Genomic DNA, 106,774 nt, shown 5'->3' on the forward strand with positions numbered 1-106,774 from the left:
TACCATCAGCCAAGACGTAGAATTGGGTCCCACCGTGGGAGGAATGATGTATTCTTTGGCACGTAAACTGATACTTTTCTATCAAAAAACCAAACTCTGCAGTGTCATGAGAAATTAACGGTAGTGATCCCCTGAGAGACTTTTTCTGTGGGGATATGGCAAAACACTTGTTTCTATATAACTAATGGTGCCTCACCATGTTAAGTATCCATGGAAATTGGAACAACAGCTTTAAAAATAAACTGCACACTAAGGACATTTCAGGGATAGTGTCTGGAGGAGAGGTGGCACAGTATGAGTGTGTGCGCTTAGGTAAGGGTTCGTTTAAAACGTGTGCTAAGAAAATACCATATGCGCTTTGTCTTGGAAATTAGTGAGCAGGGAGTAGTTTATCTTAGTCAAAACGTATTACCCTCAAATACATGATATAAAAATTTTTTATATGTATGTGTAATGCACATTGAAATTTTATTATAAAATAACAAAATAGTTTAATGCGCATTAACTTCTATGTGTATGACCAAATATAAAATAAATAAATATGGACTGGTATGTATATATATATATATATATATATATATAATATATACAAACATTCTAAGAATAAAATGTCAAAATAATAATAAACATTAAATAAGTAAATAAGAGTTGTCAACAATGCATGGCTATTAATAAAAGTAAATCAATAAAATATGTTTTGACAAATCAGAACAATCTACATTTTGAAGTAACTACTAAAATATTGTGTTTAATGAAAACAGCATGCAAAACATTTTTCACACATGCTCATCCGAAACTCATAAAAACAGACAGAAAAATGAATGCCAGAGAGTCTGTTACTGTAACAAAACAGCATCGGCATAATGATATTTACTGCCTTTTTTGTGGCCAAGCATGAGAACTTCTTTTCTTGTAACAAATAAGGCCTTTAATCATGGCAATGTATCATTTGATTATAGGATTAAGGACAAAGCTGGGGGCAAATAAAATAAAAATAATATCAACAATAAAAATAAAACTAATCATATTCTCTTTCTTCCACATCGTGCATGAAAATAAAAGGCTCTTGGCTCAGAACACAGGCATTTAATGAAAAAAAACCCCAAAAAAACCCTAATGGTACTTGTGGAGGCTTCACGTACGTTTCCATCCCGCCGAGCAGTGCAGCTTATTGACTGGCATATTTTAATATGCTTTCCAGAACTCGGTGGGTGGCTCTGGAGGCAGCGCACTTGAAATCTCTGGTGTTTTAATGTTTCATCTTTGCTAATATACTCAAGGTCGCTGAGAAAGTTCGTTTTCAAATCCTTTCATGTCTTCATCTGGTCTGAGGGAAAAAAACCAAGAATACATGTCGTGAATGTAACATCAAATGGCTTGTCTGATGCCACGACAGGCCACACGCTGTTCAGATTTAGAAATATGGTGAAAAGAAGCTGAAGTTCATCTTTCAGACTTTCTCTGTCAAGGGTTCTTGCCATTCCTCTTGAAGGTTTTCGTGTTTAGGTGTTGACAGTGCTCGTAACTGACCTTTCACCTTTACTTTCATGCCAATTCCACCTCCTCCTCTTTCATGTTGAGGAATCTTGCTCTATGCTTATGTATATGATTAGCTGGCTCTACACTTCCCTCTACATTTCCTTAGCATATCCCCAGGCTACTGTTGGACCCTGGGATAAAATCTCTTCTCTGTGTGGGTCATTGTTAGTTGGGACCCACAGACTTTTGTTTTGATCCTTACAGAATGATTTCTTTTTTTGTGTGTTTGCATGAGAAGTGGGGTCCGATCTATAAAAAATCACCCGGAACAAAGCAGAAAAAGGCAGGTAGAGAAAGAGACAACAAAAAATAGAGACTACAATGCTTTTCCCAGTGCTCAGATGTCTTTTCTTTGCCGCTGTCCCTTGCGGTAACAGGACACCTGGACCATTGGTGTGCTGTGTTTATCTAAATGTCTCTAAGGGACAGTTAAGTGTGGTTCCTTAATGGGACTCTTTTCACTGTTAACAAAAAAAGTGCACCTCTCCCATGTGATCCATTCTTCGTCCTGACTTACAGAGCTATACTTATGCAGAAACGTACAGCCAAGACAGGTCAGACTGTATTCCCACCCTTATTGACACCACCACCACTGCAAAAACAAAAAAAACTAAAAAACATTGGATGTATGGGATGTCATGTCCAAAAAATACTTCTGATTGTTTCTTAAACAATGTACACAACCAAGGTTAATATCGTTAACTAGTACTCTCCTGAATAGGCTATTTTAAATTCACATAACAGATATTTACATATAGTTCAATAGACAAAATTTCTAAAAACTCCAAAAGTTTACACACCTTTGAATCTTAATACTGTGTGTCATTGCCTGGATGATTCACAACTGGTTTTATGTTACTGGTGATGGTTGTTCATGAGTCCCTTGTTTGTCCTGAGCAGTAAAACTGCCCACTGTTCTTCATAAAAATCCTCCAGGTTCGGCACATTCTTTAATAATAATAATACATCACACTTGTATAGCGCTTTTTTGGACACTCAAAGACGCTTTACATGGGGAATAAAACAAAACAAAACAAAAGGGGTTTTAAGGAAAAGCTAGTTTGAACAGGTGGGTTTTGAGTACTGATTTGAAGTTTGGTAGTGAGTCGGAGTTTCTAATGGATGTAGGGAGTGAGTTCCAGAGGGTGGGGGCGGTGATAGCGAAGGCTCGGTCCCCCAAGGTCCTGCGGTTAGTGCGGACGATCGGAGTGAGGCGGTTGGTGCCAGCTGAGCGGAGGTGGCGGGTGGGTTGGTGCTGTTCCAGGAGCTCAGTGAGGTAGGGCGGGGCCAGGTTGTGGAGGGACTTGTAGGTGAGGAGGAGGAGCTTATATTGAATGCGATAAGGAACAGGTAGCCAATGGGGCTGCTGGAGAACGGGGGTGATGTGTTCTCTGGACCGGGTGTGGGTGAGGAGGCGGGCAGCTGAGTTCTGGATGTATTGCAGTTTTTGTAGTTGATTGGTCCGTAGAGAAGGCTATTGCAGTAGTCAAGTCTTGAAGTTATGAATGCGTGAATGAGGATTTCAGCTGTTGATGACAGGGTAAGGGAGGGGCAAAAGCGGGCAATGTTGCGGAGGTGGAAGAAGGATAGTATGGTTGATGTGTGTTCGGTATGAGAGGGTGGAGTCCATTATGATAACAAGGTTTCGGACAGAGAGGGAGGGGGTGACATTATGTCCGTCGATAAGGAGAGTAAAGTTCTGAATAGATGGGAGGAGAGATTTTGGGCCGGTGATGAGGAGTTCTGTTTTATTGCTGTTGAGTTTAAGAAAGTTATTGTCCATCCAGGTTTTAATGTCGGAAATGCAATTGGTGATGTTGGAGAGGATAGCCGGGGTGATGGATTTGGTGGACATGTAGAGTTGGGTATCATCGGCGTAGCAGTGAAAATGGAGTCCATGGTGGCGGATGATCTGACCAAGGGGAAGCATGTAGATGGTGAAGAGGAGGGGGCCGAGCACGGAACCTTGGGGGACACCATGGGTGACAGGGGAGGTGTGGGAGTTGCAGTTGTTAACAGAGACAAAGTGGTGACGGTCAGAGAAGTAGGAGGTGAACCAGAGAAGTGCTGTGCCTGAGATGCCAATAGATTTAATTATTTGGTTTTCTAGCATCTTCTGCTTATTTGACCCCTTTCCAATAGTGACTGTATGATTTTGAGATCCATCTCTTCACAACTACACAACGACTCATACGCCAACTATTACAAAAGGTGAAAATATTCACTGATGCCCAAGAAGAAAACATGATGATCTTGCCTTAATCGTTTATAAAATACATATTACAATTAAGGTGCGGTCACATTAGTTTACTTTCTGTTAGTCAGCGTGGTGAATTCAAGTGACTAAAGCCGGGCTCAGACTACAGGAGGTTCAGGTCGATTTTTACCCCTCCCAACATTTGAAAAAAAAATCACGTCTAGGGCATCGTTCGGTTTCCGATTTTCGGCCCAGATTATCTGGTAATGTGAGGCGTTTACAGATCAAATCTTAAACATCCCGATCTGCTTGTGGACACATTGTGGCAGCCCCGACAATATTTAGGATGTCGACTATGATTACGTCAGTACTTCCCTAATAGCCAATGAGAGACAAGTCTACAAGGAGATGGAAGTGACGTAACTTTTGAAATGGCGACCGCGAAACAACAAGCTGCTCTACGGGTCCAGTGGACAATGGCGATGGAGGAACGGCTGGTCGAAATGTGGCAACAACACGACTGCCTTTATAATGTCTCCTCAAATAATGTCTACAGCAAGTTGCCGTGACACAGTATCCATTTTATTTACATACGCTTCCCCTTGAGATCACGTTAGGTTCTGCATCTGACATGATAATCTTAAAGGTTGTATCAGCGATTTAAGGCCCAAACATAAATGATCACATTCATCTAATCTTTCCTAACGATCCGCTAGCTGCTCACCCCATAAGCATGGCGTCAAAAAAACGCGTCTCTGTAGGCAGCCTAGGCTCTTGGCTCCTAGGCTTTTGACGGCATGCTTATAGGGTGAGTAGCTAGCGGATTGTTAGGAAAGATTCGATGAATGTGATCATTTATGTTTGGGCCTGAAATCGCTGATACAACCTTTAAGAATATCTTGAAGTGTGTAATGCGCCACGATTTTCAAATCTTGTTGTGTGTGACGGACCCGCTAAAACAACTAAAAACGCTGTATTATTCATGCCAGGCCAGTAGATGGCGATGTCACTTTGTAAAGAAACACTATGCGCCTATAAACTGAACACGTAATACGCATTGTGATGCGCATGACGTCACCGTTTTCACAAACTCATGTTTTTGTAGTTTACACAGATAAAGGTGTCGGTTTCAAAAACTTGCACTTTGAAACCCATTTTCAATGTTTAAAGTTTGTGTTTTCAGGCCCCCGTTTCGCTGTTGTCGTGTAAATGAACGGCCAAAGCGCAGAAAAAGTTTTCCGTTTTTAGTTGAAAACGGTGTTGTGTTTTCATCCCACGAAATTTCACGGACCAATAGTAAATCTGACCACCCCTTTACCCTTATCACAGACCCATAATTTTCATTCTTAAAATATGAAAATGGATCATAAAATGCTGCACATTTAGATTTAGCCCGTTTACTTGCTGTAACTTATGCACAGCTGGTGCAATCCTCTCCAGGATGTGCTATAAAACTGCACAGTTATCAGGGGAAACGTTTACATTTCAATTCAATTTAAAGGAACAAGTACACACTTCAGCTCCTTATCAGGCTGTACGTCCCTTATCAGGCTAGATGTTTAATGCTGTAACCTGATCTCTAGCTTCAGGCAAAGCAGATAGCATTTCTCTTATAGTTCGCTCTTACATTCGGCAAAGTGACCATGTGCCATGATGACGGTTTGAGGAGTGATGGACGTGCTTGATAGAAGGTCACTAAAGGGCAGCTGAGGTTCATGGAGGGCTAATGGGGGCCAGATGTGATGCAAGGGTCAAAGGTTATTTCCCATCTCTCTTCCTCTGTCAGTATGAATGCACTGCATTGACACCCAAATCCAAAGAAGCTTAATTTCTCTTCTGATGAGCTAAGCTGGCTAATGTGTTTTAGCATATCATATGACAAATTTCCAGAGGAAGACAATCAAACTGCAATCAAAATCCTCATCATATATAGATAGATAGATAGATAGATAGATAGATAGATAGATAGATAGATAGATAAATTTGTATTTGATATTTGCATTTATATATATATATATATACAAATCCCAAATACTAAGACAAATTCGAAATATTCTAAATAGAAGCAGAGTAATAAAAGTTGAGAATTAATCAAATTTGAAACATACTTTGTCAACGAATCAGAATCAAGAATTCAACAATGCTGTTGTATAAAGTTGTGCATGACATCGCTACAGTTAGCATTAAGATATCATGCTTTAAATTTCTACAATTTTCTACAGGTTTCTACATTTCGCCACAGCATTGTGGTCAATGGCAGAAGCATTGGCAGTTCCTTGAGATTGATGTTGGTAAACCCCTAAACCCCATCGTGCGGTCACATCTGTCATCACACTCACAGGCTTTGAAAACAACCACTACACATCATGACTAGATGATCTAGACAAATTCATTTCAAAGAGGGAGAAAGATTTTGGAAAATGGCTACCATCGTGCTGGGGACTATTAAAAGTGTTATGTTATTGCATTACTTACATTGAAAAATAAGTGCAAACTTTTATGGAAAGTAACAGAGAATGTAAACTTTTTCCCAATCAAATGGTCAAGGAGCCTTTTTGACATCACATGTATAGTTGCTAGTGAAGGGCTTGGGCCTGTGCATTTTCTTCTGATGCCATCAGCCAATCAGCATTATATGACATCATTTTTCAGCAACTCGAGAGAAATGGTCACACGGCATGTATGGCTCTGGTGATTGGCTGAAAGTATAGTCCAGGGCTGTGTCCCAAATCGCATACTCTCTTTAGTAGGTAGCCTACTTATTTTGAATAAGTACTTGCTTTGTAACTACTAAAAAAGTATGTTCTATACAGTATAGATGAATGTAATTCGGATGGACTACATTTACCATGTTGTCATTATCATGTGACTTACCAGTTGTGTTGCTTCACTGCCATTCAGAAATCCTCTCCCGTGGCCTCATGGGATAGTAAAGTGTCCATCATATGCACACTTCAGAATCTCACCAGTCATCTGTGTACTTTTTGCCTCTTTTATGAGTACTGCGAATCGCAGACATTACTCTTGTCACATACTGGTTGTTGCCTATATAGTAGGGAAGTATGCGATTTCGCCCAGAACTTTGTCAATGGACAAAGATGGCGTAATTCAAACAGCATACTTCCCATGCTCCTGCGCTAGCTGAATGCTGACGTAGACATGAATGCTAATGGCTGGGTTTCTCCAGATATTAGAAACTCGTTGCTCACAGAAAGGATCTGTTGAACTGAGGTCAAATTCTGAGAGTTAAAATGTACAGAACCTTGAAATACACAAGCTGTAGTTGATTTGTACAATGTTTGGCTGTGAGAGTGAGACCAGTCTCTTCTTTTACATCATTTACCAATACAGCTGCCATCAGCACACGGTGTTCATTTGGCTGTACAGTTCGAGGAAGATAAACTACTAAAAAATTCTGAAGCGGGTTCTGGGTAGTGTCAGAAGATCTGTGCTTGTTTGATTTTTCACATTGCGTAATTGTAATTATAACTCCAGTGTTGGGGCAAGCACTGAAAAAGTACTCAATGTACAAATCCCTCTAAAAAAAAAAACTACCAGGAATAATTAAAGACTTTAAAATCATTTACTGCATGATTCTAACAAAACCATGTCACTTTACTATACAAGTAATGACTCTGTTCCTAAACCTATTCAGCTGCTTGCTGTCTACTACCTAAAATATACTTACTACTTATAGACAACATCAATGTACTAGGCAATATCCTAAAAGAAATGGAACCTCAAAATGAATGACTTGGAACTCTTTAGGTAGCATTATATAATTAGCACTTAACTCACAATTGATTTAAAGGGGTGGTATAATGCCCTTTTCACAAGATGTAAAATAAGTCTCTGATGTCCCCAGAGTGTGTATGTGAAGTTTTAGCTCAAAATACCCCACAGATATTTTTATATAGCATGTTAAAGTTGTCACTTTTTGAGGGTGAGCAAAAACGCACCGTTTTTGTGTCTGTCCCTTTAAATGCAAATGAGCTGCTGCTCCCAGCACAGAGGGTGGAGCTTCAACAGCTTGTGTCCTTTTGTAATAGTCACCTATTTCTGCCTTTATGTACAGCTTTTTGAGGTGATGATAAACATGCTTTGTTGTATTGTTTTTTTTTCTTCACATGAAAAAAAAGCTAACTGTTGTATCAGATGCCTGTGGTGTAATCACGGACTATTATATGGACTTTTATTTGTTTTTGTTTTGTCCTCGCGTCATTGTTATGTCACGCAATATGGTTTTAAGGAGAAGTGGAAGTGACGTCGGGAGAGGACTCCGGAGTTCAAACGGGGAAGCGGGTTGTGTTTAGCGGGCTCTGTGTAATAGTTGCATGAAGAATTCATCAAAGGGACTAATACCCTATTTTTGTGGATTACGTGACAATTGTTTTCTGGACTACTACATCTTCCCTTCGGCTAAACAGACTGTGGCGAGATTGCGTAAGTCCACGGGGATATATTGACTGCGGCTTCTCGCCACGCTTCGCCTTATATTTTTGTTTTGTGTCTTTTTCTTCTCACGGAGGACATTGTAGTTCCGTACGGACAATTCATGTCGCTTGAATGAACTTTCGGTCTGCTGGCCAGGACATTGGGACATTGGGGTTTTGAGGGTTAAATGTGTGTGTGATAATTTGAGAATGTTTGTTTGCTGTGTCGGAGTGCGGCCATGCCTCCAGCTGTGAAATAAGCGCATAATGTTGCCCGTCTGAATATTATAATGTGATCTATCTCTCAATACACTTGGTTGAACTTGTGTTTCATTGTTTTTTCGTTAGTATATAATTAATTCAAGTCTACATACATGTAGATTGTATTCTATATATTTTTCTTTAGTGTTTATTTAACGAAAGTAAGCTGTTACTGGCTTTATTTATATCAGTAGGTATCAGATCCGCCCGTTACCTTATGTTTTGCGTGCAGTACTTTTTTCTTGCTTTGATAGTGTAAGGGAAATTGTTACAGAGTGGTGGCCCGTACGGTTGTTGTAAGTTGTTTACTCTGGGTTTTCATTACAAATACTTTAGATACATGCTGCGGGAAAAGGGGAAAATAATAATAGCAAAGAAGCACACACGGGTTTTTGAGACTTTTTATTTTCTGTTGAGTTAAATGGTGTAGGCAGTGTAAAAAGGAGAAATAGCCTATATAGTAGTTTACTAAGGTTATCTCAGTCAATACATATATCTATATATATATGTGTATATATATAGGCCTATACGTATTTTTGCACAGTCTTTGCACATTCACTCAAGGCACGTTAATTATTTGGCATTATTGCTACATTGCATTATTTACACACCCTTGTTGACTTAATTGTTCACTACATTAATGGCTGCCCCAAGCCAGCAGGGGACCAATGTGGTAAATTATGGGCCCCAAGATGATGCTGCCTCTCTTATAGATTGGGATCCTGAACCCATCCCTTCTGAGGAAGCTGACCCATATCGCCACATTACCACTAGACACAACCGAAGTGGTGTCACAGAAATAACCACCTTGTTGGACTCTCTGTATCTAGATCCACCGGCAGAAGAACAACCACCGCTGGATGAGGATGTGGATGCTGAAGGAGTCTCGATGGGGGAACAAATCCAGGAACTTCAGTTAAAGATGGAGACCTTGGAAAACCGTCTCAAAGACTCAAATGACAGCACACTCAACAGGGAGGAGGGCCTCAGATCATCTATTGAGACAATGCTTAAGGAGGCCAAAGAGTATGTTGACATTAAGTTGCAGAGATTTGATCAGGTGTTGGTGGACTGCTTAAAGCGAAGAGATAAGCAGTGGGGTGAAGAATTGGAAACAAAGTTTCGCAACAGAAAACGTTCCTCTTGGAGGCCAGCGAGTTTCTCCACACCTACGGGCTTTTCATCTGCTGATCAGGGTATGTCTAAAGGGGATGTCACCCTTCCACCATCTGGTGCAGCTACAGCTAAACCCCCTATTAGAATGGAGTTTCCCCAGTTCGGGGAGTCGAGGGAGTCTACTGATGTCACTGATTTCATTGAGCAGTGTGAGAACTTTCTCACCCTCAGGCCACTGAGTGACTTTGAGTTGGTAGGCACCCTCAATGCTGTTCTTAAAGGGCCTGCACGGAGTTGGTGGTTGGCTTCCCGCGGCAAGATTACCAACTGGGAAGAATTTAAAAGTGCTTTCCTTGAGGCTTTCCTGCCCACTGATTACCAGACAGAGATTGAGGACCAGCTCCGATCACAGGTGCAGTCACCCTCCCAGTGCATTCGGGATTTTGCCTACGATCATCGGGCACTCTGTCTGAAGTGGAGACCAGATATGGAGGAAGACGAGATTGTGCGGCGCATCCTTAGTGCATGTAACCCAAGGCTGGCCAGTGGTCTGCGGGGTATCGTGTCTACCGTGGAACAGGTGTGTAACGAGGTTCAATAGTTATGGGAAGAAGGAGGCGGGAACCGGCGAACATTCAATATATTTTAATGACAAAAATAAACCAAATACAAAATAAAAGTAAAAGCCAGCAGCCCCTCACGGACGACTGCTGGCAACACAAACAGAAACAAAACATGAACTAAAAATCAGGCCTGTCCTCTCTCCCTCTTCACTGTCGTCGCTCCTCCTTTATGCTTCCGCTCCTCCGTGAGAGATTCGAGACCGGTGCGTCTCGCAGGTGTCGCTCATCAGAGTAATCACGCCACCGGCCTCATGCCGCTCTCTCACGGCCCTCGGCCTCGTCCTGCTCGCCACATACCCCCATCGCCCCTCGCAGGCCGGGGGGTACCCACGAGACTGCGCTCTACTCCCCCCCCTCCCCCTCCTCCGGGGAGACCGAACACGGCGGCTGCGGTACCTGGGGGTATGGACAGACGAGGCGAGAGAAAAGGAGACGGAAGCATGAGGAGCGACAGAGACGAGAGAGGGGAGAGAGAAAAAAAAAAAAAAAAAAAAATTATTAGTCCGGTTCCCACAACGCGCTGCCATCTGGCCCTGCACCAGCTGGGCGATCTTCTCCGCGGTGCCTGGCGGTGGTGCTGGATAGCCCTCGGTGGACGGCACGAGACTCCTCCGCCGCCTGTTGGACGGCGACGGCTCCTTCGGATACGGGCAGACGGCAGGAATCCCCCGTTCCCTGCTCCTCCCCATCATGGCGGACGACAGCAGGCTCCGGCCAACGGCGAACGGCGGCGACTCCTCCTCTCCCTCACGGACGGCAGCCGTCCCTCCAGCACCCAGGCGGCCAGCAGCGAGCTCGACCGTCCCCCCGGCAACTCACTCCAGCGCACCGCCTCGAGCGTCCATGGCGACGGACTCTGCTCACCATGCTCGATGGCACCGCGGATTCCCCACAGCGGCGAGGGCTCTTTGACAGCGCGTTCCTCCTTCTTCCCGGGTTTCGGCACCAATGTAACGAGGTTCAATAGTTATGGGAAGAAGGAGGCGGGAACCGGCGAACATTCAATATATTTTAATGACAAAAATAAACCAAATACAAAATAAAAGTAAAAGCCAGCAGCCCCTCACGGACGACTGCTGGCAACACAAACAGAAACAAAACATGAACTAAAAATCAGGCCTGTCCTCTCTCCCTCTTCACTGTCGTCGCTCCTCCTTTATGCTTCCGCTCCTCCGTGAGAGATTCGAGACCGGTGCGTCTCGCAGGTGTCGCTCATCAGAGTAATCACGCCACCGGCCTCATGCCGCTCTCTCACGGCCCTCGGCCTCGTCCTGCTCGCCACAAGGTGGTCAAGGTGGGATCGCTTATTGAGAAGGATTGGAGTAACTCTAAGGATTATTGGAGTCGGGTACAACAATCCCACCCTTCAGACCGCTCTTCTAAAAAACCTAGCAAAAAACCTGAACACGGACAGGGCCGGGGTCATAGTGCGGATGTGGCCACCGTTTTCGGTATTCCAACCCTCCTGGTGGTGCCAATAGCCATCCGAGGCTCCAGTGGTGATGCTGTCCTTGATTCAGGGTGCACGTACTCTTTAATGAGTAAAACTCTGTGGAACAACATAAAAAAGGCAGGTGAGACACTGAGTGCAAGTGAAATTCCAAGGTTCATTATGGCAAATGGCCAAGAGAGTAAAGCTATAGGGACAACCACCTTACTCCTCTCCCTTCATGATGCCCATATCACCGTCAGTATACATGTACTCAGTGATGATCAACTTTGCATGCCCTTACTGCTGGGTTTAGATTTCATGTGCGCCAGCCAAATTGTTCTGAAGCCCCACCTGAGGAAATATGTGATGCCAGGCGGCAAAGAGTATCGGTTCTTGCCTAAGGGTCGTGAGGCCCTGTGGTGGAGACATGCAGAGCCTACAATTAATTTTTACATGGCAGTGATGGATGAGGTCGGTAACAAACTTCCTCCAGTTCCGCTGTTTGATGCACAGCCTGAGCTGGTTAGACCACTGCTGCAGAAGTGGCCTACAGTTTGGACAGATTCCACCGGTGCCACCGACGTCATAAAACATAAGATCTTGACTACTGACGAGCTGCCAATACGGAGGAGAGCGTATAGAGTGTCACCACAAAAGCAAGCGGTTATTGAGGAACAGATGAAGAAAATGCTCAAAAATGGTGTCATAGAGCCTTCCACTTCTGCTTGGGCCTCCCCAGTGGTTTTGACACCTAAGAAGGATGGAACGCTCCGTTTCTGTGTGGACTTCAGAGGACTTAATGCCAAAACACACCATGATGCTTACCCAATGCCACTGATTCATGAGATCTTAGAGTCCATGCACGGAGCACAATATTTTAGCTCGCTTGACCTTCAGAGTGGGTACTGGCAGGTGGCCATGGATGAGGAAAGCAAACAAAAAACAGCTATGATCACACACCTAGGCCTATTCCAATTTAAGGTCATGCCTTTTGGGCTGAGAAATGCTGGCGCCACCTTTCAACGTTTGATGGAGAATGTTCTGGGGGAGTTGAAGGGCCGAATCTGTTTCGTCTACATAGATGACATTATTGTCTTCTCCAAGACTCATGAGCAGCACCTGGGTGACTTGGAGGCAGTGTTTAAAAAACTTCATCAGGCCCACCTAACTCTGAATGTTGCAAAATGCCACCTCATGCAAACTCAACTTACCTTTCTAGGACATGTGGTCTCAGGTAAAGGCGTGGAGATGGAAACGGCAAAGGTGGAGGCCATTACAGCTTACCCAGCCCCAACAGATCTGAAAAGTCTCCAGAGATTCCTGGGGTTGGTGGGCTGGTACCATAAGTTCATTCCTCGGCTGTCAGACATTGTTGCTCCTCTTAATAACCTCAAGAAAAAAGGAGTCAAGTGGGAGTGGAATGAGCAGTGTCAGGTTGCTTTTGAACGGCTTAAAGGGTTGCTGCAGTCCCCACCAGTGCTGGCTCAGCCAGAGCCACAGTCTGGTTTTCAGGTGCACTGTGATTCCAGTGATGTGGGTTTGGGGGCTGTTTTGATGCAGACAATTGAGGGTGAAGACAGAGCCATTGCATTTGCCTCAAGAGCCCTCCATGGCGCTGAGCTGAGATACTCCACCTCAGAAAAAGAGTGCTTGGCTGTTGTATGGGCGGTGGAAAAGTGGCGTCATTACCTTGAAGGAGAGGCATTTGATGTGTATACAGACCACAGCGCACTGGCCTGGGCATTCAACTGTCCCAAGACGTCATCACGGCTTACAAGATGGACTTTGCGTCTACAGGCATTCACCTTCCGAGTGCACTATAAAAAAGGCTGCTGTAATGTAGTTCCTGATGCTCTGTCCCGAGTTCCTCTTCCACAGGATGGGAGGGTATGTGTGGCAGTTGCAAAATCTTACTGGTCTGACCTACCTAAGTCACTTCAGGATATCGGAAAAGCTCAGCAGGCAGACCCCTTATGCCAAGAGCTTGGTCACACTATTGGTCAGCACTCACCTGATCGCCTCCATTACCAGCAGCAGCAGGGAGTGTTATACCGGGGTGTACCGTCTAAGTATGGCGGCTTTAATTACCAGCTGGTTGTTCCCGCTAACCTAGTTGCGGAGTTTCTGTTTTACTTTCACGACAGTCCGTTGGGAGGTCACCTAGGAAGGATGAAGACCCTCCTGAAGATCCTGGAGGTGGCCTGGTGGCCCACAGTTCGCAAGGATGTTTGGACCCATGTCCGAGCTTGCCATATCTGTCAACAGTACAAGGGTTCGAATGAAAAGCCAGCTGGTTTTCTCCAATCAACAGAAGTCAAAGTACCAGGGGAGATGATAGGAGTGGACTTTATGGGGCCATTCCCTCTCAGTAAAGCCCGGAATTCAGTTTTAATGGTGGTGGTCGACTATTTTAGTAAGTGGGTGGAACTGTTTGCATTGAAGGATGCCAAGACACCAAAGGTCTGCCAGATCTTGAAGAATGACATCTTTACACGCTGGGGGGTACCTGCCTTCCTTGTGTCTGACCGGGGGCCTCAATTCACTAGTCACTTATTATCCAGCCTGTGTGAATCATGGGGTGTTACCCAAAAGCTCACGACAGCATACCATCCCCAGACGAACCTTACGGAGAGGGTCAACAGGACCCTTAAGACCATGATGGCCTCTTTTGTAGGCGAACATCATCAGGACTGGGATCGGTGGCTGCCTGAGTTCCGGTTGGCTATCAACACTGCCGTGCATGAGACCACTGGTGTGTCCCCTGCTGTGCTGGCTTTGGGGCGCAGCCTTAAAGGCCCGTTAGAACGCCTTATTTACAAGTCTCCTGCACCCAATACATCTACATACCACACAGTACACTCAAATACATTATTACTGAAGGAGGTCGAACGACATGTGGGAATGGCAAAGGCCAGACAAGCCAGATACTATAATGCACGACGCAAAGATGTACACTTTGTTGTTGGGGATCTGGTCTGGGTTAGGTCACATCCTCTGTCTAAAGCCTCAGCTAAATTCTCTGCCAAGTTTGCACCCAAATGGTCAGGGCCTGTTAGGGTAGAGAAAAAACTAGGTCCGGTAAACTACCGTGTTCGTTGGTTAACTGATAAACTGAAGGTGGATAACGTAAATGTGGTCGACTTGAAACCATTCTATGGTCCCAATAAGCCGCTGGCTGGGGGGGGGGGGGGAATGTAATAGTCACCTATTTCTGCCTTTATGTACAGCTTTTTGAGGTGATGATAAACATGCTTTGTTGTATTGTTTTTTTTTCTTCACATGAAAAAAAAGCTAACTGTTGTATCAGATGCCTGTGGTGTAATCACGGACTATTATATGGACTTTTATTTGTTTTTGTTTTGTCCTCGCGTCATTGTTATGTCACGCAATATGGTTTTAAGGAGAAGTGGTAGTGACGTCGGGAGAGGACTCCGGAGTTCAAACGGGGAAGCGGGTTGTGTTTAGCGGGCTCTGTGTAATAGTTGCATGAAGAATTCATCAAAGGGACTAATACCCTATTTTTGTGGATTACGTGACAATTGTTTTCTGGACTACTACATCTTCCCTTCGGCTAAACAGACTGTGGCGAGATTGCGTAAGTCCACGGGGATATATTGACTGCGGCTTCTCGCCACGCTTCGCCTTATATTTTTGTTTTGTGTCTTTTTCTTCTCACGGAGGACATTGTAGTTCCGTACGGACAATTCATGTCGCTTGAATGAACTTTCGGTCTGCTGGCCAGGACATTGGGACATTGGGGTTTTGAGGTTTAAATGTGTGTGTGATAATTTGAGAATGTTTGTTTGCTGTGTCGGAGTGCGGCCATGCCTCCAGCTGTGAAATAAGCGCATAATGTTGCCCGTCTGAATATTATAATGTGATCTATCTCTCAATACACTTGGTTGAACTTGTGTTTCATTGTTTTTTCGTTAGTATATAATTAATTCAAGTCTACATACATGTAGATTGTATTCTATATATTTTTCTTTAGTGTTTATTTAACGAAAGTAAGCTGTTACTGGCTTTATTTATATCAGTAGGTATCAGATCCGCCCGTTACCTTATGTTTTGCGCGCAGTACTTTTTTCTTGCTTTGATAGTGTAAGGGAAATTGTTACACTTTTACCTCACACAGACATGCACTGAAAATGTAAAAAACGTTTAGCCTTTTGTCAGAAAGATTCAAGATTCAAGAAGAAGTGACAACATGTAGACAACATTTCTGAATGGTTAGTTGGTGAATTTATGTAGTTTATGTGTAGTTATCTTCTAGTCATTGATTAGCATATTCTGTCTTGATAATCTATAAATCGCATTCTGGGGGAGGGGTTTATGTAAATTTTAGGGTTGGTGATGTCACTAACCCGAGAGGAATGTCGTGTAGTCCCAACCAGCCGTTTGTTGTAGTCCTTAAAAAGCAATTAACTTTGAGCGTTGTAACTTTTCAGATGTTGTTTATGCTCAAACAGCAACATTACACACTAACTAAAGTTAGAAAAGTGAAATCATATTCAACCACCCCTTTAAATAGAGTTTGGCACTTACATGTTGCTAACAATACTTTTAATCATAAAAATACATTGCACACAGGGCCGTCCTTAGGGCAGGCCGCGGCAAACGGACCAATAAGACAATCACCAGATTACAGTATGTCACTTCTCAGACATTCATTGACCCAACAAACAGCGATTGAATATGTGCCGACCAATGCCAATATACATCGACAGGGCAAACACATTGATCCGACAAAACCTGACGAAGTTTCTGTCGCCGTCTGTCTGTGCAGTGTGAATTGGCCTTTAGAGATCTGGGATTGTGGGATTGCCTTCTCCACAAGAATTTGGCCAAATCTTAGAATCCCTTGATATTGTCCTCTATAACAGCACTAGGGCTGCACAATGTATCGAAATTATCGAAATATCGCAAATGTATATATCGCGATATGCATATCGCAACAGCTTGCAATAACTGGGGTCATGAACAAAAGACAAAGAGAAAATCACTCACTGCTCTTGGCTGAATAACTTTTGTAGCTTTAATAAGAATCAGTTTATATTTAATTCATGTGTTTTATTTTTACATGTGATTATTCAGTTTCTGTTGTTAAATAAACCTAATGTAGGATAACCTGAAACCCTAAACCCCATGGTTTACACTGATGTTAAAATAACACTTCTTATGCTACGGTAAAACACTGCTGTTCACTTTCAGAAGTTGTAGGTATGTTTTCTTGTCACAAAAAGAATGTGAAACACGTATGTTGGTTATATAATAAAAAAAAAAATTTACACACTTTAAGCATTATCCTATCGCATATCGAATATCGCATTATTTAATGAGTTATCGCATATCGCACTTTTCTTCAATATCGTGCAGCTCTAAACAGCACACTATTTTTTTGGAACAAAGCAACATGTTCCTTTCTAAATTTAAAACAGTAAAACGCACAGATGCTGATACAAGCCATGATTTGGTGTGTGTGCTGAAAAGTGCAGGTTTTGTACACTTCATCACTGAGGATCACAGAGAACAGTGATGTGGATTTTCCAATTTTCTTTTAATCATCAGAACTCAATGCACTACAGCAACAGAAACCATAACGAATCAAGACAACTATGACTGTCTGCTTCCTCTCAAACGACTGTCACTCACCGCCATGGAAAGATTAATAAAGCACACAGTCTTAAACAGTGAGGATGACTGCTTTGTATTGCTTTGATCATGACTTTCCACAGTCTCTATTCCAGATTCATCACCCCCTTTATCAAGGAGATACAATCAAATCTCAGCTGCAATCTAAAGCCCGTACACTGACATTACTGACTTCTGCTAGGAGAATATATCTTCAATTAGGTTTTTTTCTTCTTATTTAAAGCATAAAAAAACACAAATTTTAGTGAGCTTTATGCTTAAAACAAGAAAAAGTCCTCACTAGTATATATATTTTGAGTTGGTTAGGGGTTTCCCCAAATCATAACAGACAAATTGAAGCAAACAAAGCCATCACTTATGATTTGGCAAGTATTGCCAGCCTCTATAACTCTGTCTTTGTTTATAGTCAAACCAGCTGGGCATAGCAAGTGTAACGTAACACAAAGCTGGATTTACAAGACAAACTGTACTAATATCACTTACACTTGCCTGCATTATGATAATTGGCCGCAAGCGCATTTGGAAAATGTATTTCATATGTGAAGTATATCTTTGGAAAATCCCGGTAAGACGCTTCAAATGGTCCTGTAAGAACATAAGACTTCGGGCCATTAGTGTGCTCAAATGTGTCTCAAAATGCCTTGAATGATGTACTGAGGTTGTGTGGGTAATATTCAGACAACCAAAGAATATATCAGGCTAACCAACAGTGTGGTAATTGGCAACCGCACTAAGTGTTGACACAAAAAGGCTCTTTAGACGCCTGGAACCTAAAACTACATATCAGTGCTGGGTGCTGAAACTATTAGTCCGAAGGTGGCTAATATCTGATGGCCATCAGCCTGAAATTGGCTTGATTTCACTCGCGGGACAGTGGAGTCCTTGTCTTCCACTAATTATGGTCCTCACCTCAAATTTTCTTCCCACTGGGATTCCCCACAAGTCTTCTGAAGCAGTCCAATAGCTTCTTCTAAGGAACAGACTGAAATTTAAGATGTTATTCTCTGAAAATCTGCCTTTCTGCTGTAGCTCTCAAACCTCAAATCAATCATGACATCCGTGAGCAAGCCTGAAATCAAACCTGCTGAGATGCGTCTTTCTGCTGCATGTTTGAACTAAATGTGAATACTGAACACTGATATACTTTAACGTTAAATGCACCTTAAATTTCAGACATCAGAAGACTTAAAATATTGTGGTTACAATTGTGGCTACCATGTGAGATAAATTAGCATAAGTGTAACAAGAATGGTTTCAAGCCCTGTTTCAAACATGTAATTTTAATGTCGAGACATTAGACGAACACTTTATAACTAAATCAAATGGTATAGTGGGTTAAGATAAGTTGGATGAAGTGATAGTCACATTTCTTAATTAAATATATATATAATGTTCTCCATTGGGAAATTGATGTTTAACAATAACTTATAAACCTTTAAAGACAGCTTTACTGCATGTGAGCCTTCAAATGTATTAATTATTTGCTTGGAAATTAGCTCTAATGTTTGGAACCATTTAGTTTTTTACTTTTAATATTTTAAAAGAAAGTCTCAGGATGGAATTTTACACTGCAAAATTATATTATTTCATTCATATTGTTGTCCAGTAAAAAAAAGATACATTTACTTAAAAAGGTAATTGTGGAAGATTATAAGCTTTAGTTTTCTTACCCTATTGTAAAATGTTTTTTTTTTTTGCCCTTGTCTGCGCAGTCTCTCTTGCCTTTAGACACCATTAATGGTTAGGCTCTGCCCTCCTGTGGTCGTCATGGCAACTCCTCCCCTCCAACACCATTTCACCAAGTGCGACATGTTCCTGGATCAACATCTTTGCTGATCCTGGAAATACATTCCAATCAACCAATCAGATTAAAGTGACAAGTTTAGAGTTTTTGTCAAGTTTAGGCTTACAACCCGGGTTAGGTGCTTCTACATCAGTATCATTTCCCTCTAATTTTAGGGAGAAGTTATGGGTAGGGTTAGGTTTAGGGGTAGGGATAGGGTTTGGACTGAATTTTCGGACAAGAACGTTGTTCCAGGATCAACAAAATACGTCTTACTTGGCATAATCACTCACAGGGAAGTTGAGCCTCAGAAAGGCTGAGATCTCTGCTTTACTGAGTCATGCCATGAGAACAAAACCCCATGAAACTGTCTTCCTTCTGTCTTGTGCAGAAGAACAGTGATGAGTGTTTACTGATTGATAAATGCTTCCTGATCCGTGGCTGTGCGCAGGGCAACTGAACAGAATTAAATTGCACAATTGGTCATATTGCTCTGATTTCCAGCTGCACAACTTGTTTTTTCCCCGAATGGCGCCAAACTCTAAAAAGGTTCACAGCAACATATAGGGACTACTAACGATTCTTTGATTCACGTTATTCCGAACAGAGATGAATTCAAGAGTTTGTTTAGTGTTTAAATTAGTGGACTGCAGCAATGTGAAGTCTTTTGTTTCAAGGGATCGTTCTGTTCTCTTGTTTGTTGAGTCTGTCATTACAGATTTCACGCTAAGTCGTTTTAAAGCCTCTGGTTATGATGGCCTCGCAAATCCACATCTCACAGGAACGCTTGTGCGTGTCCCGCTGTGAACATGGAACTGGATTTAAGCAAAGAATTACTGACAATTGATCTAACTTCACTTCTTCTTTTGATCATTAAGACTAAATGCTTAAAGGGTTAGTTCACCCAAAAATGAAAATTCTGTCAGTAATTACTCACCCTCATGTTGTTCCAACCCCGTAAGACTTTCGTTCATCTTCGGAACACAAATTAAGATATTTTTGATGAAATCTGAGTGCTGTCTCACTCCTCCACAGGCTTATGGACACTATAACTTGCTGGCCCAGAAAATGTATTAAAGACATTGTTAATATAGTCCAAGTGACTCCAGTGGCTCAATCTTAAGTTTATAAAGCGACGAGAATACTTTTTGTGCGCAAAAACAAACAAAAATAACGACTTTATTCCACTTTTCATTTCCTTCTCTCTGGGCCTCGAGTCTTTTCACGTAGTGTAATAGCGTAGGGCGTCTGTGTTGCACGTCACCACGTATCACACACATGACCAGCATCGCCCAATAGTGAGCCTACGTGGTGACGTGCAACACAGACGTGCTGCGCAAAAACACTACGTGAAAAGACTCGAAGTAGCATTTGCCTTAGCAGTGCAGCACGCTTTCAGAAACCCTCCACCTTCCCCAGCTCCACCTGTATAGATCTGCTACGGGTGATTCATGTCCGCTATATTGTACAGCAGCAGCATGTCTTACTCACAGCAGTGTGTTGTGTATGTATTAGCAGTAGCAAGTCCTGTACTTGCTCTGCAGCAGCAGCAGCAACAGTGTAGAAGATCTATTCCGCCAAGACCAAACATATCAGCATTGTCATATCCATTACCGTGCCAAGTACCATGCTTATAATGGACATAGTCTTACAAGCAACTTTAAAGGGGTCATATAATGGTACATGCACTTTTACAAGTTGATTGTACTGAAATGTGTGTTGGCAGTGCCTGTACTGCCATTATGGTTAGTGTGTTATTGTGTTACAAACGGTGTACGCACAGAACAGAGGGGCAGGGTGAGCAAAGCTCATTATCATTTAAAGACACATTCACTTAAACGGCGTGCTGAAAACAGAGCTGTTTTTGACCAGGTCAAATTTGTGTTTTCTTACAATACTAGTGAGAATTTTTAATTAAAGTATATTACAAACTTTTAATTTAGACCCTAAAGAATCATATTAGCTTTCTACAAAAATGGCATTATATGACCCCTTTAAAGGGATACTCCACTTTTTTTGGAAATAGGCTCATTTTACACCTCCCCCAGAGTTAAACAGTTGAGTTTTACCATTTTCGAATCCATTCAGCCGATCTCCGGGTCTGGCAGTACCACTTTTAGCATAGCTTAGCATAGATCATTGAATCGGACAAGACCATTAGCATTTCTCTCAAAAAAATGACCAAAGAGTTTCGATATTTTTCCTATTTAAAACTTGACCCTTCTGTAGTTACATCGTGTACTAAGATCGACGGAAAATGTAAAGTTGCGATTTTCTAGGCTGATATGGCTAGGAACTATACTCTCATTCCTGCGTGATAATCAAGAAATGTTGCTGCCGTACCATGGGTGCAGCAGGCGTAATGATATGACGCAGTGCCTGAAAATAGGTCTAATAGGTTAGACAAACTTAGTCCCGGTCACGTTGGAAGGGACTATTTTCAGGCGTTTTCGAAAAATATCGAAACTCTTTGGTCATTTTTTTGAGAGAGATGCTAATGGTCTTGTCCGATTTAATGATCTATGCTAAGCTATGCTAAAAGTGGTGCCGCCAGACCCGGAGATCGGCTGAATGGATTCGAAAACGGTAAAACTCAACTGTTGAACTCTGGGGGAGTTGTAAAATGAGCCTATTTCCCAAAAAAGTGGAGTATCCCTTTAAGGAAGACTGTGCTGCTGTTTGTGAGCAAAAACATCCAAATGTCTCAGTTGGTTTTAACATGGTTAATAGATTTCCTATGCTCGTGTCCTGGTTAACGATGAAACCACACACATAACAGCAGGCTTCATACTTCCCTTTTAACGGCAGCCAAACGTCCTTTGACCGCTCTCGATAAAGATGAATACTTACGAAGATAATTCCCAAGAATAATTTTTTACAGACCCTTTACAGAGTTTTTATGAGACCATATAGTAAACTTCAAGTCAAGTGTGTAGATTTTCATTAATATACACATATGTACACCATTTGTTTCGGTCTCCAGCTGTTAATTCACTTTGAAGCGTGGCCTAAAACATCTTCGCATTCTCACATGTACATGTTCGTCAACCACGCATGTATATCCCAGCCATGCTTTGATGGATCCCTCTCAACATCTTCAGTTTTGCAGATAATTAATTCAATGTCACTTTGGGAGAGGAATTCCAAACAATGGATTTGTTTGCTGTTGTTTGTATTGGGTTTTAAAAGTGATATGGAAAATTCTACGTAATTCTAGGATATAGCCTTATTATGACTGGGTGTTGTCACAACAGTCAACCGCAAAAAGGCACACAAATGTGCAACAAATTTGTGATCAGAGAGCGCTTCATGTTGAGTAACAGCATCAGAATCTTTAACACACTTGACAAGCATTCTGAATGCCTGAAAGCCATGTTGAAGTGCACTCACTTGCAACTCAAGTACATATTATGAAATATATACGTTACAAATAATCCAACTTCTATTGTTATACATCTACAGGTTCAAATAGCCAACATCAGGCATCACACTATCAATATTAATTAAAAAACAAGCAAAATGCAATAATCATACAGGGAAAAATACGAAGTAGCAATTCCACGAATAAGGAACAAAATGGAATTTCTTCAAAAATTGATTTTTTTGTACAAATAATATTGATCATCTAAATATCTATTCAACTAAACATTTCCATTTAGTTGAACTTATTTTAGAAGGTTTATTTTCTATTAATTTTTAATTTAAGGAGGTTTACAGTGTTGGCAAATAGTGCTGTCAAATTTATTAATCGCATCTAACATAAAACTCTTTGTTTACATGTGTGTATATATATTATTATATTTATATATATTATATATATGTATGAGTCTGGGTGTGTATATACTGTACATACATATATATATGTGTGTGTGTGTGTGTGTGTGTGTGTGTGTGTGTGTGTGTGTGTGTGTGTGTGTATGTATATATACACAGACACGCACACACATAAACATACAGTGGGTACGGAAAGTATTCAGACCCCCTTAAATTTTTCACTCTTTGTTATATTGCAGCCATTTGCTAAAATCATTTAAGTTCTTTTTTTTTTCTCATTATTGTACACACAGCACCCCATATTGACAGAAAAACACAGAATTGTTGACATTTTTGCACATTTATTAAAAAAGAAATACTAAAATATCACATGGACCAAAGTATTCAGACCCTTTGCTGTGACACTCATATATTTAACTCAGATGCTGTCCATTTCTTCTGATCATCCTTGAGATGGTTCTACACCTTCATTTGAGTCCAGCTGTGTTTGATTATACTGATTGGATTTGATTAGGAAAGCCACACACCTGTCTATATAAGACCTTACAGCTCACAATGCACAGTGGCCTCCATAATCCTTAAATGGAAGACGTTTGGGACGACCAGAACCCTTCCTAGAGCTGGCCGTCCGGCCAAACTGAGCTATCGGGGGAGAAGAGCCTTGGTGAGAGAGGTAAAGAAGAACCCAAAGATCACTGTGGCTGAGCTCCAGAGATGCAGTCGGGAGTTGGGAGAAAGTTGTAGTAAGTCAACCATCACTGCAGCCATCCACCAGTCGGGGCTTTATGGCAGAGTGGCCCGACGGAAGCCTCTCCTCAGTGCAAGACACATGAAAGCACACCTGAAGGACTCCAAGATGGTGATTAATTAGATTCTCTGGTCTGATGAGACCAAGATAGAACTTTTTGGCCTTAATTCTAAGCGGTATGTGTGGAGAAAACCAGGCACTGCTCATCACCTGTCCAATACAGTCTCAACAGTGAAGCATGGTGGTGGTGGCAGCATCATGCTGGGGGGGTGTTTTTCAGCTGCAGGGACAGGACGACTGGTTGCAATCGAGGGAAAGATGAATGCGGCCAAGTACAGGGATATCCTGGACGAAAACCTTCTCCAGAGTGCTCTGGACCTCAGACCGGGCCGAAGGTTCACCTTCCAACAAGACAATGACCCTAAGCACACAGCTAAAATAACGAAGGAGTGGCTTCACAACAACTCTGTGACTGTTCTTGAATGGCCCAGCCAGAGCCCTGACTTAAACCCAATTGAGCATCTCTGGAGAGACCTGAAAATGGCTGTCCACCAACGTTTACCATCCAACCTGACAGAACTGGAGAGGATCTGCAAGGAGGAATGGCAGAGGATACCCAAATCCAGGTGTGAAAAACTTGTTGCATCTTTCCCAAAAAGACTCATGGCTGTATTAGATCAAAAGGGTGCTTCTACTAAATACTGAGCAAAGGGTCTGAATACTTAGGACCATGTGATATTTCAGTGTTTCTTTTTTAATAAATGTGCAAAAATGTCAACAATTCTGTGTTTTTCTGTCAATATGGGGAGCTGTGTGTACAATAATGAGGAAAAAAATGAACTTAAATGATTTTAGCAAATGGCTGCAATATAACAAAGAGTGAAATACTTTCCGTACCCACTGTATATACACATATTATGAATAAAAACCAGCACTCACTTGCCCCATTACACCTCATGCGATGTTCATAACCACCACATAAAAGTGCACATCTTTCCTCCAGGAGGACTGTTGCCTGAAGACACTTCAGCATTCTGCCATTGACATTTCCTCAAAGAAGCCCTCAACACTACAAATACACCAAATAAACACCAGATACTAGATGATGGTGATTTACAAATTCTTATGAACTTTTTTTTAACTGTGTACTGTATCCATATATTATAACACACTGTAGGACTAACTGTTATTTCAACTACAAAACTTTAAATCAGTCAAGTGCAGCTAATATCAGTGACAGAAACTCCATTTGAAGGAAGCCATTGCAGAACAAGTTTCTTCATTTTATGCAGTTTTTTTTATTTTATTTTTATGACACAGATGTTGAGCTACACTCATGGAGTATTTTGGCCAGAATGGGGTTGGCGTGGACATAAATCCATCAGTTTAACACACTTAACACTTCCTGTGCAAACGTCTATGATGTTCCTCTTGAGGGATCAATAATACGAAGCCATTCAAAATGGCTTGAAGAAACAAGCTCAGTTAAGATTAATTCAGAGGAAATTAACATGATTCAAAAACATATTAAACCTTACTGTTTTATTATAGATCTTCAAAAACAAATGCTTTATTTGAGAACAGAGAGAGAACAGGTCAGACTTCAAGAACGCCCGTTTCTGGACTATTTATATCCGACTTTAAGCTGCCGCATGATCTTTATTTATATATTTTTTAGTTTAGATCATTGCAATTTTCCTAACCTACTTGAAATGTACTGTTTTGTAATACACAATAGGTCTTATTGTGCACATTCATTGGTGCACATTATTCTGATGCGAAAAAATGGCCTTCATAATTTTGGTAACACGTCACAATAAGCTTCAATTCCTTAATATTAATATTAATATTCATATAAACTAACAATAAAAAAAAACTCACATTTTATTCATTTAGGTTAATGTTAATTAAATGTACTATTGTTGACTTAATTCCGTTTTATTCATAATATATTAACTATATGGTTTATACATCCTGAAACATTAAGAATGTATATGTAAAATTAACTTTAAAATAAAATAACATTACAATCCAATTAACTCCAGGACAAAATCAAGTCCTGTTTCACTTGGAAATATGTTGCATTACGAAAGTAAAAAGCCTTTTCATGTTTTTAAAACTCGTTAAAATCTGCATCACTATTTAATTGTAATTAATATGTGAAAAACTTATTTTAAAGTTAGCATTTTAATCATTATAGAATCCTGTCCCTTTAAAAAATGGGTAACACTTTACAATAAGGTTTCATTAGTTAACAGTAAAGAAATGTAGTTGACATTAACAAAGAATGAACAATACTTTAACAGCATTTATTAATTTTAGATAATGTCAATTTCAACATTTACTAATACATTACTAAAATCAAATGTTGTATTTGTTAACATTAATGCACTGTGAATTCAACTATTTTTATTAACTAACATTAATGGAAATTATAGTAACAAATGTATTGCTCATCGTTAGTTAATAAATTAACTAATATTAACAAATGAGAACTTATTGTAAAGTGTTACCAAAAAAATTGACAGTTCAGTGCATACATACCAAGAAAAAAAGACATTCGAAAGAAAATATTTAAAGACTTTATTATTGTCAAACGTGTCCCTTCATTCAGCATAGTTAGAGAGGTCTAGACTCTAGAGGTTAGAAAATCAGCCTTCTCACTGAAGGAAATCACCCAGAAGTTTCTATTTGATACCGCTGTTACTCATTGTCTGAGCTTTGCACACTCCTTTGCCAGCGACCTCGAAGGCAGCGCCCTTGTAAGTGGCCACACATTGGTCATCGGTGCGCAAGTCTGGCTGGACCTGCTCCCACACTTTCTTCTTAGGGTTCAGCTCCTTGTCAGGCTCACCTAGACCCAAAAAAAAAAAAAAAAAAGTGTCATTACTCATAAGTGATTAGTTTTCCCAACAGCTGTAAAAATCATCTCGGGGTGTCATTAACATCCACTTCAACAGGCTGATTCATAATGAATCTAGAACGAGTTTAAAGTGACTCCGTTCCATTAAAATCAAGCTGAGCCAAAGCGAGATGCTCCAAAACTCAAGGGCTCATGGAAACCAGATAAAGACACCTGTTTTTGCTACTACCTACAATAAGCAGACATAAATCAAACCAAAATGAATCCAAACACTTGATTTGAATGCAGACAGGGATCCTGGTTTTAGGAGTCTAATATTCTAGTGCTGACCTTTTCACAACCACCATAACGGTACAAACAAAGAAAGGTCACAGTCTGTCCCCATTACTTTTAATGACTACAGGACAAGTAGAGATGCATGCAAGAAATACAAAAGAGTAACCTCAGCAAATATGAGATTTAAATGAAATCCCAGAGACTTTTGCATGGGAGAATATCAAATAATTGCATGGCAATTCGTAAAAAGAACAAGCAGAACACAAGAAGAAAGAGTAGAAAACGAAATATAAAAATCTGTGTCTGTAATCCCTCTCCCTGTAATTACTGTGTTATTATTGCCATTTTGCTGTTGTTGTAAATGTCATTTTATGACTCCCAACAACTGGAGGAATTTGGAGAACTGCCTTATTCCTGCTACGTGCTTTGTGTTCGAAAAACAACTGTGATTTACTGTGAAAAAGAAAAAAAAAGAAAAACGGGACAACATCTTAGGCGTTTTCAGCCAAAAGGAAACACGCGGAAGAGCTGGGAAGGTGAAAGAGACATTATTCTCGCTGTGTCCTGTGCAGATGGTCCACCTCTGCGCTCCCCATTCACACAAATCCTGGGAATCTTCCCGTTAGTTATTGTGCTCAAACACGAATGGCGCACTCTTCCAAATCATGCATGCATGCCAGATCCACCATATTTCGCATCTTGAGAATAAAATTTGGATTGTTTGTGCGGTTCCCCAAAGCACTGAGGAATTTGCTCTTTATTTTTAATGGGAAAAGAATATTAGCAGCTTGTGTAGATGAATGCAAACAACTAAAGGCTTGAATACGCTACGCAACTTTTTCCAGATTTTTGTCAACAAGTCAAGTGACCTTTATTTATATAGCACATTATTTAAAATACAGATTGTTTCAAAGCAGATTACAGTGATTAAAATCAGCTCTAAAAAGACGTTAGTCAGTTGAAATCAGTTCAGTGTTGATTCAGTTCGGTTCAATAACTGTGTAAAGTTAATCAATTCAGCTCTGGAGAAAACAGTGATGTCATCATCCAGCTCAGTTCAGTTCTCATCCAATCGTGTCATTGCAGTCGAGTCGAATTGCCGAATATTGAAGTCTACGCTAGTTATAGCCAGTCTGCAGATTTTGGGCACGCGGAGCACAGAGATTTCACAGAAATTGCATAGTGCGTGATGGGCACAGACTCAGAATACGAGGGGATCCAACATGTTAGATATTTTGAGCTGATTTTAGAGCACATTGTTCTCATTTGCCACGAGGCACACATTTCTGCGCGAGTTTGTGTTCTCGACGACTTGGAAATCTGGTTGCATGTGTCATTTAGTGTATGTATAATGCTTAGTGTTGTGCGGTGCATTCCAGTTAAGAAACACGGAACATCAAGTTCTTCACGATTTCAAAGGGACAATTGCGGTTAAACAACAGCCTTGAGAATCTGTACCCCCTAAAGTGGCATAGCAAGATGTTTGACTACCGACATGAGAAGGCTGGATTACATTACAGCTTATTATAGCTGAACTTGGACTGGAAGAAAGAGACCATCTGAATGACATATCAAATGGCCAACCTGTAAAATCTTCATCCTAACAAGATATTGTGGCAGGTCAATGATGCAAAAGAAGTTTGAGAGCTATGGCAAAAGCTTTTATATGGCTTCAGAAAACTTGGAATATAGTGCATGCGTCACATAAATCAATTTTATGACATTTTAATGCAGTTTTTAGATCATGACAGCTGCTGGTCTCCATATGCTCGTTTCATTTTTGTTTGTGTTTTTGAAAAGAGCAGCGTCAACATTTTGCCTAACGTCTACTTTCGTCTCTCGTTGAAGAAAGAAACTCGTACCGGTTTCGAAATGACATGAGGGCGAGTAAATCATAGCAGAACTTTGATTTTTATGAGAGATATTCCTTTAATAAACCAGCATGAGGCATTCAGATGGGCTCCATGAAGCTAGAGATAGAGGTAATCTCGTTTTTCATTGCAGTACGTTTGTGTATTAATATGAAACGTTACCTGGGAAGCCCTGGACGGAAACCCTGTCTCCAGCCACGGCTCCACTCGGGGGATCCAGGATTTCAACTTTCTCCGGAGAGCTGGCACACATGACCATGGCCTGAGACAACACGCCTCTCATCTTAGCAGGCTTCAGGTTGCATAGCAGCACAGCCATACGATTCTGCATCTGAAGATGGAGGAATCCAGCATAAGGAATCACGATCAATTAAACGTTCAACTTTTTATTGCATGGCAGAAAGAGAAATTATGCAATGGTCCAAAAATATCAACAACATACTGCATAATAAGGAACAGCTGGGCAACTTCATAATAGCTGAATTATTCGTTTTTATAACCAAGAACAAGGGAGGCAGAACAAAACAGACCCCTAACAAAATTAATAAACTCAATACATGCAATAAGCAATCTCATTCATCTCACATCCTGTATTTAACGAACTGTGGACATTCATTATCATTTCAACTCTATAAATGCACAAACATACATAAAGCAACTGTGATGTAGTCATAACCAGAGGGGTGGAAACCCTACACGATTAAATGAATGAAGGAAACAGATGCGTTTTATAGGTGTAATTAGAATTTCTGACGAGCTGCTAGGAATCCCCTAAACAAATCATAAACTCGGGGTTCTGGAAAATAAAACACAGGAGACCGATCTGCATGGAGCAGGTTTATGGACCCGCATGAATCGTGCTAGGGCAGACGTTTTATATGAGAACGGTAAAACTGAAATATGCCCCTTCGCAATATTCTGACACATAACACCTAATCAACAAAAGCATTCCTTTTTTATGGCAAACAAAGATTGCTCTCAGGTACAGTGTTCATGTAACTTCAGACTATTGCATAACAGTCTAGTAGGGGTGTAAATATTAGCTTGATTACAAATTAGATTTTTTTTTACTGGAGATTTGGCCATGATTCAGTTTGGTTCGTGCATGATTCGTGTTTCAGTAACATTTTAACTCAAGGTGACACTTGCATGTAATAACAGTACATTATGCATAATTAAATAAGTAAGCTTCAAACAGTTAAACACTAGTACTGTACTTAAACTACAGTAAGTACTATGGTTTAATTAATATTGCTCAGTACTTATTTGTGTAATTACACGGTAACAGCATTACCATAAAATAAAGAGTACACAATATTTCTTTCAATTTACTGAGGACAAATGTAACTGGAGGGACAATTTAATGACACCCTGAAATCAAAATGTAAGTTTTTTAGCTTTTAGTATGAATATGTTAGCCTTAAGGTTATGAATAAGCTGGTGTGTTTCAAAACAATGCCAAAATTCGCATTTTGGAGAAATAAGCATTCAAAACTTAAGTCTCTCACTTCAGCTTCAGCTTCTCATCACATCTTCTGTCCAATCAAATGCTCTCAAGAATCTGAAGCGTTCCGCCCCCCCATGCTATAGATACCACCTGACCAACGTCACGGACACGTCAATATATGGGTTGGAGATGCATGTTCGGTTGCACGAACGCTCGAGTTTTATTCTGCTTTCCAACTGTGCGTTGGTTAAGAATGAAATTAATGAATCCTCTACTATTAAATCCAACGTATCATCAGTGCTCGGATTCGCTTCCATGGTGCTGTCAAGTACGACTCGCAGTCTGTGAGGTAAACTAAACGCTATTGGCTATTTGAAAAGTGGGAGGAGCTGTTCAATATGTCCCGCCTTAACTTCCTGTTTCAGTGGAAATGATGTCATCGCATCATACAAAGCTGCGCGTTCCAAGACACTTCAGTGGGCTTTTAATTTTAGTTTAAGTAAACTGAAAATTGCATAATCAGTCAGATCTGACAATGAAAATTAAATGCACTGATAATAACAAAAAAACAAATCAATTAAAGGCAGGGTAGGTAGGATTTATTAAAAATTAAAGACCCAAATTTGTTAAAACTTTCTATATATATCAATACATAATTAAAATGTAAGAACTCTGAAAAAATCATAATAAAAATCAAGTGACTCTAGACCGTTTAATCTGTATTAAACACAGCTCATTATTTCGATTCGGGACGAATCAAAGGATTGGCTTAGGCGACTGTCACTCTCTCGCAACCATGGCAACCACCCTTTTGCCACACAGCACCTGCCCACTTGCGCGCGACCGTTTGATTTGAGGAGTGCGAGAGGCACGGAACCTGATCACACCTCCGTCCAGTAGATGGCGGTAATGCACTATGTTTGCAAGCTGCCAATAAAATCTATCGAAGAAGAAGAAGAAGGCACTGAACCTAGGAATACCAAAACAATGGCAGAGAAAGAGCAATCTAAATTTACAGTACCGGCATATGCAGTTAGTGAAGGCAAACCAGGCAAAAAAATGCCCCTTCCCCTCCGCTTGTCTCAGGTAAATAATGCGTCCTCTAGCTCAGCGGTCGGAGTCGCGCGTTCATGTGTTTTGGGGGCGTGGCTTTGGAAGAAGCACAGAAATGAGGGGGTGGAGTGAATGGAAATAATGAGATGTCTTTAAAACAGTCGTGAGAGGTCTACAGACACTCGATTTTGATACTTTCTTTTTCAGAGTACTTACATTTTAATTATGTATTGATATGTACATAAAGTTTAAACAAATTTGAAAAATAAAATTTTTAGACCATTTCTACCTACCCTGCCTTTAAGTGTAATTACGAAATGAATTAAGGCGCGTTATAAATGCGATAAATGATGTGTTGCATTTCAGTGATTTCTGTAGCGATGACCGTGATAAACACAGGTGTTGGATATGGATACCTGCTCCAGAGGGATGTGTTTGACCAGGCCACTGACAACAGTGCGTGGAGCCGCGTCGCCCACATCCACCTGCTCAACGTAGAGAGAGTCGGCGTCAGGGTGCTTCTCTGCGCTGATGATGCGGCCCACCCGCAAATCCAGTCGGGACACGTCAACTTTTGCCTCTTCCTGAGGCGGCGCCGCTGGCTTCTTCTCTTTCTTCTCACCTGGACCAAAAGCGCATCAGAATGTGTCTTTCAGATATTTTTGCGTTTGTAAATCGGAACGGAATTGCTAAATTATGAATCATCAAATAACACACCATAAATATCTGTAAAAAGCACAAGCTGTGTATGTACCGCTGTTACAGACATCGCAGCAACCTCAGCACACCGTGTCATTCTGGGGTTTTATTACAGTACACGTCGACCCGGAGGAAATGTGCCTTTAGTTTGTGAGGTGTTTTTAAGGCAGCTCTTTGATAGATATTTTTAGCTTTGCACATTGTTCCCCAGGGAGCTGTTGGGATACTTTTCAAGCCATGTAAATTATCCAGGCTTGTCATTTCTGATCTGTTTTCGAGCTTTACCCGAAACAACTCTGCCAACAATGGCTTCAGTATGGCGTTTGTTTCTAATCACACCAGTCTTTTGAAAAAGTGTACAACTTTATCACGGTTTCCGGACATATGAGGTCAGGGGACACTGTTTTGGACCACCACCCTCTTGAAAACTTGAAATGAAAATGGCTAGCCTATACAAGCGCTACAGTTCAAAAGTTTGGGGTCATTGAAATTACTTTAAATAAAAAATTAATACTTTTATTAAGCAAGGATCCTTTTATCAAGTGACAGTAAAAACGTACATTGACAGTTTTCAACATTCATAATAATGAGAAATGTTTCTTGAGCATCAAATCATCATATCAGAATGATTTCTGAAGGATCATGTGACACTGAAGACTGGAGTAATGATGCTGAAAATTCAGCTTTGATCACAGGAATACATTTTTGAGAGAGGATTAGGGATTCACAATTTTAATGTTGGTAGCACTATATTTAATGATTAATTTATTACAAATAAAATTATACAATTAAACAAATATATATATTTTTATATAATTTGATCAAATTGTTATTATTATGCCTCCCCCGCATAAAAATTGTCAATAAAATCAGTTTACAGATGACCTAAATTACCCTTAACCCTCTGGGCTTCTTCGTATTATATCACACTTAGCCTTCCTCCCGCGCCCGAAAACGGGCGAAGCCTTAAAATCTTACTTTACTTTTTCCCAGGATAACCAATCAAATATATTTTTGTTCTATAATGTTTTCTGATTATTATTTAGAATTTTTGGAATTTTTTATGATATTTTGCATTAATTATATAATTTTTATGAGCTATTTTTTCCATTGGAATTAATATATTATTAAATTTTTTTTTTTTTTTTCAATAAATGCAACATTTCACATCAAAATAGAGTGCAGGCCTAAAAAAAAAAAATTTCAACTGAGAAGAGCGCCATCTAGTTGCTTCAAAATGTATTAATTTGTGTCATGTCCTATAACCGCCTATAGGCGGCCTATAGCTTTTTTATTTATTTATTTGATTTATTCCCATTCGGAAAGAAAAAAAAGTATTACTAAGCAACCACTGAATGGAACAACACAAATTATATATCATTTTAAAGCTTAGGATCTCAGCTTTTTAATGCATCTAATTACATTTATTAACTCCTAACGAGTGCTGAGTAATCCCTCTAAAACCGAGTGTACCGCCAGCAGGCGCCACCTAGCTGCGAAAATATTCTTTACCATATTTTTAAAAAATCTTGCCTTAACACAAAGTTGATGTCATTTGAAAGCTTAGAGTCTGAACTTTACAGTGAATGTATCCACTTTGAAAAACTCTTAAGTATTGCTGAGTTATTTGCTGATAAATAGAATTTCTTTTTTTTTTCATAATCTATAAAATAATGTACTGCAATGTGTCAAAAACATCATACAGCTCATGAAACATTCTCAGATAATTGAAAATGGCACTTCATTTTTTACAGCATATTATTACAATTAAAATGAGCCCAAAATTAACATAATCTATTGCTTTTATGACAAGATATTCTTCATGAAGAAAAAATTGCCCATGAGGGGGTGTCAAAGACTGTACAAAAAGGCTATCTCTTTTCCAAATGCTGTAACTTTTGATTCCTTTGTCCAAAAATTATTATTTTTTTATCCAGATGCAGCTAACATGTAGGGGGACTTCACTAAAAAAGAATTTTCCTCCTACCTTATTTCCTTCCTGAGTTATTCCATGACAAATAAGAAAGATATGCAAAATCATAATAAAAATTATATATATATATTGTTTTTATCCGCTGTTTCTTGGCAGGACAATGTCCAAATGTAATGTAATTTATATTTTCAAAAAATTTAAAAAGAGTTCTTTCAAACGATACATACCTTTTGACTCTCCTTGCTATAGTTTTGGAGTTATTATGATTATATCATTTTTATATAGTTTGGGGCAAAATTTGCTGTTTCAGTCTTACCAGTTCATTTCTCTCTCTGTGTGTGTGTGTTTGTGTGTGTAGGTGTGTGTGTGTGTGGGGGGGGGGGGTGTCTTATTTGCACTCTTGATGTTCTAGAGTGTCACCCCTTCATTGCTGTACACTTTTTTTCAGCACAGTGGCTGATCTGTAGCTTGTACCACCAAAAGTTTCTCTGAGTTTTCCTATTTTTTCGTATTTCCCATTCATTTCCTATGTCGCGCCGTTTTCGGGCGGGAGGAAGCTAAGTGTGACTTTTTTTTTTACGACCCTTTAACATATCAGAATCATCTCCTTGATTTTTTGTGTGTTCATATAGGTAATAAAACAAAAGTCACCAAGTTTCACCCCCATCCGATGAAGCAAAAAAATTAAACAATTCGAAACGTTCAAGTTTTCGCCCGTTTTCGGGCGAAGAAGCCCAGAGGGTTAAAAAGTAATTTTGGTCTCAAAGGTTTGACCTTGTTGACTGTAAACTGTATTTATTTTATACAGACATTTGATGTATTTGAAATTTTTCATGCCAGTTTCTTATCAGTTTTATCTAACATATCTTTTGTTTAATGTTTGACTTTAACGCTTGAAAAAGTCACAGAAATGCACCAAAATGCATTTTATTTTTGTGGAAAGTCCCAGCAACGTTTTATTTTTTCCATAATTATTCACTTTCACGTAGCATCGCAACACGGCCTGGTAAAACCCTCTTCGCTTTCACAGAACACCTTTTAAATTCCACGTAAAGTTGTCAACAGCTTTCTATTCCAAACCTTTAAAGAGGAAAAACGAGTGTAGTAGACGACCCTTCACTTTTGCATGCAGACCCTGTATATAATTAATTCAATCACAGGCTTTTGTGGTTTTTATGATTTCAATTGTGATTTTGATTAATCGCACAGCCCTAATTTAAGTCTAGAAGAAAACGTGCCAAGATTCCTCCAAGTCCTCTTAATGTGACGAGCCATATAGCGCTGCCAAGAAAGAGATATGCATGAAATACAGGTGCAAGAGAGGCTTTCATCCACGCCGAAACACAGCATTCATCAACACTGAAGGAGGAGAGGCACACTTGAGAATTATTAAACTGCTTTTGACATCTGGCCCGCAGGAATGTCAGAGAAACACACACGTTAACTTGTTTTTCCCTCAGCCCAATAATGCACAAACATGATCTGTGATTTTTGTACTCAGATATAGTATGAACAGAGTGTTCCCAAGTTGAAGGGATTTAAGTGATTTGAAATGAAAATCATTTTCATAATAAATAACCATGAAAGGAAATTGATTATTTTCATATGCTCTGTTCTTTAAGATATGAATACTTACGAAATATAACAACCCGAAGACAATAGTGACGTCTTTAAATCTGGTTTGCCTTCAGATCCGTTTGTAGGCCAAATGAGTTTGACCTGCATCTGGTCTCTTCTCAAACTGTGCAAATGCATTGATTGCACGGCATTACTTCTGACACTGACATATAGCCTGACTCATCTGACCGCAGATACTGAATCAGGACAACGCGTTTTTACCCAGGCACTCTTTACTTAAACTAGTCTGACAGGAGAGATAACAGATTTCATGCACGTCTTTCAAAATAAAAGTCTTGCATCAGAAAATCACGTTTGTTATCGTTTCTTTGACTGCACACTCCGCGACCCACCAGTTGAGAAACACTGGAGTAAATCATTCACATATTCCCCAAAAATTCAATTCACCCCTAGACATGACAGCCTACCCTAAATAATAAGCCATATTTATGGTCCTGTTATAGACACTTTCTCCGGTAACACTTTATTTTACAGTGTTCTTGTCCTAAACCTAAACCTAATTAATACTGCTCAGTAACTTCACCGATTTGCGCCTTAAACAATGTTTACTTATTCTCCGCATTACCTGTACTGAGAAATTCACGTTTATTTATCTGTATTATCCACCGTGTGACGCAAAACCACATTTTTGTATCCCTGTCCATGGAGGGTTAATATTAACAGAACAGTTATTGTTTAGCGAAAACTAGGGTTAGCCCTGAAAATTATATCGCACTCTGTCTACTCTTTAATCAGCATTATGGTAAAAATGGAAGCTTTCTTACCTGTACGGGCGGAAATGACAAAACTGCAGTTTCTTTCAGTTTTTCCCCTCCGTTTGGCCTAAAACTCTGTGTTTGTGGTCATCCAGTTTGAAGTTGACAATAAAACACGGAGGTTTTTCAGATTTTCCATTGCGGCGTTCTGTCCGTATTTACGATTCTTTGCAGCTTTTAGACGCTGCCAACAACGCGCAGGATCCTTCACTGGAAACCGATAGTAACTCACTCCTGCTAAACGTTCACTTTTTGAGTTCTTTCACGCGGGAACAATACAAGTCAACACCATTATGACTAAAAGTTTGCTAAGTAGTATGTCCTACTAAAGCAAGGCGGTATTTGACTAGTAAGGCGTATCCATAGCAGACTGAAGGGAGTGGCCTTGGACTCCAACATGCCCAAGTGCATTGTGGGTGTTGAAGTTTTCCTACCAATTGGGCAAAGTTTCCAGGCGTTGCTGTTGATTCATTTGCAACACCATCCAAAACGTTTGCATGGTCAGAGCTTTATTTTAAGGTGTTACTGTGTAATTATGCATTTAATGCCAAAATAGGCTTTTAATAAAACTTGGCTGCCTATAGAGAAAGGTGATTTTTTTTTATTCTCTAACTTTCTCTATAGGCAGCCAAGTTTTATTGAAAGCCTAGTTTGGCATTAAATGCATAATTACACAGTAACACCTTAAAATAAAGCTCTGACAATGCAAACGTTTTGGATGGTGTTGCAAATGAATCAACAGGAATGCCTGGAAACTTTGCCACTGCAGAGATGAACTGTTATAAAAGGAAATGTCATACTAATAATCTCAAAAGTATGCTTACCCTTCTTCTCAGCTTTCATCTTTTTCGCGTCATCGTTGTTTTTGGCAGGTGGTGTTTTTGTGGCGGGAGCAGAAGGGGCTGCTGGGGCAGGGGGCTCTGCGGCTGTCAGTTTAGAGACACACTGGATGCTGGGCTCCGCTGAAGGCATGGCCACCTCTTTCACTGCGAAGAACAATTATTTGACGTCTTTATCATTAGAAAAACAATCCCAAATACTCATCACAAGGTGAAGGTTTGTTTAATTTGAAAGCACTATATTAACACTCATCTTGCACTGCACAGATTTGTATCCACTCAAATGCTCTCAAGAATGAGAATGTCCCTCCCTCTAATACCACCTGTAACTAACTACGAATATAACAAGCAACAGCACAAACTCTGGCTAACTTTTTCATATTTTATTTTTAACATTAGTTCTGTGTTTAGGAGTTTCTGACCACCCAACAGGCATCATTGATGTTTAAATGTGGGTGGTCATGTGTTGATGCGTTTAATTCTGGACTGTAGAAGTTTTGAATTCTAAAGGTTACAGTATGTTTTCAAGTACAGCATCTTAGTACTTCATTATTTAAAGAACATCAGCAAGAATAGTGTGTTGTGTGATATTATACCTCCTCTACTTCTTTCCATTTCAAAAAGTTGTTTCTTCAGGTCCTCAATGTCCTTCTTGAGCTTGGCGTTCTCCACCATCAGTTTCTTCTCCTCTTTCACTGTGGCCTGCACAACTACACAAAACAACATTTATTAGAACAAGACAAACACACATCAATTCAGAAGTGACAAATAAGGATGCAGTCCTGTTTAAAATATTATTAAAGGGATAGTTCACCCAAAAATGGAAATTCTGTCATCATTTACTCACCCTCAAGTTGTTTCAAGCCTGTATGAATTTCTTTCTTCTGCTGAACACAAAAGAAGATATTTTGAAGAATGTCGGTAACGAAACAGGTCCATGGCCCATTGACTTCCATAGCATGGAAAAGAAATACTATGGAAGTCAATGGGGAAATCAACTGTTTGGTTACCGACATTCTTCAAAATATCTTCTTTTGTGTTCAGCAGAAGAAAGAAATTTTATTCTTTCTTGTATGTGAAGAATAAATTCATACTTGAGGGTGAGTAAATTGTGACAGTTTTCATTTTGGGAGAACTATTCCTTTTATATAGGAAATATCCACTAAATCAAAGTTTTTGTGCTTTAAAGCTACACTGTGTAGGATTTTCTCCCATCTAGCGGTGAAATTGTTTATGACTACCAAATGAATATTACTTTCTAGCCCCTGCCATTCCGAGGGCGTTTTAACTCCTACGGTGGACGTATTATTTCAAATCTGCCGGCAGTCATGAGTAATCTCCCCCTCGCATTCGTCACGGTGCCACTGAGTGTAAAAACGTGAAAGGCGAAGCTTGAATTTCCAGGTATGTCCCTCTTTGGCTAATGTATTTCAAGATGGAGGCGCAACATGGCTGCCGCCATTCGAACGGCTCGCTCGTATGTATTCTGAATGGCAGATTCTACGCTTACGAGAATACCTGATTAGTTGGTAGAAGTAATTACACACTAATGAGCACATATCATTTTGAAAGAACAAAGTGTTTTTTGCTAAGAATCAACTTAAAGACTTCGGTAAGTCGGTAAGACTTTTTTTCATGTTTTTGAAGTCTATTATACTCACCCAAGCTGCATTTATTTGAAAGAAAAAAAATACAGTAATTTTAATATTACATTAAATAAATTTTCAGCATCATTACTCCAGTCTTCAGTGTCACATGATCCTTCAGAAATCTTTCTTATATGAGGATTTGCTGCTCAAGAAACATTTCCAGTTATTATCAATGTTGAAAATTGTGGCGCTGCTTAATATTTGTATGGATCACATTTATTTTCAGCATTCTTTGAATAAGAGTAAAAAAAAAAAAAACCAGCATTTCTTTGAAGTAATACATCTTTTGTAATATGTCTTTACTGTCAACTTTGATACATTTAATCTGAATAAAAGTATACATTTCTATTTTAATATTTCTGCTTAACTTTTTTTTTTTTTTTTGTAATAAATGTATGAAACCTCCATGAAAGCGAATGTTGGCACTTGCATTTTGAACTAGATTTTTAAGATGTTCCTTCTCTTTCTACTTTTCATCATCTCTGGCATTTGTATTTCTCAGTGACCCGTGATGAACACACACGTGCACGCCTCATGCATCCGCTTACTGGCTTTCTCTTTCAGCAGCTGGACCTGCTGCTTGAGGTATTCGATGAGCTGCTCAGCCTCTGCAGCCTTCTGTTCCAGTCTCATGAGTGAGGGTGTGTGGCCAGACATCCTGAAAAGAGATCGTACCAGGAACCTGGAAAAACAAGCCAAAGGGAAAGATCAAACGCTGTAGGAACTCTTAGTCACTCATAAACATGCTTAAAAAAAAAAAAAGATCCTCTGGGACATCCTATCTGTGCTTGGGAATATGCGGCACTCGAGAGAGCGTGACCTCTTTAAATGAGATCTTTCAGATCTTTGGCGCTCATAAACATGAGGTGTTTTGGCAAACTTTACACAGTGCTTTAATTTGTAATTTATACCGATATGTGGCCAACTTTCTGTCCTAATCCCCTTCCATGAAGGGGAATCATAATGAAACGTCTGACACCAGCCAGATGCTTAACAATAGATCGGCTAGACGCCAAACAGCATGTGAAAACCTCATCAAAGAGTACATTCTGCATCCTATTCCCAGTGAACCCTATTTTGCATTCTCACTTCAGTATCGACATTGAATCGCCAAGTTGAAGTTCGTCAACAACCATATTCCCGAACAAGGATAGAGGATGGAAATCAAGCCATGTGGCATCTAAATGTGTGTGTTCTCATGTCCACGAGGAGACAAATCCTGCACGATTGCGTCACTGTCCTCTCGGCCCCTGCCGCCACTATAAAAGCGTTTTGATTGAGGAATCCTCTTTGGGTCCACAATGGATCAAACAACAATTCCCATTCAGTCAAAAGACAGCTGGTGAAGGAACATGGACACATTACACATTTGGCTTCGGCTCATCCCCTGCAAAAGGACTAAGGGATTTTTTACAAGGCGTAGGAAAAGAGAAGAACACATCATAACACATAGTGCAGGGTGGTGCTGGAAAACAACAGCTGGCGCGGGATGAAAACAGAGAGTTCAGATGAGGAAATTAGAAACACAAAAAAGCTGGAGTTGATAATATCGTGGATCAAAGTCTCTTGTTTTTGAAGTTCTTGAACTGCTTTAAATGGGCCTGTGGTGGAAGAATTTATGAGCTCCATGACAGGACTGTTTTCATTTGCATAACCCCTGAAAACGTGTCCCGGGGCCGAGCCGGAGCCCAAAACACTTCCAGAAAACATTTCCAAAAAGCTCGGTTGTCACCGTTTTCCAATAATCCGCTTCAGCAGTGGTCACCGGCATCGCATGACAGCCAATAAACGAGAACGTAAGCCATGCAACGGATATAAAATTTGTGAAACGCAACCAAAACGGGATCTGTGAAAGGAACCATGAAAACATCAGTGCTCTTGAAGACATTCAAGGCCATGTGTTACATCCGACACCAGCGAACACTTACAGGAGCAGCTGTCACATTCATGCAAGTCTGAATGGCGAGGAGATAACGACCACGCACTTTAGTCAGCGTTTCCTTTCGCCACCACCCCCAGTCATATCGCAATAAAGACTTCATTCTCTGTTACTCATCTTTAAGAAATGCTCAACTATCGGAACTACTTGCATCCCACAGGAATGAATCTATGTAACAGTAATTGTCCCCGAAATAACTGCATATTAGGAATGTTAATTTATGATTTATTACTATTATTAATATATACTTAACAAATATGAATATGTAACAAATAAATAATTTATTTGTTAAGTTTAAGGTTTGCAAAACCAACATATTATGCCCATTTTAGGATAAAAGAACTGGAGTTCTGATTTATACACACATCCATGACACCTCCATGCTATAAGTCACTTCACTGATTTGTAAAGTTGGAAAGGTTTTATGCAACTGGACTCTATTATGTTAAACAAGATAAAGGCTTTCAGTCATATATATGTGGCCTGCGCAAAAGTATAATCATGCAATATGATAAGAATAATAGGACACATTGCACTGTAGATTTGCACAATTAATTGCAATGATCTATTTGGTTACACTTGATTTGAAGGTGCACGTGTTACAGTGCCGTCATATGTTTATATATAATTAACTACATGTACTTACTATTGGGGTAGGGAGTGGTTTAGGGTTAGTTGCATGCACCATTATAGTAATAATTACTATAGTAACTACATGTAAAGTGTAACAGACACTGTAAAACAAAGTGTTACCATGCATTTTAACTGAAACGGTCGGATATACACAGAAAACACTTAAAAAAATAAATTTTTATATGGTGACTTGTTCAGAACAGGTGAATGAACTAGTTTGACAGACCATATACTGCAAGTGAAAGTAAAGAAAGTAAAGACAGAAAGCAAGGAATAACTGTTAATTTCAAAGAACATTAGCGTAAATGTTAAGCTTACAAACACAGAGAGGAAATAACAATATGTTTATTTTTATTACTGTTGTCATAAATTATGATAAACCAGTTTCACTTTTTAACCCTTCATAGCAGATTTCTACGCAAGGATGAACATTTAACCATAATGTGCCAAAATATGAGTAGTGACATTCATACAGGGGGATCATCATGACATTATTGTCTTTTTATAGATACAGTGCTGACTGTCACTTCTCACATGTTGGTCAACACGGCATATTTGTACGTCTACAGCTCTATAACAGAGAGTTACATTCCTAATACATTACATAGACAAATAAACAAAACATTTATTCGTGCACTAGTACTCACATACAACTGCAACCGTATGTTTCTTTGCTATAAAGCCACGCCACACACACACACTCGTCTCTCACCGGCGTCGACGGGTGATGACGCCACCGGTCACATGTCGTTCAGCTGTTTGCTGGCGCGGGATAAACACGCCACGCGATTCAGCTGTTTACAGTCTCCGGAAGACTCCACCGATCTCTCAAAATCACAAATATATACCTGTAATATTATCAATGGACACGTGAATCAAATGGAGCAGTCTTTCATTTCAGATAAACAGGTATGCTGCTGATTTTATTTTGCTTTTGTAATTCACAGTTCAAAGCGCCAGCAAGCATGCAGAAATCCATGTGTGTAACGTTACAGTGTATTTAAATTACATATCGTCAAATATTATTGGTTTAGTTTATGTTTTAATCATGTTCATGACAAAATATTATGCTATGCTGTAAGATGAAACATACACGTTTTACAGTTATGATTAATCTAGGTTCTCCTGATATATTAACTGTTGTAAGTAACTATTTATGTTGTATTTAAAAAGAAAACAATATCCTGAGTGATTTCAGAATGACAAAGTAATGTAGGAAAATCATTTAAAAGCATTCAGCGATATGTAAGTGTATTCTGTGCTCCGTGTCAGTGTGTTTGTTGAGCATCAGGTGATCATGAAGCCTCTCAGAGATGCTGAACTGGGGGCCTCCACTTTCTTCGCTTCTCCTCTTCCTCATGATGTGTGTGGCAGCAATGGACTTCCTCTCACCCCAAACTCCATCAAGATCCTGGGACGCTTCCAGATCCTCAAGACCATCACCCATCCCAGACTGTGCCAATATGTGGACATCACCAGAGGGAAGCATGGTATGTATGATCATGGCTTTCTTTGCTTCAGTGCACTGTGTTTCTCTCTCACATATACCCAAATAAGACCGTCCATCGGTAAATAATAGTAAATACGGTTCATTTCACAGATATAACTTGAAAACAATGCGGCTACTCTCTCAGAATCTTTAAAAAAAATGTGTCGGCTTTTCTCAGAAGTGCTTGTTTTAGCAATAGTGCACCTTGTAAACCGTTTTGTTTCATAATTGATGAACTTTGCAACATTGGCACTGTTATTAAACTGAATTGAGCTGCTTTATAACCTAAATTGAAGTCTTTATAATTGATAAACTTGCCATATTCACAGTTATTTTCCTGTTTACAACTGTAAAACTGCTTTGAAACAATCATTCTGTAGGAAATAATCATCCAATCATAATAGAGCTTTCCAGATCAAGAATGTTTTTGTGCAAAATGTATCAGATTTTGGTAAAACTTTACAAGAAGATTTCATTAGTTAACGTTTAATGTTACTTTTAACGTTTAATGTATTAACCAACATGAACTAACTACGAGCAATACATTTGTTACAGTATTTATTAATCTTTGTTTACATTAGTTAATAAAAAAACAGCTGTTCATGTTAGTTCACGGTGCATTAACTAATGTTAACAAATACAACTTTTGATTTTAATAATGTTTTAGTAAATGTTGAAAGTAACATTAACAGAGATGAATAAATGCTGTAGAAGTGCAGTTCATTATTAGGTCATGTTAACTAATGAAACCTTATTGTAAAATGGTACCCAGATTGTTGTCATATCTACTTAGCTGTCTATTGGACATCCTGCTCTCTAGATATTAAAATTAAAAGAAATATGTCATGGCATGTTTTTGCAAGTCATTAATTTGAAATGTTTTCCATTTCCTTTTAATGCCTCGTCAAGTCTGGTTTTGTTTTCTGGTGCTCTTCAGAGTTTTATTCTCTTTTATCCTAGTGATTTTTATCTCTGTGGTTTAATGGCATTATTCATGTGCGGAATCCTTCTGCGAGATTGTTTCTTTTTATCTTTGTTTGCTTTATGGCTGTTAGTTCAGTATTTATCATGCACAATGCACTTTGGTTCATGCATGTGTGCCCTATGAGATCGATGCATGTGTACACAAACACATGTGTTTGAAGTGCTTATGACATTATGCAGATTTATTAGTGTTATAACTTTCTTTCATGTTTGAGAAATGACCTTGAATGCAGGTCATCATCTTGCTCGAGGGAATATTCATTTCTGAGGATATTGAAAATCAGTTTTTAAGTCTTTAGAGAAGAAGTTTTTTAGTTTTTTATTATTATTCTTCATTGTGCTGATTAAAATGGGAATAGTAAACAAGAATCTTGTACGCTTCAGAGCAGTTGCAGTTGTAAAATAAGTGGTGTTTGGTTTTTTTTTAGATATTGTGACATTTCCTGGATGTTTTTTAGTTGCATACTTGTATGCTGAATATATTTTCTTGTTGCACTTTTAAAAATCAAGGTACCAAAAGTTTTTTTTTGTGTGGAAGTGCAAAAGAAGTTCTTGGAAAAATTCTTTTTTCTTAGCGTGAAGAACATTTTGATAATCTAAAGACCCCTTTTCCACTTTAAAGAACCTTTTGTGCAATGGAAAGATTCCATGGATGTTAAAAGTTCCTCATGGAACCATCGATGCCTTTAGTTTTGGATGAGAGCTGAACTGAGACGACGATGACGTCACTGTTGTCTGTAGAGCTGCTCTATAACTGAAATGAACTAATTTCACCCATGAACTTTAGACGGTTATTGAACAGAACAGAATCAACCCTGAACAATGACTTCAGCTAAACAATGACACTATTTTCTTTACAGCAGAATTGATGTTTGTTAGTTTGCTTCATTAAATCATAATTTTCCTGTGTATCACTGCAAATCTGATTTGAAATAATTTGTATTGAATAAAGCACTATATAAATGAAGGTGACTCACTGTACATGTTTCTCCTGCGCATACAACAGCTGCGCATGTGTCGGCGAGCCAATTCCCCATCCTTATCAATAACGTCACAGTTAGTACACCCATGAACGGTAACCAAATTACCCAGTTTAAAGGGGATAGTTCACCCTTAAGTTGTTCCAAACCTGTATGAGTTTCTTTCGTCTGTTGAACGCAATCAAACAGTTGACGGTAGCCATTGACATTGACTTACTATGAAAGTCAATGGCTACCGTCAACTGTTTGATTTACAACATTCTTCAAAATATCTTCTTTTGTGTTCAACAGAAGAAAGAAACTCATACAGGTTTGGAACAACTTGAGGGTGAGTAAATTATGAGAAAATTAAAACTTTTGGGTGAACTATCCCAAAACACAAAATAATCATACACAAAAAATATATATATCTTGCGTTAACCTAATACAGCAGACAATAGCAAGAAGGCATGTATATTATGTTTTTTCCCGTGTTTGTTATCTTTGCAAGTACATGCTTTAAACTCTTTGTTTTCTTGTTATTTTGCAGAACGGCTGGTTATTGTTGCTGAGCACTATGAAAAAAGCCTTAAAGATCTTCTGAAGCAGGGGAAACCAGTCAGGTAACAATCAAGACCTACTGAATAATGCACCTCGATGAACGCACACAATTGTTCAAATGTTTGGGATCATTTAAAATAATAATAACTTGGATATAAGTCACCTGAATGAAAGGCTCATTATGCGGGTAATTGTCTTCTCAGGTGTGAATCACAGCATTATTCATGATCATTCACTCCCCCACGCATATTGCCTTTCCAAACAAAAAGTGTCTTACAAAATTTAAATCAATGTATTGTTTTATGTGAATGATTAGGCAGGATGATTTTTCAGATCATTTTGAAGCAAAAACTCTAGGCGACAACACCCATTAGTCAAAAGTATTGTGGACACATATTTAGTATGTGTTTTGTGGCCTTATTTCAGAAACTTACATTTTTAGTTTTTTCAATAACCATGCATAAACATTATTCTCTCAAAAATACAAACATGTACATACATGTTGCTCACATATTATGGTAGCCCTGTTTGTGCTAAATAGAGTGTAATGACACCTTTGCCATTAATATGTTTATAAGCAACTGAAAAAAGCACAAATGTCAGGGCATGTCAAAACATATCAAGGACCCCAAAAACCCCTTGACCCCAGAGGGTTAATTTGATTAGAAATGGCCAAAGCCGTTACTCCAATGTCTTCAGTGTCACATGATCTTTCAGAGGTCATTCTAATATGCCTATTTGCTGCTCAAGAAACATTTATTATGATGTTATAATGAATTATTTGACGATTGGAAGGTTCCAAAGAACAGCTTTTATTTGAAATAGAAATCTTTTGTAACAATACTTTAATTCAGCATTTATTTTAAATAAAAAGTCAACATAAATGTCCAAACTGTTCCATGGTATTATCATTTGATGCCATCATTGTACCATGCCATCTGAAAGGCATATTTGAACTGTTCATATTCACTCGGTGACTAGTTTTTATCAGTTTTATCATTTTGAATCTGTTCTACATTATCAGGTTAAAAGAACCATTGGAATTTGTGGCAGAGCTTTTTTTTGTTGTTCTGAGATTCATTAGTGGTTTGTATCCTCTCATGTGGAAGCTATTGACACCGTTGTCAAATTCTTCATGTGGACAGTTTTTGCAAAGCTTTTCTTTTTGTGAAAGCATTTGATCGTTGTTTGTGTTATGGCTCAAACTATTATATATAATAACAATATGTTGTATTAATATTGACACAACTGGGATCAGAGTTTAAGAAAATAATGAATGTTAATATAGCAGGTGTGAATTGGGCCAATGTGACACCAGTTCAAACTATTGCCATAGACTGAGCAAATGTTATACTAAAAATTGAAACCAGTAAAGCTTCTCATTTTAGACATAATATAAAACAGCAAGAGACAATTTACAGTCAAACCGATCAGTCCAGGAATATTTCACTACTCCATTGAATAATCTATTCAGTATATTCTTATATGTTTTGCTTCATCCAGAGCTTTCTATGAACTTTGTCTAATAGAAAAACATCAGTTTACACTACAGTACATAAGCACTTTATTCAAATGTATTAGTTTATGTGACCATCCTTATATTTTAATTCCATATCGCTGATTCAGAATAAAGATTGATCTACTATTATCACATAGAATAATACTGTTAGGATGACAAAAAGGTTTAAAAGTAAAAATTTTAGTCTGGTCTGCCTCATCGATCTAACAGTGTTCGTTAATGTCAAAATGATTGAGATGGCCAATCAAATCAAAGTAGGCGGGGGTTTCTTTTCACAGAAGCAGAGCGTGAATTCCAGCGCAAAGCGTCAGTTTAATGTCGAAAGACAGTGAAGATGGCAATACATGTCAACTGTTTAAACTGTTGAAATGCTGATATACAGTAACATCCAGTGATGCGAACATAAACATTAGTTAATGCATTGTGAACTAACATGAACATTTTTATTAACAAAGGTTAATAAATTGCTCTGCTCATTGTTAGTTCAGAAGAAACCTTACTGTCTTTCACTTTTAGCTCTTTTTTTCATGCAGTATCAATAAGCACATAAATAGCTGTAAAAGCAGCATTCCTAGCTAAACCAGTGCTATATTTCCAATAACTGAACAGCTCAGACTGCTCATATTCTGCCATCTACTGTCTAAATCAGTAAGAAATGTATTTTATTTTGAATGAATGGCATTTAAATGCCATTCAACCTTGAATTCATTGAATTCAAGGTTGAATTCAAAAGGCATTATACATGTGTAGTATTGGATTGTGCCTTTTATTTGACTTCACAGTGCCTCATTCAGCCAAGCGTGGCTTAGGTTAACGCTTATATCCATAATTACTTACATTTATATATTACCTTGTTATATACATATTGAGTGATTGAATTTCAGTTTGACTTGACAGTGACACTGACATCAGTAGAAAATGAAAGGCGCTATTAAAATGTACTCATTTTCAGATGTTCTTGTCTCTCTCTTAGTCCAGAGATGGTGCTTCACATTGCCTATGAAGTGCTAGAAGGTTTGGAGTTCATGAATGAACATGGGTTGGTTCACCGCGCCTTGTCTCCCAACAATGTTCTCTTGGATCGTGAGGTATGTGGAGTCACGGAAGTGCATTGAGAAGTCATTTGGCATGCTGCATGATGTAAAAAAAAAAGTGGGGGGTTGACCAAGTGTTCAAAACCATTTTATTTTATTTTATTTTATTTTATTTTATTTTATTTTATTTTATTTTATTTTATTTTATTTTATTTTATTTTATTTTATTTTATTTTAGCTCAAAAATGTTATAATAAAATTCATAGCTGTAGTATAAGAGCTTTATAAATAAACGGATAATTCTGATAAACTTAAAACAGTAAATCCAACAGATATTAACAATATGATTAAGTTTGTCAGAACTATCAGTTTCTTATTGATACCGTACTTTGTCTTGCTTTCAACTCACTGTTTTCATGGAATGAAATGTTCTTTTACGAACTCAACAGGGTAAAGTGAAGCTGGCCAAATTCGGCCTGTATCATATGACCGACCACGGAGCAGATGTTGACTTCCCTATTGGGTATGTCATTCAGCTATAATGTTTTCCATTTGTTTCCTGCTGTATCCTCATATTCCTCAAAATGAAACTCACGTGCTTTGGTGTCTATATAAGGGTACAGATAACATCTCGGCATCATTATAGCAGAGCAGAAAGTCAAGGTCGAGCTTTAAATCTCGTCCGCCGTCTCTTTAAGATGCATTGTGGCTCAGAACCGAAGCGCCTGCTTTTCATGGAGAAAAAGATCAATGGGTCACGCTGTGCTCTCATAATAAAGAAAGATGAACTAACATTAGATGTGCATCATTATGGCTCATCTTTGTTTTGATCAAAAGCAGATCCTGGATATCAAAGCGGCTTCCTTATGTGGCATCCTAAATAACCTATCTGAGTGGGACGACCAGGAGCCCTCATGTTCTCTAAGGGGGCTGTCTTATAATATCCGGTTGTGATTTGGGTTTTGTGGGACGCGTCTTTTGTTATCTGGCGTCACGAGGACCACATCTGCTCTCTTTGAGACCTTTCCAGCAACCGTGTCGTCTGTTCCTCTCTGTTTTCGTAGGTATCCATCTTACCTGCCTCCAGAGGTTATTGCTCAAGGCTGTTTGTATTCCAGCGACCCCTCGATCATTGAGGCCCCGCTTCCTTCAGGGCCCAAAACAGACGTTTGGTCTCTCGGGGTGCTCCTGTTTGAACTCTGTGTGGTACGCTGTCAGAGTTTTCATAGATTCAGCTCAACAAGCACTAAACTGAATTTTACATTAATGCAAATCATTTGTTTTTTACCCCGAGGATATGAATTTAATGTTGTTGATTGCAAAATGTCCTGAAAGGCTTTTTTTTAAAACTGTTTAAATGCACTGAATTACTTTTTTAAATTATTTAAATACACTGAATTAAAGACAGGCAGGCAGACAGATAGACAGACAGACAGACAGATAGCTAGATAGATAGACAGACAGACAGACAAATTGACAGATAGACAGACAAACAGACAGACAGACAGACAGACAGGCAGGCAGACAGACAGACAAATTGACAGACAGACAGACAGGCAGATAGACAGACAGATAGGCAGACAGACAGGCAGATAGACAGACAGACAGACAGATAGGCAGACAGACAGACAGGCAGGCAGACAGACAGACAAATTGACAGGCAGGCAGATAGACAGACAGATAGGCAGACAGACAGACAGGCAGATAGACAGACAGATAGGCAGGCAGACAGACAGACAGGCAGATAGACAGACAGACAGACAGACAGATAGGCAGACAGACAGACAGGCAGGCAGACAGACAGACAAATTGACAGGCAGACAGACAGGCAGATAGACAGACAGACAGACATATAGGCAGGCAGATAGACATGCAGATAGATAGACAGACAGACAGACAGACAGACAGACAGGCAGATAGACAGACAGGCAGGCAGACAGACAGACAGGCAGATAGACAGATAGATAGGCAGACAGATAGACATGCAGATAGATAGACAGACAGACAGACAGGCAGATAGACAGACAGGCAGGCAGACAGACAGATAGATAGGCAGACAGATAGGCCGACCGACAGATAGGCAGACAGACAGACAGACAGACAGACAGCTAGGCAGACAGACAGATAGACATGCAGATAGATAGACAGGCAGACAGACAGCTAGGCAGACAGACAGACAGACAGACAGATAGACAGACAGACAGACAGATAGACAGGCAGACAGACAGCTAGGCAGACAGATAGACAGACAGACAGACAGACAGATAGACAGGCAGACAGACAGCTAGGCAGACAGATAGATAGATAGGCAGACAGATAGACATGCAGATAGACAGACAGACAGACAGCTAGGCAGACAGACAGATAGACATGCAGATAGATAGATAGACAGACAGACAGACAGACAGGCAGATAGACACATACAGCTAGGCAGACAGGCAGATAGATAGACAGACAGACAGATAGACAGGCAGACAGACAGACACATAGACAGACAGACACATAGACAGACAGACAGATAGACAGGCAGACAGACAGCTAGGCAGACAGACAGACAGACAGACAGACTGATAAATCTATCGATCGAAGTCTAAGGGACTTTCCAGAGTTTTGATAGTCCATTTTAGGAAAACCATAAATTGGATCAGTTTTCTCAATCCAACATGAAATGGTGATTGATATAGTTTCCAGCTCATTTATTCCACAGGAAGTACAAGGTCAAGTCGAGCACATGGCATTGTGGTATAGAGTTTGTATAACAGTCAGTATGCTCTATTGTATACTGCACTTTATGGCACTTGTAATAGGGAGTAAAACATTTGCTTACTGCAGAATTATTAACTTTCATTGGTTAGTTTCACTGAGTGTTTAACTGTGACCACAAAGATTCTATAACATTTACAATTTGATATCATGTGACTTGTTTTGTCCAATAGGGAAGGCAGATTCTGCAGAACATTGATATTAGTGAGAGAATGAAATTCATCATCACCTTAGGTGAGTTCATGTTTACATTACACTATTTATGTATTCACATCACATTATTTTGCCCATATTCTGTTGTAATGAATATCTCTGAATATTGTTTTGCATCTTATTGTCTACAGGATGCATGGACGACATAGTCACTGTTCTTGCTGAGGAACACGGGTGCTTGGATACTGTTAAGGTAAGTTTGCTCGTCTTAATGAATAGTCTTTTATCTTTGTACTTTACCTTCCATACAAAGATAAATCTCAAGTTGATTGTTTTTTTCTCTAATCCTTTTACTGCAGAAAAGTACACAATAAGTTGTTACAGTAAGATGTGGTTTATCTTAGTGGTTTCATCTTAAAGGGATTTTACTTTAAAAGGTTTACTTTGAAACCTCTCAGATAAACTCTTCTTAGCTTGAAACTGAGCGCGCACTGGTCGTATGGCTAATGTTTTCCAAATGTCCTCATAAAACCTCACTTTCAGTGGAGTTTATAGCATGAATGACAGAAAGTGCTGATTTATCAGAGTTTGGCTGGGTTTGATGCTTTACTAATATTCTTGTCTCTGACTTTTTTCCCCAGGAGCTGCCTGAAAATGTGCAGGCTTTATTGAGGAAATGCCTGACGTTTCTCCCTTCAAAAAGGTAGCCTGTCCTTTATCATTTATTTATTTATAAAAAAATAAAAATAAAAAAACCTCTCTCATCTTCCAAAGCTTTTCGTGCAATCAGAAGGGATGGTTTGGCAGTATGTCATTATGCCATGAAATCTATATATCTTTTTAGTTCCTGACAAATACAAGGACTGTCTTGTTAGCGGCTATTCTTATAAATGACAGTGTGGGAAAGGGCATGATTAGCTTCCAGTTTAGCGGTTTATTATTTTACTTCTTTCTTTGTGATGGGTGATATTGTTATAAAATTGATATTTTTCATTTGATGCTCAAATGTGCATATAAATGGGATACATCTAAATAATAATAATATAATATGTAAATAAATAAAAAATAAAATAATAAAAATATTTCTTTTGAATACTCTTATTTATTGGAGATTTTAACAATAGTTACAATAATTTTCACAATGAAGATGCAAAACTTATGAACCGGTTTTAACGAACACACAATATCCTGTCCCCATCCCTACCTAAACAGCATGGCAATAAAGAGAACTGAGCCAATATACAGTCTATAAGTGATCAGTACAAAAACAAAAACAAATGTCTATTGCTTATCCAGATTATCAGCTGTTGTTCCATGCAGAAGGCTGAAAAAATAAATAGGAATAAATCAATTAGGGGAATTTCTTTTAATATAAACAAATAAATAGAAATCATGGCAAGAATACAGACTTACAGGACAATTAACAATATTAATAATAATACAAATATATATATTAGGGATGCACCGATATTAAAATTTTGCCCGATACCGATAATTCTTTATTTTTGAAAGTCGATAACCGATATATTGACCGATATATCTAAATCAAAAGTTTTATATAATTTTTGAGAGCCTGATTACAAAAAAGTCTCACCATTAAATCCATGTCCCAAGCACACAATTATAATGATCTTGTCATTATAATTTTCTGTAGCCTATATGACAAGACTGCACATTTTCCTTTTTGAGTGATTCCAATCATATTTCAAGCAATTCAAAAGCATCATGGCGAACAGTGCGCATCTGAAGTGTCTCAGCTGAAGGAAATAATCCATTATTTATCCACTTTAATATATCGGCCAAATTTTCTTATCGATGACATCAAAATGAACGTATATTGTCCGATACCGATAAGGTAGCCGATATATTGTTCATCCCTAATATATATATATATATATACATGTAATCACAGACGGACTCGATGATGGTGAGATCAGATCATACCGGCTGTTGTCAGACTCCTTGTGCATACACAAATCTCACTGGATATATAATATAATATAATATATATATATAATGTGTGTGTGTGTGTGGTTATTTATTGATTTATTTATTTTGTGAATGTTTTTTGGATTGTATAAACAATAATAATGATTAGTGTCTTCACTAATTGTTCCTGTCTTTCAGAGCCACCCCAGCCGAGCTTCTGGGAGACTCTGTGTTTGAGAGCATGTCCTGTCAGTACACACCCTACCAGTGCCCCGTGCGTCTGTTCGCTGCCGCCCCGCGCTGCGCACATTTAGAGCTTCCTGAGGACATCAGCGAACTCTGTAAAGGTTCGGGTCAACAGAACTCATACTAGAGACAAATGCTGAAGTAAATGCTAAAAATAAGGTAAATGACTGTTCCGCTGGGTTGTGTAGATGATGGAGAGAACTACCTGGTAGAGAGAGGCATAGATGAGGTGTATCACCTGTGGTGTCTGGCAGGAGGAGACCTAGAGAAAGAGCTGACCAATCAAGAGATCATCCAGTCAAAACCTCCCGCCTGCACCCTTCCCAAGTACCCGAACAGCTCCGATCCATTATTTACCGTTACCATTACAGCTTATTTCAGTAGCCGTTTGCATTCAGCTAACTTGTTACCACTGTCGAATGTGTTTGTTCTTTAGGTTCATTTTGGAGGATGGAGAGTCTTTTGGTCAAGGCCGGGACAGAAGTTTCCTTCTGGATGACACAACTGTGACACTTTCTCTTTATCAGCTCAAAAATGTTAGTGTGTTTGCTCGTATGGGACATCAAATGTTAAAATATATTCTTTTAATTAACCTTTTTTTTCTACTAAAGCTACTTTATGTATTTGATGCTTTTCTCATTTAACACAATAATGACTTTACATCATCTTTTGGGGATAATTTCGTAATTCTTGCCAAATTTGATGTGCGATTAATTTGCGATTCATCCGATTAATTTATCGCCACATTGTGTAATTAATTAGATAAAGAAATGTAATCGCTTGACAGCCCTAATATAGATATCTGTATCTGAAAGCATCTAAACAGATTGTAAAATAGGCACTATGATTATATATAAGTCACATATTTGAGGTCTAAATAACTACATTTTCGCCTAAAAAACTACATTTCATGACACAATAATGCCATTTTTAAAAAATATGGTGGATTTGCTCGACCACCATGATAGTCGCCGCAAGCGGAGTGATACAAATGGTGAAACGGTTCCAGCTCTGGTACTGGGTGAATATCGCACGGCTGGAAAAGGTTCTCAGCCAATCAGATCCGAGAACCAGAAAAAACTGTTGTATAAGTGTGTATATATACATATATTATATGGTTAATTTTAAAGTAACCAAAAAGCATACATTTGACTATTTTCGGGTTTAAATGTCTTTTTACAAATTTGGTTGTTGAAGTTGTCAAAAGTTTTGAAACTACATCTGGACAGTATTGGTGCTGTTTATTGGTGCCCCATATGAATGTTTTTTTGTTTTGTTTACAAATTCCTCCAAAAATATGTCATTTGACCTGTTAAAACACTTCTGATCTGTCATTGTAGAGGCTGAAGGATGTTGCCGGAGAGACGTTCTATCCGTTATTAGAAGATGAGTAAGAAATGTTCTCTTGTTCATTATCTCTCAGTTTGTGTTCAGTATTCTGGTGTGCCGGTGTCTGTCTGATGGAACAGAAATGTCCCGTGTGTCCCGTGTGTCCCGCAGGCAATCCAGCCTGACTCAGTCTAACAGCAGTAATGAACTGTCTGCCACCATCACACTGCCCCTCATTATCCGGGAGAGAGATACCGAGTACCAGCTCACCCGCATTGTCCTCTTCGACAGACTGCTCAAGGTCCTTTACACACACACAGTTTCTGAAAATGACCATGTAAGAATAGCTGATGAAATCACCTCATGATGGATGTCCACCCACAGGAAAAATGGTTCATAAAGATTCTTAATTATGTGCTTTTATTTTCATCTAAAAATGCCAGAAGTAGTGTTTAGAGGTGAGTTTTAGGGTCTGGGTCATTGACATTTTCATAAAGATAGCAAAAACAGTCATTTCACGTCTTTAATGTCCTTTTAAAACCTTTTGTTTGTTGATGATGATAGCTGAACCTTTTGTGTTGAGTAATAATTCATAGCAATAGGCTTCATCAGCTCGTAAATTGAGTTTTTACACTAGATAATAAATGAATAAGTGCAGGCAGCAAAACTACCATGATGAACTAATATTTGACTGTTTAAATAATAACTCATTTTATTTTGCATAAAGAAAACTATTTCTAACTTCAGGATGTTATTTTTTTATGAAAATTAAACTAATGTTCTCCCCCAGAAATCTCATTATTCTAATGCATTCGCAGTTGTTTTAAAATTCCATTTATTCTGAATAATAATTGTCATTATATTTTCATTAGTGTAATACAATGCTGATCATTAAAGCCAATACAGCAAATACTACCATGATGTATAAATATAATTTAAATGCTTTTCTTTCTTTCTTTCTTTCTTTCTTTCTTTCTTTCTTTCTTTCTTTCTTTCTTTCTTTCTTTCTTTCTTTCTTTCTTTCTTTCTTTCTTTCTTTCTTTCTTTCTTTCACGACAGGTCTTATGAGATTCCCTGGTGTAATAATGCCATACATATTTTGTGTTCATTTGTTTTAGGCGTACCCCTACAAGAAGAACCAGGTCTGGAGGGAGGCGCGGGTTGATATTCCTCCTCTTCTGAGGGGTCTGGCCTGGGCAGCCTTACTAGGAGTTGAGGTACCTTAAGGAACGGATTGTCAAGGGATATATTGTTGTTGTTCAGCAATAGGCGTTTTACGACCTTTTCAACAGGGAACTTTTGATTCCTTTTGAGTCAAATCAAAATGTTGATGCATTTGCAGACTAAAAAGCATGCTTGGCATTTTTTTGGTCATTAATGGACTATTGATTCCTGTGCTTGCATGATGTGTACAATCAAATGTTGACATAAATTCAATCCACATTTCACTTTTAAGCAATTACCTTTTCCATTGTATTAGTAAACATGTCTTTTAGTGCAACACTAAACACTTTTTATTTATTTTTAATTCAAATCAATATATATAACTCCCACAGGGGGATATCCAATCGAAATATGACGGCATCGATAAGGACACGCCCATCCCCACTGATAGACAGGTGAGAATCACTTCCATGTGTTTGAGGTTATTGGAAAAACTGAATAATTCATCAGCCTGTGGAATAATTCACTTTGTTTGTGGTGTTCCTGTCTTCACCTTTAAGCCTGGTTAAGAATTGACTATCCACTGCTGAATATTTCAAGCGTTCCAGGAGCAAACAGCGCTGACGTAGACATGTCGCCTACCTCATCTGACTTCATTTAAGACTGCAGCTTTTATGCATTTAGACGTTTGTTTATCATTTGTGACACAGATTGAAGTGGACATCCCTCGCTGTCACCAGTACGATGAGCTGTTGTCGTCACCTCATGGTCACGTCAAGTTTCGGCGGGTGCTCAAGGCCTGGGTGGTGTCTCATCCTGATCTGGTGTACTGGCAAGGTGATGGAGCAATAGTTGGGTGGGGTCATATGCACGGTTTCCTCGTTCTGCCACTAGATGGCAGCAAAGCCTCATAGTGTTTCATTTGTAACAGGCATCTTTACGTTCTGGTGGCCTTAAGGTTCTTACTATCTGATAAAGATAACAGATCAAATCAAGTGTGTGCGCTGATGTGATTTATTAATGTCTGTGTGGGTGAGTTTCACAACCCTTCAAGAACATCTCTGGGTCATATTTCACCCTAATGCAAAGAAAAATAATCAGAAATGATCATTTCCATATTTTTAATATAATGATAATTAAGCTTATTTTAGGACCATTAGGTGTTTTTCATTGTGGCATTTATTATCATTACAATTTATATATATATATATATATATATATATATATATATATATATTTTTTTTTTTATATATATATATATATATATATATATATATATATATATATATATATATATATATATATATATATATATATATATATATATATATATATATATAAATTAGGGCTGTCAATCGATTAAAATTTTTAATCGATTAATCACATGATTGTCATGAGTTAACTCGTGATTAATCGCACATTTTTTTATTTGTTCTAAATGTACCTTAAATTAATACTTTTCAAGTTAGTAATACTCTAATCAACGTGGGCATGGATAAATATGGATGCTTTATGCAAATGTATGTTTATTATTGAAACCATAGTCAACATAGAGCATGAAGACGAGACATGTTTCAAAGGTCATAGATGTTTTTCAAATAACTTGTTCATGTCTATTAGACACATGTAGAAAGAACAAATAAATACCAGGTTCCCATTACTTCTCTTTCTTTGCACTGAGCAATTAACACAAACATGTTTAGATTTTTGCATGACAGGGCAGCTCTTCTGAAAATGCTAAATGTACATTTATTATTAGGCTACATTATAGTTTGTCTCTCTCTGTGCCCATTTTGATGAAGCTAAATTCTCAATAAAACGGTTTTCATTGGTATATTTTACTGTTTCTGTTGTCAAACAACGGAATTAATATGAAATGGTGACTGAAACGCGACCCATTAAGACATAACCAGCTCTCCCTTCCAAGATGTTAATCTGCACAATAATCCTGATAATCGAGCCGTCGTCTGATTAAATCAAATACACATAAGATAAACACAATATCTGTTTTGCGATTTCGGCTATACTTGCATGTAAAATTAGAGAAGCAACATCATATCTGTGTTTAACTGAATTAAAGCGCTGCTCCTCTCTCCAGCGCGAGACGCAGAGAGAGAGAGAGAGAGGCGCGCGCGCGTGCTGGGAGAGCAGTACCGGCGGTACCGGTAGATTCTCAGAAACTAAATAAGGTTTGGGCGCTTTGTTGAAGGGAAAAAATCGCTAAATGGGTCTGCAATGTCGCTAAGTTGGCAACACTGTGTATCTCCATTTCTCCAACTAGGTTTTGGGCCACGGGTCAAACAGAAAATACGCGCTGCGTTAATCGAGCGTTAAAAAAAATAGTGCTGTTAATATGATTTTGCGTTAACGCGTTATTAACGCGCTAACTTTGACAGCCCTAATATAAATATATATATATATATATAAAACAAATTTTTTTTATTTTTTTTTATTTAGGGTGAAATATGGCCCTGGCATGTTCTTGACAAGTCTAATGAGATTCCTTTGTTTATGTGTTGATGACTCTCTCATTTGATGTTTTTGCTTTAGGCTTGGATTCGCTTTGCGCCCCTTTCCTGTATCTAAACTTCAACAACGAAGGTAAGATTTCTGGCTGACAGTTTACAGTGAGGTCCATTACTTAATGTTTGTTAATGTATTAACTATCATTAACTAATAATGAGCATTACATTTGTCACACTGTTTATTAATCGTTGTTAACCTTAGATGTTCATTGTTAGCTCAGGTCCATTTAAATAATATTGACAGATACAATGTATTAGTAAATGTTGAAATTAAAATGAACTAATATTAATAAATGCTTTCGAATTATGTGTCATTGTTAGTTCGTGTTAACCTATGTGTGTTACCGATTTATGGCCACATTTGTATTTTTTTAAAACATGCTTCCTGATATTAGTCTAAACTTATTTCTTTTTTCTCCTAGCTCTTGCATATGCATGCATGTCCGCCTTCATCCCCAAATATCTGTACAATTTCTTCCTGAAGGACAACTCGCATGTAATACAAGGTAATGTGAGTTTTCTGCCCCACCATGAAGAATATGACCACAGTACTGGATTGAGAGCATGTGATTTACAGTGCAGGCTAAAAATAGCACCCACATTTGATCAACTTACACGACTTGTGTGTGATGTGCTTGCTTGTGTTGCAGCTGTTTCTTAAGAATCCTTACACTACAGTGATTTACAGCCGTAAACACTCAAAAGGTTTCTGTAGCTTGACATTTGGACATGTTTGTTGTAGAGTTTTGCTAGCTCAGCTGTCAGCACTTCTGCAGCAGAATTGCTTTGTTTTGCTCTCTGGCTGAGCTTTGAGCAAAGTGTTTGTACTGCCATGGGTATAATGTGGTAAAAGTGTTTCTGGCTGCAGTACAAACGGCTGAATGCTCGTATTCTTTACTTCTCCAGAATATCTGACGGTCTTCTCGCAGATGATTGCGTTCCACGACCCTGAGCTCGGCAACCACCTGACCGAGATTGGATTCATACCTGACGTAAGTGTCCTCCTGAGATAAATATTTCAAAAACAACATGAAATCACATTAAAATCAAATCAAAACTCCCTATATTTACTGTATTTTATATGCCCCATGACATCAGTATTTTAATTTTGTGGGTTTTAGTTAATTCCAGTTAGCTTTGAGTGTCATCTCTAAGCTAGTTTTCTCCTAAAAGAAGTGTTTCCGAGTATTGTGTAATATTCAGTAACATTAACTTCGTATTGAACTGGTTAGAAATTTATACAAATTCATGACCCTAAATATAAGCTTATAGTAATGAGTGATTTTTATAAAACAAAAAAATAAATTATTTTGAAGATAGTAGTAGTTTGTTTATTTATTTATTTATTTAATATAAACAATAATATATTTATTTTAATAATAATAATAATTTAATTATTATAATAATTGTTGTTATTGTAATAATGATATTCTATATTTATTAAAATCTTACTTTACTATTCCTATATTACTACTAAATTATTACTACTTAATAAAATTTTATAATTTAATTGTATCAACAATTTTCTATCATAATATTAATATCAATAATAAATCATTTAAACTAGTTTCTGTTTGTTTTCTTTTTTCTATTTTTTTTTTCTAAATTTGTTTCACAAATATCTATATAATAAAATCTGTTTAATTCATAATATTGGTTAAACTAATTAAAATACTTAATATCCGTCACGTGACGTTTTGTTCTCTGTTGTTCTCTCTCTGACAAACTTGTACTTATTTTGAAAAAACGATTTTATCCAAAACCAATCTTATCTTCTAGTTTCAGTTTGTTTTCTTTTTCCTAATTTATTTAGTTTTAGTAACTTTGATTGTATATGGCCACTTTTTAGATATATATATATATATATATATATATATATATATATACTGTATGTATATGCTGGTAAAAATTCTAGTACGAGACAATTTTATACAGTGGGTACGGAAAGTATTCAGACCCCCTTAAATTTTTCACTCTTTGTTATATTGCAGCCATTTGCTAAAATCATTTAAAGGGATACTTCACCTCTGGGAAGATGAATGCGTATTTAAAATAGGTCATTTAAGTAGAAGAACTGTGAAGACATTTTTTAATTTGGAGCTTTCTAGACCGAGAAAAGCCAGAAAATGCATTTTTGTCTTATGTGGATGAAAGACAACAACTCCCAGAATGCACTTGCTTCGCTGCCTTAGGAGGCCACGCCTACCGGTAAGAGTGCGTAGTTGAAAACAACAAGGCTAGCCTACGTGATGAGTTTGCCAGTGATTTAGAGATGGGCCAAAATGTCCGGGATTCGGCTTTTGCGTTCTACAGTCGCCATTCATTCATCATGTTTACTGTGGTGAGCAGGACGAGGCTGACGGCCGCGGGAGAACGGCGCGAGGCCGGTGGCGTCATTGCTGAGACGCGCCGGGTCTCGCATCTCTCACGGAGGAGCGGGAATTTTCTTAGCAATGGTAAAACGCACATCAACCGATCACTTGTTTAGCGTTCATGTAAACACTACATTCAGATTCACCAATCGGAATGAATTCAGTTAGATTGAAACAAAAGGTGCATGTGCATGTAAACAATGAATGGCGACCGCAGAACGCAAAAGCTGAATCCCGTACATTTTGAACGATCTCGCCCATCGGACAAGTCCGGGAAAAGGAGGATGTTGTTGTTTACCCCTACTTACTCAGCTTTCTCCTACTATTCAGCTTTCTCCACAGAACAAGAGCCTGCTAGCTTAGCTTCCAAAGAAAGACAGCTGACACTGTGTGTACATTCTGTGAGTGAGATCCCTCCCTCTATGGGCGGGCTGAAAACATGCGGAACAATGCCATCTACTGGCTGTAGTCTTTAGCCTCTGACCAGAAAATCCTCCGATGACGCAAAATGACGATTTTTGCGTCATCGGAGGATTTTTTCCAGACAAAAAATACATAAATCTCTTGTCTCAGGGTCATATGAGGGTGGAAAGCATGGTAATTCGAAAATACTACAGGTTTTCTACTAATACAAAGCTTAATGCTAAATCCTGAAGTAACCCTTTAAGTTCATTTTTTTCCTCATTATTGTACACACAGCTCCCCATATTGACAGAAAAACACAGATTTGTTGACATTTTTGCACATTTATTAAAAAAGAAAAACTGAAATATCACATGGTCCTAAGTATTCAGACCCTTTGCTCAGTATTTAGTAGAAGCACCCTTTTGATCTAATACAGCCATGAGTCTTTTTGGGAAAGATGTAACAAGTTTTTCACACCTGGATTTGGGTATCCTCTGCCATTCCTCCTTGCAGATCCTCTCCAGTTCTGTCAGGTTGGATGGTAAACGTTGGTGGACAGCCATTTTCAGGTCTCTCCAGAGATGCTCAATTGGGTTTAAGTCAGGGCTCTGGCTGGGCCATTCAAGAACAGTCACGGAGTTGTTGTGAAGCCACTCCTTCGTTATTTTAGCTGTGTGCTTAGGGTCATTGTCTTGTTGGAAGGTGAACCTTCGGCCCAGTCTGAGGTCCAGAGCACTCTGGAGAAGGTTTTCGTCCAGGATATCCCTGTACTTGGCCGCATTCATCTTTCCCTCGATTGCAACCAGTCGTCGTGTCCCTGCAGCTGAAAAACACCCCCACAGCATGATGCTGCCACCACCACCATGCTTCACTGTTGAGACTGTATTGGACAGGTGATGAGCAGTGCCTGGTTTTCTCCACACATACCGCTTAGAATTAAGGCCAAAAAGTTCTATCTTGGTCTCATCAGACCAGAGAATCTTATTTATCACCATCTTGGAGTCCCTCAGGTGTGCTTTCATGTGTCTTGCACTGAGGAGAAGCTTCCGTTGGGCCACTCTGCCATAAAGCCCCGACTGGTGGATGGCTGCAGTGATGGTTGACTTACTACAACTTTCTCCCATCTCCCGACTGCATCTCTGGAGCTCAGCCACAGTGATCTTTGGGTTCTTCTTTACCTCTCTCACCAAGGCTCTTCTCCCCCGATAGCTCAGTTTGGCCGGACGGCCAGCTCTAGGAAGGGTTCTAGTCGTCCCAAACGTCTTCCATTTAAGGATTATGGAGGCCACTGTGCTCTTAGGAACCTTAAGTGCAGCAGAACGTTTTTTGTCTGTGCCTTGCCACAATTCTGTCTTTGACCTCTTCAGGCAGTTCCTTTGACCTCATGATTCTCATTTGCTCTGACATGCACTGTGAGCTGTAAGGTCTTATATAGACAGGTGTGTGGCTTTCCTAATCAAGTCCAATCAGTATAATCAAACACAGCCGGACTCAAATGAAGGTGTAGAACCATCTCAAGGATGATCAGAAGAAATGGACAGCACCTGAGTTAAATATATGAGTGTCACAGCAAAGGGTCTGAATACTTAGGACCATGTGATATTTCAGTTTTTCTTTTTTAATAAATGTGCAAAAATGTCAACAATTCTGTGTTTTTCTGTCAATATGGGGTGCTGTGTGTACAATAATGAGGAAAAAAAATGAACTTAAATGATTTTAGCAAATGGCTACAATATAACAAAGAGTGAAACATTTAAGGGGGTCTGAATACTTTCCGTACCCACTGTATATAAATATATATATTCTGATTACATGTTTTTCATGGTTCGTACAGTCATGAAAAACCTGGAAAAGTCCTAGAAATTTGTTTCACAAATATCTATATTATAAAATAATAATGTAATTTATAACTAATTAAAATACTTAATATCCGTCACGTGACGTTTTGTTCTCTGTTGTTCTCTCTCTGACAAGCTTGTACTTATTTTGTATGAAACCACACACAGTAGCTTGTCATCAATTTTAGTAAAGATTTTTACTCTTATTTTACATTTATACAGATGTTTTACTGAACGGTTAGTCCTGAATATTTGCCTCAAAAGTCATGCAAATTTATTGGTAAAAATATATATGAGCAAGGGACCGATTACCGCGCGGGCTTACCAGGGCATGTGCCTAGCTTTAGACAGGTCCGTCTCCAGGGCATGGCAGCCTCTTAATCCGTCCCTGGTATGAGCCCTGTTTTTTGACAGCAGATCCTTTCCTGAGTGATTGAGTGCATCTATGCATTCTGGTCCTGTCACACATCAGCTTCTCTCACACACAGCTGACCCTGAGATTTGAGCTCTGGCCAAGTTCTCCAAAAGCACGCGCAGACCGGAACAATCTGGGATTCACAAACTCCCTCTTTATTTTTTAAAACGCCGGGTTGATGTCTTTCTACACTGTTGGATAGGTGACCTCCACAGAGACATCTCTATGATTGAGGATCCAAATAAAAGATGAGTTGTGGGAATCAACACTGAACTGGTCTTTGATGCAAGAGGAGTGAACTGGTGTTCTGTTCAGCCTCTGAACAGCTGCTGTTATGGTTCGACTGTAAGAATGAAAAGAAAGACTCGTGAGAGGATGTAACTGTTGCCGAGCTCTGAGAAGACCATTATATATGCTTAAACCTGCCAATTCCCAATGCATTTGATCTGGAAGTGTTTGTTTTCTTGTCAGCACAATCCCAATGTCACCTTGCGCTCTTTTAAAGGGGCCATGTCAATAGCATTTTACATTCTTCATTGGAAGAAGATGGGCCAGAAAACAACTGCCTAGAATACCCTAACAACCATCTGCTCATGCCCTAGCAACCTGGAACACAGTGGTGTGTTGTGCATGGGCAAACGCCAGTCATATTGTCTTCACAAAAGTTGTATCTAGATTATTTATGTCTGTAACCAGATGCTTTCAAGCCATGGCCGGTTCTTCCCATAGTTGTCATTTTAATTTTCTCTGCAGTCGGGATAATATTTGATCTTGATTTGACTTATCTTGTTATTATCAAAGTGTCTTTGATGCATGTGTACATCTTGGCTGATGTTAGTTGAGGATTTGGCTCAGTTCTGTAATGTCTGCATGAGTGCTGTTATATTTGGCAGCGTAAGGCCTGAAATTCACTGCAAAGTGACCTTATTTTGTTGTCCTGCTTCATGTTGGCATTCTGGTGATGTTGGATAGGCCCTTCTTCGCCAAAACTAACCGCCATTATTTTGCTTTCCTTTCGAAGCATCCATTGAAGTGCTCAGGCAAAATAGCAAACACATAATTTTGGATCTAATTTGGTAATGTTTGTTATGATGTAATTTGGCCTTCTCCTAGGTCACTTTCTGTAGATGAACGTTAACGGAAGTTTGGGGTCAGTAAGATTTAAAAAGTAATAATAATTGTATTCAACAAAGATGCATTACATGTTTTCCGATTTCAAGATTTCAATGTTTTTCTTTCGTACCTTTTTATTTATCAAAGAATTCTGAGAAAAATATATTGTGGTCCCACAAAAATATGATCAGCACAACTGTTTTCCACATTGATAATAATCAGAAATGTTTAGTGAGCAGCAAATCATGATATTAGACTGATTTCTGAAGGATCATGTGACACTGAAGACTGTAATGATGCTTTGATCGCAGGAATAAATTACATTTTAAAAGAGATTAAAATAGAAATCGGTTATTTTAGATTGTAATTATATTTCACAATATTACTCTTTTTACTGTACCTCATACTCTCGTGTCACGATTCGATACATATCACGATGTTGAACTCGCGATACGATATTGCAATACTCTAAGACATATGGTTTATTTATTATTCTGTTGATTAAAATGCTAAATTTGGTATCACATTGTGGGTGTAAATGAATAGGCTTGGACTTGGACAATGGTGAAACCAGAATAAAAATATTCATGATTCTGAAGCTGTAAACAGAATTATTTTAGACTAATATGCTTGTACTCTTTCACTGGCTAGAGATATTGAAAATAATGTAGACACTTTTTACTGGTAATATAAGACATTGGGCATTATCAGGACCCACAAATATTCCCTCATTGCATTATTCAACATTATATATAGTAGTTTAATGTAGTACTGACCCTAAAACTCTGTAAACTTGAATTTTTTCACACACAGTCATTTTCATTTTGGGTGAACAATACATATTGTCACTATTCACGATACATGTAGTTGCATTTTTGCATTGCGATATATTGTGACGCGATATATTGTTACACCCCTAGTAGCGTATATTGTTCAATATTGGGTGTCAGGATGTCATTGTATTTCGTCCCATCATGCACAGCTCCTTGTCTCCTCTTAATTCGACTGTGATGTCTAGCAGCGGTCAGTCTGTCTCAGTTGGAGATGGAGCACTTCCCAGGCTGGCTAGACCGAAGCCTGTCTCACACCCGTCCTCTCGTCTCTCCCTAAACCCCTCTGAGGCCGAGCCACCAATCAACTGCCGAAATGGATTATACATCCTACCCAACCGCAACCGAGCAGAACCATGGGAAAAGAGGCAGTGTTGGAACAGGTGCTGGAGGGAGACGCTGTTCATTACACTCCCACACACGTCCTCTCGTTTCACAGTGGGCTGTGAAGCACAGGCCTGAATTGCAAATACAGGTTTCCTCTGATGAATTGAACAATAGCTGAGGTGTTTTATTGGGAATTATAAAAGGGCCCGTGCTGTTTATTCATATTAATCACGTCGTTGCTCATGTAGAACCGGCTTTTGTGCAAGAGTGAACATTCTTTCTTTCTGTTCCTTTCAGCTCTACGCGATCCCGTGGTTCCTTACAATGTTCACACGTAAGTATTAGTGGCTCATGTTGACTGCAGATCTGAAGCATTGGGCAACATTTAGCTATTTTCTGGATGCATAGATGATACCTAATGCGCAATTTAATTGGTAAATTAACAGATGGTAAAACTATAGAAGGACATACAACCATGTAACTAATTATAGTGTTTTTTTAAAGTGATTGACTATGTAGTAATTTATGCATTCGCATTTATTTTGTTTTGAAATATGAAATATGCGTTTATCTTCAAAGACATAATCAGAACATGAATTGTTCGCTTTCAGAGACTTGCATTTCCAGAACAATAAGCTCTGATGGATTAATTATGCATTGTTTTATCAAAAATACTGTAATGTGCAGTAGCTTGTGGTAAAAATAGACATAATAATAATAATAATACTGATAATAACAAAATAATAATTATAATTCTTATCATATATATTGAATAGTAATATTGTTAATGCTGTTAATGTTGTAATAATTGTTATTTTTTATTAATAATAAATATAGCAGATCTGATTTACATTATGTAAAACTGTACTTGTATAGTTTAATAAAAAAAATTAAATAACATTTCAAGATGCTCTGTTTCAGAGACTTACACTTTCTAAACAATAAGCACTGATGGACTAATTGTGCATTGTTTCATCAAACATTGCAACAACTGCAGTATTTTGTGGTAAAAACAACAATAATAATTTTCTATTAATATTTTATTGTTATTGCTGCTATTTTTATTGCTATTAATAATATAATAATTATTGTTTTTATTATTAATAGCACAATATTAACAGTGAAAAACTGTACTTTGTATAACTTAATTATGCTCTGTTGTCTTTTGATGATCACACAACAAACAATAAGTTTCTTTCTTTAAATGCACAACAAAAATGAATAAAAGAACAGATTTTTTTTTTATTATATATATATAAAAAAAAAAAAAAATCAAACAATGTCAATTACATACAATGTCTTTTTTATAAACATGGATAGTTCCTGTTCCTGTGAATCTGAAAATACACAATCTGGAATTACAAAAACACACAATATAGCAACAGCTATGATACAGTAGGCCTGTTGACCATATTAATGCACAGCTGTTAAAGTGCAAAGGCTGCAAACTATACTCGCAATAAGTCATTTGTTGTCCCATTTCCTCCGCAGATGTGTTCCCCCTGCACAAGATCTTCCACCTGTGGGACACTCTGCTTTTGGGAAACTCTTCTTTCCCCTTTTGCATCGGTGTAGCTATTCTGCAGCAGCTGAGAGACCGTCTGCTGGCCAACGGATTCAACGAATGCATACTCCTCTTCTCAGACCTGCCCGGTAAGAGTCAACGGCGCACAGAAAACATTTTATTTCCATATTCTTTTGTAGCATTTGAATGGTTTCCCCCTAAAGTTCAACTGTAATATTACAAAAACAGTTGCGATTTAGTTTCCCATGACCACCTCCGACCCAACAAGCTGTTGCTTCTCTACCTTTAAGACTTCTATATGTAAATGACTGTTTAGCTAACCTCTGTGTACCAGTTTTCGTTCAGACTCTTTTTCAACAGGGCTAGTTGTTGAGTATTGAATAGGCATTGAAAAAGGCAGTTGTATGCTAATGGAAATTTGTGAATTACTTTTTTGCTTTTTCGTTTCCATAAATTTGCATTGCGAATTTGCGAATGAATATTTCTGCATTGAGCTTTTGGTTAAAGTGTATGCTAGAATTGTGTTGTAGAACAGGTGCATTGTGTGTAAATCTACTTTATGCTGTTTAAACGCTGAGTTTATACTCTTAGAAGAAAAGGTTCTATATAGAACCTTAAAAGGCTCTATTGGGGCTTTCTCACTGTATAGTAATAGGAACTCCGTTGTGGGAAATAGCCACCAGGGCGGTCCCCCGAGAACTACATTTTCCCCTAGGGCCATTTTCCCAGTTGTAGTAGTGACTCTGAAATGAAGTAAGCCGGCAGACAGCGGAGTCATTTAAGCGCGGCATTCAACAACTGGAGAATTTAGGATGCTGTGAATGGTTGAAGTGCCTGGACCTGTGTTTCATATGGCATGCATTCTGCCAATCAGCACACTCTTAAAACACTGGTAGTTCCTATTGTGCTGGGTTAGACTCTACTCGGAAGTAGGAGCTAATTTAGTTCCCTCTAGAAGGTGTTCCTAGAACTAAAATCATTCCCAGTTCCTGCGGTGTGAACATGCTTAAAAGTGGCTACTTCCTCCGGTGCGAAAGCCCCTTATCAGGCGCTTCATATATAGAACCATTTAGGAGTTTCCACCATGGGATCATTTCATGGATTTAGATTTATTTAATTAATTTTATTGTAATTAATTTGTATTTTTATTAAATGTTATGAATTACACACCACTCAACATCAACTCAAACTCAAAAAATATAATTTTGACCCAAAACTCATTTTGAAATTATTATTTTTTTTAATTTAGTGTTCATCCGAGTGGTCCAAGACCTTGGACTTTTTTTGCACTTGAACCGCGAATACACACAAACGAATTGACTGGATTCGAGGAGTTTATGTGGTTGTAATAAGAAAAAAATATATATATTTCTTCCCTCACGGGGCAATTCGACCTCCTTAGGAATGAATTGAATGAGAGGAATGCTTCAGTATACATAGAAAAAACTAAAAAAATGCTCAAAATTAAAACATAAAATGCTAAAATTTTAATAAAAAAGATTTTAGAATGTCTATATGTGTATCTGAATTAGAGCTGTAATCGGGCCTTAAAAGTTCGGCCCGAAAAGGCCCGAGCCCGACAGAGTTTGGCCCGAGCCCGACAAGTACATTTTGATTGACAGCTTTTTAAAAGCCCGAACCCGTTTACAGCCCGACTGTCCAAAAGGCCGTCTATCAGCAGTGATAAGAGTGTCGGAGAATAGCGCGGACACGCGCTTCACACCGCGAGCCGGCACACGCACCACTCGGCGGAAAAGGGAGAGAAAGAAAAAAAGAGACTGCGCCCCACGCTGTGTGCACCTTTGTCTTTCGTAAAAAAATGAGTAATTTATACATTTTTTAACATCATTTATTCATGACTAACGGAGGCTAGAGGCCACTTGGAAGTTGGAACAAAGAAATAAAATAAGTCCTCCAGAGACCAGCCTCCACTTCACCTCCTCAAGATCCATTTTCACGCTAATCTAAACACATCACCTGACCGCTCATTTACCACGCAACCCGAAGCGCGAGCCCGAGCCCGGCCCGAGCCCGTGTAAAATAATAGAAATTAAGACCGAACCCGACCAAACCCGTCGGGTCCCGTTGGGTTCGGGCAAAGATCTTCAGCTCTAATCTGAATGCATACTGAAGAGATACTCAAGAATTGACTTTAGGACCCAGCGGAACAGCTCATTTGCTCCATATTGAGCTATAAGGCCATCTAGTGGCAAAAGTCACAAAATATCATGTTATATAATTTTTTTTCCACAAGAGGTTGGCAGAGACACCCAAATTGAACCAATGTGAGATATTTTGAGCTGGTTATGCATGTCTGGAATGTTATTTTGAATTTAAGTTGAAAGAATGTGAGGAATGTGATTAAATTATATTAATTATTGATCAAATCTAGTAATTTAATGGTACATAAAATAATTGTAAAAATCTCCCAAAAAATGCATAAAAAATATTATAAAAATTAAATGATATAAGCTTTTTGGACAAAAAAAAAAAAAGTATAATTTTAGGGCTTCGGGTCATTTTGACCTGCGAGGGAAAGATTTGTTACAGAATATGCAATCAATTAAGATATTTATTCTTATATAATGGAATCTTTTTTAAATAAAAGGTTCTTTAAAATTGAGTCAAGAACCTCCTAGGGTTCTATATATAGAACTCCATTTAACCATTTTCCTTAGAGTATAGTGGAACAAGGATGCTTATAAATACACGTGTGAGTTTGCTGCAGTTGCTGCAGAGCAAATAATGCACACTTGTCTGTTTAAACACACCTCTGTCAAACAGTGTGCTTTATTCCCTCTGAGCTTCCCAATGCCGGGGCTCAGTTGAGACTTGTTTGTGATGAGCTCAGGATAAGTTATGTGGCTTATGCCGTTCTTTCCCCGTGGTATGTGGGAAGAGGCAGCTGGCACCAGTGTGGCGTTCCGGCCGGGACACCGTGTGTCTCCTCTGGCATCCGCTTGCCACAGTTCCCCGAGGTTGCTGTCAACACGGAGCTGTGCCGTGGCTGAAGTGATGGACGATGATTGAGTCTAATGTGAGGGAATTAGCTGGGAGCATTCAGCGCTGCAGGAATGCTGATGGTGTGTACACTCAGTCACAATGCAGGGATTACTTCCCAAAATAATGTGAAAAATATCCGTTACCATGGTAGTTGAAAGCAGGAGAATTCCTGAAACTTGTCACCGTATCTCTCGGACCAAAACGCTCAAAACAAGGGTTAAAGAAAGCTTGTTTTGGTAGCGAGGTGTGTGTGTCTGTACTTGTAAAAATCAAGGTTAAAAAAAAAGCATGAAAGAGGCATTTAAATGTCTTGTTCTTATTTAAATGTCAATGGATATGCATGCTGTCACGTTATGTGTAGGACAAAGCTCATGGAGACGAGGAATATGTAGAAATAACATTTAATAATGAAACTCTTAGGGGAAACAACAAACACTCACGCCTACATTGACGATAACAGACATGTGTAAACGCAGCCAGGGACTAACAAGATAACTAGTGAGGTGATTGATAATGCACAGGTGATAGACATGACTAATTAGAACAATCATGGAACACTAGGTCACAGGACTGAACCAAAAACAGAATGAAGGGGGGAAACACAGATCATACATGTAACAGTATGCCCCCTCCAAAAAAGGTGCGTCCTCGCGCCGCACATAGTCCAACTAAGGAGGGAGGGAGGGAGGGGGTTCTGGCGTGGAGTTAACAAAAAACAAAAAGTCCAAGGCACAAACAAAAACAGCCCATGGAGGAGTGGATGGTGGGAGAAGCCAGTGGGGAGCAAGGAGCAGGAGAAGCTAGATGACATGCCAGGACGAGGCCCCAGGGCGGAGTCGAAGGTGTAGATGACTTGCTGGAAGGCGACACCCTGGGGACGGCCGACGGAGATGATGCCACAGATGGAGACCCTGGTGAAGCTGAATAGCCAGTGAGCCCACGCGAGACCGCTGGTCCTGGAGACTGAGGTGGAGCTGTGGCGACGAGCATCCGAGTTGGAGTCGCAATACCAGAGGACAGAGGCTGAGCCGGTGGGACCAGGGACGAAGGCGGAGCCGGGGGAAAGGCGGAGTCAGACGGAGCTGAAGGTGCAGGCAGGTCGACGGCTGACCAAGGCGGAGCCGGAGGGACGAGGGAGCCTGGAGAAGCCGTATGGCCGATGGTTTCCGGTGGAGCCGAGGGAGGGAGGAGCCAAGGCGGAGCCGAAGTGTCGACAGGCTGAGGTGGAGCGATCTGCCCAGAGGCTGGAGGTGGAGACGGGATCCTCCAGGCTAGGTGGAGCTGGTGGCCTGAAGACACTGGGCAGGTCTTCAACACATATGGGAGCTGCAGAGGGGTTGAAGGACAGCAGCGGAGGCAGGGCTGAGGAACTGGCTGATTGAGGAGGTGGGAGAGGGAGGCTGGGTGGGCATTCAGGTAATACAAGGGACACTGGAGATGCAGGGTGTGCTGGAGATACTGGGAACTCTGGAGATAAAGGGGAAACAGGAATTACCTTGCCAAACCAGTCTAAGAGGCTCTCCTCAAAAATGTCCTTCAGTTCCTCATAATATATGCCAGAGGCCACTGACATCTCATCCACAGCAGTAGTGGTGTGAGCGAGGCTCTCATCCCAGCCCTCGAGCTCCACAAGCACTCCCTCTGCGACGCACGATGTTGCCGGCTCATGCACCTGGTCAGGCTCCGTTTGTGGTCCGGGGTCTGTGGCGATGACACTCTCCGTCCTTATCCTCGGTACTGGCTCGTCTATCGCGGCAGGCTGGTCTCCACAGTCTGCGGTGGGCACGTGCAACTTCTCCGTCGCGTCACTCGCTGGTGGTGGATGGCTGGTCTCTGGCGGTGATGGGAGTGAGGTTGGTGGTGATGTCATCCTCAGCGGGGCCGATGATGTATGCTGAGCCGCAGTTCATCAACACCCACTCCATATAATCGGCGAAATTTCCCCGAGGTCCCAAAACGGGCAGGCGGGCCTTCGTCTCCGCGTTGAGGCTTGTAAGGAAAAAGACGCTCAGCGATCTGTCAGGGAAGGAGGTAAGGCACGCCAGGTCAAGGAATGCGCAGGTGTGAGACTCGAGGGAAAGCTTCTCCTGCTCCAAGCAGAGTTCATTCTTTCACTCACTTTGAGGGTCCGTTATTGTGTCACATTACGTGTAGGACAAAGCTCATGGAGACGAGGAATATGTAGAAATAACATTTAATAACCAAACTCTCAGGGGAAACACCAGGGGAATACACAGGGACTAACAAGATAACTAATGAGGTGACTGACAATGCACAGGTAATAGACATGACTAATTAGAACAATCATGGAATACTAGGTCACAGGACTGAACCAAAAACACAATGAAGGGGGGAAACACAGATCAAACATGTAACACATGCTGGTTATACTTCCTGAATTTTTTTTTTTTTTTTTTTATCCAGTTTAGAGGATGTCTAGTCCACTTTAGTCTGAATACAATTGAATCAATTTTTATGAATCTCATATACAAAATCATAAATAAAATAAATATGTTATCATTTACTTACCGTCATGCTATTCCCAAAAATAAAATAAAAAAACCTTTAACAATTTAAGTTGTTAGTTAAAGCAGTTAAAAATAATATTTTAGGTTTGTATTTTTTTCCACTTTACACGCTTAATTTACACGTAAACAACTTTGACATTTCTAAAGACTCAACTGGTTCAGTGTTGTTATTGTTCAAATTAAAACTTAAACTATTAAAAATCATTTTCAGTCTAAAATAAGATTAATAAGATGAAAAAATTGCCTTGGCAACTAACTGAACGTATTAAAATGACTAAAACTGAAAGAATAATATAAATTAAAGCCCGAATAAAAATGACAAAAAGCTAATTCAAAATATTAATAAATACTCTAATAGTATATACATAATACTAAAAGAACATTGTCTCAGTCATATCAGTGGTGTACAAAAAATAAGTTTTATGAAGCATAAGCATATGACCAGTATGGAAGCTTGTTTCTGCCACGGAATAATAATTAAAAATACAAAGGGTAATTATGACTTTTTATGCCACAATTTTGACTCTTTTTCTCGCAATTTTTCTGAAAGTTTATATCTTGCAATTCTGAGGGGGGAAGTCACAATTGTGAGATAAAAAGTCGCAATTACCTTTTCTATTTTATTCAGTTGCAGAAACCAGGCCAGCGTATTCCAGCATTTGACTAAGTTAATAACCTAAACCACCAGAGGATCTCACCTCACTCGTTGACATGTCCCAGGGAATGCCTGTTTGTTAGGCTGTCCTTCTAGTGGAGGCCACAAAGAGGATAATACTGTCACATCAGAGTTTCGGAAGACATATATGAAACACAAACACTACTTATTGCACCTTGAAAGCTGAAGTGTTGGGCACTAGTTGCACCAAATGGAATTGCAAAAGTTATTACTTCAAACACACAGTGCCATCTAAATGAATTTTCCGCTGCTTCTAGAGACTAGGGTGTCACAGAGAGAAGTATGATTTGGCGGGAAGCATGATCTAGTGATATCTGTCAGGTGGCAGGGGTGTTTTTATGAGAGGCATTCCAAACTAATTTTGAAAAAGGCAAAATCAAATCAAATCAAAGGCAATCACAGAGAAATCTGTTATAGATATGGCAACGATGTTCAACAGCAGCCCATGTGACACGCCATTAGTCTTTCCTGTCAGAAGACAAATATCCGGCTGGAAGTGAAGCACAAATCACATTTTGACAAAAAGAGCATCTGACTACAAGTGGCTAATAAGCATCTGTCACTGACAAGTCTGGAAATAGCTTCAACGATTTTACAGGACGGTCTTCCATCAGATACTTCTAAAAACTTGACTTCACCAGAGAACGCAAGGGATGCTGCATGGCTCCAGGCGGGAAGACATGGGTTTGATCAGTTTCCAAAGCCAGATTATCTAGCAGGGCTGTTTTGGAGCTGTCCAGTTCTGTCAAAATCAGTTTTAAACCATGTAAATCTACTGGCCCGAATAAGTATCTGGAGTCTAACACTCAGCGGCATGTAGTTGACTTCAGAAATAAAGATATTTCCTTATGAATTATAAGGAAAAAGTGGTCTGGGTATGTTTTTTTTATTTATTTTTATCATCCATTATTAATGGATTAAATCAGCTCTGGCATCCATCATCCATCAGAGATCATTGCTGTTAGATATTTTCTCTTTAGAAAGTGCTGCACATAGAGTAGTAATAATAGTAATATTTTTATATTAGTTTTATTTTTGTACTGTTGGTTATTTTAATCACCTCCTCCCACTAACTCTATTTTCTATTTATTTATTTTTAAACATTCTTTTTTATTCTAAATCTATTCTTTCTGTAAATGGGTCAGTGTCAAATCAGGGTATATAAAAAGGGAAAATCTTTTAAAAATAAAAAGTTTTGTAAAAATGCTTTACAAAAATTAATGAAATCTATTCAATGAAATGAAAACATTGTTAAGTTGTTAGTTAAAGCAGTTAAAAATGATAATTTAGGTTTGACGTCAGTTTACGTCAGAAATTTGAAAAGTATCAAATTTCCAATTATTATTATTTTATTTTTTTTACAAATCTCTTGACCTTTTATGTTGGATTTTGACATCTACTTGACGTGATTCAAAATAATAATAATAATAATAATAATAATAAATACTGACCTAACAGACAATCATGATATTTTGACAGACACTTTCTGATATTGCCTGCTTTTCAAATATTAATAATATTTAAAAAATAATTCCACTACTGTTCTTGAAGATATAATAATGCAGTGACGTGTTATTACTATCTCCAGAGTGTTACACCACCTAGACACAAACTCCACAAAAAATATCAAAACTAATTTTTAATTAGAAACATCAAAAAAGAGGTGTTTTCCAATAATAATTTGACTGTATTAATTGCATTTTTAATGTAACTTCACAGATGGAAAAATGATCATCGTTGATCAATGTTTTATGCTTTCTATGCTATTAAATACCTTGGTATTACTATGATTTTAGACATGCTACCATGATAATACCAATGTTTCAGGATAAAGCATTATGTTTTTGGGAATGTAATGCGGTGGTACCATAGTATTCCGTGATGTTTCTTGGAGTACCATGCTAATATCATGGCATATCATTATAAAACGAACTATCATACAATACCATGGTATGTTGGTTTTATCAATCTACTGCTGATAAGACTTTTGCCAAGCTCAGCTAGTTGTCTAGGTAGGATTTTGTGTTTCAGAGGAAGACTTGGAGAGAATTATTTACAAACATGTCATATATTATTTCTCTGGGAAGTCTGTATATGTTGCCTGGGGTTTTTTGGGGGCATATGCAAAGCATCAGTATTCACAAAACAGGGAATTTGTTTCAAAGCAAAACTTTTGTCAGCTTACTGACTAGTAACATTATGCTGTGAAAATCCGCACAAGCTCTCAGAGAATTAAACGCCTTTGAAAGTTACGCGTTTGAAGCCGAGGACGGGGCTTTTTTTTTCCGCAGGTTGAACGGAGGTCTCGTGGGATTGGCGTCTCTTCTCTTTTCTGTCTGTAATTGTGGCAGCAATGTAATTAACACCGCGTGGGGCGGGAGTTCCTGGAGAACGTGGATGAACATGCAGACATTTATGTTTGAGAAGGTCACGGCTGTCATTTCTTCCACCACATGCTGTTGAATTGTGCTCTTGCACTGCCTCTGCCTCTGCTGTTACTGGATCTCCTTGGCAGGCGTCCATGATGGGGGCCGTTATCTCGCATCTTGAGATTGTTTCGGTTCGTTTGTCTCCAAATCGCTCGTTTTAAATGGCTATTTCCTGGACGCAGAGGAGCGAGTGGCATTAAACATTTAAAAGTCATTGGAAGGAGGCGGCTGGTGTATCCAATCGGGCTGCAGGGTCGATGCCAATAAGATTTAGGGATTTCATATTTCTGTTCTTTTCGCTGGCAAGCCACATGAAAGTCTGAGGAGTTGAGGAAGAAAACTCCTTTTATAGGTAAAATATTTGTCCTCGCTGCTTACCAGCTCACTCTCGGTTTCCTTCAGTCAAGCACTTTCAGCTCAAGCACACACGTGTTGATTTCACTGGATTTGTGAAGAGTTTTTAAATGCAAATGTTTTTAACCCAAACTCTAAACCAAATGATTAGATTTAAAGGACATTTTCACAATTTGGTCTTGTTAACTATTGCCAAACCCTGCAAACAAATGTTAATCAGAAGCATTTGTTCCTCCTTTGAGAGGGTTCTTTTTTTTTTTTCTCTGAGATCCAGCCAGAATTGCACAAACGTTGTTCAACTCATTTTTACATTTGCTGCAGAACATGTGAGCACAAAGTGCATTTCTCACTTACCGCAGTGCTACAGTGTTGTGGATGCTTGCCAGGGCATTACTATGTGTTTGCTAAGGTGTTCTGGGTGTTTGCTAGAGGAACAAATGAATATTCTGAAAGTTTTATGATAAAAATATCAATATTTAAGTGAAGTGAAGTGACGTGACCATACTCGGAATTTGTCCTCTGCTTTTAACCCATCTAGTGCACACACATTAGTAGCGGTGAGTAGTGAACACACACACTGCAAACCGTAGACACACACAGGCAGCCATTTTGCCGGTATTGAGAATTGAACCCGCAACCTTTGGGTCCGACTCTCTAACCATTAGGCTACAAAGATGCTATACATTAATAATTGTTATTGTTAACCACTGTGAATGAAACTTTTGAGTTTCCCAAAAGCATCGCAAAGCTTGATCGTTGGTGGCAAGCGTTCTACGATCAACTTAGGCTTACGATGATTTTGGAAAACGCAGCCCTGACCAGTTTTGTCAACTGATTCACAACATCCGACTGACAACATCCGACTCAAAAGAATGATTCATTCACAAATTGGATATTGCTTTTACTTTCGCTGTTGTTATAAATAATAAGATGCAACTTGGGAGTAAGCTACACTAAAGTAGTAATGTTTTTTTTGTGTGTTTTTTTAAGGCTATTGGCTGTTTAGCATGTTTTATACTTTTAGAATTATTTTTATATCCTATACTTGTTATCTGTTTGTTTTTTTGTGACCAGTGCACTTTATTCTTTGCACTCTTTCAGACTCCTTTATTTATTGATGTAGAAGTGTGTTTTGTTGCGTATGCAAGGAGAAAGTGAGATTACAGTATAGAAAAAAGTTTTGTTCAATTCAGTGCTGTTATAACTGTAATAAACAGAAATAATGTATATTGGTTATGTATATCGGTTATCGGGCATATAAACATGTGAAATCAGTATCGTATCAGTTATAAAAACTCAATATTGGTCGACCTCTACGTTTTCTTCCCTATTGTGACGCATATCTGAGTGAAATGACTTCTCAAACAAGAAAAAAAAAAGTAGGGAAGGACTTGATTTTGTCCATGGGGAATTGGATGGTTTTGGTTTTCTATTGGTGGACCTCATGTGATTGACAGGTTGATCCCGCCCTCTCGCCAGTAAACGCGTCACCAGAGAAGAGATGACGCTGCTGGAGAGAGGGGAAATTATTTTGATTAAAGATTATGAGGGAACATAACAAATACAGCAGTTTACCATTAAAAACATACAGATAACAGATAGTTCACCCAAAAATGAAAATTCTATCATTGTTTACTCACCCTCAAGTTGTTCCAAACCTGTATGAGTTTCTTTGTTCCGCTGAACACAAAGGAAGATATTTGGAAGAATGTTTGTAACCAAACAGATCTCGGTCCCCATTGACTACCATAGTATATATTTTTTCCTACTATGGTAGTCAATGGGGACCGAGATCTGTTGATTACAAACATTCTTCCAAATATCTTCCTTTGTGTTCAGCAGAACAAAGAAACTCATACAGGTTTGAAACAGCTTAAGGGTGAGTAAATGATGACAGAATTTTCATTTTTGGGTGAACTGTCCCTTTAAAGCGCATTATTTATATATGCCCATGCCTTACTCCCATTCCCATAGCATCCAAAGACATTTTTCCATTGAGACTTTAAGCACCATCATCACATTCCTCTGTCCTAACGTGTTTGTTTGACCCACTTGTTGCTACATGACTGTGTTTACTTTACACACTTGTTAGCGCTAAATATAGAGTTGGTGAATCTGTGGCTTGTAATTCCTGCCTCCCGTACACAAACGTCTCAACTTGTTAATAACAAGTTTTAAAAAAAAATTCATTTTTATTCTCTCACGCAGGTTACTAATTAAACCGTGGAGACTGGGTTTGTATACATGACTGCGTGTTTTGTTTTGGCCACAACTGCAGACATCCTTTTCGGTTTTAAATCACAAAAGCATGTATTTCGTTGGAGAAAGGTTGTGGAGGTGAATTTTTCTCCTCAGTCTTTTTTATTGCCTCATAAAGAGGATAGCTAACCGCTATCACCTTTATCAAGGCCATTTTTTCTTTCCACTCTTATGCGTTTTGGAAACTGTGAGCTGGAAAATGATGGTAGTGATGAAATGTATTCACGAGCTGATAGGTGTTAAATGGCCCAGACTAACATCAATCCGTTCTGTCAATAGAAGGCGTGAAGCTCCGGGTGGAGTTTAGCGGAAGTGCCTGACAGATGTAAATTTTTAAAGGGTTGTACTGATATTGATGCCAATTAAGGAGGGTGGTACTGTTGATGATATGATATTGATGTGATACTATTTAATGATAGCAAATGAGACATTGCTGAAATGAATACATTTATTTAATAATATTTAATATTACATAATATCATCCAAAAAATCTAATTAGTGTATCTTGGAACAAACATTTTATATATATTTTTTTCTCTAGCTTTCAAAAGTTTTGGGTCAGTAAGATATATTTTTTTAAAGAACTGTGATGCATTAAATTGAGCATAGGTGACAGTAAAGACATTTATAATTTTACAAAAGATTTTTATTTAAAATAAATTCTGTTCTTTTAAACATTCAGGTCATCAAAGAGTCTTGAAAAAAATATGCCAAATAATTTTTGGATTTCTGATTGTGACACTGAAAATTCAGCTTTGCATCGCAGGAATAAATTGCATTTTAAAAGATATTAAAATAGAAAACTGTTATTTTAAATTGTGATAATATTTTAAAATATTACAGTTTTTACTGTATTTTTATAAAATAATTGCAGCCTTGATGAGCATAGGAGATTTCATTTAAACGCTGTAAAAAAAAAAAAGGGATGCACGATATATCGGCCACCATATCGGTATCGGCCGATATACTGTATGTTCATTTTTGATGTTATCGTTATCGGCCCGATAAGAAAATTGGGCCAATATATTAAAGCTGATAAATGATGGATTATGTCCTTCAGCTGAGACACTTCAGTGTTCACCATGATGCTTTTGAATTGCTTGAAATATGATTGGAATCACTTAAAGCAGAACTTGGTAACTTTTTTAACTTAATAAAACTGTCTAGAAATCATTTGGATGGTTAAACAACCTGTTCTGGTGAAATTGGTGACTTTCCCCGCTCCCCCCAGCGTTCCCAGACGGAAAACCAACCTTGCAACTTGGGGACTACCGTCCCGGCAGCGATTTTTTTTTTTTTTTTTTTTTTAATTTATTTTTTTCAGGATGGTAGGGGAAAACTCATGAATATTCATTAGGCAAGTCATCCCTGATTGGTCTTAACCCCAGTGACGGGTAGGTTTAGGGGCGGGGTTAGGGGTAGGTCATCAGACCCCCAGTGGCGGGTAGGTTTAGTAGTGGGGTTAGGGGTAGGTCATCAGACCAATCAGGGATGACGGATGACTTCCCTAATGAATATTCATGAGTCTTCCCCTACCATCCTGGGAAAAAAAATATTGCGTCCCGGCAAGATAGAAATTGGAAGTCTCGTGAGAAGCGAGAACGAGCGCGAAACACAAATTGCTTTACGGCAATTCGACATAAACACACGCATGTATGATGTATTACCCACCTCGGTAGACATAGCTCCACACGATACAGTTGGCTTGCTCCGATCATAACTAACGCACATGAGCAGCGGTAGAGAGGGGGAGGAGGCCGCCGCAAGTGAGTTTTTTTACGACAGTGTTGTGAAATATACGCCCCACAGCTGTAGGTGCTCGTGGGGAAAACATGCGACAACAAAAGGGAAAATCAGCGAAGAAGTGACTAGAGTTCGCTAGAGTTGCCGAGTTCTGCTTTAAGAAAGGAAAATACAGTGCAACATGTCAGGCACGGCGCCAGGATTCCAGTTTTGGATGGGCCAGACCAATTGTGGGTGGGCCTTAAATTAAAACGTAAAAAAAAAAAAAAAAAAAACCTTATCCAATCACTGCTTAACCCAATAAAAAAAATATTGACTACTGTTATATTATCTGTGCAGATTATCTATAGATTTTAATATCTTGATGCTCTTTAAATATTTTGTTGCATTGTTAAAAGTTTCGGTGCAGGACAGACCTATCCGCGATCGCTCTCCATGGTTCTGACCAAAGAAGAGCGCTTTGGAATCATCATACGCATCGTACGCATCATACCTGGGCTGCGTTTCCCGATAACGTTGTCTCTTAGCGCGCTACGAATACTCTTAAGGTATAACTTAACTACCACTAAAGGTATATCATTGCTAGGCGTCTTCAGGGCTATCATCCACTCGCGAGGCAGAGGCGCTGAAAGGCAGAGGCGCTGGCGCCCTTCAACGGCGCTGTTTTTGACATGATTTTGACGACTTCATTAAGTTTTGTCTTATAGAAAACTCTTTTTAAAATATTTTCGTTTTGTATAAATTGTATCTTAATTTTGATTAATTTTATCTTAATCAATGTTTTATCAATCAATTGCCCGTATTTAAATAAGAAGCAAATATATAGCAGACAATGTAATAAGGCGCCGGCACGATCACTTGCATTGCACGTAAACCGGAGGGCGCCGAAACTCCGCTTGTGCCTCACTGATTTGAGAAATATATGTTATATATTACAGAAAGCTTGAAATGTCTACTTTTAAACGAAAATATTCAAACCAAAATAAATAGGCTACTCTCTAATTATGTATTCCGAAATGTGCATTTCTCTCTGGCGTTCATGGCGAGTCCGCATCGTCAACTTCATCTTTGCAACGACACAGAAAACACCAGTTTATTACTAAACAATTAAATGTCTCCTTGCTAATTTAGACACATTCATAATCATTACTTTAACCGGTTCTTTGTGGCAAGCTTTATGCGTGCGGTCATAACGCTTATTATCCTGTAGGGTTATTGACAAAATTAGAATATATTAAGTTTTTTTTTTAGTTTTTTTTTTAGGGTGGGCCTGTTGAAAAGTGGGTGGGCCTAGGCCCGTCAGGCCCACCCATGACGCCGTGCCTGCAACATGTGCAGCGCAAGTCTGTAATTATAGGCTACAGAAAATTTTAATGAGAACACTATAATTGTGCGCTTGGTACATCGATTTAATGGTGAGACTTTTGTTTTTGTAATCAGGCTCTCAAAAAGTATATAAAAATTTGGATTTAGATTGATCAGCCAATATATCAGTTATCTGCTTTAAAATATAAAGAATTATCGGTTATCAGTATCGGCCAAAAATTTCATATCGGTGCATCTCTATCAAAAATCGTATTTTACCCCAAACTTTTGAACAGTAGTTTAATTTATATTTTTATTTTGTCATTTTTAAGTTTAAATGTCCTGTTAATTGAACCAAGCAGACTTAGCCATGGCTCAGTGCTGATATAATTCATATAAAAAAATCTGGCCACTAGTTTAAAGTGAAAAGGATTCACTTCAGTTATTCCTCAGGTGCCCAAAAAAAGACCATGATAACCATTTGTTTACACCAAAATATTGCAGTTACTAGCGTTATTGTCATTACAAGCATAATAATAATGTCTGTTCCACATCCTGTAGAGGCTGATTTCACTCCTTCAGTCATAGTGGATGAAGTCAGGAGAATTTAGTAGTGTGTAATTTAGTTCTTATCCAACTTTACTACTGAATCCAGATGACTCCTTCAGGCACGTCTATTTCATGCCATGTGAAAGTCAATATCAGTGTCTGAATAATGTCTGCATCTAATACTGTGACGAAAGCTGTGTTTATAAAGATGAAATGTGGAATGCATAGCCAGACCTGTCTTTCAAATGCATGGTATTTGTCTTGACTACAGTGGGAATTCTGTGCTGGAAGGCGGTGGTGTTTCATGCAACATTCATGCGTTGTGACTGAATGTCTTTACTCATTCCTTTTGTGCCACTGTGTTGGGTTGGGATTCGAGAACCGGTTCTTATGGAGTCTGGATTGTATGTGGGGCACACATGTGGGATTTTAAGGACCCCCTAGTGCATGCACTGTTCTCAGCGATTGGGAGGATTGTATGTAAGAGTTACGGCAGAGGTGACAAGGCACCATATTTCTGATGTGCGAATGTCTCGAACCTCCAGATCCATATGTCATTCCTCATCTCTGCGTCTAGATTTGGGTCAGTGGAAGGAGGCACAGGGAGGTGATGGTTGGAGGAAAGGCGGATCATCTGTCAAGTCTCTAATGCACTGACTGATTGGTGCCTCATCTCTCATGCTGTTTGCATTCATCCTCCTCCCTCCTCTCTCTCTCTCTCTCTGTTCCAAAGCCTCGCTTGCCATCTTAACTGGAATGAGCCTTATCATAGGTGACTGATTTGAAACACTGCATGCTACTGACTTGATTTCAGTAGCATGCAGTAGTCAAGCTCCAGATGTGAAAATTCATCTAAAACAATTTTTTTTGCATTGTCATTTTTTTTAACCTGAGAATGTGTACAAATTTTAAGAGTGCTGAGATGGGATGGTATGTGTAACATTTATAAAAGATTTCTATTCCAAATAAATGCTGTTGTTTTGAATGTTCTATTCATCAAAGAATCCTGGTCTTCACAAAAATATGAAGCAGCACAACTGTTTTCAACATTGGTAATAATAATAATATATGTTTCTTGAGCATCAAATCAGCATAGAACGACTTCTGAAGGATCATGTGATACTTAAGACTGGAGTAATGATGCTGAATATTCAGCTTTGCATCACAGGAATAAATTACATTTTACATTTTAAATCGTAATAGTATTTCACAATATTGAAGGTTTTAGTGGATTTTTTTTGTAAGTAAATAAATAAAGCCTTTGTGAGCATAAGAGACTTCTTTCAAAAGCATTATGCTCTATAGGTTCAGAATGGAATATAAAATCTATAATCTGTAAATGTAAGTCACAAAAAATCTTGGTATCATGGTCTTTTCTTGCTTTAAAGTGAAGTTTGTAAAGTTGTGACTCATCCCAGAGCTTGTTAGTTTGATTCATGGCTTAAGGATTTTAAGTAATACATTTTTAATTAAAAAGACCTATGAAGAAAATGATTAGGAAAAATACCTGGATTTTGTTCACTATGTTTGTCGCAGTGTATTGCGTTATGAGATTGTCTGTCTTCTCTGCAACTGATATATGCAATGCTCCCTACCTTTTAGAGCTGTCACGTCTGTTGCATTACAATGATGCCTTAAAATGCTAGCAGCAACTTCTAGCACAGCTCCTCTTTCTCTCTCTCTCTCAGTCTGTCTTGCCTATACTACTGTAGAGGACAGTAATCTTAGCCCCTCAGAGTAAGTCCAGTGTTTATAATCCAGTATTCAGATCATATCCTCTTAAATAAAATGAAGCTGTCACACTCGGCTTGATTTGAATAGTAGACCAAGCATGCTAAACCATTTCTTTAGGGATACTTCTTTCGCTAACAGGATAGAAAGTGAGTGAGATAGCGAGAAAAGGATTCCTGATTTGTTTATATCCATGTGAATCCCTTTTACTCTAATCTCCGGTTTAAGGCTCATGGCTCAAGAGAGTTCGCTTTGCATTTGAAGGAAGCAGTTGAATCTCCCCTTCATCTGTTACTGTGAGAGTGTGAATGAAGTGTTGATGTCTTCACTAAATTTCTTTGTGACTGAACGAAGCATTGGCAAGAAGTCAAAGTCTCTGGATCATTTGGAGGGAAACTCCAAGGTCATCCAAGTTTAATTAGGCGGAAGTTAGACAGTCTGTGATTCTCCTGTGGCTTTGCCAAATGAGCATAAAGTTGCTGTTCTTCTTAACGCTCTTATGATATTTAACTCGCTCAGAACTGCAAGTATTCATCAGTCTAGGATTATGAACTAATTTTATTTAGGAACGCCATCCTAAAGCACGATTGTTGTGAAGCCACCCTTCTCTCTTTCAGAGATCGACATTGAACGCTGTGTCCGGGAATCCATCAACCTTTTCTGCTGGTCTCCTAAAAGTGCCACCTACCGTCAGCATGCCCAGCCAAACAAAACTGCCAGTGACAACAACAGCTTCGGGAAAACACCTTCCTTTTACTCTTCGGAATATCAGGACCTGACCAAAACAGACCTGGTAAGTGCCCTGAATTGACCTTTAACCTCTAAGTGCCTCAGCTCCATAGTCAGTCTTCTCAGAAAGAAGGTTGATATATATAACAGTCAGATGTTGAATTCATTTCAGAAGATTATTTACTGTAACCTAGAGCTGCACGATTAACCATTAAAGATCGTGTTCTCGATTCAAACACCCATGCAATCTCATTCGCCTGATTATAACTTTGACAAAATCACACCGGAACAATCAAATCTGCGACGGCTCTGCCGCCGAGCCACAGGGAGTAGTTGTCATGTATAGGTATCAAACAGCTTCAAAAACAGTCTTTTCAACCACACGGTATCAATATTTCTGTGTTACAAATATTCATATTATCATAGAAGAACTGGGATAAAAGTGTATAGTTTGGATATAAACACTGATGTTTATGGAAGCGCTAAAAATAGTGTGAATCAACTTTTGAAAGTAACATGGCGCTTCAAATAATGATTTTATCGATTACATCGTTACGCCACCTGGTACTGTTAAAAAAAAAATGGATTTGGCATTGAATTATTCATTCAAAAAAATGCTGATTCATCCTTGTACTCAACTTGTACTTATGTGAGTCGTTGAATCATTCATTCAAACCATTTTTTAAAAATAATTCATATAGATTCATTAAACATTTTAAATAGACTACACCAATTAACATTTGTCAGAACCTCTTATAAATTACATGTTATTTTGTTTAGTTGTCTGTTCAGAATCATGGGAGAATCGTGATCTCGGTTTGAATTAAAAAAATCGTGATTCTGAATTCACCCAGAATCATGCAGTGCTGCTGTAACCAAACTGTTTTTCCTTCATTTTGGTGAATAAAGGGTGGTTTCTAGTGGTGAAAGGTCAACAACTAACTTAGAAACTCTCTTTCTCTGTTGTATTACTGTCACAAGAGTAGTTGCTATTGAAGATACAAAGGTAAAACTCCTAAACAACAGAGTGACCTTTATTACAGTAATCACCTTCGACATCTTGCCGCGTTCCATTTGCCCTTTTGGACTTTTAAAAGATTGCTTTGTGCCGAAAGGTAAAGTCAGAGAGTACGAAGGATGGAGCCAATTACTCACTGCTGATCAAATGATCCATGAAGGTTTGAAGTCAGAAGAGTGGTTGGTTTATCCACTGATGATTTCAGCCGCCCACTATCTATTTCCTAATGAGATGCTTTAGCTCGCTAATAAACACTCCAGTGCCTGCCTATAGCTGAGGTTAACTGGAAGATCTTAAAGCTACACTATGTATCTTTTTTTCTTTCTTTTTTTTTACAATGTGTAAGTAATGAGTCCGTACATCATCAGTCCTTCTTCCAAAATGTGTTTACCCTGATTCACTATGGTAAGCCTATTATAAATGTTTATATTTTTGACCTGACGGGATGGTTTTCGGAGGAAAATTGCGTACATGTGTCACATTAGCTCGCGTGTGTCTCATCATATCCGTAAATAGAGAAAGGTTGCTCCGGCTACTTTGATGCGTGCTTGGTGTGTGAGTGGCAGAGGTTAGTTCTCACAATGAGTGAGAAGGTTGAGATGGAGCAGCTAGATCTCGAACCTTAAAAGAAACGCAGAACAGAGGAGAGTCTGCTGGCAAAAAGAGAACACGACAGAGCTAGTAATAAAACAAGAATCAACATTGGCTTGGCTTTTCAGAGATGGCGAGAACTGAGGGATTTGAAATGTTGTAAAAGCAGATGATGCCGTTTTTATTACTCAATAGGTGTAGTCCGGCTATCACCAGACCAAGCTCAATCTTTTAAGATTGAACATTAGTCTGGGGAGTCTGCTCTGTATTTTCTACTGCACAAGAGGCGTGATCAACGGGCATAGTTCAAATGACTCTGTACGCAATTGGATAGTCCTTCAACCAATCAGACCAAAGATCCAGGTGACGTACTTTGCAGCGAAAACTCCAGGCAGGAAACGTGTCAACAAACGTGTTGGTTTGTAGCATTGATCAGCCGTTAAGCAGCAATGGCATAGAGCGATTTTTGCAGGTTGTGCAAAAAAAAAACATGAAAGTGAGTGGTATTTACACCCACTCGAGCGATTTGTTTGCTAAACTAAAGAAGCCATTGAGCATCGTCGAGAGGTTAAAAGGAATTGGATTGGATTAAACCCGCCAATAGCGCGCCAGTTTGTGATTGGTCCCCGCAAATTTGTAACGGAAGCAGGATAGAAGAATGTACAGGTTTCCAACCTGAGCTGCAGGGCGAAATCAAATCGCCGGCAGATCGGGCTGGGTTTACCCAGTCTACAACAGGTGAGTAATAGCAAAGTCCTTTTAGGCAAGTCGTGCCACTCGGCCGCCATCTTGGCAACGCCTCCGGGCAGCTATTTCGGACTAACAAGACTAGGCTCCTATCTAAATGAATGGGCAGAGAGTCAGAACTGCACTTTAACTGGTCACCGGGACATAAAAACTGCATGTATAGAAACAGCAGTAAAATATGATAAAAATCGCTGAAAAAGTTTGATGACTTTGCCCCAAAATAAGGTTTAAAATGCCTTTTTCCCCACAGGTTATACTTTACTACGCATGCGCAAGAGTTTACGACACCAACTTCATTTACGTCTCTATCCAGAATGCCGGTGTTGTGCAATAATCAATGTCAATATTGTTCTCCATTATTTAAATATAAGCAGGTTTGCACTTTATCAGTAATAACAATGTATTGTATAGATAAGTTGTTTTAACTATTCATTTACATGAATCGGTTCAAAAGAGTCATTAGTTCGTGAATTGGACGTGTCATACGGTTGTGTGATTATCCCATCAGTTAGGACATGGACATCCCACAAGGTTAGTGTCAACACAGAAAACATTACATCACTGGATAGGTTTTTTCGTTTATTTAGAGAGTAATTTTATGTCAGCTGAATGTGCGGAATGCATTTCAGAGAAGATAAGGCAACGTATTTTAGCACAAATCACACCCAGCGGTAATTCAGGAAAAAAAAAATCTCAGAATGCTTCACATGAAACTTCGGTCTTCCGACCTTTTACCATAATGTTGTTTTATTTTGATTAATACGCGTGCGGGAGAGAGAGCAAGACAGCGCTTAATTTGGAGACGGTGAAGTCTTGTCTGGCTCTGAGAGAGAGAGAGAGAGAGAGAGAGAGCGCGCGCGCGCGACCGGGGCGCTCTCTCTCTCTCCGCTGTCGCAAAACCTCAACTGTGCGCATGCGCCAGTGGAACCAGACGATAGGCTTAAATGTTTCCTGGCTTGACTTTTAAAAGCAGATGATTGGCTTACCAGCGGGAGGGGCGGGACATGTGCACACAACCGCCATCTTTGCCGTTACGGGTTTTCCTTATATAGTTGTATTGAGGATTGAGGAAGTGGCATGTCTCATAATAAATAGTCTCTGGTAATAGGTAAGGTATTTTGTTGAACAGATAAATTGCAATATGTAGCTCTGACAGAGTTCATTGAGCATTATCTATTATGAAGAGTCTTTTTGGTTGTTGTAGCGCTGTGCTGGAATTTATTTTCAAGGAAGTGCCATGTCTATTAATGGGTAGTCAGCTTGTGATCCTTTCCATCTAAACTGGTTATATCTCTTAAGCCTAGTAGTGAATGTTTTATGAGTAGTAGGATAATCTCTTTGTTGGTTATGAGTTATGAGAAAGGACCATATTCATCTGACAGTCACGCAGAGCCGAAACACAACCAAAACAATGTTCTTCTGCAAAATGCATGAAAAAAGTTTTGTTTAGGGCCAAAAGTTACATAGAAAAAAGACCTTTACCTTGTACCTTTAAAAAAGAACTTTTAGAGGTTTTATTTCAGATGTGTATGCCTGTTCATAAGTAATCTGAAAAACCACAAGTATAGAATATTTGCAAACTAATTACATAAAATATTCTGGTGGCTATCATTATTGTCTGAGAAAGTTTGGGTACTTAAATTTTGTTCCACCAAAAAAAAAATCAAACTATACTCTGAATTTCACCCAAAAATTTAAATTCAGGTTATTCAGGTTTAGAACGATATGAGTGTGAGTAAATGATGACAGAATTTTAAGTTTCGTGTGAACTATATTTTGGACTTTGTTTGAATAGTTCATATAATTCACCAATAAATCACATCCTCCAGGTGTTGTTGAACAGGTAGCAAAGTTGGAGTTCAGAATTACGATCTCAGTTCAGTTATCATTTCCATCATGTTAATGCAGAAATTTCAGCTACATTTGTTCTGGCTTTCTGTTCTGCTGGAAACTCTCACATGTAGGTAATAGGCATCAGTTGACCTCAGTTTCCTCTCATGCCACCATTAATTTGTGAAAGTAAGTCTTAATGCATGCAAGACTTCAACCCTTACCCATAAATATCTCATTCGCTGCTCTCATCCAACCTTTATGATGACCTGACCTTCTGATTTTGCTCGTTATTCTTCCTGTCGTATTATGAAAATCTCCTGGTTGACATATACCGAAGAACAAAGGTACTACGAAGACTTTTCATATTCTTATCATAAGCTAGTTTAAACACATTCGGCTACTGTTTGTTGTTGAGAATCAATATGTATAGTATACAATAACAGCATATTAATAATTAACCGTAATATGCAATACAGTGCTGGTTTTGCAGAATTATTTGCCCCCTTGGTAAATATGATCAAAGATGGCTATAAAAAATAAATCTGCATTGTTTATCCTTTTGTAAAAAAATTTTTTCCTAACCTTTCATTGAAGTAAAAGAATTGAAAGTGGGGGTAAAATCACATTATGAAATAAATGTGTTTCTCCAAAACACATTGGGAACAATCATTTGCCCCCTTTTATTAAATACTTTTTGCAACCTCCTTTTGTCAACATAACAGATCTGAGTCTTCTCCTATAATGCCTGATGAGTTTGGAGAACACCTGACAAGAGATCAGAGACCATTCCTCCATACAGAATCTCTCCAGATCCTTCAGATTCCCAGATCCATGTTGGCGCTTCTTCTCTTCAGTTCAGCCCACTCATCTTCAAATAGCAGTGGTTTTCAAACTGTGGGTCGCGATCCACTTGTGGGTCACACAGTGAGAAAAGGTGGGTCGCACAAAGGCACTTAGTTGCAGCTAAATTTACGTTACGATGAGTGAAACAAAACCAGTCCGATTAATGACCAAACGACTCTTAAGTGAGTTTTAGCGCCCGCCAAAGTGAATTTTTGTCCCGCCAAAGTCTTATTTGATCGGTGAGTATTGTAGATGAACTGCTGCGCTTGTGACAGGGCGCATGTTTAACTGAAAGAACGAGCAGAGAGAAAGAGACCCGGTCGCGCGCGCGCTCTCTCTCTCTTCGGAGCCAGGCGAAAGTGTAAACAAGACTGTCTGTCCAAGAAAGCGCTGTCTTGCTCTCTCTCCCTCGCACATATTAATCAAAATAAATCGACACGGCGGTAAAAGGTCGGAAGACCAAAGTTTCATGTGGAGCATTCAGAGATTTTATTTTTTTTTCTTAATTACCGCTGGGTGTGAATTGTGCTAAATAAGTTGTTGCCTTATCTTCTCTGAAAAGCGTCCCAGACATTCAGCTGACATAAAACAACACTTTAATTAAATGAAAAAAACTATCCAGTGATGAAATGTTTTCTGTGTTGACACAAATCTTGGATGTCCATGTCCTAACTGCTGGGATAATCACACAACGCGCATGACACGTCCAATTCGCGAACTAATGACTCCTTTGAACGATTCATTTTAATGAATGGTTAAAACAACTGATCTTTCCAACAGTGAACTCAGGAGACGTCTGAATCGGTGTATAACTAATCAGTAACACTTTACAATAAGGTTCTATTTATTACATAAATTACATAAAAAGTACAGTTTGCTTACTCAAGCTTAAGCTTTAAAATAAATAAAACCCCTTGTTTTTTTTTGAAAAGCATATGACTACATTTTTCCACACAGTGCTATCAAGAATCGATAAGAGAATCGTTAAAGAATCGGATCGATAATCAGAATCGTCAGTGGCATTGATATTATTGATCAAATCGTATCATTTCCCATCCCTATGTGAAGACGGTAAAATTATAATCAAACATTAAAGAACATACATGTTTTTTAATAGTTTTTTTTAAGAGTTAAAAGTTTAAAATATTTTGCTAACATGAGGTCTTGTGTCACTGTCAGTCTTTTTACATCAGTGCAAAACTAGGGTATGCAGATTAAGACCATCAGCATGCATTGATTAATCCCATGGCATGTAGCAAAAAAAAAAAAGTGGTGCGACCAAATCATGCTGGTGCGACCAACTGAGAAAGTTGGTAGCACCAGTGCAAGTGGGTCTTGAGATTGATTATACTTGTCTAGGTGGGTCCTAGAATGAAAAAGTTTGGGAACCCCTGTTCTATAGGGTTCAGGTCAGGGACTGGGATGGCCATTGCAGAGCTTGGTTTTGTGCTCAGTGACTCATTTTTGTTTTGATTTTGATGGTTGGTTGTGGATCACTGTCCTGTTGGAAGATCCAAACATATAAGATTTCTAGCAGAGGCTGTCAGGTTTTGATTTTTTTTTATCTGTTGGTATTTGATCAAATCCAATTTTTATCCCTGTGTGCACCAAACCCATGTTGAGTGTTTGCTGCCAAAAAGCTCCTTTTTTCTTTTTTCATCTGACCACAGAACCCGTCCCGTTTGAAGTTCCAGTAGTGTCGGTTACTTTTCAAACGTTCTATGGATTTATCATATTTGTCTTTTACAGGATGTCGTGAAATCATTAAATTGCATTAAATTGCATTTCTTAGCACCGATGTGACTGGTGGTGTGTCATGAGGATGTGAGATGTATTTCGAGTCACACTGAGAGCGTCTATCTAACCTCTTACCTCTTCGCGTCTGGCTCTCTGTTTGCGATTCATCAGCGGTTGGCCCAAGGCAGTGCTGCGCTTCACAAACCCTCATCTGTTGACCTAATCTCTCTATTCTCTGACTGAACACAGCCTGATGTCTGGAAATGCACTGCTTCGGCGATATCTAGCTATATCTGTATCTGTGAAAGGCTGATAAAGGCTCATGGTCTCTCATGCCTACGCACTCACACATACATTTACATTTAACCATCTTAGCAAATGCATTCTTACATAAGCAGTTTACAACAAGTGGCAATAACCAGCTAGAAAGCATCTCAAGTGTGATTTGGACTGGTAAACAAAAGCTTTGAACCAAGAAGGTTTGAATAGAATCTAAGTTATGAAATTAAACCAAGCTGACTACAGCTACTTTACTAGTCTCTTAACTACTCTATTTCAGACGCATTCTCCTGGGTCATATAAGGCCATTTGAGTTCCCAATCTTAATTTCATTTCTATTTGGGCTAGTATTAATGCATACCTTGCCATGCGTTTTCTCTGTGCAGTATGACTGGTTTTCTCTTGGGTGGTAAATGGTGCGGTTAGATTGTCTGCTGTTGATTGTCATCTCCTGGTCATTAGTGCATGGTGTGTCTGCTGAACACGCTTTCTGCTCTCTCTCTCTCTCTCTCTCTCTCTCTCTCTCTCTCGCTCTCTCTCTCGCTCTCTTTTTTGTCGGCCATCTGACAGGCGCCGTCACTAAAGCCTGACTCCAACAAGTCGGAACTTGCAGCCAAACCTTCTGTCAGTGAGCGTGTGTGTGTGTGTGTGTGTGTGTGCAATAGAGTTGATGATACCAGTGCCTTCAGCTGATTATGAGAAACATCATGTGTGCATGGCTGAATGCGTTTTTGAGCAACACTAAGTAGTTGTAGATGGTGTCGCTCTGAAATTACTGTCATGATGAACAGTAATAACCACAACATGCCTTTTTATTGTGATGGTGACTGACTGCAATAATGTATAATCAAACGGTCATACCTGATATGGATGCATAAAACTGCCTAGATTTGATTTGAAATGTGTTGCGTAAAAAGGCAATACATTTCTGTGATTGAATTAGAATTTCCCAGATGATGTGCATCATTTGGTGCAAGATGAAAACTCAAATTCAATCAAATATTTTGCTCTTTTCTACACTTAACATTTCATTTAAACATAAAAATGTCATAATTTGTACAATTAACATGTAATGTTGTCTGAACTGGACTGATATGTTTATGTAAGGGTAGAGAAATTGTAATTATAATGCATTATAAGACCTGTTTAGATTTACAGGAGAATCCTCATTTCTGAGATTTAGTCCTTAAACCTCTTCAAACAGTTGCTCATGAAAGTCTCAGCCATTAAACGCACAGTAATGTCAGTCCATTTTGTGAAGAACCCCCCTCATTTAGTCTGACTTTACTAGCTGCTTTTAAAGGCTGTTCATGGCTTGTTACATGAATAAGCTAGTTTACTCAATAACTCAATAACAAGGTTCTCAGTCACATGCCACTCTAAAACAAAGAGCCTAAGAACTGTGGGTAATCCTCTTAAAAACATTCCTTTTAAGCTGTGTACATGGCCTTTGTGTTCACCTGTTAATAATCGACTGTTGGAATGACAGTTCAAATGACTTCTCAGTAAACCGAGGTCATTGTTACGGCCAAATATCTCAAAGTCAGTGGACCTGTGTTTTATTCTCAGATATCATTGTAGTGTACTCTATAGTCTTTATGAGACCGTATTTATCTTATGGTTCCCGGCATCCGCTTGGGTTCGGATAAATAATGCAGATTGCATTGTTGTTGGGCTTTTGAGTTAGTCGTGTGAGTCCTTTAGTATGTGGGTGTTTCACTATCATTGTGTTTCATGTGTTGGACATTAAGGAACCTGATATCTGTAACGATCTTCCAGCCACTATTTAACTGAATATATAACTGAATACCACTTCTGTCCTGATTTCTTTGAAGGGAGGGTCTATGGGTGGGTAAATGTATGTTTTTTTTTTCAGATCTTTCGATCTAATGGACAACATAAGCTCACACGATTTACATATGAATGCAAGCATTAGCTTTCGTTTCTGCTCTGAGAGCCGCAAGACCAGGCGAACACTGTGAGTGTGTGTTAGAAATCAGGAATGGTGAGAGAACATTGTGCTTGGTGTATTTTTCGTCTTCAAACCCAACTTGGGTCGTTAAATGTTTACGCATTCGTAATGTTTACGCATTAAGTCAGTATGCTAAGAGTAGGCGGTCGCATTCGATCACATGAGTGTTTACACTACGAAAGCAATCTGGTCGAATGTGTTTTCGACTACCTCTGGAAGTGGTCGAAAGTGGACAAGCTCAAAACGTTTCAGACCCTGTTTACACCTGTATCTAATGTTGTCCACTTGTGATCCAGTCGAACAAAACGCATCTTAAAGGGACTGTGTGTAGGAATTTCTCCCATCTAGTGGTGAAATTGTATTTTGCATTCGAACGAATAATGCTCTCCAGCGCCTCACTTTTTCAAATGCGTGTTGCATCTACGGTAGCCGTTATGTACCAAAAAGCTATGACAGGATGTCTTATAATAGCACTTCGAGTTTTTCTTCGGGTGAACAGGTTTGTTATTTAAAACAAACTGAAACTTGAAACAACGAAAAAAAGAATGTTACAGTATGAATTACTGACTGTGAAAAACATTAACTATGGTAGTTAGTAGTAATGCCGCCTTTACTCGTTATATTTTTTGAAGTACGTGCATTGTTAGATATCATCATCATCATCATCATCATCATCATCATCAGAGCCTTCTCTAATGTTACTTTACTCAATAGCTGCTATTCATCAAAGAGCCTGTTTAACTTTTAACTATAAATGTTGTACTGTCTATATAATAAAGTTTACAACCAAGCAATGAAAAAAAAGCTTGTAATTAAGACCGTAACATTGACTTACCTGTCGAGAAGAAAGCAGGCAACTTCAGGGTCTCTTTTGAAAGCTTTCTCCTGCATTAGCTATCCCTACATTAACCCTTGTTTTTGTAATCTCCGGTCACGTTTCCTTTTACGGTCTATTTTGGACTTTTTCGCCGACGAGGACTCATCCTGTGACTCAGCATATGTATGAATGAACGGTGTATAAATAACCGTGCAGTGCATCCTTTTAAACTTGCCGGGGCAGTGACAAGCGCCTCTCACTGCTCTGCTCCTCCGCTTCTGCTGGCTTCAGTCACGTGACGCTGGCTCTGAACGAAAACGTGTTGTGAAAACGTGTTGTGGAAACGCGTTGGCCTAGTACTTTTTGTCCCTCTCTGCTATTATAGTTTTTCAAGATGGCGGACATGGAAGCCTCCGTAGACCTACCCGTCCCATGTATATAAAGATAATAAATTCTTCGTTTACGAGGATTAGTCTGATCATTGGCATAGGTATTTGTACACCATTGAGTGCATATTTATTAATAAAAATATTGATTTTAGATAATAAAATACCTAAAAAGCTACACATAGTCCCTTTAATACCAGTTTTCCTTCACCATTGATGCCTTTACTTTTTCACTAATTATACGGCACTATTTTGTTGTAAAACTGATTTATTATGCAAAGTGCCATGCAAATATATTTTAACTGAATTTAAAATAAAATGTTCTAATATTGGGTAGAAAAATATTAGCTGGCTGTTAATTAACTACATACTAATATTTAAAATAATAAATATACATGCAATGACTATACAAAACTAATAATTCTGTTTTATAATAGTATGCTTTCTATCACACACAGTACAGTATATGGGTCTGAATACTGTACATGAAAATATATAGCTTCCTTTATATTTTAGGAATGGGGTCCCTCACAAGATAATCGTGTATCAACAGAAATGTAATGGCCGTGCATGTGAGCTGATTGTTTTGCGTGCAGCAAAATACCTGTTTTTTTTTTTTTTTTTTTTTTTTTTGGAGTATAATCCAACAGCTTTGATTAGATGGACTGGTGCCACTTACTGTATGTGGCCTCGCCGCTGCCATGCTGAGCTCTGATTGGACAGGAGGGGAGAGCGAGCAGACCATGGTCTCAGTTCTTAACTCTTGGATCTGTCTTTTTATTTGGATTCCAGACTTTGTTTTGAGACTCTCTGATGTGCGGCAGCCTCAGCACATCACCTGCTCCAGTGCAGCCAGATGCTGGATGGTTAAATGCCTCTCAGGCATCACAGGGCATCGTCACACCACTGAATTTATGCCAGATCTCCCTCCTTTATCATTTTTGATAAAAGATAGCATACATTTTTTGACAGCACCTGTCATGTAGATGTTAAGCCTTTCAAACACACGCCTGTTTTCAGATTTGCACTGGTAATCCTTTTCAGACCGTAAATACCCAGAGGAATGTTTGCATGGATTTGATTATTTCTGCATTTTTAAAGCCAGCTCATTTCAGCTTTGAGTGATCAGACCAGCTCTGTGGCTTTCGATTCTCTTGGCCGTCTGCGAACCCACAGAGCATCCAAACAGGCAAGTTTATGGCCTATTGAAATGTCACCAGTGATAACAAAAGGTCAAGACTCTTGCCTGCATTTAGAGTTTCTGAAGCCAGAGCACAAGGGCCTCCTTTAGGCAATGATGAGAATGCCACGAGCCCTGCGGATCTAATGCACTTTAATACCAGAACCCATTGGACATCAGCCGTCCTCCATTCCTCAAGCTTACCTCTATTGCTAAGGTGACCTCATAGGTAATTGGCTGTGCTCTGTGGGAGGCTGGTTCTCCGTGACTGATTGGACTGATTTCATGGGCTACTGAACATTGACATTTACGAGATATCCCCCCACCTCGCTGCCCTTCCTGTGCTGTTGCCCTTTGTTTCAGAGTCCTGCACTTAGAAGTGTGGAATTCAGCGATAATGCGGATTGATATTAGGGCTGCGCGGTATATGCCGTGCACCTGCTGGTGCTTTTTACAAGCATAAGATGTCACCAATCACTTTCAAAATCAATTTCAAAATGTACTTTATACTTACACTACCAGCCAAATGTTTGGAATAATTACATTTAGTTAAGGTTTTTGAAAGAAGTCTCTTGTGCTCACCAAGATTGCATTTATTTGATCATAAATACCGTAAAAACAGTAATATTGTGAAATGTACAGAGGTGTTAAGTAATGAAGTACAAATACTTCGTTACCTTACTTAAGTAGAAATTTGGGGTATCTATACTTTACTGGAGTAATTATTTTTCAGACGACTTTTTACTTCTACTCCTTACATTTTCACGCAATTATCTGTACTTTCTACTCCTTACATTTTAAAAATAGCCTCGTTACTCCTATATAATTTCGGCTTGTTTTCATTCCGGCTTGTCGTCGTTAAAAAAAAAATTGGCCAATTACACAAACGGTTTAGATCTGAGTCCCGCCTCCTGAATACACATCGTGATCGCCAAACTGATTGGCGTTGTGTTTTCGTTCTAACTTGAAATCGGGGGCAAATCGCGTCAAATATTGATTTAGAGAGAGAGAGAGAGAGCATTAATTGCATTTTTTTCCTTACATTACTTTTACTTTTTGAAACAAGTACTTTTATACTTTTACTTGAGTAAAAAGCTTGAGTTGATACTTCAACTTCTACAGAAGTCTTTTTAAACCCTAGTATCTATACTTCTACCTGAGTAATGAATGTGAATACTTTTTACACCTCTGGAAATGTAAAATTAAAAATGAACTCTCTTCTAGTTTATTATATTTAAAAAATAATTTATTCCTGCGATGGAATCAGAATATTAGAGTCGTTTCTGAGGGATCGTAGATCATCGTCAAGGTGACACTGAAGACTAGAGTAAGAATGGCTGCTGAAAATGAAGCTTTGCCATCACAGGAATAAATTACATTTTAAAATATATTCAAATATTTGTTTCTCTGATCTAATACAGCTTTGATTCTCACGTGCACTTTCGTGTACACTTTTGGGGATTTCATCTCAATGCATTTTTGGTTCCCCCAAAAAACAGTGTCCTTGTTACATGTTACATGTACTTACCACTGTAATAACAGTAAATTATACATAATTACATGCAACTAACCCTCAACCAAATCCTAATCCTACCATATCCCTATAGTAAGTACATGTAGTTGATTAATATCACTCAGTACTTAAATACATATATAATTACACTGTAACAATGACACCTTAAAATAAAGTGTAACCGAACCAATTTTATTAGTGTGAAGAACATTTTTAAAATCTAAAGAGCCTTTTTCCCACTATAAAGGAAATGGAAAGGAAATGTTGTTGGATGTTGAAGGTTTATAATGGAACCATAGATGCCAATAAAGAACCTTTATTTTTGAGAGTGTTAATTTACCTCATTTTACTTCTTTTTTTGCAATTGCCAGATGCTTTTCTCTTAAGAAAATGACATTTCATTCAATGTACACAACACAGTTGAGCTACAGGAATGCAGATGTTTGAATATATTTCCATCTTTCAAATGGAAAACAGGATAAAAATACTGCTAAGGAAAATGATTTTTAGATAAAAAAATAAAAAAATCATTATTGTTATATTAGATTGGTCACACTGCCCACCCCTTTTTGTAATCCACCCACTCTCTGCTGGTACTGTAGATGATTTGCTTGATAATTTGGCCTAAGTGTTGAGGTGGAGGGAAGATATGCAGGAACAGTGAATGTTATCCACTCATATTGTGCCTATTAAATTGGTCCTTCCTGATAAAGATCTAATGTGCCCGAACCTAAAGTGCCAATTAGAGCTATGAAATTGCTGTATTGCTATGCTTTTTAGTCGAGTGGGAGAAATTATATTTATGTGAGAATGAATAGTCTCCTTTTGAGTTCAACTGGTCCATTTGCTGCTCTGTTAATGATCGGGATGTGGCACAGATGGAGACGTTTCCAGACAGGTGGGCTCCTTACATGTGGAGACTGGATAGAGCTAATTGCACCCAAACGGGCTGGGAAAAACAGGGTTTGGTAATGGATCGAAGGTAGCGGGGGACCAGGGCATTGGCTGCAACGGTAGGCCAGAAAAAGTGCGTCTTGATTTAGATTCAGGCAATTTTGGGTCCCCTGTGTAGACTTAAGCAAAGATGCAACTTGTGAGGATTTCTGACATCAGCTTGTGGCAGAATTTCTAACAGTTAACTGTGAATTAAGCAGCAGTATTTTGGATACCCTTGAAGGGTCGTGCTGCACATACAGGTAGGCTGGTGAGCTGTTGCTTGAATAAAAAAATAGCTAGTCTTATAGACTTTTAACTTCAAGGTAAAAAATAACCTATTTGGGCAGGAAAAGACCATCTGACTGACACAGTTTGCTTCGTTTTTACTTGTGGTTTAGGGTCAAGTGCAATAATCTCAGCCTTTGCAATCTGACAAAAAAAGGTTGATTAGGAAGTTGAGACCAAGAAACAAAACTGCGTGATTGCTTTGATGTGTTCACTGAATGGGAGCTGGTCATCTTGGCTTTTTTTTCACCTCAGGGTTACAGCTGTGTTTTTTTGAACCGAGATGGAGAGAAACTGAGGTTGAAGCCATCTTCAGCAGCTCAGTCTTGACAGGTTGAGCTTGAGGTGTTGATTAAACATTCAGGCTGAGATGTCCGAGGGATATGAGATCACATAGGTGAAAACGGATAGAGGCATGAAAAGTAGCCCTGACTTCTGTCGACATGGCAGTGAAAAAAAAAAAAAAGCTATGCATTTTATACAATGGAGAATGGTATCGGACCGAGTACAGATCCTTGAGGGATACCAGTATCATCAGGGTGCAGGAATTTAACATATGCATGTGTTTTCTTTGAATACACTCAATGACTCTTCACTGTTTTTCCTGCTCAACACTTACACAGGCTAACATTTCAACCCACACATCATTTTCTCTCACACTTTTTTTTTTTTTTTTTTTTAATACCACTCACTGCTGCAAAAAATCTGTTGTTTTACCACTCATTTCTTTGCACCCTCAGAGCCGCGAGCCACTAAAGCTGAGCGAGCTGAAAGCAGAAGTGTCTCCGCGTATCTCTGTGGAAGACCTCATTGACCTGTGTGAGCTGAGTGGACCGGCTTGCTTTAAAACTCCTGCCAAGAGGGCCAGGAATGGGAAACCCAAGATCCTGGCGGTGGACATCCGAAGCCTTGAAGAGTATCCTTTTAGTCTTAATAATAAATGCAAGACTCTGCAAAAAACTATTTTTTAAGAAAATTATTAAAATTATTTAAAAATACAGCAAAACAATAATATATGTATTACAATTTTATATATTTAATAGTTTTTAGAATGTAATTTATTCCAGTGATGGTTAAGCTGAATTTTCAGCATCATTACTCCAGTCTTCAGTGTCACGTGGCATTTGTTTTTATTATCAATGTTGAAAACAGATATGTTGCTTAATATTTTTGTGGAAAGCCTGTTACATTTTTTTCAGGATTCTTTGAATAATAGAAAGTTCAATAGAACAGCCTTTATTTGAAATTAAAATCCTTCTTTCCTAATTTCTCACCGATCAATTTAGTGCGTCACTTTCTTTCAATAAAATCTTACCCCAAAGATTTTATCGGTAGTATAAGTATAAAATGTCTCTTTATTTTTAAGATATTAATAGTATTTTAGATATAGATAGCGTTTTCCTTTTAAGAGCAGGATTTTTTGCTGGCTATGTATGGCCCCTGAAAGCCCAAGCTAAACATCTGAACATCGATGTTAGAGACATCGAAAAATGTAGAAAGAATTGTCAGGCCAACTCCAGGCACACTCGAGTAAAAACTATTTGTAATGTTCTTGCAGAGTTTCCATAGTTGTGTTTCGTTGTTTGAAAGGATTCATTTAGAAGTTGGCTAAACTCTTAAGTAGATCATGTAAAAATCGGATTAATTGAAACCAATAAGTCAGAGCCTAAAGACAGATTGTTGTCTGTTGCTAGTACTGAAGGCCCAGTGGAATGTGTGGGAGAGCATTACTGTGGTTAATTTGTTTTAAGAGGTTTGTCACCGTTTCCATTAGCGCAGCTGTAAGTAGATACACGATAGCGTACACAAGCAGGATAAGAGCAATCATAATACATGTATACAAGGCTCTCAGGGAAAGCTGAATGTAAAAGCTGCAGCGCAGGTATATTGATGTAGATATTCATTGTTCTCTCATTTTGTATTCTGTACCTTTTATGGCCATATCAATATTTGATATGAATGTTAGACAAAGCCCTTTCTGTTTTAGGGGCCGTTTAAAATCTGCATGAGCATTTTCTCATCCTCTTGAGAAATGGAGAAAGGTCTTATTAAATGTTTCTGAGAAGTTCCACTCGGTTTTATTGAAAGATGTAGCACAAATATCACTGATTGTAACTTTATCTATGGAGGAAGGCAGCTAAGAAGTGTTATTATTCAGTTATTATTACACTCTGCCCTCTTTTTCTTTTCCCATCTCATCTTTCATCTCTTCGAGACACTGATTAAACATGACCAAGACAAGAGCAATGTCCCAAGGGACTTTATTCTGCTCATATTTTTTTATCTTGTCCTGCACACTTTGTTCTCTGTCTCTTTTCTTTCGTAGTGCTGCAGTGGGTTTTGGATGGAGTTGGACGGTTTCCACGAAGCCCATAGATCTGTGTAGGGTTTGTTCTGTAAATCCAGTGAACCTCACCTGACACAATTACAAACGACCAGCTCAAGAGCTTACGGGAGATTGTGTGCCGCTTAGATGTCTTACCACAACACATGTATACCAAAGTACCTCTGGGTATTCGCTGAATACACCGTAATGCTCACATTAGAGCTGAACTTTATAATGGTCTTCACATGTTTAATCTGACACAGTTCAGTCACTCTCAAAGCCACTGGGCGTTTTCCAATAACCAAACTTCTTGATCAAAATCAAAGCCTCCTCCACACTGCAAAAATATTATTTTGATAGTCTACTTTAGACATTCTACTGACTATAAGTAACTTTGCAACTACATGTTAACCCAAACCCTAACCATACCAGTCTACTAATACTCTAGTGAGAGTTAGTTGACATGTACTTGCAAAGTTACTTATAGTTAATGTCTAAAGTGGACTCAAAATAAAGTGTCCTAATCCTAATGATAAAAATAATAAAATGAATGATAAAAATAAAATAAAATCATTGGCAAATAGGCTTTCCTTGTTTTAAGCATCAATCTAAGATTGTTTGTGAGGTTTTGTACGTAAATTTGTTATTTTTTGACAAAAAAAAAGCAATAGTGTAAGAAAAATAAATGTACTTCAAGATAAATTCATAATATCTTTCATCATTTTGATTCTCAAGTATATTTATCTTGGTTTAAGGATGCTTAAATAGTTTTTTTTTTTTAAAGACAAAATGCTGATGAAGAAATGTATATTTTAAAGTCTGAAAACAGTTGCACTTTATTTTAAGGTGTCTTTGTTACACTGTAATTATATATTTAAGTATTGAGTAATATTAAGTAACTACATGTACTTACTATAGGGTTAGGGAGGGTTTGGTTTGGATTAGGGTTAGTTGCATAATTTATAGTTATTACTATAGTAACTACATGTAACATATGTAACAATGTACATGCAAAACTTTTATGATATTTACATTTGGTAAGCATTCCCAGTTGCACCATTTTCATGGTTTCCACAAACATATTAAGCAGCACAACTGTTTTCAGCATTAGCCACTTTTCCACCGTTCTCGTTGCTTAACCTTTCCATTCCGTGCCGATCCGGCCTAGCTGGTACGGATATGGTTTCATACTCCACTTTGAGGCTGATAACGGCCGCTCTTTGAAATGTAATGCAAACGTGTCAGTCGTTTTCTTGTTAACACAACAGTTTACAGACTATGAGATTTAATTTTATTGACTTTTATGGACTGTTACAGAGAAACTGGTAGACGGGCAACAGACAAGTGACCAATCTTGAGTGGCGACGTCACTTCAGTTCATCATATCAGAATGATTTCTGAAGGATCATGTGACACTGAAGACTTCTTCACTGAAAATTATTTTATATTATTATAGTATTTCGCATTATTACCATTTGTACTGTATTTTTGATCAAATGAATGCAGCCGTATGACCCTTGACCGCCCGTGTGCAGCTTCAGTCGCGGTCACATCCCAGGCAGCATTAACATTCCCTACACCTCCACGTTTGGGCCGGAGGGAGAACTGCTCCAGTGTCCCGCCACCAGCACCCTGGCCGGATACAGATTCCGTGTCATCGTGATCCTCAGCAACATCATGAAGAATGCTACCACGGTAAGGTTATTTCATCCTCCTGTTGATGTTTTTTAGGAAACGCATTCACTGCAAGTCACTTTATATTAGACTTCTGCGATATGCATAAAAATGAATAATAACCACACATAATCACACGTTTACTTCCTTTTCTCCTGCAGTTTGCTGCTCACCTGGTGAAAGTAAATTTCCCTCGAGTTTGTGTCTTGGATGGTGGCATTAACAAGATGAAGTCCACTGGCCTGTTAACGGTCCCATCTCCGCAGATATAACAGTGTGCGCTTTGATAAAGGGAAACATCGTTTACGTGGTGCAAGACGTGAATACATTTCTCAGATAAAACATTTTTCTTCTAAACTATGTCAAGAGTTCCTGAAAGGCATTATGCATGTCAGCACTGAAAAGTTTGAACTTGAAAATGCACACAGCTGCTTGAACTTCTGGGACCAAACCAATCAACAAAAATAAAGTTGTTGTTTTTACTACAGCTGTTGTCATAAAAGCCTGATTTGTAGTTTTCATTTTGCAAAAGTCACTAAGTTAAAAATTCCTGTTTTAGTATTTATTAAACTGTTTACTTGATTCTTAAAAGGGTCATGAACTGCAGTTTTAAAATATTGTATAATGTTTCCTGAGGTGCACTTGAAAATATTAGTATGATTTTTACATTTAAAAAAATGTAAATTTTAGCCTGGATGCCTGCCGAACTTAGCCCCGCCCACAACATTTGAGGTCGGGAAGTTCGGTCTGGACTTGATCCGTCGTGGAGCAACTATGCTCGAACCAGAGCTGTTCGGACCAATCAAATTGTCAGGGAGGGCTTTATACGATGATGGACAGATGATCAACAGTAACGTAATCATCCACGTCACCAAATAGCGCTTGGGTGGAATTCGTTTACAGCAAAGATGACTGGAGAATTGAGATGTGTAGATTCCGCCATCGCGTCTGTTATAGAAGATATCGACAGCGCATTAATTTTAAAAGAGGAACAGAGAACCGCGATCAAGGCATTTGTCGACCGGAAAGATGAATGAAGAACATGCGTCACTTGCTCCATTGCTCTGATTGGTTGTTGGTCTATCCAATTGAGTGCAGAGGCATTTTCTTTCCTGGTTCAGTTGAAACACGCCCTTTAATCACAGCCCAATGGAGCAGTATCAGACTCACATTCTGACTAGAATCTGAGTATGACGACGTCAGACTATCATAATTTAGAAGTAAAAGGCCATTTTCTACCCTGATTTTAGCTTCTGATTTGAAGGGGCGTGTCTGCTGTGAGACTTCATTGTAAACGCCCACTGCTGTGATTGGCTAACATCTTTGCATATGAAATAATGCAACACTCTCGAAATCTTTTACTACGTTTTTACTGTCACAGCTGTCGAGATTAACTAATCGTGAAAAGTGTTGATTATAGCATTATATTTAGACTCCCGTTGCATGAAAGGTTGCAGAAGTAGGTGTTGATTTGATTCTGCAGAGGCGGGTCTTTTGTCGCACTATTGCGTCATAATGTTACAAAATTCCAAACGAGTCGTTTTCTGAGCTTGAATTCAATAAAAGCTGTTTTTGGACTAACGAGGACGTTTTGAGTTCTGACTATTGGATACTGGATATTGGAGCATGTTGATGATCCAATCAACGTGAAGTCCACATTTTCTCTTATCGAATATCCTGTTTCACGAAAAAATTGGTTGCGAAGAGGGTTTAATGGGGAAATTTGCAGGCACCTACATTGTCCAAAAAAAAAAACTTCCAGAGAAAGTTATGATAAACGGTGGATGATATTCTGTGGGTAAAAGCGCCTAGTTAATGTCTAGACCAATCCAACCTGACAAAAAGGTCTGGAAAATGTAAATAACCGCATTAGTGTGCAAAGGCTTTCTTCGAACGCAGCGCGTCGGTTGATGTGAATGGGCTTGTAGAATCAGAAATGCACTGTGGGTTCCAGTCCTGTCAGTTAAGAACAGGAAGAGGAGCTAAAGTGGATTACTGGATATTTGAAGTCTGGGGAAAATACATATCTGGACTTTTTTTTTTTTACATTTTCAGCATTCTTTAGTGTCTGCAAAGCACAAAGTCCACTCCAAAGGGAGTTATCCACTATATCAGTGCGCACTGTTTCTGAACTCCCTGAAACGCCTTAATTGTAGTCTTGAGTTTTCTTCCGGGAACAAACACGTCACAATATTCCTCATTTAAATAATTCTCGAGCAAGGCATATGCAAAATGAAGGTGCAAGGCCTGATTGAGTTGTGATAGTAGCGTGCTGAAACTCACGCTTATGGTAAGGGGCGTGACATTTCCCAAACACGCTGGAAGGAGTTGACCAATCACAACACACTGGTTCAGCCGACCAATCAGAGCACAGTGTGCTTTTCAGAAGGAGGAGCTTCATAGAGACAGGAACTAAACAGAGCGTTACTGACAGACTGAGAAGAGAGGTGCTGCAACAATGTCAAATAAGTTATTTTATGAACATTCAAACATGAAAACCTAGCCAGTCTAGTAGACTTCATACTCAAGACCTTTAAAACCTCTTTAATAAAATGTAGCATGTATGTATGTATGTATATCTTCCTATTTTGAGTCAAAAGTACAACCTAAATGGTGGTAAAAATATGATGGGATGTTTTTTGGAAGAGATTAAGCACCGCAAAAGAAATTGTTTACCCAGAAAAATAAAACTGTCATCATTTATTCACCCTCATGTCGATGCACACCTGTATGAGTTTGTTGTGTAGAACACAGAATGAGATATTTTGCATAATTTGCTTAAAAATTACTTTTGGCACACAATGCAAGTGATGGGGACCGAAGCTGTTTGTGAAGGAACAAACTGAAACTTGAATCATTATTAGTTGAAAATCTTCCCCTTATTTGCTTCTCATTTATATTCTGATTTGTTGCCTCTAGAGGCATCTTTTTTTTTTTTACGGATAAAAGTGGCAGGACATTTTGCATAGCATCTTTTGTGTTCCATGGATGAACGTGAGTGGAATGAGTGATGTATGTTTGATTTGAACTTTTACATTAAATGTCATGTTACAAAGCACCTTTATCTGCTTCCACAGATGTAGTGAGACCTTTCAGTTTTCAATCCAATACAGTGCTGAGTTTTTCATGAGATGGAAAAACTTGTTCGGTGCTAAGAAATCAGAACGGACCAGAAGGTCCTGGCAAAATGTTTCCATTATGCACGAATTCAGGCTTTGCTGGAGGAAAAATGTGGAGTTATTAAAGTCTACAGCAGGTTAGTGCACCAAATAAAGTTGCCACTGAAAGTACATTCTTCACTTCCACTGCTGCCGTTTCAACAGTAAGTTCTGAGCCAAGTGTGCTTATTTTATTTTCCAGTTTCCCCTTGGGGATCAATAAAATGTATATTTTAGATAACTGCTGGATTTTGAACCTCATTGCTACCCGGCCCCAAAGCATAAAGGAATATATAAAACAACACTCATCATTCTCTCGTACTGGTTGTAATGTGCCTTCAGAGGAACACAACTCTACAAAACTAATCTAAGCCACTGCCAGCATTTTTGAGCATTTTCACAAAACTTTCATGGCCCCCAGAATATATATCTGAATAAATAATTATAACAAATATTATGTTGTCATTAACATTATTTAAAACAACTACCACAATAGTGGTTTAGATTAGAAATGCCTAATTTTAAATATATATCTCAAAACTGCCAATCAAAATGCAACATATTTAAAAAAATAAAAAAGTATTATTTACAATGGGACTTCTATTAAATTGCTTCTATAAGGAGTTTTATTGGTTCATATCAAGGCCATTAGATGGAAAGAGAAAGAATTAAATTGACTTTGTTCATGCATGGAAAATGCAAGCAAGAACAAATTTCTGTGCAAATCATTATTGAATTGAATGCAATCCCTTTACACAGAAAGCTTTTTTTAACGATTAACACAATTGTTCTGCGCGTTTCATGAATGAGGGCCGGATGTTTTTCAGACTGTCAGAACAATATTTCTCTGGCACAAAAGCAAAGAGGGTTTCAATGAGGGTGACATATTATCCGACCAGATCGATTTACACTAAACACCACTATAATGACTAGAAAACTCCATAATTAATAAACTATATATGCTACAAAAAAGACAATATTAACAGGCAAATCGTTTGGTTCATTTATTTGCAGCATCCAATCTGATTCAATAATAGCTATAATTTGACTTTCCAGTTCTTCAAATGAAAGAGAAGATATAGTTTAGGAGAGTTGGTTAATAATTAAAGCTGTGTGTGCAAAACAACATGACAAAAACGTTTCAAATTGCTCTGAAATTAAGTTATTAATCCCCAACAAGAGTAAAAAATACAAGACATATATTTCATGTTCACGCCTTTTAATGTCTGGAGGTCGTTGCTTCATCTGAATATTAAACCAAGATCTTTCATAATCAACATACAGTCTTAAAGGGTAACCATGGTTGTGATGATCATAAAGAATGGCTGATACAGCCATTAATAAGAAAAATACAGAACCGTTAACTGGTTTGTAGCCTACTTAACAATATACGTCAATAAAATACTGGGTCGTGTGATGTAAACATTGTCCTGCATCACTTATACGATGAAGAATTCACATATATGTGCACCTACAAAGCATATTTGAAATATATTTATATATATACACACGTTCGTATACATTTACAATAATACACCAA

The 106,774-nt window shown here is 38.7% G+C and overlaps 2 protein-coding genes across 2 annotated transcripts; one reads left to right on the forward strand and one right to left on the reverse strand.

Annotated features, from left to right (window-relative positions):
- Positions 1-26,125: 26,125 nt before the first annotated feature.
- On the reverse strand, positions 26,126-41,922 carry aimp1a (aminoacyl tRNA synthetase complex interacting multifunctional protein 1a). The gene is made up of 7 exons (XM_084402229.1): positions 41,801-41,922; positions 39,130-39,263; positions 37,529-37,642; positions 36,918-37,079; positions 31,485-31,690; positions 28,731-28,899; positions 26,126-26,412 (listed from the first exon to the last, which is right to left on the reverse strand). Coding segments are annotated over exons 1-7 (954 nt in total). The 5' UTR covers positions 41,803-41,922; the 3' UTR covers positions 26,126-26,245.
- tbck (TBC1 domain containing kinase) lies at positions 41,859-102,563 on the forward strand. Its single transcript, XM_084402222.1, has 26 exons — positions 41,859-42,062; positions 42,426-42,643; positions 45,136-45,208; positions 47,639-47,753; positions 48,149-48,222; positions 48,764-48,905; positions 50,636-50,696; positions 50,807-50,868; positions 51,257-51,318; positions 52,743-52,891; positions 52,979-53,117; positions 53,227-53,326; positions 54,131-54,180; positions 54,291-54,420; positions 55,238-55,336; positions 55,676-55,738; positions 55,994-56,120; positions 57,834-57,884; positions 58,231-58,314; positions 58,715-58,800; positions 65,406-65,442; positions 66,600-66,761; positions 83,828-84,003; positions 98,817-98,992; positions 101,938-102,097; positions 102,238-102,563. The coding sequence occupies exons 2-26, from the start codon at positions 42,451-42,453 to the stop codon at positions 102,346-102,348; spliced, it is 2,682 nt and encodes an 893-aa protein (XP_084258348.1). The 5' UTR covers positions 41,859-42,062; positions 42,426-42,450; the 3' UTR covers positions 102,349-102,563.
- The last annotated feature ends 4,211 nt before the right edge of the window (positions 102,564-106,774 follow it).

The sequence above is a fragment of the Rutilus rutilus genome (assembly GCF_951802725.1).
Source record: "Rutilus rutilus genome assembly, chromosome: 2".
Taxonomy (NCBI): domain Eukaryota; kingdom Metazoa; phylum Chordata; class Actinopteri; order Cypriniformes; family Leuciscidae; genus Rutilus; species Rutilus rutilus.

Excerpts from the sequence above, each read along its gene's own strand:
- aimp1a (XM_084402229.1), bottom strand. Across the intron at positions 37,080-37,528 it reads AATGGAAAGAAGTAGAGGAG|TGAAAGAGGTGGCCATGCCT; the intron begins GTATAATATCAC and ends TGTTCTTCGCAG. Across the intron at positions 31,691-36,917 it reads GATGAAAGCTGAGAAGAAGG|GTGAGAAGAAAGAGAAGAAG; the intron begins GTAAGCATACTT and ends CTTTTGGTCCAG.
- tbck (XM_084402222.1), top strand. The coding sequence starts at position 42,451 with ATGAAGCCTCTCAGAGATGCTGAACTGGGGGCCTCCACTTTCTTCGCT. Across the intron at positions 54,181-54,290 it reads TATCCGTTATTAGAAGATGA|GCAATCCAGCCTGACTCAGT; the intron begins GTAAGAAATGTT and ends TGTGTCCCGCAG. Across the intron at positions 66,762-83,827 it reads CCTCTTCTCAGACCTGCCCG|AGATCGACATTGAACGCTGT; the intron begins GTAAGAGTCAAC and ends TCTCTCTTTCAG.